The sequence below is a fragment of the Mustela lutreola genome, chromosome 2, assembly GCF_030435805.1.
Source record: "Mustela lutreola isolate mMusLut2 chromosome 2, mMusLut2.pri, whole genome shotgun sequence".
Taxonomy (NCBI): Eukaryota; Metazoa; Chordata; class Mammalia; order Carnivora; family Mustelidae; genus Mustela; species Mustela lutreola.
This window is the reverse complement of record NC_081291.1, coordinates 88,788,212-88,932,390: the sequence shown is the minus strand read 5'-3', so window position 1 is coordinate 88,932,390 and position 144,179 is coordinate 88,788,212. Positions and strand designations below refer to the sequence as shown.

The window sequence follows — 144,179 nt, the reverse complement described above, 5'->3', positions numbered from 1 at the left end:
GGATCGAGCCCTGTATCAGTCTCCTTGCTCTGCAGGAAGCTTGCTTCTCCCTCTCCCACTCCCTCTGCCTGTTCCCTCTCTCACTGTATCTCTCTGACAAATAAAATCTTAAAAAAAAAAAAAAAAAACTCACTATGTGCTATGTCCTTCATATGCATTTATCTAATTTAATTCCCACAATTATTTTTCTTCATTTATAGAGGTGAAGAAATAAGAACCGAGGTCAAGTTGCTAGCAAGTGGTAGAGCTGAGATTGAAATCTAGGAAGATTTGGCCTATTTTCTAGTTATCTAGCCCCACCAGCCAAGCATATCAGAACTAGTTGTATAAATCTCCCCTTATACTATGGAATGTGAACTCTCAATCAAAGAATCAGCTCATCCTACAAATTTGACTTGGCATTCTACCATGTTGGTGGTAATATTGAAATCTATTATAATAAACTAGTGATTGGGCCGGTTTGGAATTAGAAAGCACTCTATGTTGTGGGTGCACAAATTTTGATATTTCTGTTCCTTAGTTTTTCTATCTCCAATCCCTAAGACACATGGTATTATGTATCATTTTGCAACGGGTCTGTGAATATTTCTCTCCCATTTTTCTAGAATTGTCCAATTAATACTTAGTGAGTGTCTATTGTGTTGAAGGCAATATAGAGAGTTCATAGAGGTATATTTCCATGCCCTCAAAAACACGGGTAAGATAAGACATGGAAGTAAGATAACTATAATGGAATTTCATATAACTACTCAGTTTTAGGGAAAATACCATTTACATTCATTAATACAATCACACTTTTAAGCCATCATCAGTTTTTTTTTTTTTAAGATTTTATTTATTTGACAGATAGAGCTTACAAGTAGGCAGAGAAGCAGGCAGAGAGAGGAGGAAGCAGGCTTCCTGCTGAGCAGAGAGCCCAATGGGGGGCTCCATCCCAGGACCCTGGGATCATGACCTGAGCCGAAGGCAGAGGCTTTAACCCACTGACCTGCCGAGGCGCTTCCCATCACCAGTTTTTAATACACTTCCACTGCCATATGTAAGAGGAAAGAAGTTTAAAAATGGAAGGAAAGAAAGTATACAGACAAAGCAGAGAAGGGATGTTAATGTATATGAAAAAAGACAGACATAAGACATCATGGTAGTTCTGATTATCTCAAAATCTAATTTTCACTTTTACGGCAAATGGCAAGTTTTAAATCAGAATAGTTACAGTCAAATGGTGCATCATCCAAAACATCGTCCCAAATGGTAGCAATCTAAATACATAATGCCTCCTCCTCCCACATACACATGTAACTATTTGAGGTCACAAGCATCTCACCAGTCTGGGAGATTTTTCTGTTCCTATAGCTCTTGCTCTCATTCCTTTAGGCAAATTAGCAGAGCTCCATCAAAATGCATCCTTAATTCATAAGCAGATAATACTTGGAGCTGGCAAGTCTCTTTGCTGTGTACAGTGCTGGCATCCACTCCTTATCCAACACACCAGCAACTGCTCCATAGCCAAATCCCCTGTTAAGTCCTTCACCACACTGTTTATGTCTCCTGTAGGGCCTCCAGATATATATTGTGTCTATCATTTCTCTCAGTCCAGAACTAGAAGCCCAGTGGTATTGGTTAGGACAAACGTCCATTTGTTCATTGGTCATTTCTTCTCATATTCCATATACCCATCGATCCCTTTCAACGCATGTTCAACTCTAACTTTTTGGAGACATTTGGGAGTTAGTCATCCACTTGTCACTTCTGCACCAATGATTAAAGAGCACGAAGCTGAAAATTACACCTTTGTTCTTTTTAGAGAACATTTAGAGGTGAAGAATTGTAATTTCATGAAGGCTTCTTTATGTCTCATCTTTTGGTTGTAAATGACATTATAGATTTGAAACCCTGAATTCACATGAAAATGATCCACAGGACCATAAGGCCCTTGGGAGCAGAAAGTGTGTTTATTCCTTGTACCTCACACAAAGACCCCAAAATGGAAGCTCAGGGCATTTGTACTGAATCCAGCCAAATAAGAAATTGTGGTTCATTTTGTTTATGCTGCAGATGGAAATCCGCTAGTACTGTTACCCAAGTTTAGGGGGAAATTCTTGGATTTTAAAGAATCTAAGTATGTGAAATGTTGAACTAGTTTTGCCTTGAGTTCCCAAAGCTGTGGAGGAATCCTTTAACTAACCTATTCTGTTTCACATCCCTCCCCAGTGCCATGGATTCTATCCAACACAAACACGTACCTATCAAATTGACATTTGGATAAAAAGACAAATAAAAGTGACCATATATGTATATATTTTAGAAAAACCCAGCAGAAAATGATGCAACCTCTTTCACTCTTTATTTTTAATTTTTTTTTTTTTTTTTTTTAGTAATCGCAATACCCAATGTGGGTCTTGAACTCACGCCCTAGAGATCAAGAGTGGCATGCTCTTCTGACTGAGCCCACCTGGCACCCCTCTTTCACTCTTTTGATAACAGAGCAATTGACCTTTGCCACACTCCTTTCCACAGGCTCATGATTTGAATGCATACTTAAAGTCAACCTAGTTTGTCAAGTATATGATGACTGCAGGAAGATATGGCAATTGTGGTGAGTGGAGAAGGGGTGATGTCCTGATGTTCCTTTTTGTATTCACTTCATCTGCCAGAGGAGTAAGTTTTCCCCTGTGGCTCCCTTCAGCTTGGTTGTCATTTTTCAGCGGTGAAAGCTCCATCAGCAGACAGCAGCCTCTTCAACAGAAGAAAGAGGATCTGCCACTTTAAATTTTCAGCAGGCAACTGGCATTTTATTATTTACGTATTTCATGTCATTATGTTGGATAATATAACAAATGATGCAATCAGATCCACGGGAAATTTAAAGTGGTGTACACCTGTTCTCACCTGGGAGAGGAGCAATAGCTCATACACAACTTCCCCAGCTGAAAACCAGCAGTACACAAAGCGTTTGCATAGAACCGTGCTCCCCGACTGCCAAATAGGCCAAGTTGGAGAATACGCAATAAATTCCTTTAACCTTCTCTGATGAGCTTCAGACCTGATTTTTTAATAAAATGCCCCTTCCTCTTATTGAAAAAAAAAAAATTCTTTTTGTTGTTAGCAAAATTGGTTCCCTAAACTGCCATTGAGGCTAGAACGTGAAAACCAAGTAGAAGTCACAACTGTTTTGCCAAGGTCCTGCCTGAATTTGCCTGCGGGTGCTAGAGATGGACCCATTGATCAGTAACACTGCTGTTTCTATTTGAAATCTCATGCAGAGGACACAGAATTGTGTTTTCCATAGTGAACAAACCAGGAAAATAGATTTCTCAAAAGAAGTGAATCATGGGTCATGTGAAAGGACCCAGCTCCGCCCCTCATGCCTTTCTAACATCCTTGAGAAACTTGGAAATTATTCAAGAGAAAAAGTGACTAATCTGTATAGCCAGTCTGGTATATAACTTCCCTTTAGGAGTCATATTGGAATAGTGTCCAGGATGGGTAGGGTATGGGAACACTGAACACCCCAGTTCATAGTAGGTCACGTCACAAGGCCAGGTTCCTGAAGGAGGGTAGACATTCAAGCAACATCTTCCTTTGTGTTATAAGGCTTTAGTCTCAAACCCCAGTGGATTCTCCTAGCTAGCTAAATATACAAGAGGGCTGCCAGGTAATACATAAGGCCGCAATCAAATTTGAATTTCAGACAAACACATAATTTTTTTTAAGATTTATTTGAGAGAGAAAGAAAGAGCTGCACTCGTATGAGCGTGAGGGCGGGGTAGGGGGAGGAGCAGAGAGAGAGAGAGAGGAAAAGAATTTCTAACAGACTCCTTGCTTCCTTGCTGAGCATGGAGCCCAGTGTGGGGGCTTGATCCCAGGACCCTGATTTCATGACCTGAACTGAAACCAAGAGTTGAATGCTCAACCAATTGAGCCACCCTGGCACCCCCAAACACTTAATCTTTTAGTATAAGTATGTCCCAAATATTACACGTTTGCCATATAAACAACAAAAATATCCACTCTAGTGAGATCAGATACATAGATATATAACATAATGAAATATTAATCACACTAAAACAACATAGCATATGGTACACATATAAAATACTTTGTTCATTTTATACTAAAATAACATACAAAATATTTCTAACATACAATAAATCTCAAATGTATTGGACATATTTATACTAAAAGATTATTTGTGGTTTATTTGAAATTCAAATTTAACTGGCACTGGGGTTTTATGTTTGGTTCGTTAGTTTGGTTTGGTTTTTGCTAAGTCTGTCAATCCTAAGAAGAAAAGGATTCCCAGTAACTGGACTACCTATAAGCATATTTTGGGGCTTCTGATGGTAGACAAGTTAAACTGATGAGTTCACAAAAAGTTTATAGTACACATAGTATTCCTTATTTTCCACAATAAATACATGTGGGATACCGGAACCACAGAGCACATATGATCAAGTCCTCACTTTCCTGTTGTTCAATGTGACACAGTAGATCCCATTTTCTGACAGTTAGTTGTCTAGTTGGGCGTTAGAGATGTTTCTGCCTCTCAGACTGCTTGTTTCTTTATGACCATATCTATAGGAGTCTTCTTTTGATAATGCCTATTTTAATGGATGTTAATTAATGTTCATAGCTGTGACTTTGAAATTTGCATGTATCAGAATCATCTGGCGAACTTGCTAAAACAACAGGTTGGGTTTCCGATTCCATAAAAGTCTGGGGTGATGCTTGAGGATTTGCATTTGTAATATGAGCCCGCGTCATGCTGTTCCTGCTGGTCTAGGGTCTACAGTCTGAGAACTATCAAGCTACAGCTTAGTCTTCCTTGTTGTGGCCAGATCTTGTCCTCTCATGGATGTCAGACAATAGCATCCTATTAAAATGGGCTTCACATACTTCAAATCAATTTTAGAGGACACACACACACACATACACATATGTGTGTGTACATGTGTACAAATGCACATGCTATATTTATAATCAATTACTTTGAAGGTTGATAAATCCATATCTAGCTAATGTTACATAAATTATTGAACACTGTGGTTCTGACATATCTTTGCTTTTAGTGAGACACAGAAATTTCTCTCTATATCAGATTACATTTCCCTTTCCACCCACCAAACTACTATGTATATAATATTAACACTTAGAGAAGATAGCACCTTTACAAATAAACTTATAGTTATATACCACTAGTTTAAAAATTGTTTATTTTAATAAATAATGTATATTTTAATAGAAAATTTAAAAATAAAGAAAACGTCTTCAAAAGATAAAACATAGAAGTTGCCTCTAATTCCACTGTCAGGAGAACTTCTGTATTAATATCATATTATATACCTCTCCTGTATTTTTTGTTTCTTTTTGTTGCATTACGAAATCAGAACCGCATTGTACATACTGTTTTGCAATTTTCTTACCAAATGATAAATTGTGGGCATTTCCCTATCCCGTTAAATATGCTTTAACAGTATGATTTTTATGATTACAAAGTGTTTTTTCACAAAGGTTTGTCATAATTTATTCTGTTTATCCCCTATTTTTGGGCAATTAAAGTATCCTTTTTTGTTAATATAAACAATGCCAAGAGAAATTGCCAAGTTAAAATGCCATCTTGGCTGGTCACCACGATCAAACTTCATCTGATTTTTAACTAAAATATCAGTAAAGACCATAAAACAATGAAAACTCACAATACATTTAGGACTTACCATATCAATGAAGACCAGAAAACAATGAAAACTCACAATTAGTTTAGGACTCACAATAAGTCCTAAAACTTTTATTTATGAACAATTTAATGCTAGAATCTGGAAGGACTGTTAAGTATAAGACAAAAAGAACTGAGGGGGAAAAAAAAGTTATTTGGATTTTATCTTATTAAATGCCCCCTCCTTTATTTCTGTGAAAGGGAAACTGCCTAGTGGAGCTGGGATGGGGCCGGAAGGGGTGCTGCTGCTTCTCCCTCTCTCTGTCCTCTATTTAGAATTCAAGACCTTCAGCGAACAGAAAATTAGAAGCTGGTACTGCTTAAGGATGTGCCCTCTTCCTTTTAATACCTCATATGCCACACCTCTACAGAAACAGCTTTACCTAGAATGCCACTGATTAAACAAATGGCGTGCTGGTGGTAAGGCCCCCAACCCAGGAGGCGGATCCCCACAAATAAACTCCGTCACTCAGGGACACAGGGACAAGCAGACTGCTAGGAAATGTCTATCAGAGAGTATTGTGTTCCAAGTGTTCTGCCCCTTTATAGCCTCATAAAGCCTGACAGCAGCTATAGAAGATGCCATCTCGATAAAGCAGAACTGCAGTCGATGAATGCCTTCTAGAAGGTAGGTATTGAACTTGGAGTGAGCTCATCAACTTTCCCTCTAGTTGTCATAATAAGTAAGGATTTTACCGTGACACTAGTGGACAAAACCAAGGGAAAGCAGCAGACATCGTATTTGTCGACATATGCCAAGGTCCTAACAAAAGTGAAAAGAAAATACCAGTAAGCCCATGAGAAAATAATGTCAATATGAAAGATTCAGGTGAGGAATGTAACTATAAAAATTATCAACTGCTAATTCAGGAAAAAAATTTCATGAAACTTTTTGGCATCTTCGACTGATACAGAGAAAAATTACTTCCATGAAGAGGAGCTGAACTGTGTACAGTGAGAATAGCCCAGGAAGAGAGCCAGCAAGTTGTCATGAAAAGACAACAGTATGAGATAAAAATAGTTGTGGGTGAGATGTGGAAGGATTGTGATAAATGAAAAACATAATAGCAGAATTCAGAAGAACAGAATTGAGGTAGCACAAACTTGAGGTCCTTTACTGGGCCACAAGGGAAAAAAAAAGATATAAAAGTTACAAAAGAGATATAAGTACCAAAAATAGAAAGCTATAATATATACCATAGAATAAGTGGAATTTAAGAAGAAACGCTAAAGCAAATACAAGAAAGAAGTAGCAAAGATAGTATTTTTTAAAATTTTCACAAACTAAATAAAAATCAGATCTCACAGACTAATAATTTGGAGGGGGAAAAAAATCAGTGAGCTCCTACCCACAACTGGACTTATTTATTCTCTGTGGTGGTTTTTTATAAAATGTCCTCGAATTCTTTTTCTTTAAATGCCCTCGAATTTTTTTTATAACTCTTTCTTTAAGAAGTAAAATTCTGTTCCTTTTCTCTTGAGTGTGGACCAGATTTGATGCCTTGATTCTAACAAATGGAATAAAGTGGAAATGATACTAGGACAAGTACCACACCTTCCTGTTTCTCTTTCTCTGTCTCTCTCTGTCTTTCTCTTTCCCTGTCCCATCACTTACTTTGGGGAAAGTCAAATGCCATGATGAACAGCCCTGTGGAGGGATTCACATGATCAGGAACTGAGGCTTCCTAATGACAACCAAAAAGGAGTCAACCAGTCAACCAGTGGCAGCCAGGTGAGGAGCCATCTTGACAACCAGATCCTTCAGTCTCCAGCAAGCCATCAGATGACTATAGCCCTATCTAAAAACTGGACTACAGCCTCCTCAGAGACCCTGAGCCAAAATTATACAGCTAAGCCTTTACTGCATTCTGATCTTCAGAAATGAAGATTTTGAGGTGATTTTTTAGACAGCCATAAACAACTAATACATCCTTATAACAGTTTTGATTTCAAATATATTGTATGTTAGTGCAAAAATCATTAAATATAAATTATTTGAAAAATAGGTATGTGGTGATAATAAGCAATCACCTCTACCAAAAAATTACTTAAGAGAGCAAAAGTAGAAACATCCTTAGACTTCTCTTCTACAATACTAAATGGCAGATATCAATAAAGAAGTATCTGCTGAATTTGGAGAAAATATTCTGACTCCATGATTGTATACAGAACCGAGTCAGTCTCAGATATCAAAGAGTTCTTGGAACTATATGTCCTTCTTAGAAAAAAAAAATTGGTGACACTTTCCAACTAAGTTAGTGAAGAAACAAAAAGTTTAAGAAAAGGAAGAAATGGATACAAAAAGCAGTAAGCAGTGCCAATTAACTATCAATAAGCATAAAGCTTTATAGTATTGTCAAAAACTAGTTATTAAATAATTATACTTATCAATAATTGTCTTCAAAATTAAAAATATATATAATTGAAAAACAAAAGTAAGTGTGATATATAATAATATAGATAATAATAATATATAATATATAATATATATAATAATATAGAATAGAATAGAAATATGCATTTAAAACCCCAGATTATATTAAGAAAGATTGAACAGTGATAGATAAGGGAGAAAGTGTACTGACCAGTTTACTTATAAGAGTGAGGGAAAACTTAAAAATTGTTTTTAATAAAGATGTTGAAAATTAGGGGAATATAAAGATTTATTTTGAAATTGTTAAATATAACCAATGACAATTAAAACCAGAACTTATCTTCACATACCTAAGAGATAATGAAATATAAAAACGTGTTTTATATAGCAAAAGCAAGAAAAATGTTGGGCATGCTGGTGGCTCAGTTGATTAAACATCTGTCTTTGGTTCAGGTCATGATCCCAGAGTCTTGGGATGGAGCCTGCTTCTCCCCCTGCCCCTCCCCCTGCTTGTACTCTCTCTCTCTCTTTCTCTCTCTCTGTCAAATAAATAAATAAAAATCTTTTCTTAAAAACAACTAAGACAAATGTGAAATGTGATAAGGTGATTTAAAAGTGAATGTTTAAGTTATAACAAAAAATATAAATAAATTAAAATCCCACATTAAAAGCCAAGACTTATCCTAGGTCAAAAACAAAATCTGACTGCTGACAATGATGTAGCATCAAAAAATAGCACAGTTTATGAGAAATATTAGAGCTCAGGTAAAAGTACATTTAATTAATGTCAAAGGAAACAATATTGCAGGATTAGTATTAGACAAAGTAGAATCCGGTATAACAGATAAAGGAGTTAGCTGTCTTGAAGGGTTATTTCAAATTAATAAAAGGTTTATTTGACAAAGAAAGTATAAAAATCATAAACATTCCTATACCAAATAAAATTACAACTACACATACAAAGTGGAAATTCTTATAAATTAAGACTGAATTGCAGTTATATAAATGAAAGTTTTTGAAAACTTTTCCATAGTCAGTCAAAAAGAAGTGAGAAAAACTAAGGGAAAAAAAGAGAGCATAATTTTGGACATCAAAATAAATCCCTCAAAAAAGGATTAGTAGTTTTGAATATTTTTTAAAAGTTAAACTTTTATATGAGAAAATAATATAATAAACAAATCTCCAAATTGGAAAGAAGCCTAGAACATATTTGACAAAAGATAACCTTGTATCAATTAAATCATTTTTAAAAACATAAACTGACAAAAGCAGGAAAGTAGGAAAAATCATATACTGGTAATGACAAGAAGCAGAAATTAAAATTATCAAGAAGCTCATAAAAACATCATTGTTAAAGAAAACAAAATTTTGTGAGTTCAGAGATTGAGCACTGACTGGAGAAAATTTTACTGCCAAATGTGAAATCTGATTACAAAGTCTAGGCTCTGGGGAATACAGTCCATAGTTGAGAAAATGAGATAGGTCTTCTAAAGCTAGAACAATGCACATGTCTGTGTTCCATGTTAAGAAGCAAAGTCTCTGAATGTTGTACATTGTATTATTGTATCAAGTTTTTATACTTGTATATACTTGTATAAGTATTATTGTATAAAGTTTGTTCTATCCTCTTCACCCCTACCCCAGGAAGATTATGCTCAGACCCTCATGTTTCTGCAGCCAAAAAGGTGGTCAAGAGAGAGACTCAGCACACAAGGAGGACTTGTTCACCAAAGTATATTTGGCCAAGAGGGAAGAAGAAAGGACCTCTTAGAGGCCAGACCAAGGGTTGTGTAGGATAATGGCCTGGACAACTACTGCACAGGCAGAACCAGGACCTATTCAAGGAATGTTTTCCCATGTATAGTCAGGGTCCTGGTCTTGTATATCAGAGGGCTTTCAGCATTGTTATCAGTTGGTGGCTTTGATGGACTTCCAATTCATTCCCTCTCCAAAAGGGAGTGTATATTGTGATTATTCTGTCACTGATTCCATTATAGTTCATACATCTCCAGATCAAAAGGAGTTGCATGTAGACCTGGTGTAGATTTTACAAGAATTCTGGTTCTTTGAGCATTATACTGTGGTTGGAGGACACTTGTGTGTTATCTCCTTTAGGGAGGGACTGGGTGTATTTTCAGTGCAAAAGGGAAGGAGAAAATACCTGTGACAGAAATTCAGGACCATGCTAAGATGATATTATTGTACAAAGTATTTGCTGTGGTTGAATTATACATTCACACTCCATGGAAGTCAGTTTTTGTCATGATATGTGAGCAGAAGACACATGTGTCACTCCTAAGCAGGACTCTTAAGAAGTGTTATAAGGTTCTGCCAAGATCTTGTTTCCTCATACCATGAGCCATTGCCCTAAGGTCTATTCCATCATCCCAGAAATGAGAGTGAAAAAACAGATGTGCAGACAATTCATGATGAGCAATAAAATAATTTCAAAACAAGTCTTTATTAGCCAATATGATTTTTGAGTCACTTGTTACCTCAACCCAGCTTAATCTAAGATGACTGACACAGGATACACATTAATTAAAGTGAATATTATTTTGATGAAGCCTATTTAGGATCTCAGCAAATTCCCCTCTCCCTTGGGCTAAACATATGCTTTGTCCATTTGAATTCTTTCTTATTTAAAAGTGAAAGTATATGAATTTTCCTCAGAATGTACCTTTGACCATAATGCACAATTATAAATATATACTCTTATCACCACTATTTTCTAAATACTTTTGTGATTGTAGCTTCTTTTTTTAAAAAAAATATTTTATTTTTATTTATTTATATGAGAGAGAGTGCACACGCACACATGCATGACCAGGGGAGGGGCAAAGGGAGAGGAAGGAGCAGACTCCCCACTGAGCTGGGAGTCCAATGCAGGGTTTGATCCCAGCACCCTGGGATCATGACCTGAGCCGAAGGCAGATACTTAACCGGCTGAGCCACCCAGGCACCCCATAGTTATACTTTTTATATCCCCTTTGACGCAGAAGTTGAGGTTTTAAGTTTTCGAGTAGTGGGGCCTTTAAATTTTAACTTGAAGTGCTAATTTCTATTTCTTCTGTATTGAAATTCAGCGCCCATATAAACCTAGCATTTTGAGGTAGTAAAGACACTTTTGATGCATAAATTTTATACATGTAGCATAGTTGCCTACAACAGATGTATTTTCTGAAAGATCTGAAGATTAATGCATATATAACATTAACTTTATTCAGTTATAGAAACTATATTACTTAGATCCTATGTATCATTATTTACTTTCTACATGCATTGTTTGTTTAAGACTGAGTGGGTTAAGTAATTCGGTAAAATAGCGTTTGTATATTATTCCTTGTGTTTCCAAAACTTTAACTCTATGTATGTTGATGCAATGTTTTTCAATAATAACACTTCAAGGTAATGATATCTAATATTTATGGATTGTTGACAAAATACTAGGCATCTTGATTTTACTTTCTGTTATTTGATTTCTTTTTGATTCCTTTGTTTTCTGTACTTTTCTATATGAGATAGATTTTCTTTTCTCTCTCTTTTCACTCTTTTAAGGAAATATTCATCCTGAGTCTAATTCAAATGGAATTTTCCTTTAAACATTGTAATCAAAAATTTAATATTCATATTCAAAAATCAAGGTCCAGAAAAATCCAAGAAGAAACATGAAAGAGGGGACTCAGCGCCATCAAGCTTTATCCTATTGAAATTATCATTTAGAAATGGTAAAGATATTAATAATAAAAAATAGTGGCATGAACAGTTGACTGAGCACTTCTTAATATAATCAACACTTTACATAATTATGTACTCTAATTATCAACCCTATAGTGCAAATACCATTATCTGCAGTTTCAGATGAGGAAAATGAAGCTCAGAAAAGTTAGGTAACTTTCTCCAAATCTTATGCTCTCAAGTGGTTGAGTCAGGATTGTACCTATGTCTATCTGATTCTTAGACAAGTGATTTCAAGACACTGAGCATGTATATAGAACACACTGAATGACTTGTTGGGGGAAAAAATGAAGTAGCTCTATTGTCTTTATTTGAAGTAGTACATGATGGGCTTATCTATCTAAGAAGCCTTGGAAGAAAGTGTAGAGCCTAATAATTCATCTTTGCATCAACCAAGTGTTTCATAAGAATCACACATTTTTGTGAGGGAAAAAATGAAGTAGCTCTATTGTCTTTATTTGAAGTAGTACATGATGGGCTTATCTATCTAAGAAGCCTTGGAAGAAAGTGTAGAGCCTAATAATTCATCTTTGCATAAACCAAGTGTTTCATAAGAATCACACAATTTTGTGAATTGGAATGAGTAACATTTACAGCGCTCTCCATCGTTTGCTAAATACAAACCTTAAACATTCTATCCGGAATTCTTTATCCAGTATTTTACCACCTGGTGGAACCACCAGCTCCCGAGTGAATATTCCTAATTTTCACACATGTAAGAACACGTTAAAATGTTTGTGCGGTGTTCTTGTTGCTCGTCCCCTGCCCCACCTGCACACACTCATATTCCAGAAATAAATCAGAACCAAAAAGATCCCTTTATTTATCTGGTAAGCCGTTTTAGCACAAAGGTCTCACTTTAAACATGTTGCCTACAATAGAGTTCCTCCCAGCTTCCCCGTCCACTAAACTGGAGCATTATATGCATGTGTATCTCCATCAACTTGGCCTTGCTGGCAGGAGAAACTGAATGTCATTCTTGGATTTGGGATCTAAAGATAATAAATGTGAGTCTCAGCCTCGCTAACATCTCAGAAGGAAAGAACATAAGTCTTTTCTGTTTTTCCTGTAACGCTTGAGAAGAGGAAGGGAAACAAGTTTCAGGGTGATTATATAAGGGGCAATTAGTTCCACTTTTATAATAGAAACACCCCAAACCAGTGGCTTCAACGGTATTGAAATTTACTTTTGCAACATATGACAGTCAGAACTATCAGAGAAGCTCTCCTTCATGAAGTTGTTACAGCTGTCGTTCAACTTGTTCTGCCTTCATTCCTAGGTATTGCCTTCATCATCATAGCTCATGATCCGGATTTATTTCACATGATGAAGCAGAAAAAGGAAGGACATATTCTTTCCTCTCAAGGGTAAACCTGTTGGCTGCACAAGTCGGATCTCCTTACATTGCATCGGCCAGACTTCACTGTATGGAAGGCTGGGAAGGTAGGTTTATTATGAGTGGTACAATGAAAGGTACCTCAGCCTAAGGCGAATTGAGTCCTGGAGATTGGATGGGCAGCAGTGTGAATGTGCTTAACACTGGTTAAGGACAAACTTAATGTTGAGATGATAAATTCTGTGTTACATATATTTTGTCTCTGTACAAATTTTTTTTTAAAGGAATAACTTAGCCCACAAGTTAAGAGAAATGAGTTCTAGTCCCATCTGTGCCATAATTAGCTCTGTAATTTTGAGTGATTTTAGTTTTACTGAACTTGAGTTTACTCATCTATCTATCCAGTGAAATCATTATGGATTATCCTTTCTAAATGTAACTCATTTGACTCTACATTAGCTATTTATATTAAATAAAAGTAAGGTTATTGGACAGATAAATAGGCAACTGAAAGATCAGAGGGACAAGTAAACTGAGTAAAAGGACTACCACCATGTACACACACCGGGCCCAGGCTTATTGACACCGCCCTCGTGGTGAGTCAACCCTAACTGCTCCCTGCCTCCTGACTGTTGACATTAAAAGTTGTTAACTCATTGAAGAGGGTGTCCCCACAAGCCCAGCCTAGATCTGTGTCAGCCCTGGGCAGGAAGAGGATGGACCTGGTTCCTTTGGTTTCATCATAGGAAATAGGCGATATAGGCACTAACGCTACCACAACAAAGGAAAGGCATGAAGAGAACTGGATACCTGATAGTCAAAACAACAATATCCACATTTCCTCAAAAATTTCTTCTGGCTCAGCTTCCATCATGACGTTTTCTCCTAGCCTTCCTCCTATTTCTAGAACATTCTTCATTCTCTCATCTCCCGGATTCTGAAATCTCACAGTTCTTCAAGGATCTTCTACTAAGCCTCATCTTTTCTTTATCAGTACACATAACATTTCAGGACTTTTCAGTACTTTTACTGATGTATATTACATGTACATTTAAGTAAATCAGTATGTAACATTTCAGCTCCTTATCGCTAGTGATGATCCCCAAATGGCTGTCACCTCTCTGACTTCTGTTGTAGTCCAGATGCATGTATATATCCACCTTCTATATCTATGACTTCTCAAACTTACGATGTCCAGAACCACATTCCTCATTTTGCCTGACATTATACTTGTTCTGTTTCCCTACCTCGGTAAAGAGCATTACAATCCACCCTGCCTGCAAGGCTAAAACCAAGCAAACAAACTCACTAAACAGGAATTGTCTTCGACTTACCTCTCTTCATCATTGTCCACATGCATTCCATCACCATGTCTCTGAGATATTGTGCCTCTGGACTGTGCTTCAGAGATACTTCCTGAACCTTCACTTGCTCTTTACCCACACTGGAGAAGTCCTTGTTTTTTTATAAAGGCTACCATATTTCGTATCGAAATCAAACCCGAGAAACTGACTGCCATCGCTGCTTATATAAAATTATGTTGTAGAGCTGCAATCACAATAGACAAATTCACAAATGAATTCTCAAGGACCTAACAAGAAAGACTTGCCTAAGTAACAAAGGAGAATGCAGAGGGGTGAAGAAGCTGGGATGAAGCCATCTGGAGCATTTATATCAAAATATCTGTTTCTTGGATATTTATTGAAAGAATCACCTGTTGACAGGATAGACTCCTCCATCTCTACTGAGAAATGACATCCCTCTTCATTCCATATAGAAAAAAATGCATCAGTATCTTTTAATTTTGCCTTAAATGACAGGAATTCGAGTCATAGGCCTAGACCTTCAGATTTAGGGCTGCAACACAAATTTGACCTTTGGGGCTTTCTGTTTGAAAAGATGGTTTTGATAAAAGAATGGGAATAGTGATGGTTGAGCAGCCACAGTAAGGTGAAAATTGAATGAGGGTGGTCAAATTCTGTTTCAAAAAGTTCCTTTAAACAATCACATATGATGCGGTACTTCAAATAAGTTATGAAGTATACATTAGTCGATCTGGAGTATTTCCAAGATTAAAAAATGTTAACATTCCAAAACTGATTCCACATATTAAGTCAACATATCAATATAACAGCGACGTCTAGTATGACTTTCACTCTGTCATTTTGAAGGTACCTTGCTAAAAGAAATACACAAAAAGTTAAAACATGGCCATTTGTTATAGTAAATAATGTCTCTTTATATTGGGAATTCGTTTGCCTATAAACCTGATGAGGTCTTCATTGTATTGGCATCACAGAGGGATTAAGTTTTAAGTGCAAAGAAATACAAATTTACCTTGAGAATATTGATTGCCATCTGGAGGATGAGGGAAAGGGCGTTTTTGTTTTGTTTTTGTTTTTGTTTTTGTTTTTTAACATTTTATTTATTTATTTGACAGACAGAAATCACAAGTAGGCAGAAAGGCTGGGAGAGAGAGAGAGAGAGAGAGAGGAGGAAGCCGGCTCCCTTGCTGAGCAGAGAGCCCGATGCAGGGCTCAATCCCAGGCCCCTGGGATCACAACCCGAGCCAAAGGTGGAGGCTTTAACCCACTGAGCCACCCAGGTGCCTTTTGTTTGTTTTTTTAACAAGCAGAAATACCCTTATCAGTTAGTACCAGTATCAGTTAGGGAACAGTGTTTTGAACTAATACATTACTAACAGTACCGTTCTTAGGTATTTTAGTATGTGAGCTAGTAGAAAGTTTAACAAAGAATTGCATGCGATGCCAGGATCACATTCCGTTTTAATACAGTGAGATATTTATTGGCCAATCTTGCAACCAGACCAGGTATTTCATAGTTTCAAAATCAAACTTTTAAAGCACTATAGGACTGAGAAAAGCCCATCTTTTTACTAAGACAGTTCTTTTCCTGTTATGGTTTATTGCAGAAATCTTTCATAGTTTTATTTTAGGGTATTTAGAAGTAAGAGCCCAAAATGGAATTTTTTCCTCAAAATCTTCCTGATGTACTTTCTCAATAATAGTCTCTTGTTTCCCAGTGTACACAATTTTTAACAATTTTCATACGTGTACTTTTATTTAGGCATGGATTTTACTACTATCCTCACCAGGGCTCCAAGTATCCTGACGTTACTCATTTAATATATATTCCTAGTTTCACCACTCGATCTGCACATCATCTTTCCATAAAATAAAAAGAACTTCCATTGATATCGTGGATTGCACAGGATATCATGACATAGAATATATTCACAGAACTGTGAATCGCTGAGAATTTTTGGTGTCAGTGTGAGAATATTTCAGTTGAAAGAATTAAGGAGATTTCGATAGAATTTTTCTTTCTGGAAATGTATTTATAAATTCTGGTCTGGATTCTGTCACAAAATTAACTGTGTAAGATTGAGTCTTAATGTCTCTGGACCTCAGTTTCCTGATAAAGAAATTGATCAAAATAACACTTTGTAAAGCACAAATTACGTGAGGAACAAATCCTATGAACAAAACCCCTTTTCAAAAGGGGCCTGCAATCAAGTATGCCATACCGATGCACATTCTTCAAGTCTATAGACTATTATCACAAATCAACCCACTTATTTAATCGTGGAATCCTTTTTCTAGGTTAATACCTATTAAAACCCAGATTAGACAGTTTAACCAAGCTGGATTAAATGACCCATATGTCTGTTTCCAGCTAAGAAAATTCTTCAAGACTAATAGCTTTAGCCTTATGAAAATTACTGACAAGTGACAAAATCCTAAAACAAAATTATAAGCAATCTCAGACTTCAATAAAGTACATTCTTATTCTTATGAACCAATAGCAAAATAACACACAGAATTAATATAGTCCTATGAGGGTGATGACATTAGACTTTTATCTTTCAAAAGGGCTTTTTTGGTAACTGTATTATTTATACAATTAAAAATAATTTGGGGGGGCACCTGGGTGGCTCAGTGAGTTAAGCCTCTGCCTTCGGCTCAGGTCATGATCTCAGGGTCCTGGGATCGAGCCCCGCATGGGACTCTGCTCAGCAGGGAGCCTGCTTCCCCCACCCCCTGCCTGGCTCTCTGTCTACTTGTGATCTCTCTCTCTCTGTCAAATAAATAAATAAAATATTAAAAATAAATAAATAAAAATAATTTTTGCACAGAAATGACAGTTTTATTTCTGTGTCTAGCAAATAATGTCATTCTGTTAATTTTTAGGTCTTTCTTTGACCACTGAACTTCTGGTTATTCTGCGGTAGGGTGTAGCTAATGTAAGTAGACATTTCAAACTTTTGGTGACTATTGCTTCAAGACAAAGCCATGAGCTTAATGTTATGGGGGCAGGAAACCACTATATATATATATATATATATATATATATATATATATAATCTTTTGCACTCACACCAACTTCCTCATGATGTTTGGCCAGGCCATTCAACCACTATTTGGCTTTGTCCACTGCACTAGAGAAGAATATTATTGATCTTATCGTCATGACCCATGGTCCTCATCTGTCTTGCCTGCAAAGGGCAGACTCTTTTGGGTGTCTACACAGAGGCGCTGGTACAATCTTCCTGGTTCATGTCTGCTTAGTGAACTGTTGACTGAGAGATACGGTTTAGACTGTGCCTTTAAATAGAATTTCTTGAAAAATAAGAAAAAGTTTATTTTAGTTTAATTTCTGTTTTCAATGATGTCAAGAAATTTCTTTGATTGAAGTTTTGATTATATAATAGGTTGTCCTTTGGAGGATCCCTGATCCATATGTTTAAAAAAATAGAGACAGACTACTGGCCCACAGAACCAAGCAGAGGTTTTTCTCTCTGAAGGAATAATGCTTCATTGGTCCAAATAAAGTTCATGCTAAGATAGGAATTAGGTTTCAAACATTAGAACTGTATAAAGCAAGAGCTAAAAAGTCATACTTGTAACCGTAACATCCCCAAAGAGACATTACCCCTCTCTCATTTTCCTCATCCTGGTGGTGAGCCTAGATCTGATATTAAGAGGAAGTACTGTCTTACTTTTATCTGTTCTATCAGGATGTTTCAAAAAGCATAGTCACCGTTGGCAATAAATAACTTTGCTTCCAAAACACCTCTCTTCATCTACAGTCTTTGGATTTGGAGAGCCTTACCTTCTGCTAGCAGTGCCACTGCAGGGCCTGTCCCCCACTTTTATACTGAGCTTGAGTTTGTTTCAGAAATATGTGTACAGATCTGATTTATGTCTTCAATTTATTGACTGTTGTATTCATCACCGTTGACTCCAGATAGTTCCAACATGCTGTCAGACTATTTCTCATATTTCAGGATGCTGACCAGAAGAAATTGGTTTCCTTATGATTCCAAGATTAGTGGAACCACTTGCAGCTTGAGAAGCATTTGGGTTAAAAAAGAAAGGGAAGGGAAGGGAAGGAAGGAAGGAAAAAAGATGATTCTAAGCCAGATTGTAGAAGATAATGAAGAAAAATATAATAAGACACAATTTACATAAATTAAAATGCATCTATTTTAAGTGGAACAATTTCTATGAGTTTTGAAAAAATTGTTGATAGAACACAATCTTCGCCCCAAAAGATCCCCTTAGGCCCCATTATACTCCATTATCCCAACCTGTTGTCTCAGGGAATTAGTAATCTGCTTTCTGTCACTGTAGTTTAGATTTTGCCTGTCCTAGAATTACATATAAATGGAACAGTGTGTAGTCTTTTATATCTGGCTTCTTTTCTTCAGTATAATATTTCTATGGTTCATCCACATTGTAATTATATATCTATAATTCATCAATTTTTATTGCTGAGTTGTATTCCATAGCATGGATGTGCCACAGTTCATTTTTCCATTCATCGGCTGATGGTCATTAAGGCTGTTTAAAGCTCAGGGCTACTACAAATAAAGCTGCTATGAAGATTTGTATACAAGTCTTTGTGTGGACATATGCTTTCATTTCTCTTGGGTGAATATCTAGGAGTGAGATGGCTGGGTCATTTGATAACCAACTTTTAAAAAGCCAGTGAATGCTGTCTATGGGGCATCTGGGTGACTCATTTGGTTAAGCACCCAACTCTTGATTTCAGTGCAGGTCATGATCTCAGAGTTATGAGATTTAGCCCCATATAGGGCTCCATCCTGGGCATAGAGCCTGCTTCAGCTTCTCTTTCTTCTTCTCCCTCCTTTCTCTATCTCTAAAAAAATTTTCAAAAAAAAAAAAAATTGAAAGCCAGTGAATACTCTCTATTTCTTCTGTTTTACCTTATCCATTGAGCTTTTTCAGCTCCCCCCAAAGTTATCTGCTTTCAAAGAACATGAATGGGAAAACAAAACAACAACAACAACAAAACTATCTGATGAAAGGAGAAAGGAAGCAAAGCAGAGGTTTATCCTATCAATGTCTTCTGCTCAGATTGCGTGTGACGGGACTGCTCAAGAGGGAGTACCCAGAACATCCCATCTATATAATACCATTGTAAACTGTCTTTTTTTTTTTTTTAAAGTTTAGTTTCCAATTTCATGTTGCTTATTTATAGAGATCTCCTTGATTTTTATTTGTTCACTTTGATTCCTGTGACCTTGCTAAACGTACTTATTGTTTCTAGTTTTTTGGTAGATTCTTTAGAATTTTCTACATTAAAAAATATATTATGGGCAAGTAGGAAGAGTTTAACCTCTTTCTTTTCAAATTTTATGTCTTCTATTTCTTTTTCTTTTTTTATTGCAAAGAATAGGGATGATGAGAATTGATATCTTTGCCTTTTTCCTAGTAAGTGGAAAGCATTCAGTCTTTCAACATTAAGTGTGATGTTAGCTATAGATATTTTTGTAGATATCTTTTATCAGGATAAATACTTATTTTCTGTTCCTAGTTTGCTGAGAATAGATTTTTTTTTAATGTTTCTATGTATTCATACCATCATGTGGTTTTTCCTCTTTAGATTGCTAATGTGGTGAATTGCATTGATTGATTGCCAAATGTTGAAACAATGTTGCAATCTCTGGATAAAATCCACTTGTTTGCAGCATATTATTCTTTTTGCATATTGATGAATACAATTTGCTACTTTTTAAAAGGATTTTTGTGTCAATGTTCTCCGGAGAAATTGGTCTGTAATTTTAATGCCTTTTGTTTTGTATGGGAATGTTAGTTTCATAAATTGAGTTAAGAAGTATCCTCGTCTATTTTGTGGAAATGATTGTATATATTTGTTACTATTCATTCTTAAATGTTTGGTAGAATTAATCAGTGAAATCACCTGGGCTAGGAGATTTATTTTTAGAAATTTTTTTGACTCTGAATTCAGTTTTTTGTATAATTACAGGACTATTTAGATTGTTTATTTCATCTTGGGTGAATTTTAGCTGTTTGTGAATTTTAAGGAATTTCTCTATTTTATCATGGTTGTAGAATTTATATGCATAGAGCTGTTCATAGTTTTCTTTTATGATCCTTTTGCCATCTGCTGTGTTTGTGATGATATCAACTATTTTGTTCCTCATATGGGTAAATTGTGTCTTTTCCTTACTTTGTCATTCTTGCTAGACTTTTAAAAATTTGATATTTTTAAACAATCAGCATTTGGTTTTATTTTCTCTATTTTTTATTTGTTTGTTTTCATTACCTTGATTTCTGCTCCTTATTATTTTCTCCCTCCAGCTCAATTCGGTTCATTTGATTGTTCTTTTTCTAGTTTCTAAATGTGATAACTTAGGTCATTTCTTTGAGAACTTCCTTATTTTCTAATATAAGCACTTAATGCTATAAATTTCCTTCAAACACTATTTCAGCTGCTCCTACAAAATTTGACATATTGTATTTGTTCACTTCAAAATATTTTTTGATGTTTCTTGAGATTTCCTCTTTGACCTATCGATTATTGCAAAGTGTATTATTTAATTTGTTAAGTGCTTGGAAATTTTCCCATGATCTTTCTGTTACCAGCTTCTAGTTTAATTCCATTTTCTCTAAGGATACACTTTGTAAACCTATGTTTCTATCCAATTTAGTCCTCCTTAATTTTTGACTTGTTGTCTAATCAGCAATTTCCATTCCAGTGAAACAAATATTCTAAATGTCGATATGTATACTGGAATAGATTAAATCAGGTTGTTATGATACCTAAGTACTATGGGTAAAGATGCTTTCCTAAAAAAAGATGTTTGTAATAAAAGTGAACTTGTTTTTTTTATTTATCTTCCATTGAAAAATTTAAGAGATTTTATTTATTTATTTATTTAGGGAGCACATGTGTGAGTTGAGGAGAAGGACAAAGAGAGAGGGAAAGATAAAACCCAAAGCAGGCTCCACGCTCAACATGGAGCCCTACACAAGGCTCAATCTCCCCACCCTGAGTTCATGACCTGAACTGAAACCAAAAGTCAGATACTTGACTGACTGAACCACCCAGGCATCCTGAAAAAAGCATTTTAATATTGGAAGACAATATTGTTTAGAGAGTCATGTGGATGATATACTTTGGTTTGTGCCTAGAATTCCCATTCCATCCCACCTTACTCTACCCATTTCAGCCAGTAGGAAACAGATCTTCATGATTGGATAAGATTTTTAAAAATAATCAAGCAACCCTGTAACATTCTCAGGAATAAAGGTTTGAAGTGGGTGTCCTGGTAGAGATTTCTCTTTATATTATGGTAGTATTGTCCTCACTGCAGGCTTTTCTACTCTTGGTTTATTTGTAAATAGTTATAAGATGTCCTGCATGTTCACCACACTGTTTCAAAACCCCGTGGAGTTATGGGGGTGGCAATAGAACAGAAGAAAAGATATGATGTGATGCATGGGTGGGCTTTAATTGGCAAATTAGTAGCTTCTAGTATGTAGTTTGTAAGAGCAAAAACAATTTTCTTTAACCAATGTGCCATACTTTTCCTATTAACAGAATCTTATTTTAGGGACTGGGCATTCTAATCTATAGCTCTTAAATTTCAATATGAATGCATCTCCTGATGTTTTTTGATAGAAGAGTCTCCTTCAAAGATTTAGGAATTTTCCTTTCTAAAAAGCACCAATAGCATTCCTCTATGGACCACTCTATGAAAGCCATGGCCTTCATCAATACTTGGGTCATTAATGTTCCCAGGTAAGCAGTTATCTAGAATTTGGTCCATTAGTCTGTTGCACCCCCATCACAATTCAAGTAGTACTAGGGTTTCCTGCTCTATTTGAAATTTTGCCAATAAAGTTATATTATGAATAACTACCACAGTGGTGGAGATTTGACAAACCCAAAGCCAACTTGGCACCCATGAGGGGTGAGAATTAGTAAATAAATACCTCAGTCTTCCCAACTATAGGAGGGCGATTCTGAGCTTCATTGTACCTGGTTCCTCTGAATCCATCACCCAAATTTATGTCTTAGAGTTTGCTCTCATGGGAATCCAAAATAAAATAGAAAGTATTCAATAAATACTTGTTGGGTAATTTTTTTGAATGGAGTTGTCTAAGAAGAACACACAGCAAATAGAACATTAAGTAGAGAATGCACTAAGACACTGAAAATTTCTGGGCAAATACCCTCTACACTATACCCCCACCCCCCCAAAGTCTAATATTTAGAATCTTTTTCCTGGGTCAATAAACAAGACTGCCAATCTTGAGCCATGAAGCCACCTGTTAAAAAAGAAAGGAAAAAGAGTTTCTTACTGGTCTCCTTCAGTAATATTTCAGGGTTTCTCTCACCAGAGAATTTGTCTTTAAATATACTGGGCTGTGTTTTTAATAAATTTTCTTTTGTTCTGACCTCATTTGAGACAAGATTAATTGTCACAATTTTTTGAATAAGATTGCCTATTCGTTCTCTCTTCCTCCTGACTGAATAACTGTTTTTTTTCATGTGTTCCTTTTATTCAACTAGTAAGATTTAGGCTTCAATTAGTCAGCCATTATCACAGTAATGTATAATAAACCACTCAAAAACTCAGTGGCATTTAACAATAAATATTTATTCTTATGGTCATGAGTCTGCTGTTTCACTGTAAAATCAGCTAATCTAGGGTGGGCTCAGCTGGGCTCTGCTTCAGTCTGAGTGTTTGGCTGAGCTTGGTTCCTCACTGTGAGCTGGACTCAGATTTGATCCATGTGTGTTTATCCTGGGCTGAAGGGGAAGCAGCTACCCAAGACATTTAAAGCTTCTGTTTGCCTGCATTGACCAAAGCAGGTCCATGGCCAACCCCAAAATCAAGGGGTGGGAAAATGTACTTGGCCATAGCAAAGGGGTGGATGTAAATCTTACCCCATGAAAACCAGGAATTGTAACTAATAACTCAATCTCCCACAGAGTCCTGGCTGGGATGATGAATGGTCTTGTTTGGTGGTTCTCAAATTGTGATCTGGAAACCTGTGGGAGTCCCTGAGATCTTTTAAGCTGTCTACAAAGTTGACACTATGTTCATAATAACAATAGTGCAGTATTATCTGACTAATTTCTTGTATTTTTTCACAAGTGTTCAGTGCAATTTTCCAGAGTGTATGAAATACAAAAGATTGACAGCAGAAGTAGATAATCCAGTTGTCTTCTGAGGAGGAAGATATGAAGATATTTTGAAAATGTAAAATAATGCTATATTTTCAATAATTCTTTTCAAATATACCATTTGTTTGTTTGTTTGTTTGTTTATAAGTAGGCTCCACGCCCAGTGTGGACTCCAGTGTGGGGCTTGAACCCATGACCCTGAGAGCAATACCTGAGCTGAGATCAAGAGCTGAACACATAGCCAACTGAGCCATCCAGGTACCACTCCATATGGTAACTTTAAAGAAAAATATATCATTTATGTTCACAGGTAATGACTTTAAAATTGACATTTTAGTGAATTTGTAAATAAATATTTTTAAAATGTCTTAGCTTTAAGGCCAAATACAGTTCAGTATTAATAGATACAATCTACATAAACAAAAGCTCTTTGGGTCTTCTATAAAGTATCTTAATTTTTTTCCTATTTTTTTTATTTTGGAGAAAAATGTACAGCATAAAATTTACCAGCCCAACCATTTTTAAGTGTACATTCAGTAGTATATTTGCATTTTTGTGAATCAGATCTCCAGAACTCTTTTCTTGTTGTACCTCTTGAACTCTGTACCCATTAAACAAGTCTTCTTTCCCCCTCCCCCATCCCTGATAACCACCATTCTATTTTATGTTTCTATGAATTGGACTACTTTATATACATTTAAAAGTGTAATTGTACAGTAATTTTTGTGTGTGTGACTGGTTCATTTCACTTAGCATACTGTAACATGTGACAGGATTTCCTTCCTTTTTAAAGGCTGAACAATATTCTATTGTGTGCGTGTGCATGTGCATGTGTGTGTGTTTGTGCATGTGGAGAATGCCAAGTATATTCTCCTACTCCTTGATTTTGGGGTTAACCATGGACCCACTTTGGTTAATGCAAGCAAGCAGAAGCTTTACATGTCTTGGGTAACTGCTCCCCTTTCCGCCCAGAATAAACACACATGGATCAAATATGAACCCAGCTCACAGTGAAGAACCAAACTCAAAAAAAAATTTTGTTTATCCATTCATCCATTAGTGGAAATTTGTGTTGCTTCAACCCCTTGGCTATTGCAAATAGTGTTGCTGCAAAGAGAGATGTAAAAATATCTCTTTCAGACCCTGCTTTCAGTTCTTTTAGATTTATACCCCAAAGAGAAACAGCTAAATTTTATGGTAGTTCTATTTTTAATTTAATAATGTATTTTTAACTAAGGTTTTTATTTTGAGATAATTATAGATTCATATGCAGTTGTAAGATACAATACAGAGAGATCTATGTACTCTGTACCTGGTTTTTCCCAATGGTAGAGTTATAGCACAATATCTCAAAAAGGGCATTGCCTTTGATACAATGAAGGTACAGAACGTTTCCATCAACACAAAGAGCCATCATGATGCCCTTTTATAGTTATACCCACTTCCTTCCCATCTCCTCATTAACGCTTGCATTGACATTTCTTTCTATACTTGAAAAATATTGTTCAAGTATATTGTTCTTTAGTCTACATGGTTTCTGTTGAAAAATCTGCTGTTTTTTCAAAATGGTTCCCCTTGTATGTCAGGCATTATTTCTGTCCTTCTGTTTCAAGATAATTTCTCTGTCTTTAGTTTTCAGAGGTCTGATCATAATGTTTCTTGCATTTCTTTAGGTTTATCTTATTTGGGGTTTGCTCTTCTTATTGAGTCTGTAGGTTTATGTCTTTTGGAAAGTTTTTGGCCATTATTGCAATTACTTTTTCAGCCTTTCTTTCTTTCTCCTCCTTTCAGTTTTTTATTTCAGTTATTGTTCCTTTCAGTTCTAACATTTCCCTCTTGTTCTTATTTATATCTTCTATACCTTTGGTGAAACTTTCTACTTTTTTTCTTTGTAATTGCTCATTAAAGCATTTTTAAAAATATTTATTTATTTATCTGACAGACAGAGATTGCAAGTAGGCAGAGAGAGAGAGAGAGAGAAGGGGAAGCAGGCTCCCCGCTGAGCAGAGAGCCTGATGCGGGGCTCCATCCCAGGACCCTGAGATCATGATCTGAGCCGAAAGCAGAGGCTTATCCCACTGAGCCACCCAGGAACCCCTCATTAAATCATTTTAATGACGGCCTTATAATCTTTGTTGGATAATTCTGATATCTCTATAATCTTAGTGTTTTTATCTGTTGTCTTTTTTTACATCCTGTTTGAGAATTTTCTGGGTTTTTGTATGACTGGTTTTTGTTTGTTTGTTTGTTGTGTTTTGTTTTTTTAACTGAAGCTTAGATATTTTACTGAGTCTTTGGATCTTACTTAAGTCCTCTGTGTTAGCTGACCTTTTTTTTTTTTTTTTTTTTTTTTGACATTGATCTGACAAGAGAAGAGACAACACCTGTTTACTATTGCCAGCTATGAGTAGAAGTCCAGCTTCCCCACTTGGCTTTCATTAACATCCATAGGGGTTCTCCTCATTATTGCTGGGTGAGGAGTGGAGTTCCAACTCCCCACTAAAACTCCAGTGATATCTGTCTGGCTGGGAGAAGTAGGAATACCTTGTTACTATTCCTCACATAGCCTCCACTGACACCATTTTGGCATGGAAGAATGCTTTTTCACCATTGAGCAGTGATGAATTTTTGACTATCCACTAGACCTCCTCTGACACCAGGCTACCTGTTTACAGTCTCTTGAAAGTGGAAATCTAGGCTCTCTACTTAACTTTGCTGGTCTGGATAGGAATAGGGTATAGGTGTTTTTCTGTGATGGATTAAGGCTGCTAGTTTCAAGTTTTCTGTTTTACTGGCTGCTCCTTTTCTTTTCCTTTGGCTAGAGAGAGCAGGGTGTCAGGACCTTCTTTTGCTTATGCCTGATGGCATTTCTGGATTTTTGCCTTCTTCAGCTCCAACTCTGGGATATATGAGGCAAAGGGGAATAGGGAAGGTACCACTATGTTGTTCTTTGGGTCCTCAGTTCCCTATCTGGTCTGCCTCCTTCTTGCCACCTACTGGAGTCTTCTAGTGTTTATTTTACATATGACTTCAGGGTTTTTTACTGTACACAACAAGAGGAATATGGAAAAGTATGCCTACTCAGTTTTCCCAGAAGTGGGGGTCTCAATAAATTTTACAAGTACAAAGAATTCCTGAGACCAAAACATTTGGGAACCATTGATTACATTCAAAGGTCTCAGGTTTGGGATTTCATGTATATATAAAACAAAATAAAAGATTTTAAAAGGTAGTCTCAATAAAGTAGCTTTCTAAATGGTAGTCTCAATAAAGTTGCTTTCTATTCATTACACAACACAAAATAATAAAAAGACAAATGGTCCTCAGATAATTTATCACGATTTTTTTTGCAAAAGAAATGATTACCACCACAAATTAAGAAACCAAAAATCTCAAAAGTTACAGTCCTTCAAAAAGTCCAAGTACCACATCATAAAAATTTTCCCTAAACAGTCTTTTTTATTTACTTCAACTCCCTCTAAATTGAAAACTCAACATTACATAAGTGCCAATAGAGAGACAAGCATGTGGGAGCTCCTGCTCGAGTGAACCTCTCTGGCAGCGGTGATTTTAAACTCAAACTACCTGGCGCATTGTAAGGAAAATATAAAATTTTCTTAAATGAAATTCTCTCCAGAGCATTTTGTGGGTTTTCAGAGTAAGGTATCTTTTTACACTTGAACTAGAGAATCTAGTTGCTTGTTTCATGTAGGACACTGCACTACACATACCCATGTTCTGGAATAACTGTCCAATATGGTGTTGCAATAAGGTCCATAGGAAGGACAGTAATGGCAGAAGCTTGTTGATATTTTTGGATATACATTTATTATAAGTTTTTTCTTTGTTATATTTTTCCTCGTGTTTTTATCTAGAAACTGTTGTAATAGGTGTATTTTTAACACTAAGTAAATAAATAAACAAATAAATAAATAAAACATTGGGTCCAATCCAGGTAGAATTAAGCTCTGCAGCTGCTCTCCCCTAGACACAGTGACGGCATTACTCAGTCTCTGCGGGTTTCAGGAGCTGAAGAGTTAAGAAAGGTGAGGACAGGGCCCTTTGCTTCTCCTGTGTTCTCCAGTAATCAGTAGAATGTTTCTTTAGGACATGGTACCCAACAATTGGGTCTACAGAAATACACTTTGTGAAATAGTGGAATTTTCCTATGTGAGAAGGAGTCATTGAAGTTCCCGTGGCTTTGGTTTATTTCAACAGAATTCTCTCTAGACTGAATTATTCCCCAAAAGGCCATCAAGCCAAGCGCCAATTTAATCTCAAATCCTCAAAGGAAAAGCTTATAGTTGTCAGTAGTGTCTCCTTCTCTAGATAGAAATAAGACAGATCTAGCTCTCTGCTGGGCCAGGAAGCATTGATTATAAGAGAGAACAAATGCTCTCATAGTCTAATCAATCTCACAGAGCAGATGGATGTGGCAATTAGTGCAAAAACAATTTTGCCAAGAATATTAACACTTCTTGAGTTTATCAAGAAAGGGTGAAGTTTCTAGTCAATAATTTTCTAAATATATAGAAGAGTTACTGGTGAGCAACAGGGTGTGGGATATCTAGTCTTATGCTCTTGCATAGGTCAACGAGGTAAGGAGTAGAAAGAATGAGGTTCTTCATATACATCAAGTGAAATCGTGGAGTTGAGAACAAACACGTTTCTAGTTAATATGTGCTCTAACTCTTCTAAAAAATACTGAAATGATTTTTTAATTTCAATACAAGTTGTTCAGAAAATTGCTTTAATACTTTTCCTTTCAAAACTTGGCACAGTTTAGTGATCTACAACAAAGATTGACAAACATTTTCTATAAAGGGCCAGAGAGTAAATATTTTAGGCTTGATGGCCATATGGTCTCTTTCACAGCCACTCTAATTCTACTATTGTAGCATAAAAGCAACCACAGAGAACATAAATAAATGGGCATGGCTTTAGTTTTGAATAAAACTTTATTTATAAAACAAGTGGCAAGACAAATCTGTCCTATATGCCATAGGTTACAGAAGTCTGATCTAGGGCTTTGGTATGGTCCTTTGATCCCCTCTATGAGTATAGAATGAATACTTTCTCTTTCCAAAATTAGGGCACTTATTAGAAGCACCGAACTTAATAAGGCACTGTTTCTAGAATGATTAAAAGAGGTCAGTTTGCATGTGGTTTCCAGAATTTCTTTTTCACTCATAATATGGAAATGTGCAGGAGATATGCTTCCCCTTTGAGTAATCTCACTTGCCAACCAAAGTCTTCCTGTATCTTCCCCAAAAGCTTCGTCCTTCTCTTCTTGAACCCTCTTCCCCCTTCTAGCTCTCTTCTCTTTTTCTCTTAGTTCTATGTTTTTGCACAATCCTTCCCTACTCCTTTTCCATATTTCAGCTTCATTTTCATCAGACAGAATTTTGTAGCATAGCCTAACAACCTAATCAAGAACTGAGTGTTAAACCTATGAACCTTTAGTAAGGATAAAGCAGTGTATGCCAAGGCAAAAACTACAGCTACATTTTAAGCTGTGAAAGATTTTTTGAGAGAAATGTTCACTAGGACCGATGACACAAATTCTCTGTGTATCAGTTTAATATCAATAATATAATGTTAATAACGTATCTACTTTATATGGTTGTTATACAGGTTAAATGACTTTGTATTATAAATGGCTTAGAGCAGTTTTAGTGTTTAAGCTCAGGAAAAAGGCAAAGATGTTTTTCTTTCTCCATTTTTACTCAACATTACACTGGGTGCTCTAGAAAAGAAAAGAAAAAAAATGAAGGTACTTAGATTGCAAAGAAGTTATAAAACTGTCTTTATTTTTATGACATGATTAACTCTATAGAAAGAGTGGTGGGGGCGTGCCTGGATGGCTCAGTTGGTTAAGTGTCTGCCTTGGGCTCAGGTCTTGGTCTCGGGTTCTCTGCTCAGTGGGAAGTCTGCTTCTCCCTCTGTCCCCTACCCTCAAATAAATAAATAAAAATTCTTAAAAAAGAAAAATTTAAAAAGAGAATGTGATGGAATCTACAAAAGAGCAACCAGAACTATTGAGTGTAGACTAGGTTGCAGGATAAAAGACCAATGCACAAAAAAAAAAAAAAAAAAAAAAAAAAAATCAATTCTGTTTCTATATTCTAGAATAAATGAAAAGATATATCATGTTCATGGATCTGAAGGTTAATTATTGTTAAAAGGCCAGTTCTCCTCCAAAATGATCTACGGAGTTGAAGCAATCTCAATCAAAATTGAGCAGATTTTTTTTTTTTTTGGTAGAAATTGACAAGCTGAACCTAGAATTTGCAGGTAGATAAAAAGACCCAGAACCACCAAAACAACTTTTAAGAATAGTAAGGTTTGTAGCCTATAGATTATTTGACTTTAGGACATCTAGAACTATAGTTATCAAGACAGCATGGTCTGGGTGGAAAAGTGGATAAAGAGCAAAAAAATGAGTAAAACAGAAATTCCAGAAGTGACACACACATATACGGTCAATTAATTTTTGACAAAAATGCAAATACAATTAAGTGTTGAAAGAATAGTCTTTTAAATAACTGGTACTGGAACAATTTGAAATGTATATGCAAAGGAAGGGAGGGAGGAAAGAAAAGAAAAGAAAGAGGAGAAGAAAGGAAGGAAGGAAGGGAGGGAGGGAGGGAGGAAGGAAGAAAAAAAGAAAAGAAAATATTTTGACCCATACCTTGATACCATATACCATATGTAAAAATTAACTCAAAATAGATCATGGATTTAAATGTAAATCCTTAAACTATAAATCTAAAAGAAAAGAAGAAAATTTTTGTGACCTAGGATTGGGCAAATGTTACTTACATGTAACACTAAAAGCAAGAGTTTTAAAGGCAAAACCAAAATTGTTAAATTGGACTTCACCAAAAAACCAGAGAACACTGTTAGGGGAATGAAAACACAAGCTACCTACTGAAATACTTGCAAATCACATAGCTGACAAAGGACTTGTAACCAAAATATATAAAGGAGTTTCAAAACTCAATAATAAGAAAGCAACCAATTAAAAAAAAATGGGTAGGGGCACCTTGGTGGCTGAGTTGGTTATGGGTCCTGGGATCCAGCCTCCTGCCAGGTTCCTTGCTCAGTGGGAAACCTGCTTCTCCCTCTCCCTGCTCATGGTCTCTCTCACTCTTTCAAATAAAGAAATAAAAAATTTTTTTTAAAAAAGAAAAACTTAGGAAAATGGGTAAAAGAACAAACACTTCATAAAAGATAGATGGATAGCAAATCACATGAAAAGATATTCAGTAGGGAAATGCCATTTATTACAAAAGTGCAAATTAAAATCATGAGTATCACTACACACATATCAGAATGTTTACAATGAAAAAGTCTGATCCTATCAAGTGTTGGCAAGGATGTGAAACCATGGGAATTCCCATACCCTGTTGATGGGACTGTAAAACAACAGTTCAATCACCTTGGAAAACAGTTTGTTAGATTCTTAAAAAGTTAAATAGCTATGGTATGAGAAATTACTTTATTTCTAGGAATTTATACAAGAGAAATACAAGCATATGTCCATAGAGAGGCACACATAGAAATGCTCATAGCATCTTTGAAACAGCCCCAAGTTGGAAACAACCTAAATATTCATCAACTGCATAATTGACAAAACAAGAATTGCACTATATCCATAAAAGGTAATATTTCTTAATAATAAGCAAGCTGAACATGGATGAATCTTAAGATAATTATGCTTAGTGAAGGAAGGCAGAGAAAAGTGAGTGCATTCTGAATTATTCTGCTTATACAAAATTCTAGAATATGCAAACTTAGTTACAGTGACGAAAGCAGATCGTTGGTGTCATGGGGATAGTGATGAATGGGGATGAAAGGTTGGGAGGGAGGAATTATTACAATAGGGCACAAAACTGTTGGGATAACTGATACGTTCATTGTGCTCCCAACGGTGTGGGTGGATATATACACACATACACACACGCACAGACATGTGAGCACATGTGTGTGTGAAAACTTATCAAATTGTCAAATTGTATGCTTTCGTATGTGCAGTTTATTGTAGGTCAATTGTACCTCAAAAAAACCGTTAAAAGTTTTGGTAGTGTACTCTAATAAATTGTTTAACAACTCAAGATATGCATTTCTGGGTCAAACATACCTTTCAATTTGTGTCCTTTTCTATCTAAAATTTGGATTAATTTTGTTGCAGTTTTTCCTTTTTTGTCCTATATAGAAGTTTTAGCTAATTGTTTTTGTAAAAAGTTGGGGTATAAAAACACACAAAAACAAAAGTGTCATATTTCAGCAGGACCGTGAGATGCTAAAGGCTAGCAAAAGGCTCTTTACATGTGTCAGTTTAAAAAAGCCCCATTCAAAGGATTGTCCATGGGATATAGGTCTCATTCCATATTTCTTCTAAGTCGTCTGATCTCATTCATGCACTAACCACACACACATTTCCGTGTCAGGCTTTAACTAATAAAAATACATGATAGTGAATTTGCTTGCTCTCATACGGTTGATTATTATTGTAGTTTAAGCACTATATAAAAACCATAGATACTAGAATTTCTCCTGATGTTAGATGGGGCATCTCATCTCTGTGTTATTATTATATTTTTTCTGTATTATTATTTTTTCTTAAATGTTCAGTAGAATAATTTACTTTTAGAATCATTGTGACATTCTGACATCGAAGTGGTTTGCTTTTTATTTGATGCATTACTCTTTTTCAAAAATAGGATAAATGCCAAATGCCTCTATGAACTTCAGTGTTTATAGTACAGGATTATTAATTAAATGTAGTTCTTCACTTGAAAAATAAGTCTACTGGACTTGACCAATTGGAGTGTGATTAATTTAATGTAGTTTGAAATGTAGGAATGATCAAGTGCAGTTAACTTTTTAGTATGTTATTTCTATTTCTTGAAACACACGCCCCCATTTAGAGATTTTTTTTTTTCCTCCCCAGGCTAAGAAGATTTCTGTCCTTTTTAGTTTAGCCTTTGTGGGCACATTGCAAATATGCTACCTCACTAGTTTTCAGGTTTACTGTAGTAGAGACAATACTTCATTTTTCTGCTTCTCACCTGCTTCTGTCTATTTATTTGTGTATAAGATGTCAAAGGAAAATGAAAAGTAACACCTCGAAATACCACCCTGAAAAAGAAAATGCCAACAAATTCTTTTCTGCACCTGAAGCTTTTAATTCTTTAATCCACTATGGAATGTTGCTTAATTACATATTTTATTATGCATAACTGAAAATTATGTACTTTAGTTTCAACAATGATATGAAAGCACGTATTGTTTATAAATAAAGAGAGGCTGGGTTGTCTCTCTTTTTATATGACAAATATTTGTGGAATTCTCACAGGTTCTCCTTCTAAAATTGGCTTTTTGAAAATTCTCAGAGAGTTCAGAGAGAAACTTCGTTTCAGTATTTTCTCGAGAAATCAGAAAATTCATTACTTTGCAAAAAGTAAGATAATGTCAGAATATCATTATAGGCAAAAACCACTGAACAGTTTGAATATTTTCATAAAAGTGTCATCTTAATTTTAGTGAGTTTCACAAAGTACTTATTAATGAGAAAATGTTACAATTTTGAACTGGGGATGAATCATCAGCGGTTCATTTCATTATTCTACCTTTTTTTTTTTTTTGTATATATGAACATTCCTATAACAAAGTGTATTTTTTTTTTTTTTAGAAAAAAGGGTTTTGTGTATATGGCTCCTACACCAGGACAGCAGAATCTGGGGGTTAACATTTCATATACTTGATTTCAATTACTCTGTGACAGACTTTTTCATGTTAGCAGAATACACACTACATTAGATTTTTGAAAATTTTGAATGGTAATGAATGTTTTTACATCTTCTGCAGTTGAAAAAGGTTTTATTAAGAAGTAGCCATAGGAATGCAAGGGTAGAGGGCTTGGGTTTTGAAACCTATGAGACCCCCCCTGAACAGCTGAACAAATCAGTTAGCCTGTTTGAGTTGCCCCTTCCTGCTCTTTGAAGGGGGAGCTTCAGAGCCTGCCTTCAGTGCCTCAGAGACAGGTTTGGGGCAGTACCTTCTATAACAAAACATTCTACGAATGATGTTGCTATTTTCCTTTAAAGCATGTCTGAGTGTGCTGCGATTCAGGGGGCCTCAGAAGGTTAAGAAGCCATTGAGAGAGATTTGGTAAAATTTGGAAGTTAAAATGGGAAACAAAAGTGGAGTAGGTGAAACCTGTCCCCACATTAAGATGCTGTTGGACAGGTTCGTGCTCTGAACAAATGCTCACTTTGCATCACTCTGCCGCACACTCAATGAATTAACGGACATTAAATATTTGAAAGTTCCCAACATCCTCCTTTAACACATACTGTTTGTTTTTTTGTGAGTGGAATATCAGAGCAGCACATGGGGCATCATATCTTTGGAGGGGTGGATGTAAAGATGTGATTAGATTCTGTCACTGTAATGAAAAGTACTTAAATACCACAAAAAGCAAATAATAACAATAAAAAAATTCAACTAATAGTACAGAAATAATGTTCAGTATTTAATTTAGAGCAAAATAGGTCACCTTAGAGTTTTTCTGTTTCCTTGGCGAGGCAACAAGTACAAGGTACTGTTTTACTGCATCTCCTCATCAAACATTATCATACAGAATGGGGCCCAAGTCTCGTGCTTTTGACCACAATAGGAATATTAACAGCTGAAAATAGTTGACAGAAGGGGACTTCGTACACAACCCTGGTATAAGGCAAGAAGCCATAATGGAACTTTTTGGAATTATTTTGATAAGTTTGGAAATGCGTGATTCAGATAAGTAGGGTAATATAAGAAAGGTTTAAAAATCTTGCTCGTTTTTTAAACATTAATTCCAAACTATTTTTATTTAACATTTGGTATTGTTAAACAGGTAATAGTATTCTGGACATACACCTTCCACCACATTTCTTTAATAGGGGTACTTTATATTTTATAAAAAATGTGCATGTTAATAGATTGTAATTTAACCTTTGTCAAAAGACATGCAAGTATTTAGTATTTACATTAAAAGGATTGCCTCCTAAGAAACACTGAATCCATAATATGCCCCCTTTAAAAGTAAAAAATATTTATTTGTAAGATAAACTATAGCATCAGTATCTTCTGATATTTTAAATGTGATTCATATTTTGGGACCTTCCTTGGTTTCTACACTATCATGCAGATTTTTGGCTTCCTTCAGCCAGGTAGTCCTAGTTTTATTGGCTATATAATAGGGTATACACATTTTAATTGCTCTTTTGAAAATATCACCAGGCAGTTCAGAATACCTCATTTATTGATAATATCGTGACAATCAAGGACCTTAATACCAGCTGATGATAACAATAGGGAATAGGGCAGAATTTAATAATGGAATGTATGGGATTGTCATTTTTACTCAATGCTGAACCATCTGAAAATGTTTTCTACTCAAGCTATATATTTTAGATAAGCACAGTTAGATATAGATATCACTACTTGGAAAAAAGAAAGACACTTCTTTTAAGCTCAGAATTCCTTAGGACTAAATGTTAATCAATACACAGTTTATACATAATATGTACAGACTTTTTAACCAAGTGCCACACAACTAGGGCACACATATTAGTTACCTTGGTTTTCAAAGGTTAGGTGTCAGCTCTGCATATTACGTGCCAAGGAGATACTGTCAACATTATTTTTTGCATAACGTGCAAGTATTATATGGCCACAGAGTGTAATACAAATTAGTGGCAAAGTGCTGAGGGAAGGAATCCATGACAGATTCAGATGCACGAGGTTGAATATTACCCGTAAACTACCTGACTCTGCTAAGGTCTTAACAGCACAAAGCTCTATATCATGCCCAGCTTTGAAAAGTTTCTGAAATACTTGGACACCATGAAGCTCGTCCAAGGAGTTTTACTGTAGCCACTGGCAGTAAGAGGACTGGTATGGACGATAAATGACATTGGGGGAGCAAAGTGGAAGATCACCCAAAGAAGTCATTTCCAAATTGTGTCGTCTTCCCTGAAAACGATTTTGCTCACTCCATCATGACCATCACTGTTTTTTGATATGTGCTTTTATTTATTTTTGGCTTAAAATATTGTACTAGGAAGATTATGCTGCTTAAAAGGTCTAAGGAAGAGTATTATTAGTATTGTATTGATTTCTTACACACAGTCGTCAAAATTCATTCAAAATGTTATTTCGAAAGAAATTAGCTTATTGGGAATGGCAAAATCGTATTTGCAACCCAATTTTTCCTTCTAAAAAAATTAAAATTTCTGGCACCTTATATTCTGCTGGGCTGGATTAAAAAAATAATAAAAAATCAAAGACTACTCCTTGCTCTAGCTTTTCCCTCTAAACCCAGAGAAAAAAAAAAGAGGAAAGAATTTCTTTAAAAACTTCATGGCATATTACTTTCTATTTCTTCTTCTTTTTCTAACTATATGAAATCTAGTTTCTATTTTATTAGTTCAAATTTCTTTTCCTCAAATGGTTTTCTGAACTCTAAGTGAGCAAGAATTTTAAAAGTTGTCTTCTCATTTAATAAAAAGAATTGAAAACTTTTTCAATACAATTTTAAGTTACAGCAAACCAGCTGCCTTCAAAGCAGTTCAGCTGTGCTTCAAAAGTAAATAGTACTTTTACAGCTGAATTGGGAGTTTTCAATGATGCCATTTTAGTTTCTTAAGTAAAAGTTCAACATTAAAGCAGCCCAGTTGCCTACCAATGAGCTCATCAGTGCCTGGAAAAATGTTAGGCATGAAGAGATTGGACAATTTCAGAACCAACTATCAAGGAACCCACACACCCCTTTTAACATCTACGAAATCTTAAAAAGATGCATCCAAAGAGAAAATGAATACAAAATGATAATCAAAAAATCGAAACCCTGGCTTCAATCTTTTCCATGACCACCAGTATACCTCATTTTATATCGCGGAGTGTATGGAGTTTGATGTTGCAAGAATTTTGAAGATGGTGTTTAAAGTCCGCGTGTGTTATTCTTATTTTCTTCATTCAGTTCTTATAGTTATGACATACAAAACCAAATGAGCTCAGAGTTCTTAACTTATATTCCATTTATAACTTAAAAAAATACATTGCTTACTAAGAGGTTTTTATACAGAAGGTCCATTTTTTACCTACTTATGTTACTGATAAAGGCCTTTAAAATATCTATACATTAGCTTAAAAAAGTGTTACCATAATATTGTGAAATAAATGCAGATGGATTCATTCTAAGCACATAACTCCTAGACAGTGTATTTACGTTTTTCTTGGCGAGTCTTCTGACCATCCTTCTATCTCTGTTTATTAGGCAAAATGTTAACCCCAAACAGGTTATGGTCTTCGTTGTTAAACTTAAAAAATGAGCATGTGTTTGTGATTTAAATTTACAGTGTTTTGAGTGATTTTTCAATCTTTTTTTTAAATCAGTAAAATATCATCAAGAAAATATTAACATGCACCTAACTGAGAGGGCCATCTTTGACCTTTAAAGTTACTTCACATAAGCAGACAACCCTACCATGTCATACCATACAAACAATTTTAATTGTGTAGTTACAGTCAATAACCACTCCTAATCAGAACATTTCTGCATAAAGAAAATTGTGATACACTTATAAAAACAGCCAGCTGTAACAAAATAGCTGGTGTTTTCATAGCCATAAACTCATAAAAAAGAAATACACCTTTATACAGAAATTTTATACAGATGTAGCTTTAAAATTGATTGTAAACCAAAGGAAGACACATTGCAAACATCAATTATTTTCACATTAATTGCATAATTTTCTAAGGTGATCTATTAGTTTTATTTACCTAAGCTTATTTGCATGATAGTAAAAATTGCATACAACAATAAGAGTGAAGCTTATAGTATGAATTGCTTGGATAACATAGAGCACTTTTTATAGGCAACTGTGTAAAGCACATTTTCTCTATTTAAAACTTTTAAGACACTTTGTTTTACTGCCCATCAAAATACATTTATAAATAGAAAAGAATCAGTATGGTAACAAGAGAAGCAATATTACATTTAACGGAAACTTCCAAAAAATTAATTACAACATGATGCTGCAGGATCTACAAATAAATAATGAGGACTAAATTGTGTTTCACATTTTCTTTTCATTTTTTAAAAAATCATGTAACAATGAGAATGAAAAAAATTACAGTGAACTTTTATTTCGAAAATAAAAACAAATTTGAATTACGGCAGTGCCATATAATACAAGGCATTTGTTGGCATATGTCATCTTTAAACTGCATTCCACAGTCTATAGTTCTTTTGTAACATACAATAGAGTAACAAACTCTTTTTTTTCTTTTTTTAAAATAAGGGGCGAGTTTCCAAAGATCAGTGTGGAGTGTTACAGAAATAATTAAAGGAAGGAAATAATAATCACAGAAGTTATAATGCTTGTTTGAGGCTCCAGAATAATAATTTTTCAAAAAAAAAAAAAAATCACCGGTATCATGCTTACGGGGTACACACCTTGATGTGTCCCGTGAACACAAATTTTAATTTTTAACACCAAACAATCCTCGATGCTTCACCTGGGGCTGCCAAGCAGTTTGTAAAACAGAGTAAAACATTTAGTGCAGTCTGCATTATCCTTTCTCCACTTTCCTGTTTGTGCAAGTTTCTGAAGATTCATTGGTCAAACCATGAACAGCAAAGGTTTTCTGAGAGAATACAAGGTGGACTTCTCATTTCGTTTGTAAATACCAGTGGCACTGATGAATGAAAATAATACTTTGATCTCAGTCTTTCAAGTCAGTGTTAATGTCCGTGTTGCCTTCCACTGACAGCTCTTCTTCTAGCTTCACCGAGAAAAGGGTGTTAGCATTTTTGTCTTGGACACTCTCTTCCAGATCCTTAAGCAACTCCTCTTCCTTGTATTCGGCCACATCCACCTCCAAGCCGGAGTTGTCCTTCAGTTTGCCGTGGTGCTTCAGATAATACCGCTGGTTCTGAAAGAACTTGATGATGGTGTACTTGGGCAGGTCAAGCTGCGCGGACAGAGTCTGGATGGCCTCTTCGTCCGGGTACAGGCCTACGTCTTGGATGAAACTCTGGAGGATGCCCAGGGCTTCCACGGAAATTTTCGTTCGCGGCCGGGTCTTCTGCCGGTTCTCATCCTCGGCCTCGGCGGGAGAGGCCACGGTGGGCTGCCGCGGGGGGAGCCGGGGCCCGGCGGGCTGCTGCGCCTGCGCCTGGGGGGGCGGCGGCGCCGGCTGCTGCTGCGCCTGCGCAGGCGGCTGCTGCTGCAAAGAAACAAGCGGACAGTCAGAGCTCTGTCTTCCCTTCCCGGCGGCGGCGGGCAAAGCCAAAGCGGGCTGGAAGGAGGAAACTGGGGGCTGGGGAATCCCATCTGTAGTTTCTCCCACCTGGAGCTCCTCCGAGGGGGACAAAGATGCAGGAGCAAAAGGGAGGCCAGCCAGATGGCCCTCAGCAACAGGGAAAGGAGGCAAAATGATAAGAACCAGGAAGGGGAGGCTTGACTAGGGTTTTGGGGGGCTACTGGGCTTCCTCATCAGGGGTCAGTGGAGCCTCCCTGCCCTTCATTTGCAGTCTGGCTCACGGAAGTGAAAGCTCAGCGCGCCGAAAATGTGAGCCGTGAACTTCATCAGAAGGATACGCATCAGAAGGTGAAGACAGCAAAGCAAATTATGATGTAAATAATTAACAAAGATTTAACATGAAGATTGAGGAGTAAGGATTTCAAAGGCATTTTAGAAGGGAGTGCTACAGAGCCGTGGGGGGAAGAAACCTGTGTTTTGCCCCATTTCATCCATGGCTAAAGCATGGAGCAAGAATAGAAAGTCTTATTTAAATTCCAAATAAAATGGATAAATGTCTGCTGTTCTTCCGCATTATCCCTTCAGACTCCAAAGGATTTCTGAGATTCTCACGTTTGTGAATTTCCTACCAGTCAGTTCGGATTTAATACACACACAATTTCTTACCAAATTGCACTAGGCTGACACTGCAAGTTTTTTCTTACTGAAAAATAAAAGTTTGATCCACTGTACAACGGCTAGCAAATTGTTTTGTCTATAGTAAACTCATGTGATTAGGATTTAAATTTAGTGTATACAGACACTTTTTCATAATTAGTGTCTGTATATGTGCTGTAATTTCCATACACAATTATACATAACAAATGTGTGACACATGCACATACTGTATACTCTATAACCATAATTCTCATCATCAAAGCAAATCAACCTGTAAGCGGCAAAATATTAGCGCGTTTTTACTGTGCCTAAGCATTTCTTTTTATCCCCCTAAGAAACAATTTTATTAAAAACAATTTACATCTTCAAACAAGTACTATTTTTATTACTATACATATACCTTTCTCTTTTTTTGTTTTTGCTAAACAGTAAGTTTTTCAGGCTTTCATGATTATTTTGGTGCTTGATATCCTAAGGGATTCTCTTTTCCAATTTATCTTTAATACATACTCAAGGATTTTTTTTTTCCTAGTGGATGGATAACCCTATTATTGTTTTTAGCTACATATATATTCCCCACTCACCCCCACAGCAATACCAAAAAAATAATGCAGGTGATTCAAAAAAGACAGTAGAATTTTAGGATTCTGGAAGGCAGTGGCATTTTCTCTTAAAGGGAGAAGCTAAAAACATCCCCTTAGATTTAACAGGAAAAGGTTCTATAGTTCCAGCTCATTCAACACGCTTCCTTAGAAATCAAGGCCACAGGGCACCACAAACTACCTGATCCCAGAGCTTTCCAATCTAGATTCATAGGGGAGTTCCCTCAGTGGATGAATGCAGGTAAGTCCCATGACATGACCAGCTAAGCACACGGCTGAAATCTACTGGCACAGTGGTCTTTGGCCACCACCATGGTTAGTACATTCTCTGCCAAATCTGAAAATCCTGACCAAGGGAGCAGGTCTTTACACCACCCCCTCTCTTGCTGGCATAGGTAACTTGTGCCCGCTCACCTGGGGAGCAGCACCGAGCCATGGTGCAGGGGTCAGCAGGCCCGGTAAGAAAACGCCTCTAGACTCTCCTTTCCCAAGGGTGGTGGGAGAGGGGCTCTAAAGGAAAGACAAACAGACATGACTCACCCCTAACCTGTGTTCTGTGAGGTTGTAGGGAGACAGCTACAAGGTGAAGGAAGGGCTGAGGAGTCAGAAACAAGATTCCAATTAGGTTTCCCTCCCCTCCTCTCTTTGGACAGTATCCAAGGTAGAAAGTTGAGATTGTACAAACCTCCTCTATAGAAACAGCAGTTAATTCCTTTCCAAAAGGGCAGTATTGATAGTCATTAAAAACATTTGAGCTCTCACACAAAAAAACACAACCCAATTCTAACAAAGACGCACTTGCCAAACCAGTAGGGCAAAAAAGGGGGATCCTGCTACTTAGTGGGTGGGGAGATGAGGAAAGAGGAACACAATACACATGCTGAAAAAAGTGTGCTAATTTTCCTTTTATTCCCCTGAGCAAGATGGCAGTGTATCGTTATCTCTTGCTAAAGCCTATGTTTAGATTGGCGGGAAGAAGAGAAACGCTAATTTCCCGGCTAAGTTTAAAGCTCTATTTACTTAGTGCTATATTGAATTGGCCAAGGTAAACGAACCTGAATCTGCTCCGCTGGAACATGGATAATGTGGGGCGGCCTGTCGCCATGGTGATGTACCGCATTGCTCTCCTGTTCATAAATGGCATCACGTTCTGGCTGAGGAAGACTGAGGAACCTTCGGATCATGGAGAGGTTCTCCCACAGAGTCCTGTTTTCTGGAGAAGGATCTTCTTTCCAGCGTAACAGCTCACACAACCACCCCTTAGAGACAAGGGCATAATAGGTCAGTTTGTGCCTGTGGGGGTTGATACTTTCCAGTAAGGGCTAAAAAGAAAAGACCCTATGAAGTTAACTTTTTTCATAAGCTCAAAAACACTGCAATCTGCTTAAAAAAAAATGTTTTTTAACCTGATAAGAGAAAATAGCTGAGGCTATCAAGGAGGCAGGCTCTGTTTCCAATAAATGGTCAGATTTGCCTTGTAAAGGGGTCATGTTTTTTAAGATTCCGAGGGCAAGACACATTTACCACGGACTTTGCAATACATGAAATAGGAGAAAAGCAAAGTTGAACGTGCTTCTCATCTTGCCCAGCCTTCTTGTCTGATGAGCAGCCATCTGAGTTCCTGAAGGTATTTAAGAGCTAAGATAGATTTTTAAAATAATTTTTTTTCCTAAAAGGATTCCCAAAGTTTATGATTTTTATATTCAGAAGGAAACTATTTGTAAATTGTGTGTGTGTGTGACACAGAGAAAGGACACGTGCTATAGAGTGAGCAAGAATGTTGTCCATTGTAAAGCATAATCATCAGAATGGGTGTTAGAAGACTTCTCCAAGAAACAACTTTCCAGCTCCAAGAAACAACTTTCCAGAAAGACATCTCAGAGCCTGTTTTTTCTGCCCACTGTAGTGTGCCACATATGATTCACCAGAGAAGAATTTTAATAGATTTCCTGAACTGAGAGAGAAGGAAACATGCAATGAATGCCAAAACCTGCACCTCTCTGATGACTCCCCTAAGGCCCTATTTTTGGTCCTCAGATTATCCAGAACTGAGTGGTCCAAAAGACTACATCACCTAGCAAAACCTCTAATCCTCATCCCAAACGTTCTTCATCTCAGCTGCATGATGGACACTAGGCAATGGGGCGGAGAGTCAGAGGGACTGTCCCACCCAGACCCCCTTCACCAAGTAAGGCAACCACCTCCAGCTGCATGCTGCCTGCTGAAAGCTCACAGCCATCCTCTTCTCTGGAGCAGTGTTTCGAGTCACCTCACTTGGAGATGACTGGACAGTTACTCCACATCCTCGCTGACTCCTTCATACCCTGGGATGGCCAGTGATTGGCTTACCCAGGGGTACGACGTCCCTTTGGAGATAGTGTCCCTTTTCCTTAATCCTTCAATTTACTCTCCGGAGATGGCCCTCCCCCTTCTTCTTGCTCCCTCCCCCCATCAGTACGACGGCCTGAGACCATAATCTTACCGGACCCCTTCCTCGTCCCTATCCTCCCTCACTTCTTCCAGGTCCTTCACCAAATCATAGACACCGGATTCCCTGTCTTAGTCTCTGCTTTAGAGACTTGACCGAAGATGAAGGGATTCCTTGGAAATTCCAAGTAAATTACTGGAGGAGAGTAGAATGAGCACAGTTTCTTTATTATCTGGTTTTTAGAACTAGCCAAGGAGAGAGAGAGAGAGAGAGAGAGAGAGAGAGTGAGTGTGAGTGTGTGTGTGTGTGTGTGTGTGTGTGTTGGGACTGTTATCGGGGGTGAGACCAGAGAATGGTATGACTTTTCTTCTCTTCTTCCCAAACTGAGCCCTTGGAGAAAATTCTCCTTCCCCTTCCAACTGCAATATACAGTGAAAAGAAATAAGGCCCATTCTTCCTCAAAGGGCTGATTTGAGAGAATTTAAAAGAAAAGCTGGAGAGCTGATAACATCAACTTCCCAAGGCCCACAGATTAACCAGCCAAGGGTGAGTGACTGTTGCTAAACCTCATGAGATCTACTAATTTTTCTGAGACATTTGTTTCTCTACTCCGCAGGTCTTGTAATTAAACAAACACGTACAAGGGGTCGGTCATGCAATCATGCACCCATTCAATGCCACTGAATGCGTAATTCAAGGCTAAGAGAGCAAGCAGTAAACTGAAGATTTACCTGAGAGAATATTAGTTAAAAAAATAATAATTGTGATTAGAATGTCACTGAATATACTTCTTTTCTAACCACAGCAACTCTATGTTTATTTCCAGAAAAATATGATGATGTGTCCTATTTTAGCTCTATTTATGTAAGTATAATATTAACTCTCAAACTGTATTTGAGTATTTGAAGTATTTAGGACCACTTGCATATGGTGCCCTGGAGATGTTTATTTAGCTCTTATTGGCAAATATTTGCTATCTGGATTGAGCCATGAAAACATTTTATATTTTCCTATATCTCAGCTATTTCTTTACACTTTACATCTAAGTTCTGATGCTGTGCAGGTTTTAGATCCACACTTTCCTGCAGACTTGAATATTAACTGTGGTGAAGATGACGCTCCTCTCCTTTGTCTCCATTCTTCACCGACAGCAAATTGAGAGGCCCCCATGCCTGAACAGAGCAAATTGCTACAATTCTATTTACCTTTCAAGATGTTAGAAGGTTCATAAAAAACAACAGAAAAGTTATTCTGGGGAGGGTAGTTTTTTTGTTCTTAGCTGGTATTGTACACTCTTGCAGTAAGTGCTAAACATGGAATATCTAAGATTTTTTTTTTTAAGAAATAAACGTTTGTAACTATAAATTGCTAAAAGTTAAATTAAGAACAATTCACATAAGAAATACTTCTTGGAGAGAGCTGAAGAACTCCAATAATTTTTCCAATCCTTTAGAACTTCTTAAAGTAACAGATCAGTTAGCACTCGGATATATGTGAAAAAACATGTGGATCACAGATGTTCTTTGGAAAAGAAAATCATTAGTTCTTTTAAAATGGCTAATAATGATAGCTAATTCCTAAACAATCACACTCACGCTGGTTTAACAAATATTTCAGAAAAGGAGCCCTGACTCATTCAACAAATATTTTGCTCATATTGTCACTTCTGTGTATCTATACTTATGAGATGGATCCGTATTTTTATTAATTGCCCATGACTAACATAACATTTCCAGTAGTTTGCTATTAACCTCTGCCCTTAAATAATACTTCTAATTCCTTATCTAAAAATAATTTGATGAATTATAAGTTTGAAGCATGTCTCTGCTAGCCTTTCAAGAGACATGATGATTTTAAGAGACTGAAATCAGATGCTTCTTAGAAAAATATTTAACGGTGCAGCTGGGAACTGTTAGTTCTACAAGGGTATTCCAAAAGAAAAAAAAAAGAAAAAAAAACTAAACTAAAAGCAGGGAGTGCTTTTCTTGATGTGTGTATCTCTTAAAAAATAATGGAAAACAGACATTTTGACACGCTAGTTCTTTGTCAGTAGAGGCACTGGCACATTCCCAATTTATGCTGGCAAAAATAAGATTAATTCATTCTAATACTATTTAAATACCTTGGAATATTCTGACTGCCTCAAATCCTATCAATTGAGACTCTATTAATGATGACAGTAATCTGATCTATGTTTTGCCCAAAGTGACTAAAAAAGCCAAAAGCTTTCTAATTCCCCAATATCTTTTACTAAGTCACTTTTCCATAAGTGATACTGTTAGAGCAAATAAACTTGGTAAGACAATGAACATGTCAGAATATTGTAATATCTGACAAATAATGATGATTCCCCTAAGTACTGTATTAGTTTTTAAATGACAAATGTATAGATTTACTTGGTAGAGGAGAGACAAGAAATGAAATGCAGTACTTTGCTGCAAAATGTGAACATAATTACATTTTTAAGAGTGGTCTCTGGGACTTGAAATATTGTAAGACCATGGGCAGGAGTAGTGAGCTACTCTCCAAATTAAATTAGATCACGACTATTCCGTACAGTAGAAAAGACAGGAGAGTAACAGCCTTAAAATAATGAGACGGATCCATTCTCAAAAACTAAAATGGTACAAGGAACAGCCTAAACTTTAAATGTAGTAAATTTGCCAAGCAACATTACACTGCATATAAAGAGGGCAAAATATAAACAGTAGCCACATGTAAATAAATTAGTAAAACTTTCAGGATGTTACTACTTTTCAAACTGACGAAGTTTAATTTGACACCTTCTGTTCTAAACCCTTTGTTTCTATTCAAAATCACGCCTTGAGCTGTTGCTATCAATCACAGCGCTCCCTCTATTACTTAAAAAAAAAACTGGCATGAACCCTGAATAAGCTGAAAATGCCATGCAGATGAATTCTGAGATAATATGTTCAAACCTGTTATATACAACACAAATCCTGTAAAGTTATGTATTGTAAACCTACATTTATTGAGAACTAAAAGTCTTAAATCCATCTGCCACAAAGGAAATACTGTTATGTACTTTATAGTAACCAAGAACCATCTGCAAATGTCTTGCTACCGTAAGCAAGAAAATGGTGCAGAAGATGCATAAACCTAAGACTGCATGAAATAAATAACATTCGTTTGACTGGTTTTGGTGAGGGATCTATTAAAAAAAAAAAAAAAAAAAGTAAGATGGGGGGGGGGGGAGGAAAAGAGAAAATGCAGAATGACTGCCAAACCAGTACTGAAAAAAAAGCAAAACAAACTCAATGACAACACAATGGCAATTTATTATGGTCCATGAAACACATGACTGTATGCTCATTTTAAAGGAAAAATTAGCAGTTCTAAACTCAATATTCTAATGATGTGCTTTACTGACAGAATCTTGTTGTACCACATTTAAATAAAAATCCTGGCACCTTCATCTCTCAGCTGCTAATTTCCAACCAAACTCAATCCCTGATTTCGACTCCACTCTTTTTAGAACAATTAATTCAAGTCAATTCAGTTGGAACATTGTAACGGAGAAGGGGTATGCAATGATTTTAATTGAGTCAGAGAAGTAACCTTCTTTCTTGAATGAATCTATTGTACCTCTACAGACTCACACACGTCAAAAAGAGAACCCTTCCAAGGGCCTGTTCTGTGACAAAGGTGGGAGCACGTAACACAACTAGTTTTCCAGGAGAAAAGAGGCTTCAGCGTTCTCTGAGAAAAAAAAAAACCACAACTCATTTCCTACAATATACAGGTATGTATCTGTTACTGTTAGGTACATATACATTTTAAATCCAAGAGCTATAAAAATGAAAGAAAGAAAATGACAATTCTTGCTGCAATGAAGAAGGAAAGATACATTTTAAGAAACGGAAGGATAATTTGAATTCTAAAAAGCAAAACATTTTACAGTCTGTATTTATTCCCCCTCACCCTCATCTTTAGGTGTTATTTGCAGGAGTATTTTGTTCCAGTCTCTGGGGCATATAGTATAATAATATATGATATTAAAAGAAATCTATCTAAATAGGGACGTATTTGATACAAACATTTTAGTGGAAAGCATGAATTACATTTTAGCAAGTAGTAGGAACAAGGATTAAGTACATAATCCATTAAATAGTACTTCCAACACAAAAAATTCAGTATTGTAGACTAAACTACACCAGGCATTTTGAATGAGTACATTTTCAACAACAACTAACTATAAAGCTAGCAATTTATCATTCAGCAAATAATTTTCTACTTTTAAAAGAATCTGTAAGTGTTACTTATGCTAATGAAGACAGTTTTTAATCTGCCCACAAACATGCTAATAGAGGGCAATTTTTTTTTTATTTACAAAGCTGTCGGCACTCAAGGGTAATTTCATATCAATGTTCTATAAGCTGGGGGGAAATGGGTTCTAATTGTCAGAGTTGTGGAATCTTTCACCTTTAGCATGAAGGTTTAAAGCTATCACAAAGACGCAAAGTGACTAATGACGTTTTAAGCTACCCCTTTAACATCCCAGAAGTGTTCCATTTTCACACTTTTTATGTTTTTAACACCCACTGCCTCAAATGCAGTCTTAACACACAGTACTTTTCCGGGGGCCCTGAATGCAGAGACACACAAGGCCTCACGGAGGGAACAACCCCGGCTTCCAGGTCTGAGGCCTGGCGGCTTCCTGCACCAACTTCGACCCTCTTTTTCAAGAACAATCATCACACTTGAAACAGTGAGAAACAGAACAGCGGCAAAGCAATATTGAAAGCATTTTTAAATTATTTACTAGGTTAAGAGGGTGAAATGATACTTTAAATACATCAAATTTCATTGTCTAGGCCATTTTTTGGTGGCAGAGTGGTATTGATCTTTCCAAATGCTTAAAATTAACTATTTTCCAGAAGGTCATTATTTGATTAAAGGCATTAAAGTTGAGGGCAAGAAGCGATGCACTTTTTCTTCTTCCCCATTCAAATCATCATATAATTTAATAAAAACCATCCCATCATGTCCTGTAATAAAAACGCTTATCTTAAGATACTGTTCTTTACCTAACATATTAACCTTTAAATGTTATGAAGTTCTTCAGAAGAAAAACCTTTGCTAAAGCAGATTATTCTATAACATAATGAGAAGCCCCCACCATTAACATTAATAAAGATACATGTTCTCTTCTATGGAATTAGTAGGAAATACATTAATCTTTCTCCCCAGTTTAATAACATCTACTTTGTGTACAATGAAGAGAATCTCAGCAGGCACCATGAGTAAGTTTTCCTGCTAAGTTAACAATGGTCTTATTCAAGAAAACATGGGAAGTGAGTGTGAACAGAAATATACCAATCAATTTTCATGCTAAAAGTGGCACATTAAGTCTGCTTTATTTAAAGATGGGTTTTAGAAAGAAACACTTAGGGTCGTGAGTTCAAGTCCCATGTTGGGTGCAGAGCCTACTTAAAAAAGAAACAAATTTAAATGGGATACTTGTGTGTGTATGTATTCCCCAAATATGTTTATTTTCAAAGTATGGTTTCTGATATTTGTGTTTGCCGAAAAGAAAAAAAAAAAACCAATCATGTCATGATATTTAAAAATGATTATGATTCTTACATTTCTTTCCAGGTTATATAAGGAACTTATCTTTGCGAAAAATCTGTGGATTTCCATATTGTGGAAATAGGACAGACAATGACTACCCATAAATTTCTCATGAGTCCATTTTGCTATTTTGTCTTTAAGAGGTTAAATGCATCTAGCAGAATTTCCTGGAGGTTTCTTTCTTTTCTTTCTTTCTTTCTTTTTTTTTTTTTTCTGGAGGTTTATGTTCATACAATCTGAGGAAAAACTCCCATTAAAATTTAGTGAATTTTGAATAATCAGAATCATTGGTAAATAATTTTTTTTAAAGATTTCATTTATTTATTTGACAGAAAGAGACACATCTAGTAGGGAACACAAGCAGGGGCAGTGGGAGAGGGAGAAGCAGGCTTCCCGCTGAGAAAGGAGCCTGATGTGGGACTTAATCCCAGGACCCTAGGATCAGGACCTGAGCAGAAGGCAGACGCTTAATGACTGAGCCACTCAGGTGCCCTAGTAAATAATTTCTATTATGCAATTTTGCTTAAAATTGAAGCAAGTAAAAGAATGAAAGTGGTTTTTATGTACTTCTCTTTTCTACCTTCTCAAAGCCACTGGCTTTATGGCACACATAAATACAGTGTTCCTATTTATTTATAAATAAAGTGTTCCTTTTGCTACAGATTGTTTGATCCATATTAAGATTATCAGATGACAATCTGGCCAGAGTGATATAAAGTTCTCACTTAAAAAAAAAAGGTTGTTGAGAAGGAGATCTTACAGTTTAAAGAATATTTTCAGGAGGGAGAATCTGAGCAGGGAGAAAGAAGGAATGAAGAGAAAAGCATGAAACTGTAGATAATATATTAAAGTAGCAAGAAAATAATCTTGTAGTTTGAAACAGAATTTTTCCAAAGAAAGGCTGCCTTTTCCTTTAAAGATATTAGATTTGGAAAACATCTAACCTAAATGTTTAATTTTTCTTATACTTCATAAACTAACCTGCTTCCAAGATAGTTTCTTCAAAGCTTAAATGAAACAAACAAAAATCTGGCTTATATGCCTGATGCTTGAATATGGGCTTGGAAAAAGAATTTTTTGTTTTTCCCCTCAACTAAGATATATTTTTGACATATAAGTTTCAGTGATATGATTTGGCTCCTGTTTAACATTTATACACATTTTATAACATTATATACATAACATTTATAACATTTATACACATTTTCTAAGATATTTAAATTAATATCATTTTTTTTTTTAAAGATTTATCCATTTCTTTAGAGAGAGAGAGAAAGCACATGTGCATGAGCAGTACGGTAGGGGCAGAGGAAGAGAGAGAATCTCAATCAGTCTCCAGCTGAGCACAGAGCTTGATGGAGGACTCAATCCCACAACCCTGAGATTATGACCGAAGACAAAACTAAGAGTTGGATACTTAACCGACAGAGCCACCCAGGCACCCCAGTATCTTACTTAAGTTTTTATTCCCTTCTCGTTCTCCATAGTTAGTGTCATTAAAAAGCAGAAAACTGAAGGGAGGAAAAAACCAGAAAACTCAGTACTCCCAAGGTTCATCAATTTTAGCCTTGTTTCTATCATAAAGAATCATTGGCCCCTTTCCACCTGATCACCCATGCCTTGTTAGTCTGGGACCCTTCTTCCTTGAATTATGCTCTTAGACACCACACACTCTTTTTAATTACTTCCAATGGACAATTATTTCAATTTCTGACAAAGAAGCTTTTAAGTAATCATTCCTTTTCTTAACTTAGGGGAAAAAGTACACCAATGTTGGTGGAGAATGAGAATAAGTGCTACCACACAGAGTTGTGATGCCTTCAAGAAGCAAATAAATATGATGTCTAATTTAGCCTATGGACCTTCCTGACAGATAAATTACAAGTGTAACTAAGTTTTCTGGAACCTTCCTAGCCACTCTGAGATGCCCTTGGAAAAGACAGGCTGGGATGAAAGTCACTGGTCTGGTGTTCTGCTTTCAAATTGCCAAAGTTATCTTACTGCCCAAAATGACCTTCAAAGACTTCCCATTTTAGAGAAAATGCTCACAAGTCCCTAGAAGAAACACTCCCCAGAGCTACCTTGATGGCTGCTCCCAATCACATTCAAGTCCTAATTCATTGGAGTATTTATTACGTGTTACCCAGCATTTCCCCACACTCTATTTTTCATTCTTCGTACTAACAGGAAAGCCCTTTCTCCTTTTTCCTGCCCACCCAAATACGAACTCTCCTTCAAGTCATGCTCTAGCACCTCAGGATACTGATAAAGGGTTATATCCCCTATAGGCATTTATGTATGTAAACTTGAGCAAACTACCGTTTTGAGTCTCAGATCCTCCTCTACAAAGAACAGACAATAATAGTAGTAATCTTGCAGGACTGTGGCTGGTTCAAATGAAATAGAAAACATTCAGCCCCATGCCTGGTCCCTGAATAACGACAAAAAGGTCTGATGACTTAACTGAAAGTACTTGCCTAAAATTGCTCACAGTATACTTGGGAAGCATTCAAAAATAACACCAGTGCAACGGAGTGCGTGATAAAGGTCAATGATGGACGAACATCAAGTGGGATCCAAGTGGTGAGAAGAAGAGATGGGCTGAGTAGTCAAGGAAGTCTTTACTGATAAAAAGTGATACTGGCATGGCCTTTAAAAGTGGGCAATATTTAAAATGAGGTGGATAATGAAAAAAAGAGGGAGATGAATTAGTGGTGTGCCAGGAAAAAATAGGTAGACCAGTTGCTTTTTGAAATATGTCCCCCATTCTCTTATTATAGCTCTTTACCTTACTGAACTTTCCTGAGAATACTTAATTCCTGTGACCTCATCTCCTGAATGTACTGTACTTCCAAGACCAACCTGTTAAGAAAGCCTGGGTTTTAATTTGAATTCTTATTCTACTACTTACTATAGCCCAGGTCAAGTTACTGAAATTCTCTAGACCTTAATTTTCTCCTCTATAAAATGGGGATGACTTTACTACGGTTCATAGGGTGTGTGAGAATTAAATGAGACAATTCATGCAAGGGGATTGGCACACAGTAACAGCATGATGAATGTCATCACTATTTTTATTATTGTTTTCATTATCATGAAGATAATCCAAAGGAATTTGACTATCTAGGGAATTAATGAAAACAAGTCAGTTATCATATCCTAACCTGAACCCACCATCTTCCTCCTACAAACTAGGTTCTCCTCCGATGTAGTTTAACTCAATTAATAGCATCACCACCCACCCAGTCACCTGGGCTGAAAGGCTGTTATTTGAAGTATAAATTGGTATAATCTTACTGAAAGGCAATGGTGGAAATGTTTGAATGTAGAAATGTCTAGTAATCACCTTTAAAACACAAAAGCTTTTTTTGATCCAGTAATTCTACTTTTGAGAACTGATCCTAAATAAATGATAAAGATGTATACAATTATTTAACTCTAATAATGTTCATGTTAGCATTAATTGTGATAGCAAAAGGAGATTCTAACTTAAATATATCTCAATAGGGAATTAAAAGGTATGTACAGCATCTAAATACATGTAAGACATATATATGTACAGACATATATGTATGTATACGTACATACTCATGTGTATTAAGAACATATATCGGGCTATCTTTAGTTAATTGGGATTATGGGTATTTCTTATGTTCTTTATGCTTGCATTTTTTTTGTTTCTTCTATAATAGCTATATGTTTTTAATTTAAAAAAATAGCAAATAGCTTCAATTAAAACTGATTTTTCGGGGCACCTGGGTGGCTCAGCCGTTAAGGGTCTGCCTTTGGCTCAGGTCATGATGCCAGGGTCCTGGGATCGAGCCCCACATTGGGCTCCCTGCTCCGCAGGAAGCCTGCTTCTCCCTCTCCCACTTCCCCTGCTTGTGTTCCCTCTTGTGCTGTGCCTCTTTCTGTCAAATAAATGAATAAAATCTTTAAAAAATATATAAAAAAAAATAAAAACCTGATTTTTCTTGTCTCTTTGCTTTATAAGAGAACAACCATGAATTCCTACCAATTCTACTCCTTCAGAAGGTTTCTTGAATTGGTTCCTTATTTTTCATTCCTACTGCTCTGCTTCAGGCCCTCAGCATTTCTTCCATGAACTAACGGTGATGGGTTTACTAACCTAGGATACCACCATCTTCGCTGAAATACATTTATCATAAACACAGGACCACACAAATCTCCCTCTGAATGGCGTCCTCTTCACTTTCCTTTACCCAAAGGGCCTGACAGGCCCTGAGGCTCACACTTCAATGAGTAAGTGCAAAAATGAAACAGAAGATTCCCTGTAACACTAAAGTGGCAGTAAGTTCTGGGAGAGAGAAAGGTATAAGGCCGCACAATCTGGACTCCTTAATTAGGGAGAAGAAGCTGTATACGTCTCTGTTATTCCCAAGGATATCAAGTATTGTAGCAAAGTCCAACAATTTGCATTTATGATGATGTTGCATTTCAAAAAGTAAGATTCAAACTGAGCTCAGCTTACTAGGTTTAAGGAGGTGGAGAAGCACTATTAAAGTCTTCTGTCAAAAGCAAACACATCTGATTATTTAAAGAAGCTTAATGGGAAACTTCATGTCTCTCAAACCCCTCAATCCAAATAAATATGCGCTTATATGGCAATGTTATGAAGCCAGTCTCTTACGTGTTGCCTCCTAAAGTCACTATTAAAATTTTACAGTATTTTTCTATTCAAAATTATGAAGATCATGAAAAAAATGTTGCTAAATCTCCACATATGCCATGTGCAAAAGAAAAAAAAAATAACAATTTGAACTTATGACATGAATCATTTTTAGGTGACGATTTACCTGATACAGTGGTTTGTTTGCTTACAGAAATAACTTACACAGGTTATTTTAATAAATATTTCTGTCAATGTATTTTTAGCTGATTTATATGAAACTTTTCAACACTAGCAGATATCTTCTAGAATGAGCTATACGTCCCATCGTGCATATTTAGGGGCTGGGAATTAAAAATTTAAATCTTCCCTCTATGATATCCTAGGAAAGATAACAAAGAATTTTTAAAACCAGGGGAAGGCAAATTGGGATTGTAAAAGTTATGGGACTCCTATCCTAAGAGGAACAATTAAGCGGGCAGGGTCATTATGAGCTCCTGAACTGCTTATGATTTTGCTGATAAAGTAATACCCATTTTGTGGCCAAAACCCACATCATTTTAACCATTATGCAAACCTACTAATCAGAGGTTGGCCTAATTGAGGGACTCAAATCTTGTGATTCACAAGGACACTTCAAAAAAAGAAAGCATAAATATTTCTAGAAGCATCATGTGGATCCCAGTGACAATGGCTGGGTTATAATTACCAATCAAGGGGGAGAAAAGAGGCTCGGCTCTCGGCACAGGCCACGTCAGTCACTCCTCATGACTACTGATCCTGTTTTATACCTGGGGAAGGCAGGTTCCGAGAGGGCCCCGGGGGAAGACGACAGGAGTCTGACCCTACTCTTGCCTTCTGAGCACAGAGCCAACCCCCAGCCCCCCCAAATTCCCATCCGGACTCCCTTCGGAATGAGCTGAGTTTTGTGAGGGAAAATTTGAGACCAGATGAAATGTGCTTCTGCATCATTTCATCCTTCTACAAATAGTTATTAAGTGCCATCTCTGTGCCACCTACTATACAGGCTAAGAGGAAATGTGGAGACAGATATAACAGGGAGTCATTTCCACCAGCAATTGCAGTACGATGAGGGAAGAACAGCTTACACTTCAGATGGAGCTGATATTACAGGTGAGGCTCTCCTGACACAAAGTCTCGAGCCTAAGGGCAAAGGCTCCTCTGTCACAAAGTGCTGCACTGCATGTGGCATCAGAATGTTGGAGAAAAGGCTGCTGATAAGGTTTCTGGTTTTGCTGTTGTTTTAAATGTCACTGCAAGGACTCTAACCCCTGCTTACATGCTCTGAAGTGAAGGGCATTTGAAAAAGAAGCATACTATAAGGTAATAAATAACAAGCATTTCCCTGGTAAATTCAAGAATTGTTCAGCTAATGTACTAGAAAAAATATGTAGTTCCCCCCCTCACATATAATTTATCTAATGATTGATCTCATTTCTTTTGTGCCATCGACCCTTCTGGCAAGCTGGTAAAAGCCCACAGATGATGCCTTTCTAGAACAATGTTTTTATATGCCTGAAATAAAATACATAAGATGATGAAGAAAACCAATTATGCTGAAATACCGTTATCAAAACTTTGTGATATAGTAATATAAATCCCTCTTTATTAACACACTAAATAACGAGCTCTAACAACAGATCTGATAACTACTGTAATTTTATAGTGATGAGCAAAGATAATATTTTGAGATATCTGCAATAACTTAATGTGATGTGAAAATATTTGTGATTTTTACTGGTGACAAATTTATACCTATTGTTAATACTACTATGTTCTAGTGCCCATACTGGTAATTGAATAATATGTCAAAATTCAGTAACATGTTAATGAAAATAAAGATTTCTTTTTCTATCCAAGCTCATGGACCTCTTGGGGGAAGGTGGGCCACAGGTTAAGAACTCCTACCACCCCATATGCATGTGTGTGTGTATATATACACACATATAATTCAAATATTTTTCTAGAACTGTCTTATATCAGCTCCAAGTAGTTTAGAAAACTTTGGTATTTATGGTCATGGAACAGATATCCTGGGGTTTTTTTGGTTTGGTTGGTTTTTGGATTTTTGGGTTTGTTTTTTTTTTTGTTTTTTTTTTTGCCACTAAAGGACCATGCCTTTTAGACAAGGATTGGAGGAAAATAGTCACTAGTACAATGGTTCACAGATGGTGTCCTGAAACCAGGTTTCCATCACGGAATCTCAACAGTGCCATGGCTGATGAGAATACACACCCTTACCCAATCTCAAGTCGACCAAAATGGGGGAAGACTTTTTTTTTTTTTTTTAAGGATTTTATTTATTTATTTGACAGACCAAGATCACAAGCAGGCAGAGAGGCAGGCAGAGAGAGAGGGAGGAAAGTAGGCTCCCTGCCAAGCATAGAGCCCAATGTGGGGCTCAATCCCAGGACCAGATCAGGATCAGATCATGATCTGAGCCAAAGGCAGAGGCTTAACCCACTGAGCCACCCAGGAGCCCCTGGGGGAAGACTTTGATTCGATTTATTTATTTCAGTGCTGGAGGAGATTTTATTCATAAAATAATAGTTTGACAGCCTCAGCATTTTTGAGTAACAATTGTACTAGTACATATAGACATCCTGTTCTTCCCTGGTCCTATTACAAACTCAGAAAATGGGTTTACAACCGTGAATAAAGCAACCATATTCTAATTTAGTTAATTTCATACCATCCAAATAATTGTAAAGGTAAACAAGATTAGCAGATTATCCTTTAAGAAATTCTATCTGTCGGAAGAGGAACACTAAAAAGGCTTTCCAAAGACACCTGGGTTTCCCAAACAGTAGGGGAAAAGGTAGCAGAACAGACAGAGAATGGCAGCAGGGAGAGAAATAGAACAGTGACCTGGGCATGCCATGGGGTGTGCAGAACTATGCAAAGGTTAGGAAACCAGAGGTAAACACCTCAGCACCGCTTTTCAAAGAACAAATGGCTTTAAAGTACTTGCTTTTAAGATTTGAGGACAGGGCAGAAGGAGTCTAGACAAGTAGAGGGTTAAAGAAAGACAAAAAGTGAATTGGAAAGATGGTTCGGGGGGCAGGCATAGGTAGAAAATAACTCCCACACAGCCATCTCCCCACCATATATTATATGTAGTACAATGCTGAATTTACCCAGAAATATAATGCAACTTTCTGTCTAGAAATTAAGCTTGATGGATAAGGCTTTAGTCCTTATGGTTATCCAGGGTCCAAGTTATTTAGTCTCTTTAATCAAAATACTAAAATAAAATCATTACCCATTAGGCTATTACCCTTCCCCCCAATCTCCAAACACACAAGCAAAAATTAATTGCAAGCCAGGAAGAAAGAAGGCAATTTAGACAGTAACAGCTTGGCATGGACTGAACTGGATTTCCTAATAGCATTTGTCTGTTTGTGAATGTATATTTTATTTACAGCCTTCACTTCCTTGACCTTATTGAAAGTAATTTATTTTTAGCTAATCTGCATTTCATTTAAACCACCAAATACTCCATCAATGAACCAGCCAAGCACCCATAACAACTAGCACTCGTGTTGGTACCATTAGTAAATGGGTATAAACAGTTAAAGGAGACATTTGGGAATGGGCAGTCCTCGGCAGCTATTAAATGCTACAGGTACCAATTTATGAACTTGTAAATATGGGCTTCAAGATATTCCTTCAACTGGGCTGTCATTCCCTGCCCTGTTTTTATTTCACTAACCTCTTCCAAACCTGGGATTTCTCATGCGCCGAGAGTATTTCTTTCCTCTTTAATGCGTTACCCTTCCCAGGACTTACACCAGTCCAAAAATAGTGAAATGTTAAAGGTAGAATTTCAGGTATCAGTTAAAAAACAAGCAAGCCAGAAAAAAAACATGTTTCTCCAGCAACCCTTCAAAACAGTCACACTGTTTTGTGGCAAACACGGCCCTGCCGCGTGTTAAGCCAAGCCCATTCCCCAACTGAACGGAGCTCCTCTCATCTCTATACTGTACTGGTTCTGCTAGGTCCTTGATGAGAGAGGTCATCCAGGTGTGTAATCACCAGTCTCAGACGAGTTAAAACAACCTTCAGCCCATTTCACACTACATAACTTAAGTTCATACACTGGCTCCCAAGCAATCCATTCTCCCCACTATACCCCACCTATGAAGGCTTTTTGGCTACAGACCCCAAAATAGCACTTTGTCCAAACTCCCCAAACTAAGCCCTTTCATCATTCAAAACTTTTCCTCCTCTGTGACTCATTTTCAGACTAACACACCTGTCGGCAGTCCCTTCAATCAAAATAGCATCCTTTTTCACACTTGTGCACCTGTCTCAGCAACAAACTCACAGAACCTGGAACTGAAAGAGACAACAGACATAACTGACCCAACCTATTCTACCTTCCTGACAGAGAGGTTCCGGGCCTGAGAGGTTAAATGACTTGCCTGGGGCCACATGGCATGATAGCAGGGGAACCTGGGATCACCACTCCTTGCAATCCTCAATGCTTCCCCTGAGAGATGAAGTTTATGTCCAAGTTGTTATATAAACCATTTATGAGTCTGTCAATTAGCTCCCATTACCCTATTTCTATCTGACACAGACATTTAGGAACATGTCCTCCCATTCCTGTCAGCTTGGGAATACAAAGGTGAGCTACGCTGTACATGATACTGATGACTTCAACAATGAAAAAGGCAAACAGTGGGTCCCAAAGAAAATGGCAAATAGCCAATTCTCCTTCCTCTACATTTTCACGAGGATCCAAGAACACTCCAGAAGAACAATCGTACAGTGCTAAGGAAAGTGGACTGAGTTGGGCGGGATAAAGTTTTCTGAACTACTTTCTACTGAATCTTCAACTATGATTTGTTACCAGATACATGAAAACTGTCCTTCTATTAGACAGGGATAGAGTGGGGTCCATAAAGAAAATTACAATCTTTTTTGTTTTTGGAACAATGGGGTTCTTGTAGTCTAATTACATTTAATGAAAAGACATGCTCTTCCCTCATACTCAAAATATTGACTATTCTCAAATTCTGTACATACCACAGCAATCCCTAAGCAGTAACTCTTTTTTCCCCCCTCTCCTTCCTATTCTCTTTGTATCAACAGGTGTGATGGGAACAAAGAAATTCTAACATGCAAAAACAAAAGTTTGCAAACATGGAAAACTAGTGGATGATTTCTCAGAATGTTAATGAAATCTTTCACTTGCTAAGGAGTAAGTTCAGTTTCCTTTCTGTGGTGAGCTCTACCAATGACTGCAAGATGTGATTCAATTTGCAAGCTGGCTTATCCCTAACATATCTTGAAGTAGCTGTGCAAAAACTTTAGGGGTCATTAAAGCAAAGGCAGTACCAATGAGATCGTAAGGAATAGGTTTGTTTTGGTTTTTGATTTTCATATTTTTAACCTCCACTTTTCTTACTTCCTGGACTCATTCCCATACAGCTATGCTATGTACATCAAACCTCTTCTTGGGAATCCTAAAACAAAAGTGACTGAAACAGCAGTGGGTTGAGCTAATGATTAGTGACTGGTGCCTTCACCTTTGTGTTAAGAAGGATTCTGAGGGGACATCTGTATTCAACAGGAAATAGTGTTGTAACAGATCACTGCAGTGGGGATTGAATCAAATCTTCCACAATATCTGCATCTTGCACTATGACTACAAAGGCAGATGAAGAATGTGAGAAGCGACTGACCTAATAATTTGGTATTAACTGTGTGAATGGCTTAGCATCTGATATGGGAGAAGGGTTCTAATTAAAAGGCAAACTTTTTTTTTTTTTTTCCTTTAAAGGAAGAAAGAAAGAAAACATGAAGAGGCAGAAAAATGTTAAATTTCAAATTTAGAAGATATCATGCAGCAAACTCAACACACACAGAAAATAGCCAGGGTAAGGGGAAAGAAACTTCTGGTGAAAAACTTAGGAAGTGAAGTTTTGTTGGTTTATTTAATGTAAACAAATAACTAAGGAAGGAGGAAAATGAATAAAGTAAGGGAACAGGGTAAAAAACCAAGTAGTCCACGGGAAATGGCACCTCTTATCAGATAACAGGAATCACCACAGAATCCTAGAAAGCTTCTGAGAGAGGTTCATAACTTAAGTAGTAAAACAAAACTAAAGATAAAAGAGAAGGAGTGTATTTTATTTGGCATTAAAAGACATTTAACTAGGCTATAGCTGTGGCTTTAGTTTTCTACCAGCCTATTTGCCTTCTTATGGCTCCAATACTTTAATTTTTTTATGGCTGAATTCTTCCGAGACTGGTGATAACTCTGGCCTTATATGGTAACCCACTGAGCCTATACTTTCTGCCAAAATTATCTCCAAAATTTCTATGGAAACAGAATTCATTGGTTTTGAACTCTACCTTTCAGACTGATTCTGCATATCAACAAACATCTCTTAAGAAATACATTTCCTGATTGGGTCCATTTTGTTTTTTGAATTGTCTGGGATAGGACCATAAAGCCTAAACTAACAACTTTCCATTTTAAAAAAAGAGGGAGACTGACCTTTAAAAAACTATACATGCCCAACAGTAAAATACTCTTTCAGACTCAATTTCAAATAAAAGGCTTAGCACTGAAAAAAAATACAAAGGGATAGACCAGAGGGATATCATCTCTCCCGTCCAAAAGAAATCTTAGAGAAAATAATAGAAAAGTCTAACAGAGACTCTTTCTCTCATTTGAGTTTTGGTGAAAGTGGAAAAAAATGGGATTTGATAAGGATTTTGATAAAAGAACCTGGAAAAGACTAGGCAACATTTCCATTTTTTTTTTATAGACACTTAAACTTCTTTTCATTACATTTTATTTTTATTTAAGCACATCTTCAACACACACACATACATACCCCAACTCTTAAAAAAAAAGGGCCTGAAATTTTAGTTACACCACATGTGGTTTTCATTTGTGAAAAATGAACAAGCTGTTTGTGGTTAAACTGTCTAATCGCCTGTTATCAATCTAGCGCTGCATTCAAGATTTACAGGATACATCAGCTTCTGTGCCACATTAGCTGTAAAGGGGGGGGGAGAAAAAGGAGGAGGAGAGAGTTTATCCTGAGGAATAATATTTCCAATGCAGCCACACTCGCACTACATCTGGTTGTGCTGGTAGCGGCAGTTAAATTGAAATATTTCACAGCGTGTGTCAGAAACATGCAGAATGGTAATTATGACAGATCTGATTAAGCCGGAGTGCCACAAGCTCCCTGGCCAGCGCCGGTTGTGCAGGTGTGACCTTGTGCGTGCCTGCGTGTGTAAATAAAATTAATTACAAGCGAGAGGGTGAAGGCTTCAGTGACATCACAAAGCGGAGAAACTCCCAAGGGGGAGACCTAATGGAATATTTTCCCTCAGTCTAATAATACAGTTCATATTGACTTGAGGTAATTAGTGGGATCATTAAAGCAGTTTTCCCGGCGTATTTGGCTGCCTGATCAGATTAGTGAAAATGTTCTTCAGAACAAGCCCTGTGTGGTCTGCCAGAGAGGAGGAAATAAAAAGCAACAAAGCATATTTTGGAATGATAAGCAGCGCTGGACTTTTACTCCAGCAAAAAAGCTCTACTTCCCTCTGGAGCCTACAGATCTAAATGTCCTGTCCATTTTAATTCTTCTGTTCAACTTGGGTATTCTGGTACACATTCGGGGCTATTTCTTTCGTTTCCCCTTCCTCTCCCTCAGATCAGACTGCTTCATCACCAGGAGCCATCCCAACTCCCAAAAAATTTCTTTTAAACAAGGCAATTTTAAAATCGGGAAAAGTATCGTAAATGACTGCTTTATTGCTAACTGATGAAATGGGGCAACTGGGAGAGTCAAAAATCAGGGGAAGGAAGGCCACTTAAAATTCACCTGCTAAACAAAAGACTCCTCTCTTACGTAACACAGAACCGAGATTTAAATGTTTATTTGCATTTGGATCTCAAAATGGGTGCTGCGCGGGCCAAAGTTGGGGCAAACATTCTTCCAGTTGAGCAGAACACAGAGCCCTCATCAAGAAAAGGGCCATTTGTTTGAAAATACTCTATTGAGCATGCTCTACCTTGCCACCGGAATATGCCAAGCGCTGTCACAGATGGCAGGCTCTGACAGTTCCCATCCGTAGCGCCGATACTCGACAGTTCAGCACAAGATCAGTGACATTCTGTCTCATTAGAACCACGCTAATTATCACAGCTAGTTTCAGGGGAAACCATGTGTTGCAATGGTCAATTTGAAGGAGTCTGTGCATCAACAAACTGGTAATAAGGATCAGACACCTTATTATATGACAGCATGCTGCCTATGATCTGATTTACGGAATCAGAGGCACTGAGGCGGCCGAGGAGGCTGGCAGTTTATGAAACAGTGTGTTTAAACCCAATTCCTGAAGCATACTGGTTGAAAAGGGAATTGTTAAAAAAAAAAAAATGCACAAAGGCAACTGGAGTTGTTGAATCAAGTAATCAAAGGAGAATAGATTCTCTATTCACATACACCAGAAGTAGATTAAGACAGAAAAAAAGACAACTTCATCAATTTAGCAATTGTATGGCAACACCACAAGAGGATGGAACTTGTGTTTTTTACAAGATATTTCATGATAAGTTACAGGAGGGCTGTATTTCTACTAATCTCTAAGACATATACATTTGTTTTTATAGGAGTGGTCCAAGACATTGTTGTATTTTGTCAACAGAACGGCACGGGTAAAAGCAACTACACTTCTAAAAATGAATCCTCTCAAAGGTTACTTTTTAAGAGGCTAAAGGTATTCTTGCAGAGCAGGAAAAAAAAAATCTACCTGAGATTCGTATTAGCAACAGAACTTCTTCCATCCTTCTCTTAGCACCTTTCACTGATGTGAAATTTTAATGGTGCAGTTTCTTCCAGAGCTATTTTTCTATTGTCATTTTGCATAAATGCATTTTCATAGTTCATTCATTTCACAGGGCCTTTATTTTCATTTCCCATATGAGGAAAAAAGGAGATAAAGCTACAATAAAACCTACCTTTACTACCCAAAACATAAAAGACAACTGTGGGGACTTCTGAGAAAACACTTTTCCTTTCAACTTGGTAGTTTGTTGAAGGATTCTGTTAGTGCTACAGTTCCGTGCTAAGTCTAGGCGAGTTACATTCCGTTGGAGGACTGACTGCTATTAAGAGTTAAACCCCATGGGCTTGTTCTCTTCCCTGCTCCCATTCTGTGGATGCCTGAGCCTGTCCTGAAGAACTCACTCATCACCTGTCAAAACTGATCATATCATGGAAGAGCTTCCAAAAAGAGGAATTCCCACAAAATATTCTTCGTCTACACTTTTCAACTTTATCCTAACCTTTTAAGACAAAAGGTGGCTTCAGATTAAAGCCAGTTCTACAGATGCATAACCAGTATACTCAAGCTTTAGAAGGTGGATGCTCAAATACTTTTAAAGTGGGCCACTCTGGTGGTAACCTTCCTTGGACGTCCCCATACGATGACCCTCTTTCAAGAGCTGGCCCAATATTTGCAAACTGATTCTTTTCAAATACTGTCTAAAATTTTCTTGTGACGTTTTCTCAAGATGGAGAAAATGGGCTTAATGAATTATGACTGTATTTGTAACAGTTAACTTATTAAGTGTGTCAGTGGAGAAAATGTATTTCTATAAGGGAATTAATTTTAAATTTAAGGCAAAAGAGTAAAGATTTTAAATGATTTGTACATGGCAATAAGGTAACTGAAAACCTTCTGTCCAACTTTTTAAAAATGTATAGAAAGAAAAACATCCCCTTACATGATTTTCTAGCTAAAAATATAATGAGCAAGTAAGTGTTCTACTTAATAATTCTGGGCCTCCTTGATCATACCCTAGATTTATAAAGCATAGGCTTATCTTTAAAATGTAGACAGGCTGATATTCAGATCCCCAAATTCAACTAGCCCTTAAAATACTGTGTAATGATTGTGTACCTTTTAAACTGTTATAGTAGGTCAATATTTGTATATTTAAAACCATTGACTTCAACAGTCCTGTTCAGCCACCAACTAGAAATACAAAGATAGGTCTGCATTTTAGAAAATTAAATCCAATATGGATTTCCAGTATTTGGACATAAGAGATTTTTTTAGGTGGTTACCAACACAGGCCACCCTAAACAGGAGATAGACAGAACTCCACATCCTTCTTATTCAAGAGGGCAGCACACAGTGGCCTCCCACGTGGGTGCTAAAGTGCAAATGGGCAGGTTACCCTGTGGCTCCACCTGGAGTTGTGGGGTTGTCTTGCTTCTCTCCTTGCTCTCCCCTCAAAGTACTTCTCAAGCCAATTCAGGGAAATCAAAGCTGTATCACCACAGAGTCAACTCTACCCAGTAAAAAAATTAATAATCATAATTATAATAAAATAAAATAAAGTACTAGATGGAATGTGTGTCAAGAGGCAGTTCTCTCCCCAGACCCTGCCTGAAGAACATTGGATTTGCCCAAGAGAAGGGGCAATGAGGACAGTATGTCAAGACTGTCCCAGAGACTCTCAGAAAAGGATGCGGCACCAGGAAAAACTGACGCCGTGACTCTCTCACAGCTGCAGGGGCCTCCTCTGTGTCTTCCATAGGAGGCTACGCAGGTGAAATCGTGTTGCAGCAAAGTCTGTCGCATGAACATTCCAAAAGAATGAATCAGCACAGAGCTTCCAAGTGTAGTTTCCCTGAAGTGTAATTTAATTCTAACCAAATAAAAGATGCCTTCACTAACATGCTGGAGTACAGAGTGCAACTATGGTTCTGTGATTTTTTCTTTTCCCCTGGGTTTTGTCATGATACATTCCTGTTCCCGGCAATGAAAATGACATTATTTTGGCCCATTTCTAGCCCCAGCGATCGGTGACATATCATCTTACTTGTATTTAAGACATTCTAATCACCAGCAAAGAGTTTCCAAACCCAAAAGCCAAAAAGATGCACCAAAGCTTCCTTCTGTCTTCTACCCCCTTCTCTTCTACCTCCACCCCACTAAAGGCTTTGAATCTCAATAACAAGAGTGTCTGAAAAGTGAATGGAAGAAAAGCAAGAGGCTTTAAATTATTTGCTCTTTTCCACTGGTTGTGCTACCTTTGCAGAGGCAAAGGCCACTTTCCTTTTTCTTTCTTTCTTTTTTTTTTAGGCACTAAAATCATACCTATCAAGTAACGAAGCAGTAGCAGTAGCAGTCAGAGTCCTAGAAGTCTATGGGACTGGTTGGGGTAGAGACTGCCAAAGATTATATTCAGTCATGTTCAGTCAAATAGAATTTTCATCATCTAGTCACTTTCCCTAAAAGAAATACCCGGTTCAATAAAGCACTCGAGAGAAATAATTTTCTAAACATCCGGGGCGATGCAGCGGCACGCCGTCAGAGCCCTGGACTCCCACGTTACCGTGTCTGCAAGCCCTACCTCTGCAGACATGAAAATCAATGTAACAGTTCCATGTACAAGGCGAGGCCTATGGCGCTGCTAATGTCCCCTTGCAGGACATACACCTTAAGTCTCAGAGCTCTCAGGAGGTTTGCTGTGGAATAAAATTAGATTCCAACATCTGCCACCATTAAGGAAAAAATTCCATTTCCATCTCCCACATGAAAACACTATAACCAATGAACAGTAACTGAACCTTGATACCATAATGGTTATTACCCAAATCAACTATTTTTTTTAAACAGTAAAATTAGCAAATTCTGCTCTCATAATTATTTGAATGTTATCAGACTAAATGTTTGATAAAATTCCAATATGATTCACTTGGAAAAACTGCTGGTTATTTGAATACCCAGAATATAAAGTGTATTCATTTGCAGCTATTCACATTATGTTTAAAGCATATCATTCTTTTAAAGTTTGCATTAGCCTGCTCTCCTACCCAAGCACAAAAAGTAGCCTACCTTCAGTCTTTACTTGCATATCTTATTCAGAGTTAAAAACAATCTCATTTCTATTACTCATCAAAGAGAAGACAGAATCTATGTAAAATGGTGGAATCCACAGAGTTGGTTTCTTTTACTGAAAATACTTGGTGCATTAGTCAGTACATAGCACGACTATGATGTGTCTGGTTTCATAACATTTTGGGACTGTTTGAAATTTTAAAAATGATTATGCGGGGGGTGCCTGGGTGGCTCAGTGGGTTAAGCCTCTGCCTTCGGCTCAGGTCATGATCCCAGGGTCCTGGGATGGAGCCCCACATCGGGCTCTCTGCTCAGCAGGGAGCCTGCCTCCTCCTCTCTCTGCCTGCCTCTCTGCCTACCTATGATCTCTGTCAAATAAATAAATAAAATCTTTAAAAAAAAATGATTATGCTGCCTGCCACTCAGGGTACCTATACCTCAAGCTTTACCTTTTAGTCTAAAATGAAAAGTATTTGAGATAAATACATAGATAATAAAGAAGTCACTCTGTGGAGGGGTCTGAGCCTCTCGCTGAGCACATCATAAGACGTTATCCCTTTGTGTAGAGTGCTGTATGATTTAAAAAGCTCTTCTGCATCTATTATAGCATATGATCTTCTCCCATGTTAAAAGAATCTTGGGCTCAAAAAGTTTAATAATTTCTCAATATTCTAACATCTACTCGGAGTCCTACTTGGAGTCCTCTACCATGTATCTTCCCTCAGTCCAACTGGACATGAGAAAGTCTGGATTCCTAGGACCCTATGCTGATAAGAACCTGTATTCCATGAAAATGTCAATGAAAAAAGGAAAGTTCCTGCCATATCCTTGATCAGTTAGTCCAATACCCCTAATTCCTCTCTTCCAGAGCAGGGTATCACTTCAGTCCTGAAGCTCCTAGAACCCTGAGGAAATACTAAAAGAGAAAGAAGAATCAAGAAATTGGGGTTGGCTCTACTACTTAACAGTCTGATGAAGAAAACAGGGCTAGCTCCAAAGTTTACTCTGAGAATTAAATATAGGTCATACATAACAAACAGTGGGGACTAGCACAAAGATGGCACTGGACAGTTAGCCAACTCAGAGGACCGGAAGCAAATGGAGTGAGACGGGCTGAGGTAAAAGTGATTCTAGCTCTCCCCTCTTCATACACCCTTCATTTTCAGGGACTTCTGCCTCACTCTGACAAGCTGTGGCACATACATCTCAAAAGTAAGTAACTCTTTTGGAAGTTAAAAATTTTGACCACAAAAGGGTCAGATTTGAATATTTTGTTTGTTTGTTTATTAGTTCTTCTGCTTCCTTCACAAAAATCATGGCAGAACAGAAGTTAAATAGTGACTATTTTCCCTCGTTAAGTCTGACTTCTCTCAGTGACATATATACTTTTTGGACCACTTATTTTTAAGTAATCATCAATCCTTCTACATATTTTCCTACCGAGGATAGTGTTGACACCTAAACTGAACGACAAAGGGAAAAGCACAAAAACCCTCTGTCAGGGAGTTAGAGGATATTAGTAGTTAGGAATAACTACCCGAAAGAATGAAAGTTACCAGTATGCTTGACCCCACCGCCAACCACCAGCTCCTTGGATTCTCTCTTAATCAGTAATTAGCTAACAGCTTTAGGGGTTCTGGGAAACATACCATCCTGGCAGAGACCTAGAAGCTGCCAGTCGACTGCCAAAACAGAAGCTTCATGGGAAGCTTTGGAGGACAGGGGTACAAACGGCAAGCATGTTTAAAAAATTCACCAGAACATCACTCACGTGACATTACTGGCCAATTGTTGCCACTGTCTAAACAGCTCCCAAATCAGTAAATCGGGCCAGGTGGGCAGATTTGGGGGTATCATTTACAAGAAAGAAAGAATGAAGGTAGCAAAGGGGATGCTAACTAAAAGGAGCTGTGCTATAGTCAGAAAGGAAATGGGGAGGCAGGAAATGTCACCGAATTAAGTGACAGAGGACAAGCAATTAAATGACAGTCACCAGAAAGTTTTCATATTTATTTTTGTTCATTTTAAGTCTGACCCTTATTATTGTAATAAGACACATCTAGTTTTTTGTTCATTTTAAGTCTGACCCTTATTATTGTAATAATACACGTCTAGTTTCTCTGTTTATCTATTTTCAGGATTTGGAGAAAGTGTTTGGCTCCATAATAATAAAGTCTGTTATTCTTGATAAATGTAATTGGACAGGTCAGAAAAGACGCAGGATCAGAAAGAAAGGCAAGATAATATACATTTGACGACGAGATCCTCATCATAATTAGACTAAAGAGTCAAAACAAGAATGTGCACGGTGGGTGGGTGAGGGGCAAAGTGAGAGCAGGACATTTCTCCTAATGCATAGTCTTGGCATGTAAATGAAGACATCTGAAGAAGCACACAGGTTTGAAGCGGCTCTAACATTCTATCATAATTAGAAACATTTCAAGAGCCCTGTAATTTCCAATCAAAATTACAGTAATTTCCGATATACAAGCCATGATTCATGACAGAATTTTACATTCCATGAGAGATTACGGTGGCCTGATGTATGACACGCTGAGTACAGCACTAACATAAACAATTCAGTTTAATGTTTAAACAGCACTTGATGTTTAGAATCTCACAATAAAAGAAACATATTATTGTAGAAATTATCACTTTGACAGTGATTGAAGGGTAGGCAGGCATGTGGCCTATAAAGCTATAATTTTTACAGTCCACAGCTTGAGTTTAATCATTTTTATATACCATTTCCAAGATATCCCTTAAGTATTTCATCTAGCATATAACTTAAATAAGAACAACCTTTTCTAAAGCAAAACCCCTATCAAGGACCACTACTAACACTGATAAAGAACAATTTTAGGAAGAGCTAAAAAAAAAATAAAGTATGATATAGTAAATGCTGCATATTGTAAACACTCTTAGAATTGTCTATTTTTATCAAAGAAGTTGATAGCAGCCGGGCTATTTTATAAAGGAGAGTTCATTAATAATCATTAATGATCGGGAAAATATATTTGTTTAAAATCGCAAGTTGTTAAAATCTCACCTCTAAATTCCCACCTTGATAATGTTTCCAAATATTGCTGTAAAGGGGAAGACAGTTTAGTACTCTTCCAGTCCTTTAAAAAGTATTCTTGGCTTTGAATGAGGGTTTATGAGCAATTATAAGTTTGCTCCTATAAACGACTCTGCTTTTGATGAGCATAAATCTTCAACATATAAAAATTTTTACTGATAAAGGACTGCCTTATCTCTCCTTTGTTAAGTTCTCATCTTATTGGTAGGAATTTGCAACTTTTCTAATTCAATTCTATTCATTTATAATTCATCAGATTTGGACAGGTTTTCTAGTTGTAATTCAGTTTGTATGGCTTATATATGGTATATCTATGAAAAAACTTAAGGTCCTTAATGGGCAAATATATGTGTGGTAGACGTGCTCGTTTGTGTACCTAATAGTTGTGGATGCCTGAGTTTGAACAGAAGAAACTATTATGTTTGTAGTCTTTTAGGATGGAAATCAAGGTCATCTGAGCAATAATAAAACAATAGCAATTCAAGTTACTTGTCCCAGTACAATAGACCACATTGAGAAACTGCCTCACATTATGATACTCTTCTGAAAACAACTATTAACTGACCCCGAGATTTCCTGAGAAATCCCTGGTCTGGAGAATGGGTGTTGGAGGAAACAACAAAACCACGTATCTACTGCCTGAATCTGAACAACACTTTGTTTCATCACAAAGCTCTGTCGAGAATCCTGGAGACCGTTCCTCTAAGTGATGCAGGTTCAAACTGAAAACAGACCCCCCTCTGAATGAAACTTGCACTGGCATTGCAGATCAACATTCTCAGTGCCTAACCGAGGTTCTTACCTGGCTTTTGGTTGCGGCAACCTTTGCAAAGAGTGCTTGGGACACTTTGGCGCGCTTCATTTCCTGCTGAATCTCATCATAAATGGAAGCATTAATGTTCATGGTATTGTTCTCTTGTTTCCCATTCCTCTCAGTGGCAATAGTAGCTGTTTTCACCTACAAAACATTTTGAACATGACTGTCATTTTTCATTGGCCAAATTGTTTTGAAGCTTTTCAGGCTCGGCATCCAAACTGGACACTGTTGCTCCTTTTATGATCAAGGTGATCAACAGTGCAGTCATTCAACGTTAGTTATTACCCCGAGATCAGATTGCTTAAGTTAAGGAAGTCACATTGTCACAGGTGATCGCGTCTGTAATAAGACAGCCACTGCCAGCTGACAAACAGGAATTAGAATGCCATAAAGTAAGTTTTCTGGAAAACAGAATAGTTTCAAAGACTTGAAAACCCTAACCTAATTGTTTCCCAATTACTGTCCATTACAATTCTAACAAAGGAAATTCACAATTAAAATCATAATGCCCAGTGTTGTATCTTCACTGGGTGCCCGGTGCCTAATAGACAATTGCATCACTAATAGCTATTACATCCTATGGCCTTTTTAATTTTAGACTCCTTTTTTTATGCCTGTTCCTCTTATGTTTCATTTAAAAAATCTTCCATAACAAAGCCATTTGCAGAGCTGCATATTTAAATCTTCTATCCATCCATGAAACAGGTAGAGCGCCTTGCTTAATTATCATAAAGGCTGGTTGCATTTTACATGTGCATGTCCAAGCTGTTCTGTATAATTATTTCATCTTTTCCTGGCACCCCTGTACATAACTATTTCCTTTTGACTCGTGAAACCAGACAATAAGAAAATGTTTCACAATATTTAACAGAATATTATTTCAAGTTACACAAATTATATAATCAGTGACTTTATAAATACATTCAAATGAATAATCTTGAGTAAAAAATTAGTACCAACGCCTTTGGTAATAATGATAAGCAGGTGTCAGCAGTAAAAAGACACAGAATTTGGGAGTAAAAATAAAATCTCAACCTCAAAATTTATTGATACTATTATTAATTTCTAAAACTCCAAATTTAATTTTTATTAAGCAGTTACGTGAACCAGTCTGGAAAATTTATGTATGAACTATGCAGTTGCTTTTTCGCTAGGAAATTGGTGAAAATGTCAATGAAAAGTTACCCACAGATGCAGGACCCTGTTTCTTCCAGCCAGATAATTCACTGTGGACCACATCTCTTAGGTTCCTTTCCAGAATCTGGGTTTCTGTTGCATCCTGGACAATTTCTCACATACACAATAAGCAATCAAAAATGAAGTCCATTTTGGAATAAATGAATGATTTTTTTTTGTCACGAAATGATACACCCTGTTAGTCCCACTCTAAGTCTTTTGGGGTCACGAAATGATATACCCTGTTAGTCCCACTCTAAGTCTTTTGGGCTACTTCATTTTCCCCTTAATATTTGGTATCAAAAGATGGGCAGAGGTTATCCTAAACAATTCGATCCTCTGCACTTAACACACTGAATAGGAGTCTTAAAACATGCCTTGGGGTGCCTGGGTGGCTCAGTGGATTAAAGCCTCTGCCTTTGGCTCAGGTCATGATCCCAGGGTCCTCGGATCAAGCCCCTGCTCATCGGGAAGCCTGCTTCTTCCTCCTCTCTCTCTCTCTCTCTCTGTCTGCCTGCCTCTCTGCCTACTTGTGATCTCTGTCTGTCAAAATAAATAAATAAAACCTTTTTTAAAAAATGCCTTCTAACTTCTAGCCAGTTAGCAAAATAACTCACCTCTTGCTTACCTGGGAGGCAGCTCATCTTTCCCCCTCAATCCTACCCTTCTAAGCACTGAAACGATGATAGTGTGAAATGGGTGCACCACAGGTCCAAGTGAGGAAACAGAGAGTAAGACAGGACAAGCCACATACTGGTTGGCCCCCAGTTGCTCCTGCTAAACTCTAAGTAGGAGACGGGGATGGCAAGTGCGTAGGGTCAATTTCCAGAGCCCCCCTTCTAGCTCTGTGACCCCAGAAAGCAAGGGCACTTACAGAGGTATATTAAGGATGGAGGCCACTAGGAACATCCAGGGGGCTCTGAAGCAACAATCTGCTAAATACCACCTGGGGAGCCAGAAGAGTTAATGCATTACCATAAACTGCCTACAAAGTTGCTTTGGTGAGATTTGCAACTTTGCTCTGGGGTGGTCTTGCTTTGAGGCAAAAGGATAGATTTGATCACCCCAGGGGGTCTCTTTTAATACCTATTTTTCTCACTGTTTAAATGAAAGAGAAAAGAAAAGCCATTTCAATCGCTTTGAAAATTGAATGTTATGGAAATGGGAGCATGAAGTCCGGGGCATGGGGGGGGGGGGCGGGGGGAAACGTTCCTTGGTAGCAGTCTGCTTAGCAATCCTTAAGAGAGTGAACTTTGGAAACTTGTTGTTTTGGTATGTTTTTAAAATAATTTTCATTCTTTTGTAAAAACTATGTTTAAGAATTTACCTTTGAGGTGGGCTATAATCATTTGTTTCAACCCTGTGATTTGGTTTCTAAAAATTTCGTTAATTTTTTTAATAAAGCACTTACAACTTAAACCAAAAAGCAAGAATTTTAAATCATTTAAAAAAAAAAAAAAAAAACTGTTTCCTAGGAGCCAATACAATCAAAAGTGGAAAAGACGTCCACATGAAACTTCTAAAAATTAAAAAAAGAGCGACAGTTTTTTTTAAATATAAAGTAAGAAACTCTGTATTACTCATTTTAAAAATATTTAGAAAAGCTCTTTATCATCTTGTTGGCTCAGATATGTATCTTATCATAGATAAGCTATTAGAATTCTGGAATCACATTTTTTCCTAAACACAAGCTATTGCTTAAGGGGAACTGACTTGGACAGCTTTTCAAAAATATGAAAGCTGAATTTTTCCCCAGGTAAAAATGGAAACAAAAATCTTTTATACCTCACTCTACTAAGTACTATTTTAGCTTAGTACAAAAAAAATCTTCTTTAATCCTGGTTTAGCTTTTAATATTATATCACACATTAAAATTCATAAAGTAGTTCATTCCAGGCAAAACAAACTACTCTTCAGCTCTTCTCCGCAAATAGCACAGGAGGTAAAATAAATGCAGTTGCTTTCCGCATAGCTTTTATCAAGGTAGGGCGTACTACTCCATCATTACGGAGGCGCCGGGGAAGTAGTTAGGAATTGGAGCTTCTACTATTTACCCTTTAGCCTCCCACGTGAGGAGAGGGTGCAAGCACTAGGGTCGGCTGGCTTTATATATCTCTAAAATTGTACGGTAGAGCACAGATTTTCCCTGAGAATCTTATTCTGTTTTTTTCTGGATTGCTGAGTGCATCAAATCATACTAGAAAATGAACTCTAAATACTATATCCATGCTACATACTACATATGTACTACACAAAACGAACTCTACTGTGGTCCTGGCTGGTGAGCATACTACTCCTTGATGGAGGAGGAATTGTCTGCAAGTCCACAGCCCACGTGTGCATACACACATGCAATTAAAGTGTAATGTAGTTTTAATAATAATTATGATAACAACAAAGGCTGGCATTTATTACCTTTTTATCACGTGCTGGGCATCATGTTCAGATACATTAGCTCTAACCTGCATGAAAGCCCTGAATAAGTACTACTACTGCCCCATTTTAAAATTTGAGAAAAGTCTCTGAAAACAAAGAATTTATTCATAAGGCAATGTGAGATCTAAACTGAAGTCTTGTCTAATACTAAAGCTTATCTTAGAAACTACTGTTCTTTACTGAAGTTATGATGTTACATAGGATTTCTTTATTTGGAAAAATTCTAACTTTTTAAAGACATGCTGGATCTGCTTTTTGGTGGCCCTTTGCTAAATCTGGCTCATTAATATCTAATTTTTACCAAGTGGTTCTGTCACTCGTTTTAGAAATCCAACCTGAATTTATTTGGCAAGGTATGCAAACTATAAATGTTTTCTTGGTAATGTGATAAAAGAAATGTGCTACTTAAAGGTATTCTTACTGGTAAAAGAAAATGGTCCCCATTTTCAAATTTTTGTACATTAAAACTGTTTGAATATCATGGTTCTATCTTTTTATACTTTTTTTCTGTTTTTTTTAGGAACAATATTAATTATTTTCCAAATATGGACCTTAAAAAGTCCTCTAGTGTTTTAAAAGATGCCTGATGATGGGAAGCATTTCATGAGCACGTAAGATCTTAAAATCATGCTGGTCAAGTGATTCAAAACAAAACTTTTATCAAATGGTAAGTTCCTGCCCATAACTGAACCTGTTTCATTACATTGTAGAAGACTTTGTTGGAAAGAGGTAGAAGGGTGCAGCCTTGGGTTCCCACAACATTTTCATAGGAAGCAAAGTTTGGAAAGGGCTATTTTCTCCACCATTTCAGAAATGCCCAACTGTCTGAAATCTTTGAGTGGATCATTTGTCAAACATTTAACATCTTCTATCAGAAGAAGGTTCTCAAGTGTGTTCCTCTTCCTAATTTAAAAATAAAACTTCCCACCCTCTGTGACAAATAGAAGAAGTCCCCAAGTTTCATTTTCCCCTTTCTAAAGTGTTTGTGTTTCAAGGAGGTGGCTTGAGGTAGAAGAAAGAGCAAGAGATTTAATAGGCGGATGTGAAAACAAACTCAACCTTAAACTTGGTTTTCTCCTCTTTCTCCAACCATAAGGTTGGTATGAGGATTCAACGAATTCATAGGCATGAAGTGTTAGAGAACTGCGAACCATTATCAAGTGTAAGATATTCTTATTTCCTGAATTAGATCATGTACATTATGAAAATAGGCTTTCAGCAAACATGTCGGACCTGGAGCCTACTGCTGTTGTCAGAGGACAAAACCCATGACACGGCTGTCCCTCTTGAAGCACATGGGAGAGGTCTGAACCATAGGTATCACTCCTAGGCAAGGGCTATAGTGATTTCTGATGTTTGGTCTAGATTTTCCCAGGGGAAAGATTCCTTGGAATAAAATGTCCAGCCTGACTAAGGGAAATGTCTTCTTAAAGATCATTTAGAATCCAAGTTCCTCAACAGTGTAGGTCTTTACCCTGATAAGACCTTGGGAGGACATCATAGTCATCTTCAGTATAACCTCAACTCTACAGGGTAGGAGTTGGAAGAGAATCCAGCTCTCTTGGTCCTCAAAGTGGTCTGGATCTCCTGTGAGCCAAAAGGGACCTCTGCCTTTAAAAAGCAGTTTTCTTTAAGGGCAAATGGGTGGCTCAGTCGGTTAAGCATCGACTTTTGATCTCAGCTCAGGTCTTGATCTCAGGGTCATGAGTTCAAGCCCCATGTTGGGGTGTGGAGTCTACTTAAAAATAAATAAATAAATAAAAATAATAAAAGGCTGTCCTTTATAAAGAAATCAGAGTTTGCGTCCAACAAGTTAAAGACTTGTCTCAAAATACGTTTCAGATCTCTTCATTTAAGGGGAAAATAAATATAATAATGGACTCCTCTTTGTCAAAATATAAAATTAAAAAAGACAAAATTCTGCCATCTGTTTCTGTATTTGTGGTTTTGTCCTTTTTCCCCCTTCCATTTTGATCATGTGTCATATGCATATTAAAACCTTAAGTATAATATATTGGTTCCCTTTAAAAGCATTCAGTTTCAACAGTTGCAAAACATTACTAATTTGGCTGCTAGAGAAACATTTGTTCCCATCTTAAGTACTCATTTTACACGATAATATTTTTAATGCATTAAAGATTTCTTAAAATGTTATTCATAAAGTCATTGTTGGAGGGTAAAAGGTGAACAAACTGGTTGTGAGCTCTATTACAATAATATTAAGTAACGCAAAGGGATTCTCAGTAAGGCAAATTAAGATACTTGAAGATGCGTATTATAGCAGTGAAATAAAATTATACACACATCAGATAATCATTTTGGAATTTGGTTAGATGGCCAGTAACACCGCATTTCAGAAACTTTTCTCCTTTGAAAGAGTTTCACTAAGAATCTATGGTATCTCCATACCTTACATGTTCATCATTGGCTAGATTTTCCAGCTAAGGGCTTGCTCTCAAGCCCTCTTGAGAACAAATATAGCAAAGAGTGGCTCAACCAGTTAATCAATAATGCAGGCCAAAATTTTCTACCCCAACTTATCAGCAGTCTTTAGACACATACATAAGAGAGCTGCCCAAGTGTATCTTAATAGTATGTGAAAAGAAATAACCATTTAAAAATTACTGGAAACATGGCTAAAGAAAAAACTTGATGAGTAAGGACAGCAGAATCACATCTGGAAAAACAAAAGCACCACGATCATATAAAAAATTAGAAAACAAAAACTGTGTTAAGGAACTACTAAGTCAAATATTTAGATAGATTAAAAAAAAAAGAAGAAGGAACAGCTCAATGCTGAAGTTCATACTGATCTTAAGTAAGCAATTCTTTTGTTAGTATAGCAGATTAAGTGATAAGTAAAGTAACTCTTTGCCCAGAGGCCTTCTGTAGAAGCAAAGTTAACTAATGACGATGTATTAACTCTAAACACCACATACTAAGTGTTAAACCAAGTCCAAAGTACAGTATTTTTTATTTAATCACTCTTAAAAAGTCATATACATACATATATAGTCATACATAGATATATATAATTCATAGATATATGAAATATATAAAAATATATATTTTTTAAATCAAATATTTAAATATATATATAAAATATATATATTTCATATATCTATGAAAAGTCATATATATATGTATATTCTCACTCTTTTTCTTAAGAAATACTTTATGGAAGGCTTTACAGATCAAATTCAATCACTGTGTGTGTAGACCAGTGGATACATATACATGCAGATGGATACCATTATTCTGTGCTAGAGACACATGACTTTCTTATCCACAATTACAGCAATGACTTTCTTGCAGTCTGTGCCCTAGACATTAAGAACAAATTGATTTTCATTACATAAAATGGAGAAAACGGACTTTGGACATTTCTACAAAAGATTTATTTCATAACATTATAACATAGAGCTTTAAGAACCTCAACAAGTGACCGAATATTATGTCTATTCCTTATTGAAGTTATCTGTGGCAGTTTCATTTTTAGCGCTGTGTGTTTTTTCTATATTTCCATACATGGAAAGACATTTTGTTTTGTTTTCTTTTAACTGCTGATGAAAAGAAATTAATATCAAGTTCTGATTTCAGGATAACATTATATTACAAGAATATTTTGAATTTGTGTTTCATATTCAATTTTTATCACGTTTTAGCTGACCTCATTTTTAAGGGCTGTACATGCAATAAATTAAATGTGTAAGAAATATATTTGCCTATTGATTCGAAGTCTAAACCACTTTTATGTAGTAGCTTATACGGCAAATCAACTTGTTGAATCCTCATAAAAATTACAGGCAATCTTTAAAATTTGATTTAAAAAATAAAAATATAGATACACATACACAAAGTTACCTACATGAAGAGTTCTGTCCTTTCTAAAAAGTGCGAAAATTTGGGAAATAGAAAATGTGCCCATTTCTGGGAATACGGGTAGAATTCCTTATCAGCCCCATTTAAAGCTGCCTTCAAGGATTGTATTAAACTTAATTATGAAAGATTACAAACGAGATGATGTGTAATTGGTACCAGCTGCACTTCGCATTGGAAAGCATAAATACAAATGGAATTATTTATTTATTTTTATTTGTTTACTATTCAAACGGCAGTTCCCAAACTCATAGGGATAAAACTGACTTTATTACTTTTCTTCCTATTGAGTTTAAAATATTTCTTCACTTAATAATAGTAGTAGAGACAAATATCCCATTTAAAGACTACTTTCACCCCCAAAGAACCCCCAAAAGGAAACAACACAAAGCAATTTTCTTTTCTCTAATTAGTAGCTTATTGTTTTTATATCAGAATCACTGATTTGGGACCAAATTCTCCTCAAGTCACTCTATGAATTATTATTTTTAGAAAAAGTGGTATCTATTCATCTCTTTTTCCAATTTCTTGCTGAGATCCTTCGTCAAACATTAAGAAAGAAGAAGAAGAGGAGGAGGAGGCGGAGGAAGAGGAGGAAGAAGAAGAAGAGGGAAAAGGCGGCTAAAGAGGACAGGAGACTTCACCTGGGGAGGGCGGCTGGGCGGTGTGCTTATCAGGGGGGCAGGACCCATAGCCGAGGCAGCATTCAAGCTCCTTTCCCTTTCATCCTGGTAAATCCGATCTCTTTCAGCTTCTGGTAACTGCAAGAAATTCTGCATAGCCCGAAGGTTTACCAGCAAAGACTGGGATGCAGTCTTGGGGTCCTCTTCCTTTCGGAGGATTTCTGAAAGCAAGCCCTGCAGAAAACGAAAGGTACAGGGTGAGCTAGCTCCTGAGCTCTGCCCTGCCAGCGGTGATCCTTCCCTCTTCTCCACTCTGTTTAGAAAATGAACAGTCAAAAGCATTAATTCTGCGTAGAAATATGTTAGTTACAACTGAAGTGGTAGAGAGGAGAGCCTCAATTGTATTCTTAATTTTATTAAGCATCTGCTTTACATATAACACAAACTGAAACTGCCTAATTGGTCTCCTTCCTTTGAGTAGCTTAACTTGCCATGAAATCTTTCACAGAGAGACGATGGAGGGAAGTTAAGAATAAATGAAATGCTCAAAATACAACAGCATTGAACGGTATAGTTCTCAAGCTGCCCAGACAAAGGCAGTGGAATGCAGAGAGCCCAATATGTAAAGATACAAAGCCACTTCTAAGGAAGGAGAACTTTCAAAGAAAATAACAGAAAATGAATTGTAACATATTAGAAAAAAGAATATTTCTAAAGCATGCTATGTTTTCATAAGCAATATTTTAAGTTATCCCTTAATTTTCAAATTAATGACAAGTGATTCCTTCTATTTAACATTTAAGGAAACTGTACAGACTACCATGAATAATTCTAAATACTATCATGCTATAACTATACCTCTGGGTAACAGGTTGAAATTTTGAACTTCAGAAATCGTTGATTAAATTTGAAATACATAACCCCATTTTTACATTGCAAAAATCCATAATGGCATGCCCAGGAAAAGTGGGGCGCCTGGGTGGCTCAGTGGGTTAAAGCCTCTGTCTTCGGCTCAGGTCATGATCTCAGGGTCCTGGGATCGAGTCCCGCATCGGGCTCTCTGCTCAGCGGAGAGCCTGCTTCCCTTCCTCTCTCTCTGCCTGCCTCTCTGCATACTTGTGATCTCTGTCAAATAAATAAAATCTTTAAAAAAAAAGAATACTATCAAATTCTCCAGTTGCCAATTTTTTTAAGGAATATAAGTCTTTATTAGTTATAGAAGAAATTTACAAACCACTAGTAAGCTCCTTTAAGGTGTTTCTCTCTCCCCAAATACTAGAGCATTAATTGTCAACTATTTTTGGAAGAAGCCTTTCAAAAATAAATGGGTTTCCTCATTTTTATTTAAGGAATCATATGAAATAAAGGATTACAAAAGTTTTCTGCCCATTTGATAGGAGCTGAGCACCCTTTACCTCTTTCATTTTGTGCATGAAGTAATGCCTGGAATACTGAGTCATATTTTTGCTTTCTACATTTAGCCAGAATATCGGTTTATCACAAGATAGCTTCAAATAAAATGCTGTCAAGATCTCCATGTCATTTGTAAATTTCACTTACCAATAACCCTGCAGAAATGGTGAAAGGGAACATTTGGGGAAGGGGAGGCAAAGTGTTATTACCAAAATGATTGAGACTTAGATGATAACAATATTTGAAATTTTTCATGATTCCCTGGAAGTGCAAACCTAGTTTTGTTCCTAATTCCTCAGGGATAAGGTACTATATTACCTACATATAACATCTAGTCGCAGACAATATAAAACACTGTCCACTTTAAAAATGACTCAAAAGAACATCCAATAGGCCAAGGGGGCTTACAGGTAAATTTTAGTCTCTCACTTGGTCCTGCATCCGAAACCTGAAGAGTGGACCTGAATTTTCAGTTTCCCCATTAAAAAAATGTGACTGAAGAATGAAGGGTGCATGTTCTTTCATTCATAAGACTGACAAGTAATGCTGCAACTGTGTTTATACAAGAATAAAACATCCAGTCAATTTAACTAAAATTCAGTCAAACAGGCAGTCAATCATCCAGCTATTTAATTTGCACAAGGCCAACTAATTAGATTGACTGTGTTTCTGATGTGTCACATTGAAACCGAAAAATACAGGTCTCAAAAAAATGCCTGAAAAGAGGTGTAAAAAAACAGTCCTTGCTCTCTACTTTTCCCCATCAAATGTCATATATTAGAAGAGGTGCTTGGCAAAGCAATATATATGAACTACAAAGAAATCAACAGACAAAATGTACAATATAGTTAAAAACAACGTTATCAATTCCTTGAGTAGAATAACCTAATATTCATTTCTGTCATCCCAGCACAATGCCTACCACATAAATGTTTGATAAATATTTACTATGTGGATTAATTATGTGTATTCAGACCACAAAAGGAAAAAATTGTAAATGACTAATAGAAACTTAAGAACTAAGATATGCTACTCATGGTAAATTCTAATGGAAATTCTTAATTTAATCAAGGTAAGGCTTCAATGAAAAGTTATATGGCATTTTGTAAGACACTTAACTACCTTACCTGTTCAGAAATTTAAAAATAAAAAAAATTAGGTCAAAAGAGATCCTATAAATACTCAGCATGTTACTGTATTTGGGAAATTTGAAATTAGACATTTATAAATCTCAAATAAAAAATACTCTATCATCTCTATTAAAAATGTTTTCTGAGACAGCAGAGAACTATAGTGAGAAAAGAAAACACATTAAAAAATACATAAAATATTCTCTATCAAGTCGTGTTAATATGAAACTTAGTCATTCCTGCATGCTTAAATTAGAAGATAGTAGGTCACTTGGGAGAAAATTTAAAATTTCCTCTATCCATATTCTGATGTTGGTATGACTTCCCAGTAGAGCATTTAAAGTATTTTAGGGGCAAAGCGTTTATTTCCACTTAATTATTCTACTGCAGCAAGTGCAGTTTTTCTGCCTGCAGTATGTTAAGGTCTAAAGAGATATTTCAAATGAACACTCAAAGAGCTCTAAAGCAGCTAGTGTAGACAGTGTCAGGTGTTTTAGAAACCTTTGGATTTTTTTTTTTTTTTTTTTTTTTGGCCCAGGCTTTCAATGAGGGGAGTGCCCCCTGGTGGAAATGCTTGAAAATATTGCTAGAAAATGTTTTGATTAGAATGTGTTAATTATCCCCCTCCCCCAGAATGCATGTTCTCATCCTGTTCGAGTTGTTGTTATTTGAGTAGGTACATTTATGCATCAAGATGTACATGGTCCCTCTTTCTTATTTCCCATAGTCAAAAATATACTTCAGATTTAGGTCAAGGTCATTTGTAGTAATCCCCTGTGAAGAGTTAAGAGGTATCTATTATCAAAATCTTTTCTTCGTGCTAAAGTCATATGTCAAGGTCATGATGTACCTTACTTGCTATCTCAGAGAACACACCAGGACTGAAACATTATCATCAGTACTGTGCACCATAGGTCCTCAGTGAATTTACTGAACAAAGTCAAACAAAATCATCAGTCACTCTTGTTTCTGAAAAGAACTTGAGAATTTGTGTTATGTACTAAGTTACCAACAACTCATGAATATTAATTTTATTGGAAATGAGACTCTGCTTTTCATTTGGACTTTACATCTTCAAATAATGCACTATATGCTTTATACATAAAAACAGAATTATTCTGCATTGTCATTACATAGGGGTTAAGTGAGTATTCTAATTTTTTTCACTTAAAGAGTGAACTTACTGATGAATTCCTAAACCTTTTTTACATTCCAAAAAGAGTTTACAAGTTATTACAAGTAAAATTCATTAGTAATTGTAAAAGAAAGAAAAAACCTTCAATAAATATTATCAGTACTTCCAAAAGCTAATTATGAATTCTTTAAAACAGCAGATAAGCGAAAGAGACTGCCAATCAGAACAAAAGGCCTGTCTGGCCTCCCGTTTGTCTCCTCTTTGAACATAATCACTGATTCAAATAGATTTTATCAGCTTCATGGAACTTCAAAGCCCTCAGAAGGAAAATATAATTTCATGAAACCTCCCTCTCTAAAAAGAAAATATGTACAATATTCTTCAAGACTACCTGCCTCTGTTTTTTGTGGATTTTTAATCATATGTCCAGGTGAAAGACTATTTTCAACTCCACCTACTACCTTGGACTCCTGCCAAGTAAGTTATAAGCAGACGCATTTATCTCTGTCGCTTGGGAGGCTAAACGAGAGCTGTCACGTTGGGGTAATAGCACCTTTTTACCTTTTATTCAATAGTGATATGGATAGTGGACTTTCCTTAAATTACACTGTGAAGAATTATAGGAACACAGTAGCAATTTCTGTTATACTTAAGCAGGCAAATTTCTCTCCACCACATAATTTACAGAACTCAAATTCAATAAAACATTACATGATGGTCCATTACTGTTATCAGTTTTGAATAATCCATCTTCATTCTTTATTTTACTGGAAAATAAAGTGTGCCAAAGACAAGGGGGGGGGAGAAAAAAGGGGAAAAAGCCACAGAATGGGATCAGAGTTAAACTCTGGGTTTTATTTTTTTTTAAAAAGGCACTAATGAATATATTTGCTTCTATCACCATCCTTAAATTGCAATAATACAGAGAAGTGAACTGAAAAGTATAAATCTAGAAGCTTTGGCAATTATTTTTAGCCATAGGTTTCCATTAAAAAGACATCAAGTAGGCATAACTGAATGAATGACATATGCTAAAAGCTGGTATCTTCAGTAGCAATTAAAGAACATATGTCCATCAATTCAGAAGGGGAAAAAGTCCTTAGAACAGTAATTATATAAATTTCACCATAAATTTTCAGAAAAGGTAAACTTTTTTTTTCTTTTTTAATAGTAAAGTGTGAAAGTCTTGAGAGGGGGTTTTATTAGGAGACCCAGTTAGGATGATGAGAAAATTCTTCCGTTAAGACTTAGGACACGAAATCCAGGATTTTAAAACTGCACAGAGCTGTCAATGACTAAAATGGTCTAAATTCATGAGAGTATTATCTATTATATTAATGTTTTAACATACTGTTTATAGGGTACCAGTTTCTTTATCTCTTCATATCATAACTTTGCATTTGCATGTACATATTTTACATTATTTTTTAAAACTTGGATTTGGAATTGCACATTGTAATAAGTGCACACAAATGTGTGATGTGCGATTTAACTGCAGAGCTCCTTGTCTATACATATGCATTAGCATGTGTATTTTCGTACTCCACACTCACACCATACACTCTCACTCTGCACCTGCTTTTATTGAAATGCATACACTTTGAAATAAACACACTACATGCATTCATATGAATGTATAATCATTAAAATAAATGCAGCTGTGTGTGTGCGCGCGCGTGTGGTTTTTAAGTATGACCACCAAAAACACATGTATGCTTGCATGTTCAAAAGCTCGTTCCCAAAAAGTGAACACTTAAATATACATAGACAATTACGCTAATTAAAGTCAAACAGCTTCAAATATGGCCAATATCCACTTCGACTGAGGATACCAATTACTAATATAAAGGTCTAAAACCAAATCCCTCTATTACCCTGGGCTCCAAATAATTTTTATGGTAGTAACTTTCTTCTAAATTAGCTATTTTAAATAAAGAGAGCTCGATACCAAAGCTGTCACTGTTTCATTCCCCTACCACCTTCACAAAAATGTAAGTCACTGTTTTGATGTTAACCACAGAGATAAACTCTCTTTTCAAAGAGATTAATATGGCATAAAAAGAGAGCAAATTCTAATTCTGCCTTCTTCCCAGCAAAAATCCTAGAGATATCCATGGAATCAGTCACTGTGAGAACCAGATGCAGAACAAGTGGTTAGCTCTTCAGAGTAATCGTGTGACATCACAACCCAAGAGAAGAAAAACGGTACCGGCGGATAGTCACTTCACACATCCCTCAGCTAACCTCTCTTGTCATTCTTTACCATATAAAATACATTCTTTAGTGCTTTAAAAAATAACACATTGCTCAATTTTTAAAACACTTATCAGTAAATCTATATTTCATTTGTGTTCATGTCAATGTTGGCTTTGTGGGTTTTCAATTAAATTGACAAGCATTTTACTGATCTTTTATGTAGAGACCTATTTTTTTCCCAGTACTGAGAAATACTAGAAGTTACTGCTATTTCCAAAAATACAGAATGCTGCTAGAAACAGGATTTTCTAGAAGTTCACTCTTGATTCATTCATTCATTCATTTAATTTTTTAAATAATTACTTCCCAATGAATATGGTATCATGAAATTTACTGGCTAATAATGAACACATTTTTTAAGTTGTAAAAATAGAGAAGTAAGTAAAATCATACAATTTTAATCTGATACATAACCTTCTGCAACTCCCCTTTAAAAAAGACAAATGATACACAAAAAATACAAATAAAGAAAGTGAAAACAAATACTGATTTAGTTAAAGTCTTTGTCAGGCCTCCTAACTTCAATGCAGTTAAAGCAAGCCAAAAATAAGTCACTGCTGGGATTCTCCTTGATATGGAAACTCTGCCAATAAGGAATTAATACTAGATTATTTTTGTACCAGAATCTCATTGTTATAATCATGTAATAAACAAAATAACTTAAATATGAAAGGAAAGTATGAGGCCAAAAAAACAAATTGACGAAAGAACAGTGGTAAAACAAGAAAGTTGAAAGGACATAATGTCCTCATTTCTAATCAAAGTTACATGTTCTCTTGGTTTTTTTAATGTGCCTGGGCCAAAAATAAAAACCATACGAACTATACTAATTTCCAAAAAAAGAAATTTAAAAAAAAAATCCTCTCATTCACAATTTAATAGAATGGATTTGTTTCAGACTTTTCATCTTAAGGCCTTCCCATATCTTAATACCTCTTTCTCCAGGTCCCTCTAAACATCTTCCCTGCTGATAATATCTTCACAGGTATTTGCCCAGGAGGTTAAAGGTGTGAACATGGAGTATGTAGATCTCAGGGAGAAGTCTGCAAACTAAGGCCTGCAGGCCAAAGCTACCCCTGGGCCTGTTTTTTGTAAATAGTTTTCCTGAAACACTAGGACACTCACATCCATTCACCCATTGTCCATGGCTGCCTAACACCAGACACTGTGACACAGCTCTTATGGCCCTCAAAGCCTAAAATGTTTGCTATCTGGGCAATTACAGAAAATATTTGGTGGTTTCTGATCTAAAGAATGAAGTTTGGAGGAACATTAATAATAATGTAAAGAGGGGAGAAGACAAAGCTAAGAAACACTTCAGGTTAACAGGCCCTATGTATACATATCTGTATAACCTCCTTCCCAATGGCTGTTCAAATTAAAGGGTAGAAATTGCTATTTATTGAGTACCACAATGTTTTGGGGGATTTCCGGCATCAAAAATTGTAGAGGAACATAAACCGGGGATGTTAACATATTTATGTCTGATACGGGGGTAACAGGAAAGATAATAGGCTAGAAGCTCAGAGTCCTACCAATGGCCCTGACCAAGTCATGAAATGCTTCTCAATCTGCTTCTACTACCAGCCTATGATTTCACTATGTAAAAGCATAGGTAATGACCATTTGAAAAATATTTGACAATGAATTTATCCTTTCAAGGCCCTTGAGTCGTTGGTCTGTATCTTTCTTGGTAAAGGAGGTTTATGAGAGGGAAAGGAGTGATAAAACTTAGGCACCACCAAGAACAGACAGTGTGACCACACGACAAGGATTAAATGTTAACACAAAGTAAAAGAATCAGCATTAGTAAAGGACTAAAGAGAGAAGGGAGAAAAATAAAAGAGAGAACGATTACTAACAAAACAAAACTGACCTGAGTTCTGTTAAAAGCCACACGTGCAAATACTGCCTGGGAGATTCCTGCTCGTTTCAGTTCATCACGTACCCACTGGTAGATTTCGGAAGACACCTCTGTGTTGGTTGAAACCTGTTGCTCCAAAGGCTTATTCATAGATCTACTGACAGGGGGAGGGTGGTTCAAGTATTGTTGGTTTAAGGACTGCTGGGCTAAAAGTCTATTCACTGCATACTGCTGGTTCAGCAGCTGAGCCATCACCAGCTGCTGGTTGACCAATTGAGGACTGATGGGCGTTGACACGAGCCCAGGGTGCAGGTTCGGTAGAGGGGTCCGGACAGAGGGCTGGCTGCCATGGGAGAGCTGCGCGGGGGATGGAGGCTGCTCGGCTGTGTTCCCTGGGACCGGCTGCTGGCCAAAGTTGACGTGATTGGCACCTTGCTGGGATAGTTCAGACAGACTATCCATTTCAACTAAAGCAGACAAAAGGAAAGTCATGTTAACAGTGATAGGTACGCTGATAAGGATTTCTGACCATTTTCTAAACAGAGACAATAGGCACAGGGCACATTAAAGACCCAATTAAACTAAGAAAATTTCAAGATGGAACTCAACGCCCAAGTTTTTACTTCCCTCTTCCGCACAATTCTACAAACTCTGAAAAGAGGACTGTCAGGTACTTCATGTCTAGTTATATAATGCAGTTAGACTTAAGGCATAAAATTAATATTTTTAAATTCTAATTCTCCAAGAAGGCTTATAAGCAATGGTTATTTTAAATTAAGATAGCTTCTAGAAGAACACTGATTGTTTAATAAGAACTAGAGCTAAGAAAATACATGCATTAAAGCAAAAAGAAATATATGTGTATTTTCCCATGATATATATTAACTGTTATTACTCGAGGCAAAAGGTTTGAAAGGGAAGAGAGGACATAAATGTTATCTATGTTCAATTTTTACCTAGCCATGAATATATGAAGAAGTAATCAATATAATAAATAAAGTGATCATAATGATAAGTAACAATAACTGAGTACATATTGAACACTGGGTTGAGTATCTTATATGGCTTGCTTCATTTAATTCTAACTATCATGGGTGGCAGGTATATCTGCAAGAGAATGAAGCAAATGATTTACTATATTGCAAGCCAGTATACCCAGTTTTGCTAAGATCCAAATGTCTCTTGAAGAAGCTATGGCTATCACCAGATGCTAAAGACAATCTTTCAAGAAAGGGGTGGGGAGTCATCCTGGTACAATGGTGATACTGTCATGATTTTGCAATTTATTACCACCTACCAGGATGAATGCTTCTCCCTTGGCTAGGTCCCTAATGTGGATTGGCTGAGAGTCAGCTGTAAGTATGTCAAATGCTTTGCTGCCGCAAGGAAGCGACTGGTTTGATGCTCTTAAATGGAAAGGCCGAGCATGGTTGGTGTATGTAAATAGGTGAGTCTTCTCCAAATAGCACACCATGTTTCTCAAGTATACTCTGGCTTGATTTTAATCATCATTTCTCTTTTTATTAAATATTCAGGCTTTATATTTAGAGGAACTTATTGCATTGCCATAATCACTGATATATGCAAAATATAACTAAGAATTGGGAAAGAAACCTTCCATTTCTACCAGTGATATCAGCCCAAGTGGGCCATTCACAGGGAATAGTAATTCAAGCAATTATTCCAAAAATGATGCATTGTCTTCATTACAGCTCTAAGCTATAAAAGGCAAAGAATCTGTTTTGGTAGATGGATGGCTTTGCTTCAAATATTAAAAGCTAAAACATGCTCAAAATTCAGGTTCTCTTGTTTCTTAAAATCTTTAGGAGAAGTCATTCTTGTTATTATTAAATGGATGCAATGGAAGGAAAGAGAAACAGATTTAAAAAAGGGCACAATGCTATGCATATTAAACATACCATTCCTATATTATTGGGAAGGTACAAGTACATGAAAGAAAACATTAATAGAAATTAAAACATTAACCTTGATCACAGTGTTTGGTTTTGTAACACTAGCAAACTCAAGAGGGAGAAAACATCATAACCTCAATGCTCGGGCTCAACACACAACTTTTATCTGCCGTTTTTGTTATACTGCCACTAATTTTTAATGCATTGACTGCATGCATAACACATAGTGATCTGAAGTTACATGTGAAGATGGGCAGCCATACTAGAATTAAAAGTTGAAAAATAGTGTCATGAGGACTCCGGTATGGACGGTAAAGCAGTGTGCTCACTGAAGTGCCTATCTAGAGGGGCAGGCGACGAGACCTATAAAAATCACTTGATCTCAATTGTGGAAACTATAAATACAATTTAATTTCCTTAAAAATTGGGTGTAAAAATAGGCACTTTCTCTCAAACAAAAACAAAACACATAAAAGCATGATTTATCTCTGAGAGAAATCACAGCTAATATTAGTTATTCAAGGCCTGGTTAGGTCTTCACTGAGATGTTAAAAAATGACAGCTTCCCTCCTCCCGCCTCGATTTCCTGCATGTCTGACAACCAAGTCAGTTTGGCTGATTTAAACACAAACATTTATTGAATTTAATTATCTCATTATACTCATACCCACTCCCCACCCTCAAAGAAACATTCTAAATTGATCTCTAATTGGGCAATCACAAGACCTGGCTTTAGATGTGACTTTGATAAACCCCCAAATGACACATAATGGTATGTAGCCACCACTGCAACAGTTTTTTGCTTACCCATCATATCTTTTGTCTTCTTGAAATGTTTGTACCACCTTCCAAATTCTTGACATTTTGCTGCTGAGACATTTGCATAGTAAGTGCTGTTCACAATGGAAGAAATCATACTCTGTATGAAGAGGGGGGGAAACATTTGTAATACATATCGGCACAAGATGGAACACAAAAATGATTCCAATTGTATAAATGGGATTTTTTTTTTTTAATTAACTGAGTACCAGTACATTTCTGTTTTGCACTTTGGCCTAAAGCCTCGGCTTCTTAAAATTCATTAAGTAGTGTCTCAAATGCTTATTTATGTACAAAGCAAAAGTCCACTGAGACCAGTATAAAGCTATCAAACCAACAGACTTTGCTCTAGTATTTATGGAACTTCTATCAATGTCATCTATTCTTAGGCTGACAAACCTTCACTGATCCCAATAAATCCAAGTACGTGAAGATGATTTTATGATTATAATTCATAAACACTACTTTGAAGTTAAGAGACTACTCCACACCCTTGCTATTCAAAGTATGGCCCAGAGACCACCAATTTTGGCATCACCTGGAAGTCTAGTAGAAATGCCTAATTTGGGGGGCGCTTGGGTGCCTTAGTTGGGTAAGTGTCTACCTTCAGCTAAGGTCATGATCTCAGGGTCCTGGGATGGAGCCCTGCATCAGGGTCCCTGCTCAGCAAGAGGGCTTCTTCTCCCTCTCCCTCTGCCCCCAATCCACCTTGCTAAATAAAGTCTTAAAAAAAAAAAAAAAGGAATGCATAATTTGGGGCCCTACAGTTTAGCAAGATCCCCAGGGGATCTGAGTGCGCATAAAGTTTGGGAAACACCATTTGTACTTTCTACTCCAATCAGCACTCTTTAAAGGTTAACTGACCACATTTAAGAAAAAAAAAAACCTATTCACAGAGATCCTCATTCAGAGAAAGAAACATTCTACAATCTTACCGCTAGCTTCAAGTACAGTAAAGCCAAGTTCTGCATTTCAAACTAACCATAAAATTTAAAAATATACACATTTCATGCTTACTAATTCTCAAAGATACCACAGAAAAGAAAATGACCTATTTTGTCATTTGTCTTCACTCCGCTTTTAACAAAAACCCTGAAAACAAAGTCAACAGTTTAACATATAAAAACAAAGACAGGAATGAAAATAATTTGGGAGTTCTTTTTTTTTAATTTTTAATTTATTTTCAACAAACAAAAATGTTTTCTTCCCAGCAAATTTTGGTTATGGTAATTTCAGTAACTTAACTCATTGTTATTTTTAATCCTAATGCCCATTTACCTAGTAGCGGTTCAACTAATTTCCAACTGCATTTTAGGAATAATTAGAGTTGCACCACCCACCCGCCCCCCACTCATCTGTATAGAAACGTGAGAACTAACATTTCAGACTTCAGTTGGTCTATGGTGAAATAGTTTACAGAATGCAGCATTGTTTGGGAGGCAGGGAACAACCAGAAAAGCCAGTTTGGGGACAAAAGTATTTTTGTATCATTATCTTCTTTAAGCTACTTCTAATTTAAAGTTCTTTTGGTTATTTTTGATTCTCCTGACATCCAATATCAGTGTTAATTTTGTAACATGAACGTATTCCTGTAATATGTAACTCTTGGGGATCTTTGAAGAATTTCCAGTGAAGGATAAGCCAGAGTCATATTATTTTTTTTTTTAAGATTTTATTTATTTATTGGCAGACACAGATCACAAGTAGGCAGAGAGGCAGTCAGAGAGGAGGAAGCAGGTTCCCCGCTGAGCAGAGAGCCCAATGTGGGGCTCGATCCCAGGACCCTGGGATCATGACCTGAGCCGAAGGCAGAGGCATTAACCCACTGAGCTACCCAGACGCCCGCAGAGTCCTATTATTTACATAAAACATGGCCATCTTTCCTATGAGGCACCGGGATTTTTTTTTTTTTTTGGACACTTTCTATTTTATAGTCATTTTCACATTTTTATCTCTAAAAAGACATTCTTAATGTGCTCGCGGTTCTCTGCCATTAATCCAGTGGCCTGCAATTTTACTAAGAGCCTCCCTCAGTCCAGAGTACAAAAAGATACTTAGCAAGGTTGCCAAAACCAGAGCCAGAAGATTACCTGATCCAGTTAACAATCCGTCAGCTTCAATCACACTTACTCTACTGTAATAACGGATCGATACAGTCAGACAGTAATAAAACTACCGAGACCGCTGATGGATAATGGTGATTCTGCAAATGGGTGACAGTTGATGTTCTTCCATTTTGATCCAATTTTTAAAAAATTATTACTCTTATTCCTAGACATTCTGGCAGTTTCTTAAATGTCAATATAATAGTACAGACAAGTTTTAGAAGTAGTTTAGCTCTTAGTTTTCAAAAATGTACAGGAATTACCTAAATTCTGCCGAGGTTTCTGACAGACATTGTCTGTTTCAGTTTGCCAGTAGTTCTGTATATGAAATTTGCTCTTTGCCGCACACCTACTAAGTGCCCGACTGGTACTGGGGATACAAAGGCAGATTGAGACACAGCCCCCGCCTGTAAGAAGTCTACCATCTGTTAGGGAGACAGATACATCAACAGATCACTTCAATTTCATGTGATTTAGGAGACTAACAGTGGAAAATACATAGGGGGACAAAAGGAAGAATACGTGGTATGTGTAAAATCAATCCATCTGAAATATTTTTATGACTTTGGAGCCTATATGTAATAGTGCTATGTGGTTCATTATTATCCATATGTGGAAAATAATACCCATATGTGCCCGATCATCAAAGCTTCCTTCCACCCTTGTTTAACCCTAACTTGGAAGGCTCTGTCCTTAAGTGACTTTCTGGATGCTTTCTACTCTGTCAAGTGCTGTGTGCTTAAGAAACTCTGATTAATGTAAATATTAGCCCAAGCAAGACGTAAATCAAAAGGCTAATCCACCAGTTATGACACAGGCCAAAGCCACTATTTAAATTCTCTGACTTTCTGTACTTTCAGGGGACTGGGAAAGAGTCCATAGTTCAGGTAACATGGGGTAACCTCTATTTTTATTGGAACAATATGCAGTAAACTGTACAACTAACCTACTCAAGTGGCCACTGCATGAGGACTTTTTTTTTTTCCTAGCAGTAAAGTCCCTATTGGAGACTCAGGTGTGGCATCTGCCTAGCCTATGAGTTTCAAGGGCAAGAAGGAGAGACTTCAGAAAGTTGAGGGGCACATGGCATATGAAAGATCATATTCGGTACTGGTTCTTAAATTTGGAAAATCATAAAGAAACACCTATTATTTGGATAACACAAATAACAAAATCAAGGGGGGGTGCTATTTTTCCCAGAGGATGGGGACAAGCAGTGCAGTAGGCAGACCCAGACCAAGATCCATGTTTATAGGATTCTTACATCAATCAAAAAAGACTCTGGTTCAAACAGATCACACTAAGCTGTGAGTTTATGCAGCTATAGGGCTCCATATTCTTTTCCAGCCCAAATGTCTGGCATCTACTAAACACACACTAAATATTCATTTGATGAAAGAGGAGAGCTATATCTGCATTTAAGTCGAAAATGTGTAGCACACTGGCAGTGTGACCTTGTTCAAGGTACTGACCCTCATTTTATCATAATCCCCTTTACTAAATGGGAGTCATAGCAGCACTCACTTCATACGGTTGTTCTGAGAATCCTTTCCATTTTAGGCATTTTTTTTCATTCATTCAGTAGATACCTACTGAACCCCTACTATGTACTAAGCACTAGGCAAGTTATTAGAAAAATAATGACCTGAAGAGAGATGCTATCTACACTTACACAGACAATAAATAAAATAGTGAATGTTATGCAATTAACACAGAGCTGGGAACATACCCGAGTATGGACTTAGGAGATGTTAATTTCTATGACAACCCTCTGTCCTCCTCCTCACTGGCTTTTATTATATGATCACATTTCAGATCAGTCGAAAGACTATGCTTTAAATAACAGAAGAGTATCAGAGAGACTTTTCAAATGATACATTTTAAGTCAAATACATTTTCTTATGAAGAACAGAGAGTATACTAACTAAATTTATTAAGTTATAAGTTAGGTCAAGGGAGAAGGAGAAAACACCAAAGGAAAAAAGTATTTCCCCCATTTGTTTCAATATTCCAATCTGGCACTATCTTATGAGGCTGGCCTACAACCTGGTAGCAGGCCTCAGGAAGACAAACACCACTTCTCTGACTTGGATTTTCGAGCCATGCCCTATCCCCTCTCTGGCTAATAACAGCTCATCCTTCAGGACGGAGCTAAGGCATCCCCACTTCTGCAAAGCTTTTCCTGATTTGCCCTGGGGTCCATCCAGCATGTAACACCTTCCTAGCACTTTTTTTGCTGCTGTGAGTCTTGGGGCTTATCCCTGAAAGGCCTGGACTCACCGCAAGGCTGGGTACGTATTAGGTGATCAAGCAAAGGTTTAAAGGTCACTGAAATTAGCCATTACTGCAGGCTACCAGAAAATTCTTTTTTTTTTTTTTTTTGGGGGTCCCTAAAGGTGAAAGGCAATGGCCGCTTGTCACATGAATCTTTTAAATGCATCACTTTTAGCTGTCATGATAGAACTCAGAGTTGAAAGAAACTTTGTTCATTAATTTGCAAGAGATCCCTTCCCAGGTTTTTCAAAATACATCCACACAGATGTCTCGGAAGTCGCAGAGCTCGGTGGTTGTGTTATTCCAGTTCTCTCTCTCTCTCTCTCGGTGTCTATTTATACAAGCTCCCCAAAGCACTTTGAAAAAGGCACAACTTGTCTCCCAAGGTTTCCTATTCAGTGGCCGGTCGACGTTAAATGTCAGCGTCAAGGGAAGGAAATTATCAGGCTGACAGACTTGGTCCACTCAAATCCCGGGCTCAAATGCTACACAGGACACCAACCAATGAATAGGCCCACCGCTTCCAGGGCTGGGAAACGCAATCTGAAAGTTGGCAGACATTGGCTGTGGGTCTCATAACCCCAGTGTGACACAATATTCTCATCCTAGGAGCCAAGTTGTAAGCTTTTCTAAGATCCATAAAGCACATGTCTGCTCCCTATGAAGAGCTTCGGTTCTTTCTGAGAGCCTGCTGAAGTTCGGATCTGAAAGAATGCCATCTTCACAGAAACCCCAGTACTCTAGAATGATACCATCTGCCACAGGCTGAGCTTCCTTTTCAGCCAAATACATTATTTATAACCTTTCTAATTGTGAAAAGGTAAGGGTGGAATTTTTCTAAAGCCTGACTTAGATATAGTTAGAACATTCTGAACCTTTGCTCTCAAATACTGCAGGTCTCCAAATGTGAAAAAACAAAACCACAAAAAAAACCCATCAGGAATTGGTTGAGGTCATATCCTTTTTCAAGATATTATATATTCTTTCAAACCCCTACTAGAATATCACTACGCTGTAAGGATATATTTAGAACACATTTAGAAACTGGAGGAAGACTGTTTTATTTTTCTACTTGGTCATCCTAAGTAGCCAATGAAGAGGTTTAGGGAGAGGGGAGGCCTTCTGGGGGGGATAAAAAAGGTTTAGCAGTTGGGGAAAGGCAGTGATCTGATTACCCTTAAAATTGCTTTGTTGTGCCTTTAACAACAACAAAAAAAACCCACCCCAAAACAATGCTAATCAGGTTATTCAATCATTTAAACCAAAACTGTTCATGCTTTTCTGCCAAATCAACCAACCACAGCAAAATCTGTTATCTCTGATTGCTCAGCTTCCAGTCAAAAAACAGTTAACCCCCACTATACCAAAAGTTTTCCAAAATACCCTCCCAGCTCTGCGCGCTCATGGAGAATAAAGAGAAAGCCATGTCATCTTTAAAGGGTAATTGAAGTGCTGTACCATATTTGCATATTACAATATACTCTAATAAACTAAACAGCCTGTCCCGGAAGCCAGCAGCTCCCTAGCATTTCATCTGCTCTCCATACTGACTTTCTGTGCACTATATATATATTTTTTAAACAGGACTGGGATATCGTGAGCAAAACTTAGTAAAGACTTGCTGACGGTTTCCCTGAGGTGGGAGGAGGCAGCAAGAGATCTACAAAATGGTGGCTCACCCATGTTTAAAGCTTTCAGGCTCCATCAGCAGAGAGGGCAAAGGCTACAACATCTTATTTACACAATTATCTAAATACGATTAAACAGCTGATGGACAAATATTAAACTGGAAAATGTATAGTCATTTCAGCTTAATGTAATCCTCTTTCTGTAAACACCCAGGATGATTTTTTTCAACCAGAACAGTCCTGACATCTCATAAGCCTAAGGGTGAATAGCAAGAGATTGTTTTTGATAGTTATAAATATTCAAAAGACATGCAGACCATCTGCTTTCATAATACAGGTAAAGCAAGACTGAAATGGTGACTGCTGTATAAAAATGATTCTTTTAACAAAGTCTTCCTCTCCTCGAAAACTATAAAGACAGATGTCAAAAACTGTTTACACAGAGCAATCAGGAGCGTGCAAAATGTAATATTCCTTTTACACACAGTGCTTGCTAAAGAGATTTTTTTTTCTTTTTCTTCCCATCTGTGTGTTGCAACACATTTCTACAAGTTAAAAACATTTTTTTCAAACAGAGATCTCATGAATACCCAAAAACATGCTATCTGGTTTCTGAATGCTAATTAATTTCAACTAAGGAATCTGAATATCTTTTTCTGTAGGAAGGAATGTATGTTTTGAATTGGAATACTCCAGAGACAGCAAGGGAAATAATCTCGCTCAGGTTTAATTCTATAAGGCGATTTTCATGGTTCTACCTTGTCTGTAATATATATCCGCTATGTCCACGTTTTAAATGAAAGCACATTACTGCTAATGTCTTTGGCATAAAGTCTAAAATAATTGTTTTCTGAAATAAATGCCCGCACATGTGAAATGTACATACAGAAACCTTTAACTTCTCAGTTGATGTAGAGTGATGCATAAAACCCTACAGTTAATTTTCAGGACTGGAACACTAATCTTGACAGTAACCTTTTTATATATTGTATTAATGGCACAGAGGCATTAAGCACCTTTTTATAATTTTCAATAAAATGAGCATTTACTGAACAATCTGTCAAACTGCTGGCTCCCTATTCTTTTACATTTTTATTTTTCGAGAAGTGTAACTTCATAGACTCTGATGTCCCTCTTCTTTCCCCATGCCCTGTCTGTCTACGGCCTGAATTTCCACAGCAGTTTTTCATATGCGTGTGAAAAGCTCAAAGGTCAAACTTTAATTTTGGATCAAATGGAATCAACTCCACATTCAAGTACAATTTTAAAAGGGATTCTCAGCAAATGAATTTTTCCTTTGATCCCAAAGGATATCAAGTACTACAAATACGCTCTACGAAAAAGGCATCACATGAGACAGTGACATGGAGGGAATTTGCTGCAAATTAACAGGTAGTCCCCATCTGGTATTTGGGGGTGGGAAGGAAGGGAAATGGGTTTCAATTTATGAGAAGCAAATGGCAGGATTTCTAAGTGTAATATTCTGTTTGTGCGTGTTAGCTTATGTTCCCCCAAATCTTTCCCTCTGGATCCTCTACTGCTTTCTAAGCCATTCTCTTGGGAGATACAACTGGGGCATATTCCGAATCTCAATTTGTTGAGAAGAGACTAATCACTTATAAATTTTACTTAAACTCCAGTTGTCATAGTTATGGCTCTTGCCATCTTGATCAATCCCAGTGCCTGAAAAATGGCATTTTCACAGAAAGTAACCCTTGAGTATCATGCTAAAAACAGAATCTCAGAACAAAGCTCCAAAAGAATACAAAAGGAAGCACAAAGAGAACACATCTCAATCTGTTTTGATGGTCTTACTACATTTCATAAAGATGAAAGTGTGATCATTGCAAAACACAGAAATTTTATTTTTTAAATACCCAATTCAGGTGTCTGGGTGGTTCAGGTGGTTAAGCGACTGCCTTAGCTCAGGCCATGATCCTGGAGTCCTCGGACTGAGTCCTGCATCAGGCTCTCTGCTGAACAGGAGTCTGATTCTCCCTCTGACCCTCCCCTTCTTAGGCTCTGTCATTCTCTCTCTCTCAAATAAATAAAATCCTAAAATAAATAAATGAACGAATGAATGAATAAGTACCCAATTCATAATTTTTAAAGAAAATGTTGGTTCACAATTCATATGGCTTTTCCACATAATTAAAGTAATTTTACATAAGGCCCAGATAATATCCTTTGATCAGATTCTCTACTCTTTTTGTATAAGTACCTATTCTAGATCTTTCTTACCATACCTAAAACTTCTTATTTGAATTAATCAAATATGTTAATAAAGTGTTTAAATTAGAAAATATTTGTTAAAATATGTATTTCTACTAAGGGCACATAATATTTCAAATTAACTGCACACAGAGGCTTACATTTGTTCATCTGCAATAGGCAGGGGATTGAACCAGATAATCTTCAAGGTCCCTTCTAACCTTCAGGGTCCCTTCTAGCCTTCAGAGTCTATGAAATCTAAAGGTATTCTCAAACAGAGGTCCTACAAGGGTCTTCCTCAATGACTTAAGAACATTCACTTGGAAGACACATCATCCATTTGTACACTCACTGCAAATATCCCAACCACACTTTTATTATTATTAGGAAGGTTAAAGTATTCACCCCCACCACCGTATTTTGCTCATGATTATTAAAAATACACCCATCGTTACTAAACATGATACTACTCCAAATTGAATTTTTGGAAGTTTTTCATTCAATTAATCTAAATCCAGTGACTTTTATTTTACAGCAAAAATTGTTTCCTAAGATTCTAAATTTTAGGTGCTCTGTACCAACTTGTAAATTTGGGGGAATGCTTGCTTATTCTTTCTCTGATGGTCCTTGTGTACTTAAATCTCCCATCCCCTATGAAGATTAAAATTTCTAGTATCTGCATTTAGAATAGCAGGAAAAATAATACCTAATTTGTGTTTGGTTCTAGGGGTCCTCCATAAAGTATTTTGAAAACCGTTAAGCCACAGAATAAAAGGGCTAAAGTAGTTTGATTCCATTTTTTTTTTTTTTTTTAAATAAACATAGTTGATCCTTATACGACGTAGGTCTGAACTGCCCGGGTCCATTTATATGCAGTTGCTTCTTGTTGTTGTTTTTTTTCACAGTACTGTATTTTCTCTTACGATTTTCTTAACATTTTCTTTTTTCTAGCTTACTTCATTACAAGAATATAGTATAGAATACACATAACATACAAAATGTGTGTTGTTTACGTTATCCTTAAGGCTTCTGGTCAACAGTAGGCTCTCAGTACTTAAGCTTCTGAGAAGTCAAAATTTCTATGTGGATTTTCAACTGTGCAGGGGTCAGTGTCCCTAACCTCATGCTGTTCAAAGGTCAACTGTAGTAGAACTGGGCTCTGTAACTCTTTACAGATTATATATTTCTTTCTGCATTCCTTCTTCATATGAACGCTATTAAGATTTTAAGCCATGTTGCCTGAAACTTGGGGAGAAAAGATGGTCCAGCTTTTAGCTTTTTATGGAACCACAAAACTCTCTTTGGGAATCTCATGAAACCTTTGAAAGGTCTCACCACATATATTCTCCAAAGTAACTTTTAACTTCTAGGTCAGTACAAACCCCCAGAAGCCCATTACAGGGTCCATGGATCCCCTCAGATCTGAACCAAGATTTCCCAGAAGGCTAAAGGCTAACTCATGTCCTTGATTTCTGTGTTTTATTAGTTACTGTTGTTAACCAAGCTTGATAAATACAAACCAATGTCATGTCGGCATTAGGTCACAAAGAAAAATCAAATTAATCTGTCTTATCTTTATCAATAATATGAAAATGCTTCACAGTTTTGGAAACTGCCATATATTGGTAATCACCTCTTTAGGAGTTATAGTAAAATGGTAAAAATGTGTTGCATAGGTTGGACATCAAGAGATAATGAGCTCCCTCCATCACTGGAGATAGGTGCTCCTGGCTGAGCTGGTGCTCATGCAGAAGAGTGGACAGACCGAGTCCCTGAGGCCCATTCTGGAATGGCTGAACAGTTATCTACACTTGCAGCTCTCCTCTCAATTCAGGGGATTCTGAGCCTTTATACAGCGGACTTTTTCACATAATGTGTTATAGCTCTAAACAGAGTCTCCAGTGCCAAATGTGGACTTTAGAACATCAACTGAGGAATAGACACTGAGCCCAATCAGGGTGGTACCATTAGCATTTCTATGGCCGGCAGCAGCGGCATCTTTGTATATAAATCATTTGACTCTGCTTTTGAAATTTTCCTTCTTTATATATTTTTAAATATGAGAGATGGACAAATGGAACTGACAGTAAAAAAAGCATGGATCTCAGATACAACACAACTGAGCCAAAATGAAAAGTATTAGCCATGCTGAAATACATGTTCAATTATGGAAGAAAAATTTTAAACATGCATATAAATATATTGTTAAAGATTGTGCTTAATAGTGACATATAATTAGGTCTTTTACAGCATTTTTTACATCTTTGGGTCCCAGTACCTCTAAAACCACTGTTCTGCTTACAAACATGTAAATTTCTACATATATTCAAGAACATCACAACATGAGCAAGAAGTCGAGACAGCTTGGGATAACAGGTTTACTTAGAGAAAAATTCAGAGGTAATTTGCTCTTGGTTAGATAAATTAAAAATTCGGAATAAAGTGAAATAGAAAAAACACTTTGTACAGTAGGATACTATAGATCTGAGTATAAAATGCAACTAATAAAACTACTAACATAGTTTATTGGTGCATGAAATGAATATGGTGAAAATCCTATGAGGCTACGTCAGCTGCACAGATACTCCTGAGATCCTACTGTGTGCAAGGATTTACAACTGTGATGACGAATCAAACTTAGTCCCTTTGTGACTGTTAATCACAATGTAAGCCGAGCCTAGTTCATCCGCACATACTTTCAGAACATGGTAGAAAGTACTATGATGGGTGCACAAAGGCAGGGTGGATGGATCCCTGAGTGCAGGGAGTGGGGATGACAGGAATTCAAGAAAAGGACACCAGACAAAACTCCCACCTAGATGACAGTACCCCTAGGCATCTTTAACCTCTCTGGACATTGTCTCATCTAGGGTACCTTATTTGCTTAACTTACAAATGGGTAAAGTGCAAAGTTTAGGGGTGCCTGGGTGGCTCAATCAGTTAAGCATCTGCCTTTGGCTCAGGTCATGATCCCAACCTAGGGTTGAGTCACATATGGGGCTCCCTGGGCAGCAGGGAGCTTCTACCTCTCCCCCCCAACTCATATTCTCTCTCGTTCTCATTTTCTCTTGCAAAAATTTAAAAAAAAAATCTTGAAAAAAAAAATAAAGTGCAAAGTTTAGCCTTCTCCCACTTCCATCTTAAAACACAGGGTAACTTTATAATGATACAATGGATGATGCTAAAAGTGTCCCTCACAGGTGAGAATGGATTATAACACAGTCCTTTGATTCTTCTACAAATGAAAAGTTCTTGGTTGTTTCCATATAAAGTGAATTTTGCATCAAAATCTTCTATGGAGCAGCAGTGCCTTAGACTATGCAGCACTCTCAAGGGAAATTTCAACCTCTCAATTCCCACACTGCAGAAAAACAGCACAAGTTACTGTACACTTTAAAACTGAACACTGTTGTAAATGTGTAACATGTATTAATTCACGTAATTGTCATAACAATCCTGAAAAAGTGGTAATATTATCTTCCTACTTTATAGATGAGGGAATTGAGGCATGGAGAGTCACTTTGGAGCTTCCAGAGCTGGTAATGGGACAGCTCACATTCTTGACTTCTAGATATTGAATGCGATCAGCCCACTACTGAAGATGATGGCAAAGAGTAATGACACACAAAGACTCCCGTAAAAAGTGACAGAATGAAGTTGCGGAAGAAATACATCTCTTCAAGAAACAGTTCCATTAAGAAATAAAAAGAAAACAAAATCAAGCTCTGTCATGTGTTAACATCAGCCAGCAGTTTCAATATCTCTCTGGAAATCCTATTGTTACGTTTCACAAAGTCAGTACTTGTTTCAGGTAGCTCCACGTTTTTTTAATTGCCTGGGAACAAATGCTGGATTGGTGGTAGAAAAGGACAAGCCTAGGAGAATCAGTGGTACCCAGGAATGAAATCTCCTGACTTCTCAATCAGGTAAGAATGTGATCTCAAATGATGCTACCAAAGCGTTAATCTCTTCTTAATTTTCAACCTATCCTCTGGTTTGCATCTTTAATCCCTTTGAGTAAACTAAATTAGATTAGCATTTTTATGGGGAAATATTGCAATAAAAGATAATATTTTTTTTAAAGAAGAGAGAAAAAGACGATGGCTAAAAAGGATAGTTTTAGTGTAAAATTGAAAGGGAAAAAAAAAAGACTACTGAGGGAAGTCCACTACCTTTTCCACAATGAGGAATTCTGCAACCTTTTGAACTGTCCACGATGAAACTCCAGCACCCCATAATAATACAGCATATGAGAACACAATACAATCTTACATTTCTGAAGCGCCCTTCATGCAAGCATCCCAGGGTGCTTTACAATCATTATGAGTTAAAATTAAAACTGAAGCACATACAATTCCTAATAGAATCATTTTAAAAATGCTAAACAGAACAAATAACTTTTAAGTCTAGATTTAAAAGTCCCAACAGCCAGAGCGTTCCTTACTTCAATTGGCAATGAGCTGCAAAGCCGGGCTGAGGCTCTCTCCTGTTATGTTAAAGGCTCTCTTATGTTTTTTATACTCGGAGCACGTTATGATCAAGCAGTTTCCAATGAAACAGGAAAAAAATTGGGTGCGTGTATCTGTTCGTTTTGATTATTCTGAATTTAAGGTCTTTTGTTTATTTGTTTACGAGTCTGTTTGGCCCAATCTGACATGAAATAAAGCAGGTTTAAAAAGCAAATCCAGATAGAGTCTAACCTGAAATTTAAGTATAAATTATTAAAAAAAAAAAAAAAAGACACTCCAAAAGCACTCTAAAACTAGCTCTGTTTTAGCAAGAAAATCAGATTGATTAGCATGATTTGGTTAACTTTTTAAAAAAAAACCAATTAGAAAATAGCATTTAGTAGTCTTTCTCCAGGCCATGTCTACTCTTAAACCTTGGCAGAATTTATTATTCTGCAAATCAGAAAGAAAGAGGGGAAATGCTTGCATGATATGGTAATTTTCCTTGCATTAGTGATTTTGAGGTCAAAGGAAACCTGTTCAGATCTAAAACAAAGCACAGGTAAAAATCTATTAAGTGAAAATGAAGTACTTACACGTTGTTAAGCACTCTCTAAAGTGGCATGGCTTAAACTCTTTTATGTTTTACTATTGTGAAAAGATAGTAGCTATAAAATATTTGAGATCAATCCATTTTAACTTAGATGCTTTATTAAGTTTGGCTTTTTTGATGAATATATCTGAAAGGTTACGGAGAACTCACATCAAGCTACAGTAAAATCCTTATGTATCTAAATCAGCTAAAAATGAGCCTGATAAATGAGATTCAAAAAAAAGGAAAACTTGCAATTTGGAGCACATTTTTATTCTTCTATTGTAGATTATATATATTATAATATTAACACAAAGCAGATAACTCACTAAGTTGAAAGAGAATGAAGTATAACTGGTTCAAAAAAGGAGGCAGGAAATATTATCAGCAATTCATACCACTACCCATGTAAGACTGGTTTAGCATTTCTTCTATGGATCTCACCATGAATACAATTGCTGAAAATGGTTGTAAAATCCCATCAGTATCAAGTACTTCAGTGCCTGGCAAAGCAATGATCTTAACCTTGGATTCCCATGGTCAGTAGGGTAAGGGCTGGGAAAAGTTTTGTAATTTAAAAAAGGATACATATTTAACAACAAGATTTATGGATTACATCAGGAAGGGGCAAGTACAAAATCCTACAAGCACATCTCAAACAGGAAAAGCTCTATTTTTAAATGGAACTGGCCAGTTATATCCTCATCCATCAGAGCAAGCCAGTGGCTGAATAAGGTCTATACTGGCAAATAGACCCAAGAAATTCAACTGCCCATTGTTTCCAATGCAAATGCCTAATATTGTCTTGGGGCTCAAAACAAAGGGCTAGGAGCTGAAGTATACCTTCTGATCCAGACAGATATGACAGGATGGGGAAGGAAGTGACTGCCACAGTGAGTCTAAACTCATACCTTTTGGAACCTCCCAAATACCAGACTATCCCAGAAATCAGTCCCTGTGGTCCGAACTACCCCTCTCACCTCTAAACTAGGGGCATGAAGTGACGGTATTTTCAAAGCAAGTCATTGTACAAACAACAGAATCAAACCCCAAATGCTAAAGAAAAATTTCAGCAGTGAGAATAAATGCAATTGGAAAACTGTAAGTAGTTATCACTACTTCTGGGAAAAGGAAGTATTTTATAAAATACATCAAATTACTTTGAGAAAGCCTTTAAAAAAAAAAAAAAAAAAAAAAGTCCTTCATCTGGATGTGACCAAGCTCATAGGCTCTGGGCATGAATTCTCACCCCTCTGCTTTACCAGCTGTTTAACTACAAGGCTTTTTTAAACACATTATGCCTCAGGTTTCCTCAACCTAGAAGTGGATACAAACTATATACTGCTTCGGGTGATAAATTTGCCCATGATACATCAGAAGCACTAAGTAAAAATTATTATTATTTCAACTATTAAAGTGTAACATGCTTAATACTATGTAGGAAATAGGATGCCTGTCACATAGCAGACTGTCAATACATATTTTTGAATGAGTAAGTATGTGAATATGTGAATAAATCTCATAGGGTTAGACTCTCACATGAAATACAATATATGAATATTGATGATGGATATTCTTGAGAGAAGTGATTACTAATGTTTATTTAAAAATTTTCAGAAATGTTATTTCAGTCTAAAAAATTATGAAACAATAATGCAAAGTGCAGTTTAAAAAACATATATTTATAGCATAACTGGGTAGGGATTTTTAAATTGTTGCTCTGGTGTTATGCATCATATAGACTTTAGATCAACTGAGCACAGGGTTTATTAAATGTCTACGGCAAGGACTGTCAAGTTTCATAGAATCAGCATGGTTAAATGGTAAGCTTCAGGAGGGCAGGGAGGTTTACCTGTTTGGCCAATACCTAATAAAAAGTCTGACATATATTATATCCTTAGATGCTGTCGGGAAAAGGAAAAGGAAAAATGATTTTATTCAGTGTGACTTCTAAATGGAATGTTCAAACCTAAATATATTTTATATATATTTTGCTGCTTGAAAATAAAAACTATTCTCACTTACTTCATGTGGAGCTTGGGACTGGAACTACTTTTCTCCAGGTGAGAAAGGAAATAGAAAGTGACCCAGTGCCTTAACAAAGGTGTGCGTGTGTGTGCGTGTGTGTGCATGTGTGGTGGGGAGAGGGGTGGGGAAAATGTACATAGCAGATTAAAATTTCTCAGGAATATCTGACCTAAACATTTTTAGATGAAAGACATCAGGCTGGAAGAAGTAATAACTGACCTTTTACTTATGATACTTTCAACAAAATGAACTTAGTCTTGTGACTGCATATATATATATATATATATATATATATATATATATTCACTTCTTAAGCTCAGTCTTTAAAATACACGCAAAACTAAAATGAAAAAGAAATGCTTTATGGTAAATCAAAAAATCATTTGCCTCCCGAATCCATACTCTCAATGTCCTCATGACCACAGGGTTTCTTGACCCCAAGCCAGGTTTATTTTCTCCTCCTTATTGCAGTTCAAAATACAACACCCACCTTATCCAACCACAACCAGTAACAAGAGAGTGACCAACTTCAGATCCATAAGGAGCTGTTTGTGTCTTAGCAGGTTTTTACAAAAATAAACACGTGGTATGAAAACGTAACAGATAGATGTCAATCTATTGGGGCAGATTTAGGACTTAGGAAAGCAGTAACAGAAATAACGATATAGTTATAAGTCACATGTACCCTAATGGAGTTCCTGCATCTGGAGAAAACCTTGCAAATATTATCAGACAGAATGTCTGATAATTATGGCAAGTATTCATTTTAAAATCAAGACACTCTAAAATTTTTCATTGGGAAAGGACTTTTAGGTCAGTCACTGACCAGCATTTTGACTTTAATCTCCAAAGCCACTGGCTCCTTCATTTGTCCAATGAGGAGTCTGGGTAGGATACAGCTCAGTTCTAAGATTCCAAGGTCATCTGCCCTGCAAATGTGGGCAATCCTTCTAAAAGCACCGGAGGCTGGGCTTGTCACATACCAAGGCACATGCATGATGGATTCCCACTGGAATTCTCTCCCAGCCTCTACTCTGTAAAGGGAGCTAACCTGAGATCTGCAGGGTGGACATTCTGCTCAGCTTAACAGTAAGGGCCCCGATAGCCCTATGTGCTGCTGAGGTGTCTTATCATATTTAAAAAAACTCTTATGTGTAGCAAAATGAGGGTGCTAGATTGTATGTTCAAAATTCGCAAATGAATAAATCTAAACTCTACAGGGGAGTAAAACAAGTCTTAAGAGTTAGCATTTCTTGATGGTACGTTCCGTTTTGTATAAGACTGAGGCAATATTTTTTTCCTAGGCATTTTTTCACAATACCATCTTCATCACTATCTCTCAGTCACAGGAGAAAGAAAGAGTAGTTCTGCCAAGCTCAGCATATATTTTGGGCTGAGGTCTTACAGAGCCTGGATTTCTCTTCTTTAACTAATAACTTACAACATAAAAGAAAATAAAGAAGCGAATGGAAAATAGTTCATTATTAAAACACTCTGCACTGAGTATCAAGATTCATGAACCCATTCTAGAGAAAAAAAGATGACACAGCAGAGTATAAATAAAATAGCTTATTCATTTAGAAGAACAGGTTGCAGTTTTTTTCATAATATTAAACACTAAATTAATTTCAAATATTTGTTGCTGCTGGTAAACTCCTTGTAATTTTTTCAAAAGGTATTTTTTAAAGAAAGGACAACTGTAATTATAACCGATGTTGAAGTCCCAGCCTAGTTCCATTGCTCAACAATTACCACAGGGTCTCGGCTACACACAAGACGCACGTTGCTCCAAAGCCCTCTCTACAGAAATTCACCAATGTAGGACTCTAAAACCAAGCCCCGAATTTCATTTTGTCATTCTGTTTAATGTTATAATTGTCTGTATTCAATTCATTTCCCATGATAACATTAAGTAAACTCACAATTATATTTAGAAGCTATAGTGAGGTGGAGTTTACTGGCTGATTTAACAATTAATTCTCATTGCTTCTATCAGTAAAAACTTGTACTAGCATCCTCTTCTCCAGCTCACAGTAAATGCCCTAAATCTTTGCCTGAATTTACTTCCAACATCAATGGGACATTTAGCAACATGTACATACATGGCATTCCTATACTGGGTGTTTATGCGTATTTTGACTCTGAGTTTAAAAAAAAAAAAGTTTATTTCTAGGACGTTTCAAATTTTCAAATGCTAGCAACCAACTGACATATTATCTGAAGTTGTCTGCAAAACCCAAAGTCCCAGATGTAAGAGTCACCTGCTTCATTATACTATCCTATTGATTTAACTGTGTTTAATTAATTTAAATTACTTTTATTCGATGGTTATAAATTCACATCCTCTCTACTCCAAGGGTGAGAGAGGGAAGATAGAAGGAAATAAGCTAAAATGACAATTTGTCCTGAATTCCAAGAAACTGACACTTGCAATATAGGAAATACTTTACATATGGCTACAGCCTACCTTAAGAGAATTAAGAGAGCCATAATTGACTATAGCCCTAATTCATTTGGTCTATTCCTACAACTGCTAACAAATATCAAAGGAAAGCTGATGGTCTGTAACCTGAGATGCGTGGAGTTTCCATAAAACAGCAGCACAAAAGCCCACAAAGCTTCCTTCCGAAGGTACTAGTACCCTCTGGAGCCATCACACTGGAAATACATTTTGAGAATATCTCAGTTGCAGAAACATTTATAGCAGAATCATATGGTTCACATTCAAGTGACTGATAGACTAACATTCAGAATTACTTTTTGAACTTGAAAATAAAAGAACAACTTCAAATGGGGTAAAAATCTAGTTAGATCGTACTTGAATTATACTGTATCATGGGATGACCTCACGTTGGGTTTGACACTGAAGGATGGCATTCTAACACAATTATGTAGTGACTACACAAGCAGCCCATTAAGAGCAGGTTCACAGCACCCTTTTTTATGTGAAATCAGCTGAGCATTATCAAAAATCATGTTTGGTTTTAAATTTAGAGACACGGGCAGTCTCTATCTAGAGTTTTAGTTATGCTTCACCAAAATTCATTCTAAAATATCAAGTACAATAATAATAAATCTTTGTCTTGTTTGAAGAGCCTCTGATGATATGACAGGAATCTCAGAGGAGGGGAAAAAAAAAATTCCACCAAAAAGCAAAACAAAAAAAGTAAACCAAACCAATGCCACAAAACTGGTGACAAAATCCCCCAAAATAACTAACTACTCAATCTTTAGTTACAGGGAAGAAACTTCTTATTTTTATAAATACTTAATCTAAATGCTTATCTCCCCCTTTTTGTAATGAACATAATATCCCAGAACTGTCCCCTTATTTTATTCAGGTATCACAGCGAAGGCTTTGTATGAACACTCTCACTGACCTTCCCACACCAAAGGTTCCTGGAAGTTATACCACCTTTACTCTTTCTTAAATAAGGGCACTCAGGAGAACGTAGCTTCCATGCTCAGAGCACTCAGAAGAGGGATCGAAAAACAAGCTAGCCCAGTCTTCTGCTGAGCTGTTTCTCCTTCACTCTTTTCCCCAAGGGAGAAAAAGCGTAAAGACTCTGTTCAGAATAAATCAGGCACACTGTTTAAAGTCACCAGTGGTCAAGACACTGCAATTTTGACAGTCTCGCTTCAGATACCAGTTGCTTTAGATTATGGAGCCCCATCAAACCTCAAATCAGGGCTGCCCAGGACGGCTTATCATTCATTACATGCTATGCTCAGTACCTGTGAGAGGGGGCACTCCTTGGCCAACGAACTCTGATTCATATCTTTCAGTAAGTCCTTCAGAGCATTCCTTACTGTGGTGTGCGACCATTGTTCGGGAGGCAAGTCTTCTAGTTTGGGGCAACTATTTGAGACATAGATTAGAAAGGGGATTATTACAAGATTGCATCCCGCTGCAGAACATTCCTTTAAGACAGACAGATTTCATTTTGCGCATCAAACAGATGCATCTGGAGATTGCTCTCGGTCTCCTGATTGTTCCGATTAGTTAATTACTTTATACAACACATCTGCTGTATCGATGCATGAATTATACATCAGCTGCCTGTGGTGGCTATTTTTTCATGTTACTTCTACCTTCCTGCTCTGATGCGCTTGGGAAGACAATTTAAGGTGTACTGCTTTCTCACGAGCCATCGTGAAAGGCATTAATGTATTAACCGTTTTCCGTTCATGACTCTGTTCATACGAATTAAAATGGTAAAAAAATATATATAAATAAATAAGATCGCGGGAATAGTGAATAAGGCATTCTTTCACAAAATGTACACAGATGGCACTGTTCATGATATGCAAAAATATTTTTCTCTTAAGTAAACTTTATGTAAAATGCCTTCTTGTAATGCATCATTTAATTGACTAAATATAAAAAGTCTTGTCTTTTGATATCCTGCACAAAACCTACAAATTTGGCGGGGGTGGGGCGGTAAGGGAGCGGGGTGGGGGGAGAGGCTGCTTTTAAATATACATTGAAGTTAGTAAAATTAAGCAGAAGGGATAAAGTAATGAAATCAGTTTGCATTAACCTTTCTGAAACACAAAGTAAATAAAAATCAAAGGCTGACCAGAGATGCTTTATTTCAAAAGATCAGGCACATTGAACGTTCTACCCTAGAACCGCCGTCCCGACTCACCTGTGTAACTGAATTTTCAATGTGACCACATGATACACGTCTTGAAGCATATCTGCTACCGTAGCATCAGGGGCATCTGTCACATAAGACAGTGGAACTGGATTCCACTTTCCAACCTGGATTAGCCCTATTCCAGATAAAGAGAATATGCCACTAAATATTTTACCTTTTAGATAACATTTCAAGGAGAAGGTGGTGGTGGTGGTGTTTTTCATGGCCCCCACCACAAGCAATATTGTTATTTCTGTTTGAATGATTCCCTTCCCTCTAAAAGGCAGGTCAATGAAAATATTCACAGCTTAGCTTTCCAAATTGTGAAATTATGTAAATGACTGTAGGGTTGTTTATTATTTTGGAAATAAAACCCCATCAATAAAACCCATGCATAGGCCACATTTTCCTAACTTACAGGAAGTTCTAATAAGACATAGCTGAACCAGTTCTAAATGGCTTTACGATTTAGATAAGATTCTCTATTGCAATGGGAATCAGCATTGAAAAATACTTTACAGCCCATAAAACCATCAGAAACAGAATAAAAGAAACAGAACTAGATATTCAGTCATAAATGCAAATTGACTCTCAACAGTCCATCTGCTCAAATACGCTCCTCACTTCCTTGTGGGTCCTCAGTGGAGCAGATTATTAAGGTCAATAAGCATACTAATGATTCAGCCAAAGTAATTTAAAAAAAAAAATCCACCTCGACATTCCACACGAGCAAAATGTGTGTTAACTAAACCAAACTGAATTAAGCCAATTTTTTAAACCCACAGTCTATAAGGAACCAATGTAACACACAGGCTACAGTTCTTTGAATAAAAATATTCAGGGCTTTCTCTGCAAAGTAAACAAAGGATGCCAAGCAATTTTTCCAACCCCACGTATGCATTATTTACCTTTGGCCTGGGCAGCAGAGCTATGCGAATAGCCCAGAGACAGCAATGCCATTTCGATCAGCTGGTTGAAAAGCATATCCTTTCTCACCAACACAAATTCCGCATGCTCCTCCTTGCAATCGTATTCAATGGCGTTTTCATAATGTTCCACCACGCAGAAAACTGGTAGCATGGTTCCTATCCAAGAGACGGAGAAAAAGAGACGCAAACCAACAATCTTCAGAAATGCAATCTGGGGGGAGCAAAAACTCGACCATGAAAATAAATCTTCCCAACAGGGAGAGAAGGGGAGACTGTGTTTCCAAGGCAGACAGGGTACAGAAATACAAGCACGCACACACAAACATATACACACTCTTTTATCGTTTAAAGTTGTAAGAGGGATAGTTAAATAGAATGTGAACTTGGTCCTGAGACAACCTGGGCTCTGCTTAAATATCAGCAGTGCATTTTCCAAAATCAACCAATGCAGAATTACCTTTTTGATCAAAATAATAATGCTGACGAGAGAGAAGTGTCTTGTCTGATCTGCTGTGAGTGGTATACAGGGTACAAATGTAACTCATTACAGTTGTCTTCAGAAGAACCCACCTTCACGCTTCCTACATGCTTTTGTTAACATTAAACTTCTATTTGTGTCCAAATTTTCTCTGACTCTAACATTTTCAGCATTTTCTTCCTTTGTGAAGATCTTTCCTTAACAGTTCCATAAAAGAAACACCAAACTTAACCAAACTGATGTCCAAAATATATGATTTCAATATGTGCACAATGTAAATAAATAAGATTTATTTATTGGCCACTCATTTAATCCACCTGACTAAAAAGATATCACAGCAACCACAGGTCTTGAAAATGAACAATCTTTGTTGCATGTTATGAAAGAGAGAAAAGGAAAGTGGCCTCCGAATGACATATTAGGATAAAGGAATCTGTACAGATCTGATGTGTTCTCTCTTTATTTACTTTAATCCAGCGTAATAACTCAGTAGCCAGATGATTAATAAGCACAGGCCACACCACCGTCAGAAAAGAGGCTTCTAGAAACTGAAATCACGGAATGCTGTAGTACTCAAGGTGTTTATGCAGCGTACTGTCAGACTTCCAGTGATATACGGAAAAGGGTTAAAAGCAGATGCATCTGAACTGTACTGTGGCAAACTGCCAGGAGGGTATCATCTTTAGCATAAATGATGACAAGGGTTACTTTAACAGGGCACCCAGGATCCCCAATTAGTCCTATAACATTAATGCCTCTATAAGGCTCTGCCCTCTGGACGCACAGAATCCTACCAACTTCTAGAGATTTCTAGTGCATACTAACCCGAGCTCAAAATCAGGATTTCCTCCTGACACCAGGGATGCCCTTTAAAAAGGCTCTATTTTCTTGTTTATGCTGAACAAAAGCCGGCAGTAAAGCAGCTACATTTTTTTACACGTGCATCTTCACCAAAGCCTTGGTGAACTGATCACTCGAGATTCTAGCTCTGACAAATAAACCCCTTTAGGTTTACTTAGAAAATCTCACAAACTCATTCAGAGGTACCCAACAGGCTAGGCATGAAAAACAAGCCGCAGAGCTTGCCAATATTGTTGTCATTCATTCATCTGTTTTATACCAGAGAGAGATCCTGTCAGGGATCAGAAGAAGACTTGGGAAGACCACAGCAAAAATAGCAACGAGCAAACTGGTGATTTCTTCCTTGGCGTGAAGGTACTTTGGCAAAATTTCCTAAACAAATAAACAAAAACACCCAACCTCTTTTTCTTAAGTAGGGCTTTCTCATCTCAACCACAATTTTTATCTAGCACCTGTCAAACAGAAACCATGCTCATAAAAAATAAGATTAAACATACACACACACACACACACACGCAATCACCCCTACCAAAAAGCTTTAGTAATTTTGTTGTTTGAAGCAAGCTGAGAACCTTCTACAATTAAACTATATTTTTAAAGTAAGGCACTATGAAAGCAAGGTTAAAAAAAAAAATTCAGCAGGAAGTGAAATTACTGTACTTTGGTTTCTCCTCCCCCTGTTCTGATGGCTTCAAAGAGTTGGGTTAGTACAACAAAAACATATGCATTGATTTTTCTCTTGCAGAATGATACATACGTGTTCTACTATATGCTCCCTAGATCTATGAAAATAACTATAGGTTTTGCAAACTGTTGAAACATATTGGATTTACTTTGGACTCTATTTAGAGATACCCTATAGATAATTAAGGTGGCTATTGATAAAGTGACAAGAGAATCATTTCACGACAAATCTAGCTGCTAAGCCTTCTAGCAAACTTGTCACCCTTGCCTTCCTGATCCTACGAGTAATGCTGAACAGGAGCCTTCTCTGAACTGATTATTTGTGCCAGTGTTTGGCGAGACTTCCAACTACAGCAACTTCATAACCTTCCAACATGAAAAGGGGAGTGCACTGGTCACTGCTGAATGCTAAAAATACCACATGATTTAAACCTGGAGGCAGTCTTAGAAGCTTTTACTGAAGGTTTATGAGCCTGTGTAAACAGCACGTCTGCCATAAGGAGCACTGAAGTCTGTAGAATCCTTGTCTAAAACTGTCCTGGCATTAAAGTTTGCTGTGCAAATATCACATAATACCAGAGACAGCTGAAATCTCCTATTTAGGAATTTATGGAACTTATATGTTTGCAGGCGTCAGAAAGTCTTTTTTATAGAGCCCCAGTGCTTCACAGTACAATATTAATGCACTCAGTTTGAAAAGCTGCAATAAATTATATTTTTAATGCTCTTACCCTGGCTTTCTTAAGATGCATACATTCTTGGCAAACAATCAATAAATAGGGTAATCATGAGTAGAGGCCAAAGAATTTGCTGAAGTGCTGTTTTTCCATTTTTAATAGATAAAGATCTAACAATACGGACTGCTGTGTCTGTTCATTTCAGGATCAATATATTCTTTGTTTTCGCCAAACCAAGAAAAAAATAAATGATTGTATGATAAATGTTATGCATCAAACACAATGAAATTCCTCTGCCTTCTAACTTTATCTACTTAATATTCTTGGTTGCTAAAAGACAGCATTTTTATCCTTCACTTAGCGAATGTAAGGAAAAATCTGAATCCCAAACACAGTTATTCAGAGACAAAATAAAGACCATTATGAGACACACACGTTATACCCAGCATAGGCACTGATCTACATAAATAGCAGGGCTGAATACAGTCAAAGTTGTTAAACTTCATCAATTTAATAAAAAATGGGTAGAAAGGAGTCACACAGTTACTATCTTTCCTTTATAAACTTGCCTAAGTCTGCCCTTCCTTTATCAAAAAATACTCAACCATAGCAAAAATCAAAAACTAGAATCATCAGGTTTTTCACTGTAAATAATCAATTTGCTCTTAAGAAAACAAGCCACACAAAAAATGACATCACAAAACTTTTACATCATATCTCATAAGATGCCCATTATGTCTGAAAATGACTTACAGCTAGCTAGTAACCCTCTGCAAAAACCCAAGGCAGTCCTCAAACAATCTAAGTGCCTTATTCTTAATCAGGGTTAGATTAAGCAACAGCCACCTACATATCCTCTACTACAATAACACCTTATCAATGGAAGCCTTGTATAATGAAGGCCATTACATTTAACTCAGTCCTCATCCAAACATCCAATGATTCCACTCTATAGCAGGGCAAGGTGATCCAGTCAAGCACAGAGCCTACACTTTCCAAACATGACTGACACAGCAGCCTGGGAATTAACTAACTTCACATCAGCAAGAGAATCAAGGAAAAGAACATACAAAGACATGTTCTGCCTCTCCACCCCCACACAAAGTGGCCTTGAGTAGACACAAGGGCTTGTAGCTTTCCAGGATTTGGCTCGAAAGTATTTACCTTTCCTAAGGTTCGTTTTCATCAGATGGCCCGAGTGTTTTAAAGGCACTCCCTGCATTTTTGCACCTGTACTCCCAAGCCTTCCTCTTCCTAGCGGGCTCCCGTTCTGCTCCAGGCGGGCGATCTTGGCTGGTGGACCCTTCGGATCGCTCACATTGTTAGACATTTCTGAATGTTCTTTCCCCTGAGTTGCCTCGTTCAAATGATCCATACTCAGTTACCCTCTAAAGATCACCTGCCAGAATTTAAAAAGAAGACATGTTATAATTGGATGGGGGGGGGGTCTCTCTCTCTCCCCCTCACGCTCTCTCTATATATTATATATGATACACCAAGTAAATATTTTATCCCTAGCTATTTCTCTCCACAAATACAGTACACTTGTAAAATTGCTTAACTAGGTAAATAATATACTGCAGATGTTACTATGTTTTCAGATAACAGTATTACATTTCCATGCAAGTTAACAGAATAATTTGTGGAAACTATAGCTACACATCTTAGAATAAAAAGGTAATTTGTCACCTACCAACAAAACTAAGTTGGGGGAAATGGGCTTACTTTTAGAACAAGAATGACCACAAGTATGGCTAAAAAGAAAATAACATATTTATGTAGTCCCAATTTTTAAAAATCAGAAACTCATTACAGAACACAATAGTAACACTTTAATCAAGAATAGGAAGATGATCACAGTCCAAAATATTAATTAAATCTGATGTACATGTTTACGCTTTTACATAGTTTAATTTTTATGAAGAAATATATATATATATGTATGTATGTATATATATATATATATATATATATATATATACCCCTCAAAACAAGGTAGCAAATATCTGCTTTTTAAACTCCTCATTGGCTTTACAGGTTAATCCACAGAAAGTTTTCTACTGCTTAAGTTTTAAGAATTACGTGACCTGTTAAAGATCTAATCAGGTCCTGGCTCAAACATGTGACTGGATCACATCAACCTTAAGAAAATTGAAAGAAATGGAGGATTTCTTCAAATACCCCAGGTGCTGAAGCATTACAACTTACGTGTTTTAGTGTCAATATTTAGGTGTCTCTTAGTAATAGAATGCTGTTAACAATTTAAATAGCAAAAAACTTGAAAATACTTTGTGATGTACATACTAAAGTGCCAAATTTACTTTTTTTAAAAAAAATATTGATGATTTTGGTAAAACACAGTCATTAGCATTTAAAAATAATCTTGGTATGCAATGAAGTCTACATCCTAATTGACTTCAGAAAAAACATAGCAGATAATTGTTTTCAGTTATATTATACATTGGACATCAATTTTCATACTGTGTATAACAAAGCAATTAATACAATATCAAAGTCACTTCTAAAATGCAGTTTTAATTGAACTAATAAGAACAGGTTTAGCAGAATTATTTTATAAACTTTCATAGTACTTTAAGTATGGAACTCACCAATACTAAGGGAGAGGGGATCATATTTAGGAAAGCCAAAGAAAGTATAATAATTACCACTTTCCTCCAGCTGTCTGGTAATTCAACATATCTTGTACTTTAAAAAAAAAAAATTATTGTACCAAAGAAGCTATTGAGATCTGTGTTTGTTGAAAGCCAGCTTGTATTAGCATGGCCTTTCTGTAAGCATTTTTTCCCTCTTTAACCATTGATTACTTTGTCTATTATAATCAAGAAAAGAGGTGAATGGGGGTGGGGGGAGAATGGTAATCTGTAGGTTTAAAAGCAACCTTAAGAATGCCAAATGAAGAACTATAAAGTTTGAGAAATAATAGCTATTTATCCTTGTACTCTAGGGTGGCACGCTGAGAACTAAAGGTTTACCGTTGATCGAGGTCCCATCTGTTTTTGGTTATGAGGTTCATTAACAATAAATGTGCCTCTTTTAACCACTTTTTATCAAGATTACTCTTTTCCATTATATTAAACTACAGTCTAAAGCCAAAATTAGAGAGCGGTGATTATTAACTTATTCAAAACACTGCTTCTAATGTTTCATGTGGATTATAATACAGAGCTGCTTTTTCTGAAATTGGTTGCCTTACCCTAGAGCAGAAGATGAATTTTAAAACATATGATTTGAAAAGAAAATACTTAACCCGTGGGGCAATTTGAGAAAAAGGGGGGGGGTAGACAACAGCATCAAAGTTAATGCTACAAAACATATTAAGTAGTCATGAGGCTTAACAGCATTATAAGCTGTACAACAAATGAAAGTGATAGATTATAATTTAGTTAATGTATTGACAATCAAAACATCATATAGGTCATGCAAAATTATCCTTCCAACACCCACCTATAAAAGTCTATTAAACACTCAGTCATCTTGTAAAAAGCTTTACATTATAAAGCAAAATTACATGCACATAAAACACCTAATTTACTCATTTAAACTCTATGCCCAAGGCTAAAGTTCACTAAACCTCAGTTTGGTCTTGGAAAGAGCAGCCTCCAAGGGGCCTGCTGGACTGAGTACGGGAACTAACTATGGTCTCAACAGATGCCAGGCTGAAGAGTTTCTTTTGAGTTACACATTTTAAAACACATTTTAGTGTAACGTCTGGTTGTCACACTGAATGCAGGCTACTTTCTCAAAATCCCATTTCCCTGTCCATAAACCAAGTCCATCTATGATAATTTTTGAATAAAACAGTGAACTCAGATAAAGCTATTATTTTCCCCCCAAAAGAAAAAGAAAAACACGAAATTCCGGTTTCGACAACCTATTTTTTGCAATGTGGGATCTTTTTCCAAGAGTTCCTTGCTGGATCGCCTCATTTACCCCCCAAAGAACCCCATAATCACAATTTATGAGACTGTGCCCTTATCCATTCCATATGGCCGGCACGATCCAGGCCAAGCTTTCACTGTGACCTTTTAAAGAGACAAAGAAGCAAAGTACTATCTAGAAACAGAAACACTGCAGTTTTACTGAGTGAAATTAGCAAAACCGACCTGAAACTCACCACTTCAAAACTTGACAGCATATAAATAACAAAAACAAAGGAGATTTCCTTTGCAGCCCGGGTTCTTGAAGAGAAGTTCAAGACTGATGTTTTCTATGTCCTTTTTTTTAAAAAAATTAAAAAAAAAAAAAAAAAAAAAAAAAAAGGCAGCAGACCTGAAGGCGACTTCCCCTGAAATTGTATTATTTTCTCTTCCCCTACCCCCGCCCCCCTAAGCGGGGGAAGGGCAGAAATAAACGTCTAGAAGAGTAGCCATGGGAGAGGGGGTAAAAAAAAAAAAAAAAAAAAAAAAATCACAATTCGAAAAACAACATATATGGTTTGTAAAATGTCTAACCTCAGAGAACCGGGTTTTCGATGGGGGAGGAGGGGAGAGTGGGAAGTAGGGAGGAGGGAGAAGATAAAATTGATCTGACAAGTGATTCGTTGGGGGGAAAATCGTAAAAACAAAGCAAAACCCGTTATGAGCTGTACACTGTGGTGATGCTGGGGAGGCGAGGTGGTGACTGAGGATTCTCTTAAAAAGAAAAAAGAAAAAAAAATCACTGCGGACAAGGTCTCCAGAAAGGGAAAAAAGGGTCCTCTCGCTCCCTCCCTCCCTCCTGCTCGCTCGGGTTCTTCAGTGTGAGGACAGAAAGTCTACTTCTGGCTGTCACTTGCAATATTATTCTCCAATAACCCCGGAGAACGCAGAGAGGGGAAGGCCACCTCGCCTCCCTTCCAATCGCCCCCACCCCTTCCCCAACAATTGCGACTAATTATTAACAAACCTTAAACTTTCTTCCCACAGCCTCGCAACCCCAACGAGGGCATCTACCGGGGGACAGCGAGGGTGGGGGGCAGAAGGTCGCGGAAAGAACCCCGGAAAGGCACTGAAATGCCACTTTTGATTCGGCCCTCGCTAATAGCAGCCCCGAGGACCCTCTCCCAGCCCATTGACGCGGGGCTGCGAGCGCCTGGGGAGCCGAGTGAGTAGGGAAAGAGAAAGAGGATTTGGGGGGAGGGGGAGGGAATCAGAAGGCACCCCCAGCCACCTCCACCGCCTCAGCAGCAACAAACTCCCCGCCCCCTCCCCCCAAAAAGTCGCCAAGCTCTCACTCAGCCAGAGTCCGAGGTAAACAACGAGCACCACAATGGCACTAGGACTTGGGGGGAAAAGAAACCCGGAAACCCCAACAAAACTGATGAGGAGTTTCCCGAAATGCAAGAGGGGGTGGGAAGCGTCCTCTGGAGTCGCCCCGGCTTTATGCTCGGTCCCCGGGCTGGGCTAGAGGGCGGCTGTTGCTGTTGTTGTGACGAGGCCGGTTGTTGCTGGGTGGCACAGGGAGAGGTGTGTGTGTGTGTGTTTGTGTGTGTGTGCGTGCGTGTGAGCGCGAGTCCCCGGACGGGGCTGCTTCTCTCTCTCTCCCTCGCTCGCTCTCGCTCGCTCTCCCCCGCGCTGCCGTCTCTGCCCCCATTAAATTATTAGTTGACTCATCCCGGCCGCTGTCGCCGCCGCCGCCGTGCCCAGCTCGGCTCCGCGCGTCCGCCCGGGCTGCAGCCCTCTACGCCTCTGTTCCTGCCGCTGCTGCTGCTGCTGCTGCTGCTGCCGCCGCCGCCGCTGTGGCTGCCTCTTCTTCCTCCTCCTCATTTTAATACAAAATCACCCCGCTCGCAGCCCCAGCCCCGAGCACGCAGCCTCCTCCCGGCCGCCCGCCGCCGCCCCGAGCCCTTCCCCAGCGGGGCCGGCTCATCCGCCGCGTCCGGGGAGCGGGAGCGAGCGAGAAAGTGGCGGCGGCAGCAGCGGAGGAGGAGGGGGGGAGGGAGAGGAGGAGGAAGGGGGTGCGGAGCGGAGGAGGAAGGCGGCGGGGCGGGGGGGGGGGGCAGGGTGCAAGGAGAAGGCGGAATAGGGATGGGGATTAAAACCCGGGCTGGAGGGCCGGGATTGGGGGAGGGGGCGGGGGCGGCGAGTTAAAAAGCAGAAAGACAAGTAACTAGTGAATGAGTGAGGGAAGGGGTGGGGGGGAGCGCACGATTTCCGGCCCCGGGCGCGCAAGAATTTGTAATGAGCTTGATTAGAGTGAGGCGGCCCGACATTTATTACACACAATACCGAGAATAACAGGGCGCCGCGCGAGGGCCAGCGCCGGCCGCCGCCAGGCGCGCAGGGGAGGGCGCGGAGGGGAGGGGAGAGGGGGCTTCCCTGGCAGCGGCCGCCTCGGCGGGGAGGGGAGCGTGCGGCGCGCTGGCGGCAGGGGCAGGTGTGCGAGAGTGAGCGGGGCGGGAGGAGGGGCGCGACTGGCGGGGGGCGGGGGTGGGGGGAGAAAGTGCCACGGAGGAGGGGGCGAGGGCCAGGGGGGAAAACTAACCAACCACCCACGCGCGCAAAAACCACAGAAAGGAGTATGTCGGGAGCGTTGCGGGCGGGCACCCGAGGGACAGGCCAGGCAGGGAGGGCGCCCTGGCCCCGCGGGAGACGGGCCCGGGCGTGCAGGTGACAGGCACGGAGTACTGAGGTAGGGGGACTTCAGGAAGTGGCTGAAGGGGACAATCGGGAGGTAGATCTCTACGGAGAAGAGCAAAGGGTACAGAAACCATTGCGCAGGAATAAAGGCCGGGGGCCCTGAAAAGCTCTCGCGAATATTTATCCTCAAAGGAGGTTGAATCCCAAACTATTAAGAGCCGACGTTAAAAAAAAAAAGATAAGAGCTTTCCGTATCTAAACAGTTCAAAACTCTCTCACTTCTGAGCCATAGAACACACTGGAGGAAGAAATACCTGGCCCATAGTGGCCAAGTCAAACAAAATTTGGGTCATTTGAAAGAGATGTAACTTGTTATCACAAAGGAGAAGACGCCACCATTCCTAAATTAATTTATACCGGGTGAAAGAAAAGTTTGAGGTGGTAAATGCATCTGTCGTAGCAATAAATGCTTCTGTAATCTAGGGTAAGTTACCCAGTTAGATTAATGGTCATTAGCACAGAAGTATGATCCTCTTATTTAGATAATCTATTACATACAGTTCCTCTAAAAGTGAAGAACATTACAATCTCATTCACAACAGAGATGCAGCGTTTACTGCTTGGGTTTCAATACTAACATCTTAGAACCCTGAAGGCAGTTAATCATTAAACAAAAACAAAAATGTTGTAAGAATTATTTTTCAGAATACACTGGTAGGGAAAAAAGAAAAATCAGTCAGATAAACATTTTGTTACACATAAAAAAGCAACAAGTTAGCACAAGTACAGAGATAAGAAGGAAATATGCAAATTAAGCTCTTTAAAGCTACCAATACAGTCTTAGAGACACTGTTTACATTAGAAATCTAAGAAAAGCAGAAGGTAAAGCGGGAGATAAATTATAGGAAATAATGGCCTCCTGGGGAAAACAAGTTTGGGAGAAACAATGAAAATATATCAGTCTAATGGCACCCAAGTTTCACCCACAAACCGGAAAGGTTAGTCAAAATCCAGGAAGGCAACCGTGAATCTTGGCACATATAAACCCAAGCCTTGATCCAAAGGAAGAACATGTGATAACAAAACAAAACACAACATCAAAAACAAGAAAATATAAGGCAATCTTAACCAAAAAGCCCAAATGATACCACATTTTAAAAAGCTGAAACATGGGGAAATATGTAGTAGGATTTTTTTAATTGAAGTATAAGAATCAATAAGGAAAAATACAAACATGGCAAAAATGTAGCAGGGTGTCCAAATTGTTATTGTGGATGGAAGTACTTAAGCTTATTTTAGGAAGATATTTGATATTTAAAAGAAAAACATAGATATCCAGTTATCATCAATAATCTCTATGGCAATGATTTTTGCAATGATATGTTAAATTAGGAATTTCCAAGATGTATATATTAAGAGTTGCTTCAAACTGGTGATGCCTGACATTTTTCCCTGAAACCTGCTTGGTTTTCAGTAGGAACAGTGCATTCTAGTATCACGCTGTGCAAATTTACAAATAGTAGTAGCATTAGAAAATAGTATTTTTAGAAAATAGAAAAACTATAGTAGACTACAAAACAAAATTTATCTATGCAACTTAAGCTCAAGTGAAGTATTTTTAAAAAAGGAAATAAAAGTCATTGGATAATACAGAACTTGAGCAGAGAAAAGAAGACTAAAAAGGGCTACTGAATATGTCAATTTTAAAACACAGTGGAATAAAATATTGTAAATATATGTTTATCCTATCATTTACACAAATAATACAAGACAAATAGATCCTGATTGCCTTAGTCTCCTAATGATTTGGCCAATACTGATGTAACAAATGGGAATTGAAATAATAATTTTAAAATTTGAATAGCACCTTTTATCCAGGTATTACAAGCGAATTCTTAAACACAACCTCAGAATGTAATAAGAATGGACATGGCCTTGGAAAATGATAAAATAAATGATAGAGACTTCTAATGATGACTTTATTATAAAGAATACCAATATAGTACAATTTTGTACATATTCTCATACACACACACACACATATATACTAATTTTCCTTCAAGTACATTCTTTATTTCAGAACTATTTAAGAAATGACACAAGGAGGTTTATGTCCTCCAAGTGGTACATTACATTGATGAACTTCTTCATTATATAGTATCTCCCTCTTTAGCACACTTGTTGTAACAAGTATGCTAAAGAGCATTGGCCAATGTAAACCCAGGTTAAAATAAAGAAGAAGAAGGATTAATAGGAAAATACCACCCTCCAAGGCATATGTGAGGATAAACTATTATGTTGGAGGGGGGAAAAACATCAATTTATTCTAATATAGGCCTCTTATATTTGGCAATAAAGATACAAGCAAGTATAGAAAAAAAAAGTTAGACTTAATAAATCTAGCTATCAAAATAGAAAACCTCAGGAACATGAAATATTACAGGTCAAATACATGAACTATTTAACATGCGGATGTACAGTGAAAACAGAGTGCATCAATTTTTTAATCACATAAGAAGGGATTCAAACTGGCTACACAAAGGTAACAAAGATAAAATATTATATAAGATACACAAGATTTTTTTTTTAATTTAATAATGAAAGGACTACTGCATATTTCACATGGCACCATATTTAGATAAATATGCAGGCAGATATCTGAAAGCATTCAAACACATTCAGAGTTCTGAATAGCATGTACATTTGTAATAAACAGAGAAAGCAGTTAGAATTTGAAGGCTTTTAAGATATGGCAACTTCGCAAGTGACTGTGTTAGCAAAGCAATGCTTACCACCATAGCACTTTCTAAGGACATGTTTTGTTTTGTTTTATTTTTTCATCTTTTTAAATTCAAATACAGTTGGCTATCTCTCTACACTCTTAGAGCAGCACAATTTACGTAGCATATTGCTCTTTTTATCATGTCAACTCTTTGTTTTTTGGCTTTAGCTGCAGGTGGTGTTTTCCATATATGATTTCTGGGAATATGGTGTGTTGGCCATATAAGGATGTCTATTTGAGCCATATGTTTTGCTGTCATGTGTCTCATTTTGTCTGTCTGGAATGTCAGGACTGATTTCCACATCGTTTCTTGAATGGACCAAATACAAATTTGTAAGAACAGAGAGGAAAAAGCTGGGGCTGGAACTCAAACAACTTTGTCAAAACATATATTGGAGAGGAAATGCAATATCCTGTAAACATTTGCACCCTTCTTCTCACATCTTATCTGTGACTGACATCATCACAACTGCACAATTTAGGAGAGAATCTACTTGATGAAGTTCAGAAGTTTGCAGTATATGTGGATGCATGAAGCTCAATCAAACAGACCCCACATCTTTGGAGGTCACGGCATGGCAAATGTTAGCTCCCCCACTCTGAGATCCCTGGGTCCAGCCTTGAACTTGGGGAAGGGAAGGTGCTTTTCTTGCTTAAAGAATAAATGGAATTCTGATTAAGCTTTCTGACTAATCTCACAAGAAGGTATGGCCCCCATTTCTTACAGCCTTTCATTGCTCCTTTTTAACAGTCATCACAGTCTTAGTCAATTAACAACTTGGGTAATTATTAGCTTAATATATGTTTCGCATACTAAACTATAAGCCCTATGAGAGCACACTGTCTTGCTCACTACCATATTACCAGGAATTCATACACCGGCCTTGCAGTATTTACACTATGAATAAATAAATGAGAGCAAAAAGCTGATGGTTTCACTTGCAACCAGCCTCCACCACTAAATGCAAGGATAATTCCTTTTAGAGTTTGCAGGAGTGAGGAGGTGGTAACCTGTGAGAGAAAGGTGGCTATAACATTTAAATTTGAATTCACTGAAATTAAATAAAATTTACAATTTAGTTCCTTAGTCACAATTCATATGTTCAATAGCCTCATGTGACTAGTGGCCATTGTGTTGGATAATGTAGATTACAGAACACCGCCACCCAGATGGCACTTATCTAGAGAACTTCTATAAAGGACAACTTAAGTAAATCCAAGACCTAGCCAGGAAGAGTCTTAGAGGTGCTGAATGGCCAAATTGAAATCAGTTTCCATTTTAGAATTAGCCCAGAGATCTGTAAAGTTGCATGGAATAAGGCTTGTGTGCTGCCACAAACAAATTTAAGACAACTTTCTAGACATGTCTGTATTTGAAAGGGTACTATTGTACATTTGGAATTCTATGCATTTACCTCAAATGCTGCTTTCCATGAACATTTAAATAGCTCATAGGTGAAGTTAAAAACCACAGGGTCATTTCCCACCCTCATTCCCACCCTTGAATTAAATAAGCACAGTTGCCATTAGAAATGGCTCTTTCGGAAGCTTTAAAGTGGTACCTACTCAAACTGTGGGGGAGGGAAGGGTGTTCCAGATACCAAACAAACAATGTTGTACTGCAGAGAACAACAGCAAAAGGCTTGAATATGTTTCGGGGAGATAAAAGAGAAATGGTAATGGACTTTAAATATGGGGCTTAAGGTCTCCTGTTTTTGTTTTTTCCCTAATAAGTGAGGCTTCAGTTATAGCCAGACTGATAATGATCAAAAGTTATTTCCTGATTGCTTGGTGGTGGATGTGAATACCCACTGGTAGTTTGTGATATGGGCTTTAATAGGCAGGGGTCATTATTAAAACTGAGCAAAGAAAAGCCAATGTGTAAGCTAGTTTGGGGAGTGACGAATAAGGGAAATGAACAGCCATTATAGATGGCTTCTGGAACTTGACAGGGTATCTGGGTCTTTTACCCAGAAATAACATTTTTAGCAAAAATTTATTGAGCAGAATTTTTTGAAAGCTACTTCTCCTTCCTTAGGTGCCAGTATGGTATGAAACATAACCTTGACAAGGCACGATGGTACTAATCCCACCAAAACTGGTATCTTGATCTAGACTCGCATCCAAAATTGAGTAGGGATGGGAAGGCCTCCTGTCATTGCTGTTGATCCTCCAGTGTTGATATCACTGCTGAAGTAATTAACCGTTTTAGGTTGCCATATCTTTCCCCCATTGCTTCTGGAGTGACCTTCCTCCCTCTTCTCACCTGGGGACCTCCCTTCTGCCATATCCTTTAATAGGCAGCTTGACTGCACCTCTTGTGTCTGAATCCTTCTCCAGCTTTCAGTTACTTCCTTTGATGTTCCTTCACACTATTGGTCCTTCAGTGGGATATTCTGTATCTACCTGTCTGCTCCTCCAAACTGCAAGTCTGTAAGCATTCTGAGGGTATACTTATGTCTGTGTTCCTGGAGTTTCTCACACTGTCATCACAGGAAAAGGAATCCAAGAACAGTTCCTATGAGAGAGTACAAGACAGATTCTTGCAATCTTAGGAAGTAAAGCCAGGTGCCAGTATCGGAAGTAGGCTCAGTGGCTTCCCAAATTTGCTGCACATCGTCATGACCTGAGGAGCTCTTTCAACAATCCAGATGTCCAGACTGCACCCCACTGAAAAGAAAAAATCAGAATGGCCAAGAGTGGGAGCCAGGCATTTAGTTATTTAGAGCTCCCCAAGGTGGTTCTCATGTACAGCCAGGTTTGACATCTACTTTAAGTAGATTAATATTAGTAGTAACATTAGTATTTAAGTAGATAACATTAAGTTCATGTTTTGGAGACACGAAGTCAAATATACCTGCTAGGACATCTTCAAAGTGAGTTTTTTAACCCAATCCTGGAGTCACTTGCAAAAGTTAAGGCTGTTCTAGGAACCAGCCCTTGTCCCCAATTTAAGGAATATATGTGCAGGCAAGCCACTTGTATCAAACTAACAAACACAAAAAGGTGACAGCAAGGTATTAGATCACTGATTTGGTGAAACAGGGATGGTGTGTGAGGAACCACGATAAATTAGCATTTGGGCACTTGCTTGAGATTTACTGAGGTGCCAGAAATCCTGTGCAGGTATATGATTTATCATTACAGACATAAGTGACTAACCACAAAATTACACGTGGGAAGTAAAACTCTAAAACCAGTCTATTATTTACTGGAGCCAGAACCATCCTGGTTTCCTCTAAGTCTTTTTTCAACGTAGATGAGCAAGAAGTTTTCTCCCTAAAAATTTCAACCTTGAGTAAGTTTCCCCTTGAACTGTTGAAAACTTCCACTTATCTCCAGGCTAACTTTTGCACATAAGCAGAACTGAAGTCCTCATATTGTCCACGCCAAGGAGCCAATGGCAGGGCATCACGGCCCCCTCAGCTGTGCCATACTCTCCCGGAAGCTCAGGGGATTTTAATCTCAGTGAAGTCAAACAGCAACCATTCCTAATCAACCTTTAGCCAAGACAGATCAACTAAATCTTCTTAGGGATGTGAATGTTATTGCTAATCTTTCTTGGCTTAATTGGAGGGAGGAAGAGCTTGAAGTTACAATAGACCTGAATGTTTGTCCAGGTCCTTTCTGGGGAGTATCAGCCAAAGGCAGCACCCAATACTGTACTGCAATCCACACAGCCACAAGGCACCGGACCAGGGTTGTCCATTAGGAAAGAAAGCCACCTCCAGAAACCACTATATCACACCCTGCACAATGACTAAATGCCACTATGATGCTTGAAATGTGCTGCAGCAAAGGAGAAGCTGAATAGAAAAACTAAAGTACTTTCTTTTGGGATGATAGAAAAGATCTGGAAGCAGAGTGTGGTGATGGCTGCACAACAGTGTGGTTGTAATTAATGCCACTGAATTGTACCATTAAAAAATTGTCCAATAGAACATTTTATGTTATGTATCTTTTACTCTGATAAAATAACTAAAAACAAAACCAAACAATAAAAAACTAAAGGAAAACAATCTTTCATATATTCCTAAAAATTGGCAGATATATATTGTCATGAAAGTATCATGCCAAGCAGAAAAACAATGAGCTACAACATACCGAACAAACCTCTTCTCACCGCCAACCTTCCATTGCTTTGTCCTTAACCGCCAACAGCCACGGTCCAGTCTATGCTAGATAATTAATTCATATGATGAATACCTGACCCAAGGATAATTAACATGGATTGGTAATTAGAGACCAAGATCCCACCCAAAGTAGGTAATTTGATGGTCCTCTGATGCAAGAAAATGGTTCTCTTTTCAGATTTTATTCTATTCTATGGCATGTTAGCAAAAGCAGAGAAAGAAACATAGACAAAAACAAACAAGTAAGAGTACTATAAGTCCAAAAACTCTTTTTGGATGTTTTTAAATGAGTGAAAATTAACTATACTCATGAAATAGTAGACCCTCCCAATTAAACAGCATGTAAGAGTGTCAAACACTTGTGCACAGTACGGCTACAGATGTGCAGCAACGCTACAAATGTGGTCAGTGTAATAATTTCTCAATTGTCTCTGTATAAAGACTTTAGATTCTATTTTTGAAAGTAAATGAACAGAACTTTTTGGCTATAAAGAGCCCAAAAGGCTTTCAAATTTATCAGTCACTTTCAAGTGACAGCAATTAGGATTATTTACCTAATGTAATAATATCTAATATCATCTTTTTCCATACAGTGGTGTCTGTATTCTGTTTCCTATCATCTATTCTTACTGATTTTATATTAGAGATTTTTATATTAATGATGGAATTGTTAGTGTATTAGAAGTTCAAGTATAAATTTGGTCTCACTGAATTCATACCTAACCCTATGTATTTTTCTGGTGGATGCATGCCTAAGGAATAGGAATGGTGAAGCCAAATTAAAATTACATATTTATTATGTATAAAATCATAAATAAAATACTAAAAAAATTGTTGCACAGTACAGCTGTTGCTAGGGCATATCCAGTTACCTATTTTGTAGTTGCCTCTTAACTAGTGTGTTTATTGTGGGATTTAATTCATTAGACAACTAACATGGACTATAAATGCACATGCAAATTTCCAGCTGATATTAAGCAAAAAGTTGATAAATAATGCTACAGTAGAACTTTAAAAACAGAACTAGTGAGCCTCGAGGCTATTTTTTAATCATTTATTTTTATTTATTCTGTAAAGACTATTTTCATTTGTATTGTTTTATATATATATAAATACACTTGGGAGAGAAACAAACAGCATATTTATGAAAAATTTTGATGGGGACCAGCTTGTAACTGTTTTGAGACTGTACTGCTTTAAAGATGGACAATACCCACTTTTCTATTTTTCTACAACTGAAAAAAAGCCACAGATTCACATTATACTTACTGAAAATTAAACTTATCTCTTCATTGAAGCAATAAGGCTCTCAAAAATAAGTTTTTAGTTTACTTTGCACAAAGGGGTTTTGTCACGAAGAATTTACAATATTGTAAGCAAAGGCATCTTTATAGCTGGCATATGCCGCAGTTTAGAATATAAACCAAATCTTGGGGCATTCTCAATAGGTTTGGGAAATCCAATTGTTTAGCCAACATCCAAGTATGAATAAACATATATCCAATATACATGTAGCATAACATAATATATGTTCACAGATAACATTTGTTCACCATAGGATACTACACCATTTAACACTAGTCTACCACAGTTTTCACCAAAAATTCTTTAAAACCCAGAATTAGTGTCACACCTCTAAGAAAAATGACAGTGGGAAGAGTAGTGGAGAAAAGGCAAGGAACCAAGATTTGAGTCTTGCTTCTTCCTTTTTACAAGCCCACTGAGTGACCCTTCATAAGTCTGGCAGAATCACATTATGTATGTATAAAGTGCTGGAAAAGAATCTGATCATTTTTAAGACCACATAAAAATTCTCTGACCTCAAATATGATTTTAAAAAATCAAGTTCACTTTAAAGAGAACGGAAAGATATAAGGAAATTTCTCACACGCTGCATTAGATGTTTATCTCTATGTAAGAGACAGGTGTCAAACAAACAAATAAGAAAAAAAAAAAAAAACCACCAAGGCAAAGAGAAACTTTAACTCACCAGATTCCATCTGTTACATTTGAATTCATGCATAATTGATTATCCATGACTGGTAAGTTCTTTTCTCACTAGCCGACCACAGTTTTCTAAACATTAAGTATTAAATCACTACTAAAGTAGACTACATTTTAGAAACAGCAAGGGCAGAATAAGAATATTTTAAATGAAAAATTACATGCCGGTTAATAATAATACAGCTGACCTATGTTTAAGGGAGAGAAATTTTAATCATGTGCATATTAAATATTAATAGCCTATTCTGTTATTGTTATAATAAGGTTAAGTAGGCTTCTCCATGCTTAAGGAAAGAGGGAGAAATAGGAATGCATAATGTTGCAAAAAGATACAGAGACGGGAGACAGACATAAGGAAAATGTGTCAACAATAAACAAGAGGAAATGAGAAAGAAGGAAAAGATGAAGGTGGAAACTAATCTCTATGTGTCATTATGACTGCCAGAGTACTGGCAAAGAAGCAACATCCTTTTATTTCAATTTTAATCATTTCTGAATTTTAATACCCGGCTCCTTTTGTAATTCTCCTGGCATTCCCCATATGCCTCCATCCCAGCCAAAACACCAGTGTAAATTAAATGGCAGGCAACCACACCACTGATGTAGCCTCCCCAAAGAACCTACCAGGTGACCAAAAGCAAAAAAAGGTATGTCTACCTTACATCCCTGAGGACCTCTAGCCAATTAACTGGCTAAATGTTCCTTACTTTCTTTAATTTTGAAAACAGGGATAGTGGTTAGGTAATCTAACCACTAGATAGAGAATCATTAAAAAAAATAAAGCAAGCCAGTAGTAATACAATAATCAGTGACCATCAGGGCCTGGAAAAATGAGTTTGCTCTCACTGGCACTAAGGAGCATCACATGATTATTTAATTACAGCTCTAATTTTTGTCTCGTGGATGGCAACATATCAACAATTAATAGGGCAAATAGAGGAGACTGTTTTTAAAGAGACAGAATGTGCATGATAATGTAATAGGTCACACAGCAGTGTACTGCTTGAGGAATACTTCCTTTTGAGGAACTAAATAGGTCTGTCTTGCAAATAGCTCCATACAGGTCTCAAAAAGAAAATAAATTTAAAAAGCAAGACTGTTTTTAAAATAACTTCCACTGAACTTTTCAGAATGTTTTAGATGCATTTCTATTGCAACTCCAGCATCAATTTTAAGGAATGGAGTGAAATCTTTGTTAATACAAAAACCCTAAATCTAAAATAGTTTTTTAAAATGTATATAGCTAAATGAAAAATTTCTTTTTAAGCAATAATCATGACAGATATTTCTTCAGTAAAGAACAGGTAGAAGTCCGTAGCACTTTTGGTCCTATGATATCAGGAAGACCATTATTACATGGGTAACCTAACTGCAAGGACCTTAGGGGAGCTCTCTCTGTTGACTGCAGTACATACAGTCTGTTACTGCACCAAACACCAAAGGACCATGAACATAAACTGAGATTCTTCACCTAATCCTGAAGGTCAGAGACAATGAGGATAAAACAAACTCTGGTGTGCTATTGTCAAAAAATGACAGGGCACATAGTTAGAGAAGAAAAACATTCAATTATCCAGAAAACTGGGACATGTGTAGATTATGTGTTCATATAACCCCAGCAAAAAGAGAAAATTAGAGAAAAAAAGTCTTTCTTCCATTGAATCATTCTCAGTACAAGCTAAATTCACTATTTTATTATTAGTTTAGCAGATCTTTAATGAGTGCTCACTATACAAGGCAAAGGATGCTAACTGTGGAGTTTCTCCTATTTTATAGAACACAACAGACATGTATCTTACACTGAGTTTCTTTTTTGTAGTCTTTTAATACCTTTAGAAATAAATAAAATAACAGCAGCACCTAAAAATTTATAAAGTGGAAATATTAGTGGACTTTAAAGTGCTATATAGTACAAGGTTACAAGGTCTACACATCCAAATTAACCGGGGGGGATTCAAATAGTTAACCAATTTAGTAGCATTGTCTAAATAAGGCTAAGCCCAGCTTTAAACTCTAGTTCCAGTCACCTTTGTTCTGCCATGACAGAAACCAAAGCAAAACCAAGGGCTGAAGTTTGGAAAAGGAAATAGAACTACCTCTGTGATCAAGTGCTCAAGTGTATCTTAAATATCAGGTTATAGAGAATTATAAGAAAACCCAACTTGGCTAAAAAAAAAAAAAAAAACAGTGACTGAAATCATTCCGCAAAAAGAAATAGGAAGAGGTGCTAAATCAACTCAATAAGCTTTTAATGGCTCATGTTGGCCAAAGTCATCAGAACATAAGAAAATGTAGGCGTCTCAAAATACAATGTGGGAAAGCTAAAATTGCTGAGGGGCAACAATTTTTAATGCCACTGGCAAAAGTGACCAAGTCAATAACAATTACAAAGAAAGAAAAATAGAAAAAAGAAGAAAAAATTGTATAGCCCATGAAAAGTTTTAAAATTAAGTGGTAGTAGAAAACATTCTGATGATTCTGGACCAAAAACCTGACTCTATACATTCTAAAAGAATATTTTTTAAAGAGTCTAGCAAGTAGCAGCTTGCATGTAAGAGTATACATCATTCTTTTTTTAACATGACTGTTAATATACAGTTAACATGTCTCAAAAAGGCTGTAATTAACTGTCTACTGCTCTAATAACACTAATAAGCATACAGTATTATTAAAATACAATGACTCCATACAAAATAAGGCTGTCATTTTTTTTAACTTTTAAGATAAGGTTCTAAATTGTTTTGAGTCCTCTTAAGACATCCAAAAGAGAGCTCATCTTTAAGAATTTTTTTAAAAATAGTTATTAAAATATTGTTCTGTCCTCCACATTCTGGAGAAATCTGTCTAACATTAAACAGGACCTCCAGGTATCATTTCAACTGGTGAAAATACAATGGAAAAACACCTGGACTATTTTATCAATTCTATGTAATCTTTTAAAATTTAAAATGTAAGCAGTTTAATTTAGTTCTTCCTTCACTGATAAAAACATTTTATCAGTGAATGGGGAAAGGTTTGCTATATCAAGAATCACAAAGCCCTGTTGTTAATCCCCAAAGATTTCCATCCTCTGGTTCACTGGAACAGGAAAACTCAATTGCATTCAACATCAAACAGCTAATTATGGATACGCTCTATTCAAAATATTCTCCATTTCAAAAGATATCTGCATATACTAGGTTCTATTTTCTTTATAGTAATTATCACAATAAAATATTTATAACATAAAACCTCTTTTACCTTAAAGTCCTTAACATTATAAACATTAAAAGGCCAAATTGTCATTTACAGGCTCTTAACGGCATATCTGAAGCCATTGAGGAAGACTAGAAAGGAACCTCTAGCAATCAACTCTACCAAATGCCTGACTTCCTGGAAAACAGCATCTGAAGAATTCCCTCTCACACAGATTGCCACCTTTTCTTTAAATATCTCAAGGAAAGAGAGTCTAATAATTTCCCCTGGGAGCTGCCTACCATATTTCACCACCCAAAGAAGAATGCCTACTGAAGAATTTTTGTTGGTATCTGGTCCCAAATCATCTCTAGCTGAGAAAAAGCAACATCCCAACACAGAGATCTCTCCAAACACTAAACGCCGGTCTCTCCTCCCTCTGGTCATAGCCCTGATTCTCCATATGAAACTGATAGGAACTTTTTTTGGCACTTACCCTCTAAATATCAGAGGCTGCTCTCCAAATCCGGCCCTACAGGAGAGCTCTCAAAAAGTAGTCTTTGGTGAGGTGACAATGACGAAGTCCTCTCTGGCACTGCTAGCAAGGCAGAAGCATCCCCAAATGAGGTGTTACCAGTTGCCTGTGAAGCAGCTGGACCATTACTGCAGTTCTGAGGGTGCGTCACAAATCAGGTCATAGCTCTGGGTAGAGTCCACCCACTTCACCGGGTACAACGCCCTCCACTTCCTGCACACCTGGGGGGAAGGGGTATGGAGGAGGGGGCGGCCAGTGCAGGTCCACAGACATTCTAGTAAAAGCACTACCAGGTGCAGCCTGACATCTGCTTCTTCTGTAAGCATTTCGGCTTCATTTGGGGGACCTGCACCCCGAGGTACTCAAAAATTTGTGCAACAATAAGCGGGCTCTAAAATGAGTGATGAGTGTAATAAAATATCGCAGAGTTAAATGTTTTATCTAGCAAGATCTTTTCTCCACTGGAAACTGAACCAACTCTTAATTTTTGATTACAAGATACTTCACTACCAAATGTCAAATAACTGGACTGAATAAATTTCAGCAGAATCTAGGGACATAAATGCTGGGATACCAGTTAACTAATTTTCACCTCTCGTAACTAAACTAGATCATTGCATAAACTGAATTATATCCTTGAAAGTCCATTGAAAGAGGTGATTAGAATTTCTGTTATGAACCTTCAGACAGCAACAACTGTGGAAGTGATACAGAATAACTTGAAAGAATAAAAATAGGCCAATATGCTGGAGAAATGCTCTGCTACTAAATCTCACCCTGAATATATATACACACAATCTGTATCTATTTACTCTGAAATGAAATATCTGATCTTTAAAAAGACTTTAAAAAAATAAACAGCAAAAGGTACCGTTGGCATAAGTTCAAAAGTACTAAATAATGTGTGTTAATGTGTTGATCACACTCTATGAAGACATCAAGTTTAAATAGACTTACCATTGAGAACAGCACTTAGGAACAATATATAAATTACCATCGTAGACACTTTTTCTTTGGTATAGTGAAGAGGAAGAACCTTGTGTAACAGATTTGATTTCCATGCTGTATTAAGACCACATTCTGCTCTGATGTCAATGGAATATGTGATTACTGATTGACAACTGTGTGTAGATGATGGTGTAAGAGCTACTTACAGAACGTAAGTGAAAATAAGCATTTTCTTAAGTTAATCCTAAATTTAAGAATTCAACTTCCACAGTATTTTGATGTTTCCAGGGGTCTTGAAAAAAGAAGGGACTTTTAAAAAGAAAACAACAAATGCATTTAGAATTATTCTTATAAGAAAGTTGAAATCTCTCTTAAGGCTGGCATATTAACAAGAAGACAAACATAGGGGGGCGAGAATATTTTCAGGGGAAAGCTAACAGTATCAATGGATCGATCGATCGATCGATGAACCCCACTTTGTACTCACATTAGCAGATCTCCATTAACAACTGAAACATTCCATCTAAGCCTTGGAAGGTACCACCCTTTATCAAAGTTACTCCCTAAGAATTAAGATAATTTAAGTAATCTACTTGGAACTTTGCAGAAAGTTAATTTAGCAAACACAAACTTCAATGTGTTTGAACATATTTGTCCTGAGGTTGCTCTAAGATGACTATTTTAAGTGGCATGCAGGCTCTTTGGGAGTTTTGATGTTACAGCTGAGGTATGTAAAGTAAAAGTGCATAGCATTGCTTTCAGCTGGTTCTCAAACGACAGAAAGAAGATGATATTACTTCTCTTTAAAGTTTTGTCACTGGTAAATGATAAGAGAAACTCCTCTCGACCCCTACCCCCAACCAGGAAGAGTCTGAAGCCCTGGATTATAGTACAGGTAGATATTAAAATGGAGACAGAGGCGTTATTTAGTGGTGACAGGAATATAAATACGTGCACTAACCTATAAACTGGTATTTACTTCAGGAAGGTAAGTAATATTTTTCCTCTGATTGCTGAGCTGTCAGTTTAATGCAGCGTAAATAAACAGTAGGTGCCTGCTAGCTCGAAGTAGGAAGTGTTCATTCCACACGAGGAACAGATTACTGAAGCCTGATGCTCATCATGGTGAAACATAACTTTCATTTTACCAGAAAATACACCCTACCGTGGATGATTTTTCGTGCCTGATCTATTAATTAACTTAACTCTGTTCTGTCAAAAGGTAAACCAATTTGTTAAAATCATCCCAGAGTTTTGGAGTTTGAAAAGCAAATCGATTTGAAAAGCAAGAATAAGGACTCTTCTGTAATCTGATCACAAATGCTAAAAATGAATACTAAATACAATAAGCAGAAACTGGACAAAACTAAAACAAAGTACATATTTAAATATAGAATTTAATCATCTGAGTTACTAGATTTACTCAAAAATCTTCCTCCTTTGCCAGTTAAAAGCAACTGGCACCTTTAATATTTCACAACATTGTGCTACTTAGGTCCGTTTAGTATGTAAGCTTTTTTTGCTGTCTGAAATATCTAAAAGTAAACCACTAACAAAAACCAAATCACACTCTCTAATTCTAATAGAAATATCACTGAACTCTCCTGAGAGAAGTGTCAACTTTGAAGATCAAATGATGACACCCTTCCTAACAGCATTCATGTAAAATGTGGGTCTCTTCCCATTTTCTATATACCACAAAGCTATGACGGTATATAGTGCAACTAATTTTTTCCTTCTACACAAGTATTTAGCAAAATCTTTCATGGCATTATTTAAAATGGGAGCTCATCTTAAAAAGGACAGAAGGCAATTTGGGGAGGTTTCTATTTAAAATACAGACAAATTCTGATAATTAAACAGTGGACTGTAAAGGAAAAAGAGAGGCTTAAAAATAATATTTTTGCATTCAATAACAACATGTCTAGACATGGTCTGAAGATTGATTCAGTCATATGCATTTATTTCATATACTTCATGAATCCCAAGTACTAATATAAGAGTCATCCAAGACAACACGTCTTGGAAGAAATGATTTGTTTGTGTAAAGGGCATATCAGTGTATGGCCCTCTTGGAAATTTACAGAGCAGCTGAAAAACCACTAGAGTGCTTTATAGAGTCCCTGCTGTATATCTATGTTGTGTTTAGCTTAATAGTGTTCGTAACCAAAAGATTTTTACAATAATGAGGAACAGGTGCCTGTCACCTGACCTTTTAGGCCTAATTTACGATCCATAACCTGTCACATGAAAAAATAATTGAAAATCTCCTTCAGATATTTGAGTCTTTGCTAATTCAATGTAGTCTTTCCTAACCATCACTCAGCATACCATAGCTTATTCAGTCACACGTTCATATATCTGGCAACAGGCTTGTCTGCAGAAATAAACCAATACTCATTTTGTCGTTCTTGTTTAGGATGCTGGGAGACAAAAGAACTACTTTTGTAGATTATCAACCGAAGAATATATTAATTTATTACAACAACTAAACAAAAGGCATTCCTTGTGAATACTTTTACATACAAAGAACTATTATTTATTACATATTTCAGCTTGTGGGAAAACGAGGAATGCATTGATTCTGGAAATAACTATTCAGACTTTTAGAAGTTCTTTAGGTCTTCTTTCTCTATCTCTTTTTTTCCCCTTCTCCCCCTTGCTCTCCCCACCCCCAACCCACACACATTTTAAGGCACTAGTACTTTAGGAGGGAAATCCCTATCTGTTCTTTCTTCATCCATCATTTGTATTCCTTTTTCAGAAAGGAATACAAAATTGAGCAGTGATTTTTGTTTCTCCTGTATAATCTTGTTACACGTAGCCATACTCAAATTTAACAATGCTTTGTATTTTATAGCTACTGTTTACATATTATGTATTACATATGACTGAACAACTCTACATTTAATATATTGTTTCCATTAGAAAAACTATAAAGTAATAAGTGTCAAATGGAGATGAAGAATAAACATGCCTGGTATATTTATAAAATTCAGAGTCACTTAAAATGTGCACAAATAGGATACATATTTTGCTATTGTTACATTTTACATAGTATACACAAGGTCTAAAGTGTATTTAATAATGTGCCTAACCAAGTTAATTAAAGTATTTATGTCTGGTGACTGTGTTAAACACTTGGAGAGGTAGTGAAAGATACAGCCAGTTACTTCTGCTAACTAAAGTTGAAATTATGCACTTATTATAACCTTTTCTAACAATGTGAGAAAAACAGAGTAAATATATTAAATTTGTTTCACAACAGATGCTTAGGTTGTTAATATTTAAGATGCCTATTCATGCTATTCCTGTCTGCACATTTGTCAAAAATGTAAGCTTGAATGCTAATGTTTGCCAGCAGACTGGAGCAGCCAGTATATGAATGTACTACTGTTCTACTAAAATAATATGCAATAGAAATAAAGGACTGCTGCTAAATCATAGCATTGATTTACCCCACAGCAGATTAAAGGTTTTTAGAGGAAACACCTCAACCTTGGCGTTTTCCAGTATTAAAGTACGGTTTTTGTAGTTGTTGTTTGCTTCTGCAGCTACGTTTTACCATAGAATAAATCTTACAGTCCTGACACCTCAGAAAAATCCACTTTAGGTAGGGTGTAAATTTCAATAAAGTTTCAACCGCAGGAGTTACTTCCTCAGTAGCACAAACACTGTAGATTTTAGGGACTGCTTGGGACAAAACCTGACACCTACCAGTCCACATTCACTCATTTCTTACCCTTCCTCTGTCTTCTTGAAAAAGTCAGGTCCCTGGCCGCCAAGGATGCAAGCAGAGAACCCCAGCCATCCGGGTAGAATGGTTTTTCTCCTGAGAATAGGACGTCTTTCTGATTTCCCTGTCTCTTAATACAACCGTGTAGAGTCCAAGTCTTATATTTGCCTGGAAATCTGGAATGCCGCGAGGGAAAGTTCGCTGAGGAAGGGCGCAGAGGTCAAAGTTGCCAACCAGGCCACTTTGAGAGGCGATCCTGGGGTTGACACTATTAAGTGAGATTTGCAACGCCCCAGTGGAGGTCCCGGCCAAGACCTCTAGCAAGAGCCCTAAGCCCCTTCTCCTTCTTCTGGGGTCATCCCCAGAGTCCTGCTCTGTGCAGTTCCCCGGCACACGCGTGTCACTCCCCGTACCTGCCACCTGCCTGCTTTGTGCCTCTTACGGTGGTTGCCAAAACCCACGCTCCGCCGCCCCGAGAGCCTCCGCAGTGAAGCGCTCGGAGAAGGCCGCCACGCTCGGATCAGGACCGCAGGAGGGAGACACGGTGCAGACCCGAGGCCGTACCTGTGATGTCTTGGTCCTGCTAAAAGGGCAGCACCTCTTCCTGCCTCCAGGCCCGCTCCAAACCCACAGTCACTCCAGAAGCCCCTTCAGGACCGACCTCACTACGGCCAGCGAGGGCTCGAAATGCGGAGTGCCGCGGCTTTCAAAATCCCGGCTCCAACTTAAGCGCCCGGGCGCCCGAGTGTTCCCGGGATGGAGAAGTTGCCACTAACTTCTAGGCCCCTCTCCGCCGCCGCTCCCAACCAGCTGCGCGGGCGGGGGGCGGAGGAAGGAGGAGATGGACCGGGGAAGGATGCTGAGCTTACTTGCGATCCGGCGGGGAACGTTTCCACTCCCCCCCCTACTCCGCAGGGCACCCTTCTGCCAACCCAGCTCCGGGGTGCACAGAGAGGCTTTCTTTCCCTTCTCCCGTTTGCTTCCTTCGGTCTTTTCCGCTCCCCTTTCCTCTTCCAAGAAGGGTGATACTGAGGACCTGAAGGAGTTTGTTCCGCCAGGGTCTGCCGGGCAGGTGTGGAGGGTGCCCACACTCTGGGAGAGAGAATGAATGGCATCTCCAAGTCCCCCATCCCGGGTGCTCTCCCACGCTCGACCGGCCCACCCCTCCCGGGTTCGGCTGCGCACGAAGAGAAGGGGCTCGGAAGACCCTTGCCGCCGGACGTCCACGAGAGGGGAGCCGCGCTGCCCCAACAAGGGGCGCCGTGGGTGGGTGCTACAGAGAAGTTTGGATCGATTCCGAAAAAAAAGAGAGAGATGAAAGAGCAAGAATAGGGGGGAAAAGAGAGGCAAAGGAGCAGAACTCACTCAGGCATGGGCGTTGGGGGCGGCGGTGGCTGTCGAGTGCGGGCCCGCGACCAGGAACAGCTCCCCGGGCGGGCGCGTCGGACTTCCGAGGCGGCGGCTTCTGCCTCTTGTGCCGCCGCCGCCGGAGCTGCGGCTGCCGCGGAAGTTAATTGCAACTTGACTTCAAGTTGTCTTCTTTCCCCATCCGAAGTGGGCGTTTAAAGGGGAGAGCGAGGCGAGGAGCGAGCTAGCGAGCGCGCGGGGCCGAGGGAAGGAAGGGGGAGAGGGAGGGGATGTTAACGGGGGGGGGGGGGGAGGGGGAGGGGGCGGCGGCGGGGGCGGGAGGGGGAAGGGGCCGGCGGGAGCTGCTCTCCGCTCGGCGGTCGCCGCGCCCGCAGTCTGGAGGCGCACCGGAGCAGCCGGGGCGCCCCCCGCGGGAGCCCGCAGCTCCCCGGGGCGCGCATCCAGCCGCGGCACCTTCGGCTGGGCACGCTGCGCCCGGGGGCTCGGCAGACCCCGCGTCGCCGCCGCTCCCGAGCTTGTGCGACGCGGGCTGGCCGGCGGGGCGGCGAGGGCCCGGCCCGCCTCCCCAGCGCCCGCCCCGGCTTCTCCCCCTGGCGGTGGAGCCTCGGCGGCCGCCGGCTACACTGAGCGCGCTGGAGCCCGAGCCGAGCCGAGCCCGAGCCGCTGCCGCCGCCGCCGCCGCCGCGCGCCGCTCCCAGGCTCCCTCCCAGCGCGCCGGCCGGGGTGTGGGGGGCGGCGGGCCGGAGGGACGAGGGCGGGCGAGAGGCGCGCGCTGGGATTGGCGCCGAAGACCGGACCCTCAGATGCTAGGGGTAAGTGTGGGCGCCTGGGAGTACGCTTAGGGGTGCACGGCGCGGTTCTCGGCGCGGTTCTCGACGCCCACCAACCCTGCCCCCTCACCTCTCCCGGGCCCCCACCACGCGCACCCCTCCTCTTGCCGCCTGCGGCTTCCTCTTGTTGTTCGTTGTTTGGCTGGGCTTTTTTTTTGGGGGGGGGGGTGATTGTAGTGTGTGTGCCAGCAGAGGAGGAAGTCAGGTGAGAGGGCCCTACGCACCCCCCCCAAACACAGCCCGCGTGGGGTGTATCGCTCCCCACTAGGGGCATGTGGGCCAGTTTTTTTTTTTTTTTCTCTCGTCAATGTTCGGTCGAGACGATCTCTCCTAGGGGGCCTCCTTCCCTTACAGCCTGCTCCGTCCATCTTCTTCCACCCCACCCTCGCCCTTCTCAGCACCCATCCAAGAGTGCTGCACCCCAACTGAGGAACACGTGGTGGAAGGAGAAGAAGGGGGGCCCTCTTGCAGATCCCCACCCCTCGCCTCTGCCTGTTTGTTTAAAATATGTATCCTCCCGTCGGCAGCTGTCCACTGGGAAAAGACTCTGAACTGAGAGGTCCAGTTTCTTCTGGAAGCAAAGGGTGCAAGTGATGCGAATTTAATGACAGGGAGCTGGCGGAGGAGAGGGGCAAGGGAACCCGCCCAGAAGGTGACTGAAAGTCCGAAACCCCCTGCAACAGCAGAGTGACTTAGAGGTTCAGGACCCCAGGCTAAGGAGAAGTGAGAACTCCATCAACTTTGCCCCTCTCTTCGTGCCATCCTCCACCCCCACCCCGCTCGTGGGAAGCTGACACGTCTTTTGTTTTGTGTTGTGTCGTCTTGGGGAAATTTGCATTGAGTATGACAACAGAAAATTACTACTGTTTACTCAAAGTTAAGGGGATTGCAAAAAGGAAAAACAGTCTACTTTTTTTTCTTCGTGTGTGTGTGTGTGTGTGTGTGTGTGTAGTTGTTAGGTTCATAGCTTGAACTGCAAAACGTCAGTTTGTAACAATAAGGACTGTAGAGCCGCCTCGGTGTATTTTTAGAAGCTGCACTTTCTTGAGTTCCTTTCACACAAGGCTTGCTCTCTCATTAAGTCCCCATACATAATTGTATTTAGAGAGAAGGAAACTATGGAAGCAGGAGGGAGATTGCTAAGATCTCCATCCCGCCAGCGCAGAGCACTGTTTGCAGTGAAGTTCCTGGAAAGTGACTGTGGGCTGAGAATTCAGTTTTTCCTAAAAGCTCTGTTAGGTCCTCTTCTGTCAGATGTCTATGAATAAAGCACGCTGGGAAAATCCTCATATTCCGTGCAGTCTTATTTTATCTTTTACACAGTGGTTGATTCTACTTTCAAGTCCTGGTAACAGCACATCAACTGTGCTGTATTTTTGTGTGGTTTTTCTAAATAAAGGAGGATAGCACAAGTATTCATGCTGCTTTCTGATATACCAGTTCTTTCCTATCAGTGGTATTGGATGCACTGGAATGTCCATCTTTTTCAGTTGATTATCGTTTTCTGCAAAGGCAACAATTCCAAAGATATAAGACTATAAAAAGTTTATGAATTAGTGTTATTTTAGTGAACTCGTCCCTCGTTTCTAAGACACAAGTGCCCACTTCAGCTCCTCGTTCTACGAAGCAAAGCAAAAAGGTATCAATGCCATGGGCAAAACAAAACACAAGTTTTCCCTCCTGGACCACTTTCTGTGTCCATAGATCCAAGAGACCCCAAATCTTCTGCCTTACTTTACCAAAATGCTCAATTGCCTAACTAGTACCAATATCTCCATCTGGGAATGACATCAGGTTTGGAATGGAAAGAAAAAATTCTGTGTCTTTTTAATTAGTGCTTATTAGCAATTTCTTATAGCAGGCAGCTGATTCTCTAGTTCTGAAAGGCTGAAGTGAAGCTTAACAGAAATTGAAATACAAAAAAAAAAAAAAGATCAATTTTTTTCTTCCTTACACACTCTTATTTCCCTTATACACTCTTACTTATTTCCCAGAAATATCAACTAAATCCCCCAAATCTAAAGTGTGATATTCTCTCCTGCATTAAACCAAAAGAACATTTTCCCCAACCTTTTGAATTTGCTTTTTATCCCCTAAATAGTCTTGAACAGAGAGCTCACAGGCTCTATTATAGTACAGAATTATGTAATGATGCGTACAGTGCATTAAGTAACATAACTTGATAAACTCTTTTGTAAACCTTGCCCCCTGGCACATAGTAGGAATACATTAAATACTTACTGAATTAAGATGTTAATGAAATATTGTAATTGGCCACAAATTCAATAGTACTAGGATAAGCCTTTTTTTTTTTTTTTTTTTCCGGAAGAAAAAGGTATTTTGCCTTAAAGTTATTAGGGTAATATATTTCTGCTCCTAGATTTTTTTTTAACAAGTCCAAATCTGATTTAAATGGTTGAAAGACAAGTAAATATGAAACATATCAAATGGTCAAAAATAATAAATAGGGTCAAAGCTGATTATTTTCCTGTGGGGAATAGAAGACAAATATTGCCTACTAAATAGTGTCAGAAAGATGGAAAGGAGAGCTAAAACAGCATTGGCCTTCAATGAGTTTATTTGGTGGCCAGAAAAGACAACTTAATAGGTCTGTAAATAGATTAAATCCAAAGAACATTTGAGAAAATAGATTTTTTTTTTTCTTTTCTAGATGAGAGGAAGTACCCATCCTGAAGTTCCTGGTTGGAATGTATTTTTGAAGTCAAACCTTTAGGGGCTATCAAGGCAAACACCTTAAGTGAAGGGGAACTCACCACTTAAACCTACCTCAAGGTAGAGATTTTATCTACAGAAGAGTTACTACAGGGTAAAGTTCAATGTATATTGTTTGTATAAATGAGGAGTATCCTAAGTAGTTCATTCCATCTTTATACTTTATACCTTATTACATTTTTAAAAATTGAACAAAATTGACACAGCCTTCCCTAAAACTTTTAACCCTAAAACTCATAAATCCTATAAACCCTAAAACTTCCAACCATTAGTCTTAGTTCTGCCAAGCAGAGCAAATATGTTCTATTAGTCAGGAGAGGGATCTTGTGTCAGAATAACAAACAATTCGAATGTTTAGTGATCTACAGTGACAGAAGTTGTTTTCTTGGTTGTGTTGAGTCCCCTGCAAGTCAGCTTGTCTGTTGCATGTCTCCTCATTCAGGGTCCCAGGCTGATAGAACAGTCACCATCCTGAGTGTTTCATGTTGCTATGGGAAAAATAAAGATCATTCAGAGTGTGTCTGGCTGGCATTTAAATTCTATAGCCAGAAGTAACTCACATTATTTGGGCTCACAACTCATTGGCCAGGACAAGTTGCATGGTTCTATAGAATCATCACAGTGAGGCCAGATAGTGCAGCCTACCTTGCGCCCTAAAGTAGAGAGCTATGGTGCACAGCTTTTAAGGACTAACATACTCTTAGTGACCCTTGAGCACTGATATCCTCCAGCTCAACAATCCCATCCTTCTCCTTTGTGGCCTAAATATTTCATTCTTCAAGGTAAACACTGCTGGAGAGGCCACCAAATTATAGGGAGACATGCATGCTGTGACTTTTTTCACCATCTCTTCTCTCTTTGAATGCAGCCCTACAATCCCACCCCTTCCCCCCAAATTGCACTGCCCTGTCAATTTTAAGCCACTCTTTATGTATTTCCTAAATTATATGTATTTTATTTTTTCAAGACTTGTTTTCCGAGAAAGGGTACCATGAACAGGAACTTTTGAGAAGTGTTATCTCGGGGGAAAAATAGTGTTATCTAAAGATGTCATGATCATTATCAGATTTTGAAATTTTGTCTTGAATAGTTACTTCCCTTATTTTAAACATCAAAATTTTGCAACACAAATAAAAAACTTTCATGAAAGTATTCATTCATTCACTTATCTATCTTTTTGTTCATTCAATAAATACTCGCTTATTCATGCCAGATACTCTGTTAAGGACTGTGTATATGGAGATGGTCAAGAGTTCTTTTCAAGAAACACATTTTCAAACTGGGCTCACAGAAGGAAAAGCCACTGCAATGCCAATAGAAGCACAAAGTGCTACAGGAACATGTGGGAAGAAGCAAATAACTCTGGCGGGATTTAGGAAAGTTGCATAGAAGAATTGAACTAAGTGCTGAGGATAAATGAGTCTCTTCTAGGCAAAAAAAAAAAAAAAAAAAAAAAAAAAAGGAAGACAGAGGCTATTACAATCAGAGAGACTAATATAAGGAAAGGCACTGAGGATGTCCAAGCTTGCTGTTAAGGGAACTACCAGGAACTCGGTGGGGCTGGAACATGAGATCTTTGGGAAGGATGAAATCAAGCAACTACAAACTAAGAACCTTGCAGACAAGCTGTATCCTGTCTGTCGGACTGCAAATTCTGTCTACTCTAGGCCAAGCATGGAAACAAGTGAGCAAAGCAGACCAAGTTGAGACCATAAGCAGCGTGAAAACCGTGGCAATCCTGAGAATATATTTTCTGCCCAATAATGCCGAGTGTCAGGTCTTCCAGTTGAGGTTACTTTTGGGTTTTGTTCTGTTGTTGTTGTTGTTGTTTTTGTTTTTTTAAGATTTATTTATTTTAGAGAGTGGGGGAGGGGCAGGGGACAGGAGGAGGAGACAGATTCCTCAGGCAGTCTCCCCACTGAGCAGGGAGCTGAGCAGGGACCCAGGCCTCTGCCCTCATCCCTCCCACCCAACAGGTATTTATTCCAGGACCCTGAGATCATGACCTGAGCCAAAATCAAGAGTTGGAGCTTAACCAACTGAGCCACCCAGGTGCCCCTCGTCATCCAATTGTTAAAGAGAAGTTGCTAATTTTTTTTTATGTGAAAAGTGGAAATATTAAATGTTGAAAGCTTACCTCATCTTAAAGTACACATGTGGGGAGAAAAGATGTCTCCAGATCACAATCAGTGTAAAGACCACCAGTCAAATGTCTCCTACCTTATGAGGTAGGGAGTCATTAAAGGTTATAAGGATGGGAATAACACCAACAGAACTCTTTAGAAAGATCACTCTGAGGGTAGCTGGCTGGCTCAATTGGTGAAGCATGTGATTCTTGATCTCGGGGTTGTGGGTTCAAGCCCGTGTTGGCTGTAGAGATTGCTTAAAAATAAAAATCTTAAAAAAAAAAAAATTTCTCTGGTGGCAAAGTGGACAGGAAGAATCGAGCCTGGGGGCCTGTAACTGATATTCCATAATATCATTTGAGGGATGATGCAAAGCCGTCTATAGTACTGCCCCTTTTATAGTATACAACTTTCCATGTTTATTAGGGGCACCTGATAAATATTTGAAGAGCTAATGAATGAAAGAGTAAAAAACTGAAGTTTTAGAAGGAGGGCACATTTTTTGAGGACTCCTTATGCCATATGCTTCCTTTGTTAGACTGTTAATTTTTCAAGAGCACAATGATCTTATATTGATCACAGGTAATTTTTTTATTTCACTTAGATAAATATTATTGGTTTTTAAAAATGCATACATCATTTAGAGTAGGACATAAAGATCAGCACAGCATCAGAATATTATCTAGGACTAAGCTTAATGTCCTACCTTGTAAAGGAATGCCAGCTAAATACATGACTCTTGGAGCAGGCCCTAAAATCTGTACTCCCAGGCTTTGTAAAACTACACGGGCACCCTTTTGTGTAGCTTATGCATATTTTTAGTGAAGGCCAAACTCGATATGGTATAGTGTGTGTGTATATGTGTGTACATACATATACATACATATATGTATACCATATATACACACACACATTATATATACAGGGGCACATCCATATCTTTAAAGCCACTCAATTCATTGGGCAATCAAGTCTTTAGATTCTTAGCAGTTTGGCTCTACAGTTTGTAATTTTATAATTCATCTTTCTTGAGGTATAATTTATGGAATAAAACCCACCCATTTTATGTGCTCCATGAGTTTTGAATACAAAGAAGCAGCATGAACAGATTATAATATTTTAGTGAACTTTAAAAAGAAAAATAGACAAAATTTATATACATGTAGGCAGAGCAGCCATAGGTGTCAAACTGCTTGGATTAATCCAGGTTCAGCTAGTCATTAGCAAGACCTTGGGCAAGTCTCTTAGTTTCCTACCTCAATTTCCTCATCCATTTCGTAGGGATTACCACTGTACTCAACTCCTGGAGTTAGCAAATGCCTGGGCTTCCACAGGGTTAGTAGTCAATAAAGACGGTGTTTTCTTTTGTTAATGTTGCTCTCATTGTTATTCTAATAAGAGGAAATCCTGGGTTGTAAACAAGCAGTGAAAGTGAATTGACTGAAATTTAAGTGGGGTAGAAAGAAGCAAGAACCTCCTGGGTGACTTGCTGGTGTGCCAAGGGGACTCAAAGCTGGAGAATAATTATGGCCTCTATTTCTGGAATATTTATTTTTTACTGAAAGATTTTGGAAGAAATTATTTTTGTATTAAAACAGCTACACACACAGTGGAATGCTTTTCTCTTCTATAACTTTTGTGGAAATGTTTGCCAAGTCCAGAACATAGTCACTAGTAACATTTATCTTAAAATTGTTAAAGCACCTCCTATTTTTATATGCTATAAATGCTACCCAAATGTAGAATCTTTGCCATTAGTAAATGTTTACATTTTAGATGAAAAATGTGTTGGAGTAGGGAAAAAAGTAATAGTGCATGACCTTAGGGAAATCAAGTTACCAGGAAGAAAAGAAGAAAACTGGACTGTAGTTCTGATTCTATAACAAACTATTTTGTTGATGTCGACAAACATCAGGGTGGGGAATGTTTGTTCTTTTCACTCCTTATTCCCACACAGTGGTATATCTCAAATTTTACTGTGCATGGGAATTAAATAGAATGCTTATTTAAAATGCAGATTCCGGGGCGCCTGGGTGGCTCAGTGGGTTAAAGCCTCTGCCTTCAGCTCGGGTCATGATCCCAGGGTTCTGGGATCGAGCCCTGCAATGGGCTCTCTGCTTGGCGGGGAGCCTGCTTCCTCCTCTCTCTCTCTCTGCCTGCCTCTCTGTCTACTTGTAATCTCTGCCTGTCCAATAAATAAATAAAATCTTTAAAAAAAAATAAAAATAAAAAATATTTTTAAAAAATGCAGATTCCTCGGCTCCATGTCCATAAATTCAGATTTGGTAGAAATAAAGCAGGGATCCAGTGATCCATATGGATTTGGGAAACCTGGGTTGAAAGGGGCCGAA

General features: G+C 37.7%; 1 protein-coding gene across 6 annotated transcripts; it reads right to left on the bottom strand.

Moving 5' to 3' along the window:
* Positions 1–36,710: 36,710 nt before the first annotated feature.
* On the bottom strand, positions 36,711–136,356 carry SATB1 (SATB homeobox 1). Of its 6 annotated transcripts, none has more exons than XM_059162516.1 (12): positions 136,137–136,356; positions 112,046–112,280; positions 108,161–108,337; positions 107,262–107,388; positions 106,348–106,471; positions 87,315–87,426; positions 84,607–85,061; positions 76,818–77,030; positions 68,668–68,823; positions 41,279–41,482; positions 40,638–40,733; positions 36,711–38,928 (listed from the first exon to the last, which is right to left on the bottom strand). In XM_059162516.1, the coding sequence occupies exons 2-12, from the start codon at positions 112,254–112,256 to the stop codon at positions 38,425–38,427; spliced, it is 2,379 nt and encodes a 792-aa protein (XP_059018499.1). In that variant the 5' UTR covers positions 112,257–112,280; positions 136,137–136,356; the 3' UTR covers positions 36,711–38,424. The 6 variants fall into 6 exon arrangements, with proteins under 6 accessions (XP_059018499.1, XP_059018500.1, XP_059018502.1 ...); XM_059162517.1 differs by lacking the exon at positions 136,137–136,356 and adding an exon at positions 130,049–130,854; XM_059162519.1 differs by lacking the exon at positions 136,137–136,356 and adding an exon at positions 115,006–116,832.
* Between the last annotated feature and the right edge of the window lie 7,823 nt (positions 136,357–144,179).

What these genes read in the sequence shown, in the direction of transcription:
- SATB1 (XM_059162516.1), bottom strand. Translation starts at nt 112,256, where the DNA reads ATGGATCATTTGAACGAGGCAACTCAGGGGAAAGAACATTCAGAAATG. An exon ending in GAAGACAAAAGATATGATGG is followed by an intron (nt 85,062 to 87,314) that starts GTAAGCAAAAAA and finishes TGTCTGCTTTAG; the next exon opens with TTGAAATGGATAGTCTGTCT. An exon ending in TTCCAGCGGAGCAGATTCAG is followed by an intron (nt 40,734 to 41,278) that starts GTTCGTTTACCT and finishes TCTTTCCTTTAG; the next exon opens with AGCCCCTCTCCCACCACCCT.